At 37.1% G+C, this 131,488-nt stretch overlaps 8 protein-coding genes across 13 annotated transcripts; 4 read left to right on the top strand and 4 right to left on the bottom strand.

Annotated features, from left to right (window-relative positions):
- Positions 1-3,829: 3,829 nt before the first annotated feature.
- On the top strand, positions 3,830-5,602 carry LOC149502821 (uncharacterized). The gene has a single exon (XM_089728348.1). The coding sequence runs from the start codon at positions 4,013-4,015 to the stop codon at positions 5,600-5,602; it is 1,590 nt and encodes a 529-aa protein (XP_089584474.1). The 5' UTR covers positions 3,830-4,012.
- A 26,599-nt stretch (positions 5,603-32,201) lies between these two features.
- LOC114241368 (WD repeat-containing protein 36) lies at positions 32,202-37,541 on the bottom strand. The gene is made up of 8 exons (XM_028172182.2): positions 36,390-37,541; positions 36,027-36,196; positions 35,058-35,294; positions 34,689-34,871; positions 33,935-34,130; positions 33,742-33,820; positions 33,281-33,443; positions 32,202-32,914 (listed from the first exon to the last, which is right to left on the bottom strand). The coding sequence occupies exons 1-8, from the start codon at positions 37,331-37,333 to the stop codon at positions 32,211-32,213; spliced, it is 2,676 nt and encodes an 891-aa protein (XP_028027983.2). The 5' UTR covers positions 37,334-37,541; the 3' UTR covers positions 32,202-32,210.
- A 1,407-nt stretch (positions 37,542-38,948) lies between these two features.
- On the bottom strand, positions 38,949-48,159 carry noi (splicing factor 3a subunit 3 noi). Its single transcript, XM_028172222.2, has 11 exons — positions 47,654-48,159; positions 43,414-43,461; positions 43,185-43,343; positions 42,690-42,762; positions 42,481-42,572; positions 42,082-42,303; positions 41,770-41,930; positions 41,442-41,567; positions 40,786-40,978; positions 39,403-39,604; positions 38,949-39,140 (listed from the first exon to the last, which is right to left on the bottom strand). Exons 1-11 carry the CDS (start codon positions 47,747-47,749, stop codon positions 39,007-39,009), a joined length of 1,506 nt encoding a protein of 501 aa, XP_028028023.1. The 5' UTR covers positions 47,750-48,159; the 3' UTR covers positions 38,949-39,006.
- Positions 48,160-51,855: 3,696 nt separating this feature from the next.
- GCS2beta (glucosidase 2 subunit beta) lies at positions 51,856-53,943 on the top strand. Its single transcript, XM_028172175.2, has one exon. The coding sequence runs from the start codon at positions 51,956-51,958 to the stop codon at positions 53,525-53,527; it is 1,572 nt and encodes a 523-aa protein (XP_028027976.2). The 5' UTR covers positions 51,856-51,955; the 3' UTR covers positions 53,528-53,943.
- Positions 53,944-56,005: 2,062 nt separating this feature from the next.
- On the top strand, positions 56,006-72,495 carry LOC114241405 (ATP-dependent RNA helicase DDX18). Its single transcript, XM_028172232.2, has 9 exons — positions 56,006-56,425; positions 58,738-58,887; positions 59,338-59,502; positions 65,481-65,622; positions 67,342-67,504; positions 69,545-69,697; positions 70,146-70,313; positions 71,999-72,176; positions 72,391-72,495. Exons 1-9 carry the CDS (start codon positions 56,176-56,178, stop codon positions 72,402-72,404), a joined length of 1,383 nt encoding a protein of 460 aa, XP_028028033.2. The 5' UTR covers positions 56,006-56,175; the 3' UTR covers positions 72,405-72,495.
- Positions 72,496-73,412: 917 nt separating this feature from the next.
- pit (probable ATP-dependent RNA helicase pitchoune) lies at positions 73,413-79,835 on the bottom strand. The gene is made up of 11 exons (XM_028172194.2): positions 79,581-79,835; positions 79,369-79,449; positions 79,150-79,284; positions 78,218-78,478; positions 77,696-77,845; positions 77,110-77,274; positions 76,444-76,585; positions 76,084-76,243; positions 75,622-75,774; positions 74,145-74,315; positions 73,413-73,828 (listed from the first exon to the last, which is right to left on the bottom strand). The coding sequence occupies exons 1-11, from the start codon at positions 79,684-79,686 to the stop codon at positions 73,499-73,501; spliced, it is 1,854 nt and encodes a 617-aa protein (XP_028027995.1). The 5' UTR covers positions 79,687-79,835; the 3' UTR covers positions 73,413-73,498.
- Positions 79,836-81,717: 1,882 nt separating this feature from the next.
- LOC114241346 (putative ATP-dependent RNA helicase pitchoune) lies at positions 81,718-89,052 on the top strand. Of its 4 annotated transcripts, none has more exons than XM_089728355.1 (9): positions 81,718-82,149; positions 82,726-82,882; positions 83,043-83,204; positions 83,692-83,836; positions 84,175-84,337; positions 85,302-85,454; positions 87,509-87,676; positions 88,097-88,271; positions 88,924-89,052. In XM_089728355.1, the coding sequence occupies exons 3-9, from the start codon at positions 83,045-83,047 to the stop codon at positions 89,010-89,012; spliced, it is 1,053 nt and encodes a 350-aa protein (XP_089584481.1). In that variant the 5' UTR covers positions 81,718-82,149; positions 82,726-82,882; positions 83,043-83,044; the 3' UTR covers positions 89,013-89,052. The 4 variants fall into 4 exon arrangements, with proteins under 4 accessions (XP_089584481.1, XP_028027955.2, XP_028027956.2 ...); XM_028172154.2 differs by having other exon boundaries at positions 81,724-82,149; positions 82,726-82,878; XM_028172155.2 differs by having other exon boundaries at positions 81,764-82,149; positions 82,726-82,878; positions 83,061-83,204.
- A 69-nt stretch (positions 89,053-89,121) lies between these two features.
- On the bottom strand, positions 89,122-93,681 carry LOC114241347 (uncharacterized). 3 transcript variants are annotated; one of them, XM_028172157.2, is made up of 5 exons: positions 93,571-93,670; positions 93,261-93,488; positions 92,933-93,078; positions 91,528-92,104; positions 89,714-90,737 (listed from the first exon to the last, which is right to left on the bottom strand). In XM_028172157.2, exons 2-5 carry the CDS (start codon positions 93,463-93,465, stop codon positions 90,412-90,414), a joined length of 1,254 nt encoding a protein of 417 aa, XP_028027958.2. In that variant the 5' UTR covers positions 93,466-93,488; positions 93,571-93,670; the 3' UTR covers positions 89,714-90,411. The 3 variants fall into 3 exon arrangements, with proteins under 3 accessions (XP_028027959.2, XP_028027958.2, XP_089584483.1); XM_028172158.2 differs by lacking the exon at positions 89,714-90,737 and adding an exon at positions 89,122-89,578 and having other exon boundaries at positions 93,261-93,676; XM_089728357.1 differs by having other exon boundaries at positions 93,261-93,681.
- Between the last annotated feature and the right edge of the window lie 37,807 nt (positions 93,682-131,488).

Below are 131,488 nucleotides of genomic sequence, written 5' to 3' on the forward strand. Positions count from 1 at the left end.
ACACACTGAGCAAAGATCCCAAACAAAAACAATGAACGAAAATGAAAAATCTTCCCTTTGTTTAATACTACCGAGACACCCTTATAATGTAACCTCCCTTTATTGTTGTATTTAATCACCTCGTTGGCCAAGTGGTGAGTGATTATCGACTTAGGGGCATCCCGATTCGATTTCCAGTCGCATTCAGAATCTTGGAGAAAATTATTTCGTATTCCGGATTCACGTGTATTTCACATTGTTACGTTTAGATTTCTAGCATCCGTAACTTAAGAATACATCCTACCGCTGATTATGAATTGCTTATTACTTTTGCAAGGCCACAGACATGGCATATAGACCAAAACTTCTGTTGGACTGTTGCTGTAAACTTATTATATCAGGATTCCTTAAATTGCCAAGTCCCTATAAGCCGTTTCAAAATCAAATATGTAATCTAAAAAAACTGTTTTATTATAATTACTGTCGCCAAAATCTGATAATAATTCCGTAATGTAATTATATATAATGTATTTAACTCGTAGTAATGTAATTATAATTGTATATAATGTAATTATATACTACTGGTGGTAGGACCTCTTGTGAGTCCGCACGGGTAGGTACCACCACCCTACCTATTTAGGCCGTGAAGCAGTAATGCGTTTCGGTTTAATAAAAATAAGGGGGTCGCTATTTAAAACGCAGATAAAGCTTCGACTTCATATCTCGAGGTGGGTAGCGGTATTCACAATGCGATAGCTATGGGCTGCGGCAGTCAGCACCTGACGGGTCGTTTTTTTTCCTACCTAGGCTGATGATAGCCTTGAGAGGCTATTTCAGCGTAACCTTAGCTAGTAGGTGAGCTCACAGGGCTCAAACCGGAGTGATGCTAACACTGACCCTAGCAAGAGCAGTGCTTCGCAGAATCTACCATCGAATCGGAAACGCGACCCACTGAGAAGATCCGCCGAGAAACTCAGTGGGCTATGTCTGTGGGTTAATTCACTCGTCTAGCTCTTCGTCGCAAGCGACGGGTTCGACGAGGACGGTGACCAGTGCTTGTGGTACCTAAAAGCACCGTTAATGGATCGGGAGGATCCGTAATGACGTGTTTTGGGCGTGTTTACCATTTGGTCTACAGGATCGGGTATGAACGGGTCGTGAAGTCATTTGCAATGTATGTTAGCAGTATTTTTTTCACATTGCCCACCTATCGCTGCCACTGTCTACCGCTGAGTACTCTCCGTAAACCTCGCTTGAAGAAGGACTAATATCAAAAATTTTATTATTAAAATGTTATATAATTTTGAGAAAAAGTATTAAGCTCTGAACGTTTACGGCTTAAGGTATGTATTGCAATAATTAAATTTTTTATTTAAGCTAATTAAATAAAACTAGTATGGCTACTTGCACCTATGCGTTCTAAAAATTAAAATAAGTAAACACTAATCGTAAGATATAAATATAGTTTTTATATCGTTCATAACATTGTCCACTAAAAAAATATTAATACAGCATTTGAAGTTTTTCTTTCATTCTACAAAGCATTGTAGTAAAATATAGTAATATTAACAATAACAGTGACATCATAAATAAATGAGGTCACACTATTTTGTAACAGACTACAGTTTCCGCCCTCAAATTACACAAATCAAAACGATCTATCCAAGCTCATCAAACGATTTTTGTATACAATCTTAGAAACATATTTACGTTACAATCTGCATCAATAAATTCAATATAAAGTAAATATTAATAAGGTAGGCTTCCGTGGATTCTACACGACAAAAAAAAGAAGACTGAATTCAAAACAGTGAAAATTTAGAAAGACCTGATCCACATATTATTATGTTGCTTCTTAAGAAAGGCAATGGTTGCGCGTGTGATTGCATTTCTTTTAACCCGTATAACGATGAACATCAATTGTTCAATAGCTGATAATGTAACTACTTAGCAAAGTAGCCAAGTTCGCACCTAATTGGTATACAAGCAGTCAGCCAACCGTTCGGTCATCTCGATGATTTATTTCCATGCAAATTATACATCCGAACCGGCGGGGATATCGCCGACCTAAATCACAACTAGATATGTTAGTACTAGGTAATCTACATAGTTAGGTACTGTAATAAGTTGCATTTTACTGTATGTACGATATGAATATTTATCATAATTCATTTTAGTATTACTTAAAAAAATGTGAACTTAATGTAACTATACTTGAGACCTTACAACTTATATCTCAAGGTGGGTGGCGCATTTACGTTCTAGATGTCTATGGGCTTCAGTAACCGCTTATCACCAGGTGGGCTGTGAGCTCGTCCACCCATCTAAGCAACAAAAAAAATAAAAAATATATATACCTAGTCAGGTCATAAATTCTGTCACATGTTTAATGTAAAATAATTGAAACAAGTTTATTCATTATGTAACCATTCATATACCAAAATGAACTTAACAGAACATAGATTTTTATGACACTAAAGTTTGTTCAAAATGACCTCCGTGATTTGAATACAGGCCTTCAATCTGCGCGGCCAGTCGTCTATCGCAGCACGAACGAGGTCCATGTCAATATCGGCGGCTGCCTTAATCAAGGATGTCTTGAGTGATTCCAAATTGGGATGAGGCTTTGAGCACGCTTTTTCCTCCAAGTGTTGCCATATCTTGTAATCTAACGGATTCAAATCTGGACTGGAGGAGGGCCAGTCTTCGTGCCGGATGAAGTCGATTTCACGCGCCGCCAGCCAGTCTTGTGTGCTCTTCGCTCTATGAGTTGGCGCCGAATCTTGTTGGAATACCCAGTGCCTGTTATTGAACATGGTATGAGAAACAGGTTCCACAAGGTTCGTCAGGACTGTATTTTGATACACAACTGCATTCGTTTTTACACCTTTCTCACAAAAATGTACCTCTGTTAAGCCCCAATAAGAAACTCCCAACCATACCATGAGCGAGGATGGAAAATGACCTCGTTGGACACGCGGAATACGGTTGCTCGCTTCTTCACTACTGTGTGCGTACACCTTATCATTTTGTTTGTTGTAGCTCTCTTCTACGGTAAAAAATTTTTCATCCGAAAAAAGAATTTCCCGATATTTTTTTCCGCGTACCGCTTCAACAAAGCGCGGCATCTCTTCAGTCTCAGGTCCATTAGACGAGCATTCAAACGATGTCCTGTTTTTCTTCGATATGCCCGAAGCCCTAAGTCTTCATTTAACACCCTTTTCACCGTGGTTCTGCTTAACCCCATCTGAAGGGCCAACAATTTCTGCTTACGTTTGGGATTTCTTTGAATTCGCGCCCTCACAGCTTTTATCACTGCTGGAGTCCTAACAGACCGAGGGCGACCACTTCTTGACCTGTCATCTACACTAGAGTCTTCATTGTATCGTTTGATGGTACGATAAACGAATCTTTTGGCTATATTCAAATTTTTCAGTATGTTAAAAATTTGAATTGGCGCGTAACCCCAACGATGCAACGCAATAACTGCAACACGGTCTTCTTTAAGCGTCCACTCCATATTTAAAAATGAGTAAAGTTCTAAATGTTATACATTTTTATTTTCATGGACAATTCGAAATTCGAATTCAATAAACTTTTTTGTGGCCAGCATTCTAAAAGAAAAGTTTTTACTGTGTGACAATACTTATGACCTGACTAGGTATATATGTCGTGGATAACGACTTTTAGTTGTCGTGGATAACGACTTTTAGTAATATTAAGACGGTGGTTTTGATTATTATTTTAAATGATGAAATGTTGTTTTGATAAATATCACAAAATGAAGGGTAGACTCCGTAACGCCACAGTATAAAATGGCGGTACGTGGACAGAGTCGTGGCACAATTGCGTCGCATCGCCGTCTGTGAGCGGGCGGACCCCTAAATTCCTAGAATTCGTTCGGTAACTTAGTGGCTCGTTTGCAAGCAGACGACTGTGTGCTGTAATTAATTGCGATTATTATAATTTTGGGGCCTCGCCGTAAGGCGAGTGTGCTTAAAGTCCCGGGGTAGCCCCCCCTGGGCACGTGATAATGGAGTCCACGATCGACCTGTTTGCGGAATTCCTCCGCCTGAGGTACCCGTCGTTATCGTCGGAATTTTTAGAATTTAAGACCAATCACGCCGCGAAATCGCTCGCGGCCTCCGTCGCACCCGCCGCTCCCGTGTCCCCGATACTCGCGAGCAAAACTCCTGTGCCGACCGTTGCGGCCTCGGTTCCAGTCCTGTGTTCATCCGTAACAAACGTCGCGGCCGCGTCGTCCAATGCGTCCACCCGATCTTCCGGGGCCTACGTCGCGCCGGCCGCCCCCGCCTGCAAGTCGCCCGCGCCCTCCTCATCCGACTCAGAGTCGGACATGGAGGTCGACCCTTGCTCCGCCGCCCCGACTGATGGATTCACAGTAGTCCAAAAAGGTAAAAAGCGCGCTGCGGAAGCCCGAGCTAAAGTAAGCAAAGCCGCGAACGCGTCGCGTCCTCGCCCTCCAACCCCCGTTGCTCCCGCTATCCGTGCCACACCGTCGCCGCGTCCGGTGGCGCAATCTAAAACTCAGACCCCTCCCCCGGTTATCCTTCAAGAGAAGGCAGCTTGGGACCGAGTTTCCCTGGCCCTTAAGGCCAAAAATATTAATTTTGCCAGCGCCCGTAATCTCGCCAACGGGATTCAAATAAAAATAACGACACCCGACGACCATAGGGCCCTCTCAAGTTACCTCCGAAAGGAGCGTATAAGTTTCCACACTTATACGCTCCAGGAGGAGCGCGAACTCCGCGTTGTCATACGTGGAATCCCGAAGGAGCTAGATGCCGATCTCGTCAAGGCCGATCTGATAGAACAAGGCCTACCAGTAAATTCCGTGCACCGCATGCACACCGGCCGCGGTAGGGAGCCATACAATATGGTTCTAGTCGCCCTCCAGCCTACCCCCGAGGGTAAGCAAATTTTTAACATTCGGATCGTCTATAGGCTCTCCGGTATTGCCGTCGAAGTCCCCCATAAAAAAGGCACTCCTAGTCAGTGCCATAACTGCCAATTGTACGGGCACTCTTCCCGTAACTGTCACGCGCGCCCCCGATGTGTTAAGTGTTTGGGCGATCACGCCACGGCCCTTTGTACTCGCGACCAGAAAACCGCCACTGAACCGCCTAGCTGTATCCTGTGCCGAACACAAGGTCACCCCGCGAACTACCGTGGGTGCCCCCGAGCTCCAAAAATAAATCGCCGCGTCGCCCGTCAAAACCGCCTCCGAGCTTCCGGCCCAGATATCAAAGCCACGGTACCCTCTGTGCCGAAGGCTAAGCCTGCTTTCGTGCCGGCGTCGGTGCCCAGCGTCTCGGCTTGGGCTAAACCGTTGCCGTACACGAACACGGCTACAACTCTCTCCCCCGCGACTCGTACCACCCCCGCGATACGTCCCTCCCCCGCGACCTGCCCTCCGACCGCGTCCGAAAATCTCGCTCTAGCGATCGACTTTTTTCAGTCGATCAACTTTGAGCGTGTTAACGCTTTGGGTGACGCCATTCGCGCCGCCTCCACTGCACAACATTTCATCGCCGTTGTGCAAGAATACGCTGACGTATACGCGTCGTTAAATACGTACGTCCTCCCCTCACTCCGCCGGTAATCAATGGCGTACATTAGTAGAATAAAACCCTTATCCGTAACAATAGGATTTTTTAACGCTTACGGTCTCGCAAATCAACGTGATCAGGTTTGTGATTTTTTGCGTGACCATCAAATTGACATTTTCTTAGTGCAGGAGACCCTACTCAAGCCCGCGCGTCGCGACCCTAAAATCGCGAACTATAACATGGTTAGGAACGACAGGCTCTCTGCTCGTGGTGGTGGTACCGTCATTTACTATAGAAGAGCCCTGCATTGCGTCCCGCTCGATCCTCCCGCGCTCGCTAACATCGAAGCATCAGTGTGCCGAATCTCACTGACGGGACACGCGCCGATGGTTATCGCGTCCGTTTATCTTCCACCGGATAAGATCGTTCTAAGCAGTGATATCGAGGCGCTGCTCGGCATGGGGAGCTCTGTCATTCTGGCGGGCGACCTAAATTGTAAACACATCAGGTGGAACTCACACACCACAACTCCGAATGGCAGGCGGCTTGACGCGTTAGTCGACGATCTCGCCTTCGATATCGTCGCTCCGCTAACCCCGACTCACTACCCGCTAAATATCGCGCATCGCCCGGATATACTCGACATAGCGTTATTAAAAAACGTAACTCTGCGCTTACACTCGATCGAAGTAGTTTCAGAGTTAGATTCAGACCACCGTCCTGTCGTTATGAAGCTGGGTCGCGCTCCCGATTCCGTTCCCGTCATGAGGACTGTGGTAGATTGGCACACGCTGGGCATCAGCCTGGCTGAATCTGATCCACCATCGCTCCCGTTTAGCCCGGACTCTACCCCGTCTCCTCAGGATACCGCTGAAGCCATAGACATCGTAACGTCACACATCACCTCGACATTAGATAGGTCATCGAAGCAAGTTGTGGCGGAGGACTTCCTTCACCGCTTCGAATTGCCCGACGATATTAGGGAGCTCCTTAGAGCTAAGAACGCCTCGATCCGTGCCTACGATAGGTATCCTACCGCGGAAAATCGTATTCGAATGCGTGCCCTACAACGTGACGTAAAGTCTCGCATCACCGAAGTCCGAGATGCCAGATGGTCTGATTTCTTAGAAGGACTCGCGCCCTCCCAAAGGTCTTACTACCGCTTAGCTCGTGCTCTCAAATCGGATACAGTAGTAACTATGCCCCCCCTCGTAGGCCCCTCAGGCCGACTCGCGGCGTTCGATGATGACGAAAAAGCAGAGCTGCTGGCCGATTCATTGCAAACCCAGTGCATGCCCAGCACTCAATCTGTGGACCCTGTTCATGTAGAATTAGTAGACAGTGAGGTAGAACGCAGAGCCTCCTTGCCACCCTCGGATGCGTTACCACCCGTCACCCCGATGGAAGTTAAAGACTTGATCAAAGACCTACGTCCTCGCAAGGCTCCCGGTTCCGACGGTATATCTAACCGCGTTATTAAGCTTCTACCTGTCCAACTCATCGTGATGTTGGCATCTGTTTTCAATGCCGCTATGGCGAACTGTATCTTTCCCGCGGTGTGGAAAGAAGCGGACGTTATCGGCATACATAAACCAAGTAAACCAAAAAATCATCCGACGAGCTACCGCCCGATTAGCCTCCTCATGTCTCTAGGCAAACTGTATGAGCGTCTGCTCTACAAACGCCTTAGAGACTTCGTGTCATCCAAGGGCATTCTCATCGATGAACAATTCGGATTCCGTGCAAATCACTCATGCGTACAACAGGTGCACCGCCTCACGGAGCACATTCTCGTAGGAATTAACCGACCAAAACCGATCTACACGGGAGCTCTCTTCTTCGACGTCGCAAAAGCGTTCGAGAAAGTCTGGCACAACGGTTTGATTTTCAAACTTTTCAACATGGGCGTACCGGACAGTCTCGTGCTCATCATACGGGACTTCTTGTCTAACCGCTCTTTTCGATATCGAGTAGAGGGAACCCGCTCCTCCCCGCGACCACTCACGGCTGGAGTCCCGCAAGGCTCCGTTCTTTCTCCGCTCCTATTTAGTTTATTTGTCAATGATATTCCCCGGTCGCCGCCGACCCAGCTAGCCTTATTCGCTGACGACACAACCGTTTACTACTCAAGTAGAAACAAGTCCCTAATCGCGAGTAAACTCCAGAGTGCAGCGTTAACCCTCGGACAGTGGTTCCGAAAATGGCGCATAGACATCAACCCAGCGAAAAGCACAGCAGTGTTATTTCAAAGGGGAAACTCACCGCTTATTTCCTCCCGCATTAGGAGGAGAAATATCACACCCCCGATCACCCTCTTCGGCCAACCTATACCCTGGGCCAGGAAGGTCAAGTACCTGGGAGTTACCCTGGATGCATCCATGACATTCCGCCCGCATATAAAAACAGTCCGCGACCGTGCCGCATTTATTCTCGGCAGACTCTATCCCATGATCTGTAAGCGGAGTAAAATGTCCCTTCGGAACAAGGTGACACTTTACAAAACTTGCATAAGGCCCGTCATGACTTACGCGAGTGTGGTGTTCGCTCACGCGGCCCGCACACACATAGACACCCTCCAATCCCTACAATCCCGCTTTTGCAGGTTAGCCGTCGGGGCTCCGTGGTTCGTGAGGAACATCGACTTACACGATGACCTGGGCCTCGAATCGATCCGCAAACACATGAAGTCAATGTCGGAACGTTACTTCGATAAGGCTATGCGTCATGATAATCGCCTTATCGTTGCCACCGCTGATTACTCCCCGAATCCTGATCACGCAGGAACAAGTCACCGTCGTCGCCCTAGACACGTCCTTACGGATCCGTCAGATCCAATAACTCTTGCATTAGATACCTTCAGCTCTAACACTAGGAGCAGGCTGAGGAACCCTGGTAACCGTACTCGTCGAACTCGACAAAGAGGTCGACGTGCAACCTAACCCATGCATCAGCCCGCTGAGTTTCTCGCCGGATCTTCTCAGTGGGTCGCGATTCCGATCCGGTAGTAGATTCATTCGCGAAGCAATTGCTCTTGAGCTGTTAGGTCTCCTTCGGAGGCGCTCAGGCAGTTGTTAGCAAATCCCACCCCTCCGGGCTGAGCCTTTGCTCGCCCACCTGTCCTGGTGAAGCTGGAAAGGCCTCCGGGCCACCAGTAATCTTTCAATCATAAAAAAAAAAAAAAAAAAAAAGAGTCGTGGCATTCCGTGTCAGACAGTCATTCCGTCCGTCTCAGTCAGTGAGTCTCTGTCAGTCACTCAGTCAGTCAGTCAGTCGGTCTGTCGGTATGTGCAACGAAACTGTCGGTTTATCCTGTCATTGTGAAAGTTGTGTGTGTTGAGTTTCAATAATTATTATTCAAAAGGTTTTATTGACTTTTTATAAACTGAGTTCAACCAAATACGAATGATGACGGAAACTACCGCTTAGCCATCCCTGGCGCCGCCGCCGACATATAAATAATAAAAATAATAGAAAATCGTTCTTTATTTCTGCTTTATGGGCTGTTCGAACGACCCTAATCTAAAAGGTGTCAAAAAATTGACGAGCTTAGCGCCTTTAGGCACTACAACGTGGTGTCATTTGAGAATGTCAATCTCTAGTGACAACTTGAATCCAAGTGCTAATTCTAATCTCCTACTCTTGAAACTTAAATTGAAAAACGCCTCGCAGCTAAAACTAACATGACGTTATCAACTCTTGTGGCCTTAGTACTTTGTGGGCGCAACACGGCGCTGTTGCACTGAACGCGTTTGACTTTATCGAATCTTTATGTTTTAATTAACGGATACCACTTCGCCGGCGGGGTTTCAAGGAAGAGTGTCAGCGTAGTCTCAAGTGGGAATGAGATGGATTTTTGCTGGTGGTAAGACCTCTTGTGAGTCCAGGGGTAGGTACCAACACCCTGCCTATTTCTACCGTAAAACAGTACATAATGCGTTTCGGTTTGAAGGGTGGGGCAGCCGTTGTAACTATACTGAGACCTTAGAAACCATATCTCAAGCTGAGTGGTGGCATTTACGTCGTAGATGTCTATGGGCTCCGGTAACCACTTAACTCGTGAGCTCGTCCACCCATCTATGCAATAAAAAATGTGTTTTCGGGATAAAAGATTCATGTTACTCTTCCGACCTTTGTTTTTTTTTCTAAATAATCGCTGGTCATCTTAGGAGCTATTCCAGGTATTCTCCGACTCTGAATCTGAGAAATTTTGCTCATATTAGCAGAAGTGCAGTGTAGGATCTATGACCGGATTGGAATTCCACCCATGGAGAGAATCCGGCGGGAAACTCAGCGGGTTATGTTTTCGTGTTTTCGGTTTCAAGTCGAACTCTCGACGAGAACCATAACGGGTGCTGGAAGAGCCGAGAGTAGCAAAAATGCAACGAGAGTGGACGTGGAGGAGGAAGACGTATGTGGCGATGACGGCTTTGCGTCACCTGAGTCGAATATTTAGTTAGAGGCGGCCAAGATAAGTTGGCTGTCACTCCCGACATAATAGTATCACTTAAAAAAAAAACGTTTATCCTACAACACAACACAAACAAACACACTTTCACGTTTATGATACTCAGCTTGGAAGTTATAGATTTCCGTGGTTACAGGAGGAACTTAGTTTGTTTGCTTTAACTATTGTTGTCGGCGTTTACTCACAATCGAATAGTTGTTGCTCAAAACACGTATATGATATAAGTATAACACGTACACATAGACGTACACATGCACGCGGTAGGCAGCAACTTGGTTCTGCCCCTGGCATTGCTGAAGTCTATGGGCGACGGTAACCACTCATTACTCACCATCAGGTGGGCCGTTGCTTAACAGGAAAAAAAACATACTTAACGTTTTTTGTGAAGAGCAGCGCGAAAAAAATATATTTTCAGTTGTTATGGTTATTGTTAAGCAATTTTACCGTTTTGTTTATATCTTCATCAATGAGCCCTTATCATTTCAAAGTAATCCTTTTATTTCGAATGAAAAATAAAACAAAATACAGAAAACGGAGGATCGTTAAAAAGGTTGTATCAACAACTAATTAGCATAACAATGACGTTATCCTTTTTTCATTTCGTTTTACGATTGGTGATCCAAATATCTAAGCACCTTTTTATTTATTTTAATGGTATATAACGAACTCTAATTAATCAGGTCATAACGAAACAACTAACAAACTTTTTTTTTATTGCTTAGATGAGTGGACGAGCTCACAGCCCACCTGGTGTCAAGTGGTTACTGGAGCCCATAGACATCCACAACGTAAATGCGCCACCCACCTTGAGATATAAGTTCTAAGGTCTCAAGTATAGTTACAACGGCTGCCCCACCCTTCAAACCGAAACGCATTACTGCTTCACGGCAGAAATAGGCAGGGCGGTGGTACCCACCCGCGCGGACTCACAAGAGGTCCTACCACCAGTAAACTACAGCAAAAAAACTAACATAATTGTTAATAAATATAAAATAAAATAATAACAACGTAAATTGTAAAATGTAACAATTGTTGTTCCCAAAACCAAAAGTAGTATGCAAAGCTGGCTATTTATGATACTGTAACATTAAAGTAACAACATTAGAAAGACATTTTCTCAATAAAATTTACACTTTACAATTTAATGTGATAAAAAAAAATATCACATTAATAACGCACAGGCCATTCTCGTACGATCGAGCGTGTGTCCACCAACTGTCTGTGCCTTAGGGCGAATTTACATTACGAAATTAGTGGCATGAAATTAATTTCGTGACATTAGTTTTACCAACAGTTTCAAGTATACCTTAATATTTTCGTAATGCATGCATTAATTTCATGAATGCAAATAAGTTTCGTGCCCTGCGCGATTTTTTAGTGAAATTAGTGTCATGCAACTAATTTCATAGTGTAGACGCGACGTTAGAAAGCAATTTTTTTATCGCTCAAATGATTCAACAGGCTCATACTCCCCTTGGTATTGAGTGGTTACCGGAGCCCAAAGACATCACTACGTAAATGCCACCACCCACCTAGAGACATGAGGTCTAAATCTGTCTCACCCTTTAACGTATTACTACTTCGATGTAGAATTGTGCAGGATTACCTTTTTTTTCCTACCTATGCTGATAGTCTTGAGAGGCTATTTCAACGTTACCCTATTGTGTAGGTGAGCTCTCGGGGCTCTAACCGGAACTCAAACCGGAGGAAACACTGGCCCTAGCAAAAGCAGTGCTTCGCAGAATCTACGGTAACGCGACTCGCTGAGAATTTGCAATTGAAAAATTACAATCAGTTATTTGTTAATTGAATCGCGTTATGATTTGAACTTTTTGAAAACTTCAAAAGTTGGTAGATAAAGTGGTAGGTTTGATTTACGACACTAAAAGTTGGTAGATCTACCGAAAAGTTGGTAGAGTTGGCAACGCTGCAATGAACGGATGTTATACGCATTTCAAATCGGTATTAATATTAATAGTGCATTAAGGACACATTATTTCTACACTTTTTTTATTAAATAGGGCATAAATTAATCCAAAATTATACTTAAAAATTTTGATTTCATAAATCTCGGTCAGGATATTCAGCAAAAGATACATATAAATTAGTTGTATTGTCATCGATCCTTGATGCCTCATAATATGTTTTCAAGTTAATTGGACTTTTCGAAATTGGTGAAAATATTTTTGAAAATTTGCGGTACATTTGTACATAGACAATTACTCTAGGCAAAGATGATAAAACCCTACAATTAAAACTAATTTTATGTAGGTTTGAATCTCGCATTTTTATTGTCATTACATTATTTCTGAGGTTTCGTAAATTTGCTAATAAAATTAATCATACTAATAAAAGTCTAATAAAAACAAAAACACTATTTATCCACCACTAAAGCAAACTGAAGAATTATTATTGTTTAAACAGCTTACTGCGGCAGCGAAAGGTTACGTACGGTAAAATATATTACATTATGGTATATTTTACGGTAATAGACTGTTTTCCTATCTGTTAAGAAGGCGGTTCTATTATTACAAACATTCAACGTAGCATAAGAAACACAGCGGGTGAAGTTGGCCCCATAGCTACACGTGCCGAAGATCTGTACTCTATATATAAGATAGCAAATGTCATTCAGTTATAATGAATTGAATATTATCTATGGAACGTGGAGCCGAGACAGCCAGACAATGGTATCAGTAGTTATTCATTATATCTAGGTAGACTGAAACACGCAACCTATGAAGGCCATGTGCTACATGGAAATGAATGTAGAATATGAAATGGAAAATATAAAAGACAAATTATGGTTTACGTTCGCTGAGAATCGCAATGATTAGGGTTCGTATTTTCAAATAATTTCGTAGAATTTCGAGCGTTTAATTTAATATTTTATAAGGGTTAAAATCTCAAAAAGGTTTATTAGTGCTAATTCTTCTTTCATTTAGTAGGTGAGTGAACGAGCTGACGAACCGGTAGGTATTAAGTGTTTTTGACGTGACAACGTCTTATAATTCGATGGAACCGGCTGCACGCACGAAAAAACATGACTCATGCGGCGTTACTTCGCTCTGAGGCGTTCCCTTTAAGGCTTGAAGTGCAAGCAAGAGCGCGCAACGAGCGACAAAGAGGCACAATTGGCCTCCGCGTTCGGCAGCGTTCGACATCTGTCTCTCTCCTACTTGAGTGAGCGATGCATCCGCGTGGACAGCTGCTATACAATAATACATTTACATGTTTTCGTCAAGTATGAAGTTCAGTGAAAAGTGAATGTGGTGTCAATTGTTTATAGCAACGATAATTGCGGCGATAAAGGTAATGATTCTTTCGATATTAAATATATGTTTTATGACGTTGTCACGTATAGTTGAACGTCAGTAAAGCGACTTTACAGACAACCGATTTTTTTTGTACCTCGGTCTTCCTCTTCTCCCTATTCTTCTCTGGAGGCGCCGGAGTCTGACTTAACCCGGTCTGCTACTCCCCTTGATCGGGTAAACGGATTCCCCTGCATTAAAAAAAAGGTATTAAGTGTTTCGAAGCTATTACATGTTCATGTTCGTCGTCACCCACTTTGAAACACGTGGTCGCAGTTTCAATTTTACTTATTATAAATACCTATATCAAAGTTTCAGCTGCTTTGAAATAATAACCAACCTGTCTTTATGATTAATATAATAAACACTTCTACCGTGGAGCATTCGTGCATTCTGGTTTAAAAGAAAGAACAGTTATTACAATATTGACATTTTGACCATGTATACATACATACATAAATATATAAATATACACACACACACATAGGCATTTACATAGGCATTCTAAAAGATAAAGAAGTCCGGTGCATTCGTATGTAGCGATGCACCGGTGTTCGGATCTCAGGCGGTACCAATTTTTCTAATGAAATACATACGTACTCAACAAATGTTCACGATTGACTTCCACGGTGAAGGAATAGCATCGTGTAATAAAAATGAAACCCGCAAAATTATAATTTGCGTAATTTGGTGGTAGGACCTTTTGTGAGTCCGCGCGGGTAGGTACCACCACCCTGCCTATTTCTGCCGTGAAGCAGTAATGCGTTTCGGTTTGAAGGGCGGAGCAGCCGTTGTAACTATACTGAGACCTTAGAGCTGATATCTCAAGGTGGGTGGCGCATTTACGTCGTAGAGGTCTGTAGGCTCCAGTAACCACTTAACACCAGGTGGGCTGTGAGCTCGTCCACCTGTCTAAGCATTATTGCTTGTGTTTTATAAAAAGGCACTCACATAGCAGTTTTTGTGGAGTCTGGTTTCGTTTCCATTTGACCCCATTTAGTTCATTTATTATTTGACTAGCCGACCCTGCAGACTTCGTAGTGCCTCAATCGCCTAAACTTTTGTATAAAATAAACGTAAAACAAACAAAAGGAATCCGTCCGACGGAGGACACATCAAAGGAAAAACAAAATTGTTATTTTTATTTAATTCCGAGCATTTTTATATTTATCTACCTTTTAAACCTTCTCTGGACTAACACAAATAATTCAAGACCAAAATTAGCCAAATCGGTTCAGCCGTTCTCGAGTTTTGGCGTGACTGACGAACAGCAATTCATTTTTATATATATAGATGATTATGGTGATTTCGTGTCTCACTAGTCTCCCATCTGTTTCTGGTATACCGCAGTTATGTACTCTGTAAAGCCATGGTTCAATTCATTTCTTACTTTACACAATTAGAATGCAAATATGGTGTAGAACGACCTCGTTGTCTATGTTCTTCGGTTACCATTTAACAATAAATGAGCTGCGAAGTAGTCGTAGACAAGAATTTAAGATGTCCGGTGTACACTTATCAATGAATTCAACTGTACTGGTATTCGAATTCCACAGGCATGTATTAATTTATATATTAAAATACGCTACTTGATATATGTTCAAGAATAAGTTTCACTATGAAGGAATAATGTTGTGTAATATTTATTTAATTAGGCAGTAGGTAGGGCATAAGGCCGCTTAAATAAGTACCACTATCTTGCCTATTTTCTCCGCAATCTCAGCCAAATTTTTGTGTTCTTTACCGCCTACAAAGTCCGCCACAGGGTCTTATGTTCAGCAGAGAATGTTTTTTTCCAACATTAATTAGGTTGCTGTTTCCGTAACTTAATAAAATGTCTTGAAGACCACTCATAATTTTTATTCGTTATTTTAATTCGTTAATATCATATGACCAAATGCGGACTGGGATAAAACTTAATTGGAATTATGAAAGTCATTGACCAAACAATTTCGTAATAAAGATAATCGCAGCATTTTACAGCCTAGCACTTAATTTGTCATCCCGTTAATACGGATAATCTTCTCTTACTTAAATAACTGATAATAATTTTGATGATCAAACGTATCTTAATCTAACTAAAGGAAATAGATAGGATCAGATTTCGAGAAATCGAACAATAGTAACCAAATCGTAAAATTATTGATAACAGACCGTAGATAACTAAGACAAATAGATAGAGAGATAGATAAGAGAAGATAAATGTATAATATAAAAATGAAGCGCTGAATGTGTTGCGAAAGGTAGATGTCGAGATCAGCTGAACCGATTTCGCTAATTTTTTTTTAGATTAAACCTTGAAGTACGAGGATGGTTCTTAAGGAGAGAAAAATTTAAAAAAATGCCTGATAAAGTATACAAACAAACTTTTCTATACTCTCATACAACGGATTCGTAATAATACTTAAAAGTCAATTTCAACTTTAATACCATACCATAAAGTTTAAGTGTTAGTGGAGAGGTTCCGGGAAGGCAAAACAATTTAGTGACGTTAGTATCGTAATGTGAATATTTGTCAATAGCAAAATAAATAATAAAAAATTAAAGAATCGACTGTTAGGCGGGACGAAGTTCGCCGGGTCAGCTTGTAAGATAAAAGACGTGTGGCACTCGGGGACTGCCGCGGTAAAGCTATTGCAAAGCATTTTTTATCAACTTATGCAATTACAATTAGACAATAATAATTTAATATTAAAACAATAATAAAAATAAGACCACACTATATTTATAAACATTAACAAAAGCAAAACATTAACTGTCCCTTCACACTCATAAGCTAGACCGCGTGAGAGAGAGATGGGCAGACATTTCATGATGCTCATGCAGTGCGACGTCACGCCCCGCGCTTATTCACAAACACTACATCAGCGCAACGTGTGAATGTGTTGAACGCGAGCTACATAGTAGGCGTAGTGTGGGTGTCAGGTTATTTTCGTTACGGAATTTCTTGATTCAGTCGCCGCGCTCAAGGCCCGCGATAGAAGCTATGCAATAGCTTAATAAAAATTAATAAACGTCTCTCAAACGAAAAAGTTAAATACAAGGAATTTAAAAAACTTAACTCATAAATCAAGCTATCAATTATAAACAAGATTAAAAGCTATTTTTGTCAGTAAACGATTAGACCAACCTTAATTTTTTTTTAGATCCCCACTAATTGTCGTATATTAAAATGCAAACACAGTTGTGTTTTATAAAGGACGTTATTACAAACATAAATTACATCTGAAGACGTTAACCGACCCGCGAAGACCCGAGATATTGTTCAATTTGTCAGACAGTAGCCAGGGTCGGCATTCCAGCAAGCCACCTCGAAAAGAGGCACCGCCCTGGACACAAGCCAAATTTTGTGATTATCTATTCATTCTTTTCCTGAACGATTCGTAAATAGCTGGATAAATATAACCTTTGTTCTACTTTAATTTTAAAAGGCACATCTCTCTTAAATAACGTGTACTGAAGCTACCTATTGTATTGCAAAACCAGACTTTGTAAGGGAAGAGGGAAAACAGCCGATAATTGCGCAAAAAATTTTTGTTAAAATCTTTTCATTTAAACTTGCCTTCCCGTTCTTGGTATTACAGTTAAGTAATATTATAAGTATATAACATTATAGGTACATATATATTATAGATATATAAAATCATAGTTTCAAATTTAGTAGGAAAATTCTGCGTGTGATAAATCTAAATAGATTGTTCAATGTAATCTAGGCTTTCGCAATGATATTTTCTTAGAACTAAGTAATCTATATTAAACAATATCTGCCGTATTGATACCGGCTACATGACAAGAGAAACACGCCAGTGGCTCAATAAAAATCGACGTGTGTGAAATCGCCTTTAAGCATGATCGCATTTCCATATAATCACTATTGGACTATCACAGCCATCCATCCGAACCATTTGTTACGTTTTCTCATTTCCTATCGACTAACTTCAGATAGATTATGACTTATACGTTTTTTTTTCTTTGTATTTTGACTACTACTTTAACTCTAGCAATTTATTGTTTTAGATAATTGTAGGCCACGTACTTATGCTACGTAAGTACATTCGGTAATTTCATTAGGCTTGTTCAAAGTTATCCAATTACATTAAAGCAAAACAAAATATACGTATTGCACCAAAAGTAGTGATCACGTTATTTTATTTAAACAATGAATACTCACAAAAAATGTGAATGTGAGATCTCAGAGAATTATTATTATTATTTCTGGCGTGAAGCAGTAATGCGTTTCGGTTTGAAGGGTGGGGCAGCCGTTGTAACTATACTGAGACCTTAGAACTTATATCTCATGGTGAGTGGCGCATTTACGGTTGTAGATGTCTCTGGGTTCCAGTAACCACTTAACACCAGGTGGGCTGTGAGCGCGTCCACTCATCTAACCAATAAAAAATAAAAATAAAATAAAAAATATATATCAAAAGAGTGATATTCCAGACAGATGTACTGAAAATCCTGACGCCAGAATCCGCCATATACACGATGGACAGGGTAAACTCTCCGGGACTGTTTGCTTTTAATTAACCATTGATCAACAAACGGCTTTTGCCCCATACACTTTTCATGAAACAATTCCACTGCACTTAATATAGCCCTGTTTGCTCAATGTACCACGCTTAAATTACTGAACCGGCTCGTCTCATCTACATTTATTGGAGATGCTTTTTGTTTTTTAAGCACTCTTTTATTAGCCTGGTTTAAGTGTATCTTTTTATACTTACATACATATGTACGTGTATACAACAGAATCTTTGAACGTCATTTCACCGAATTTAAAACGTTTTAATTTTTATTGCTTAGATGGGTGGACGAGCTCACAGCCCACCTGGTATTAAGTGTTTACTCGAGCCCATAAACATCCACAACGTAAATGCGCCACCCACCTTGAGATATAAGTTCTAAGGTCTCAGTATAGCTACAACGGCTGCCCCACCCTTCAAACCGAAACGCATTACTGCTTCACGGCAGAAATAGGCAGGGCGGTGGTACCCACCCGCGCGGACTCACAAGAGGTCCTACCACCAGTAATTACGCAAATTATAATTTTGCGGGTTTCATTTTTATTACACGATGTTATTCATTCACCGTAGAAGTCAATCGTGAACATTTGTTGAGTACGTATTTCATTAGAAAAATTGGTACCCGCCTGAGATTCGAACATCGGTGCATCGCTCAACACGAATGCACTGGACGTCTTATCCGTTAGGTCACGACGACTTCCAGAACGTCGAATTAACTTAAAAATTTACATTAACTACTCGTATAATACAAAAAAAATCTTAAAACTTCGCTTCATTCAGACTTAAAGTTCAAAAGCTTAAATTAATTAATATCACATATTATATCATTATGATAAGATCATGATTTTTTCATACAGGTGACGTGTCTAAACAAAAATAGGAAATAATACCAGATGTAAAATATTTCAGTTAAATTAAACTATAATAAACGATGCGATGACCGATAAGAAGTAAAATCCAATAAGTTAATACAAATATAGATACGATGTGAACGTGCTAACTAACATGCTAAATAATGGTTTAAAAAAAACTAAAAAACATGCCCCTATACAAAAACCAACTAAAAACTAGAAAAAAAAAATTATGTAATGTACGCGGTGTCAAAAGTTTTAATATTTTATTGACAGATAATATGAGTAGAAGTCTTATCATTTTGATAAATTACAATAAATTTATTTTCTATTCTAGTTGGATTTTCTATAAAACAGTGTTTTTTTTTTTTTTAGTTTAAGTAGCATTACGTATCATAAATTACTCATTAATGTACATTGAGGCAAGTACAACAGTTTCCAATTTGCTAAGTGAAAAAATGAAGGCGCTCAAATGAATTTGTTGTTTTGACTGCCCAAAGTAAATAATGGATTTAACTGTTTAAAATATTGAATTGTCATCGGTCCTTGATAAGTATCCTAAATGTCGAGTTAATCCGACGATTTGAAGGGTGTAAAAATTGTAGTGGACTGTAGGATTAGGATGGGCAAGGAACTTAATAAATAAACTCACGAGGATTGCACGTATAAAATTGGTATATTTTGGAAATTTTATAAATCGCGTACAATAGCACGAAAAAAAGAGAATGACAAATTTAAGACATTCCAAAATTCAAAATTCAAATGTAATGTCAAAAACCACAACCACAACAATAAAAAAGATTTTATACCAATTTGTTGGGTTGCCAATAAAAATAATGTTCAAAAATTCCGTCACATACTCTAAAATACATACCTTTTTTTTTCAGAGATTACTGGTGGCCCGGAGGCCTTTCCCGTTTTACCAGAACGGTTAGGCGTGCAAGGGCTCAGCCGGAGGGGTGGGACTTGCTAACAGCTACCCGAGCGTCTCCAAAGACCTAAAAACTCAAGAGTAGCTTTTTTTTTTTTTTTTTTTTCCTACCTAAGCTTAGAGCCTTGAGAGGCTATATCAGCGTAACCCTAACTTTTGTAGGTGAGCTCACGGGGCTCAAACCTGATGACGTTGCTAACACGAACCCTAGCAAGAGCCGTGCTTCGCAGAATCTACCACCGGATCGGAAACGCGACCCACTGAGAAGATCCGGCGAGAAACTCAGTGGGCTGTGTCTGGGAGTTAATTTACTCGTCGAGCCCTTCGTCGCAAGCGATGGGTTCGACGAGAACGGTGACCGGTGCTTGAAGTACCTAGAAGCACCGTTAGTGGATCGGGAGGATCCGAGATGACGTGTTTTGGGCGACGTCGACTGCTTTCCATTCTGTCCGCAGGATCGGGAATGTAGTTACCGGCGGCCACGATGAGAGGGTTCTCGTGTCGTGCCGCTTTATCGAAGTGGCGCATCGACGCCGACTGCATATACTTACTGGTGGACTCTAAGTCCAGATCGTCATGGACGTCGACGTTCCTGACGAACCACGGGGCTCCGACGGCTATCCTGCAAAAACGGGATTGAATGATTTGGAAGGATTTTAAGTGTATGCGGGCCGCGTGAGCGAACACTACACTTGCATAGGTCATGACGGGGCGTATGCAAGTTTTGTAGAGTGTCACCTTATTTCTAAGGGACATTTTACTTCGCCTACATATCATCGGGTAGAGACGTCCTAGAATGAAGGCGGCACGGTCGCGTACCGTCTTGATGTGGGGGCGGAATGTCATCCTACTGTCGAGGGTGACGCCTAAATATTTGACCTTCGGGGCCCACGGTATGGGCTGGTCGAACATCGTGATTGGGCGAACGGCGGGGGCGGAGGTATTGACGCGCCTAGTCGGGATGGGGATGCTCAGCGTAGTATTCGGAGGGCGACCCCTTTTGAAAAGCACCGCTGTGCTTTTCGTGGGGTTGATGTCGATGCGCCACTTCCGGAACCACTGGCCCATGGTGGTAGCTGCGGTCTGAAGTCGTCGATGAAGCAACGCCTTCTTCCTACACGAGTAGTAGATGGCGGTGTCATCGGCGAAGAGCGCCAGATGGGTCTCCGGAGACCGGGGTATATCATTGATATACAAACTAAATAGTAACGGGGAGAGGGCGGAGCCTTGCGGGACTCCGGCTGTGACGTGACGGGGCCGGGAACGCGTTCCCTCGACCCGATATCGGAACGAACGGTTCGACAAGTAGTCTCGTATGATGAGCACGAGTCTGTCTGGCACTCCCATGTTATACAGTTTGTATATCAAACCGTTGTGCCAGACTTTGTCGAACGCCTTCGCTATATCGAAGAAGAGGGCTCCTGTCGGAATGGGTTAAGAGTAGCTGCTTCGCGAATGAATCTACTACCGGACAGAATCGCGACCCACTGAGAATATCCGGCGAGAAACGCAGCGGGCTTATGTTTAGGTTAGGTTGCACGTCTCGAGCTCTTTGCTGAGTTCGACAACACGTACTAACATACGTATAAAGCTAACAAAAACGTATTAATAAAAGAGATAGGAAATTCTAGGTTTCACAACACTACTTGAAATTATGCACAGATTTACACCGAACACGGTCGCAGGCACACTCGTCTAGGCCACGAGGGTCGCAACCGGGTGAAAAATAAATTTAAAAGGCAAAATATCAAACAGCAATCATCAAATAGATCATATCGAATGATCATTGTTCTGTACTCTTCGTATATACTGTGTTACTTATAATATTTTGTATTCAAGTTTAACAATATTTGCTATGTGTATGTGCATTACTATAATTCTCATGTTGTATGTATTATTTTAGCTGTTCTACACACTCTCGTCACTTTTAATTATTATTCTCATAATCCTCTCGCAGGTCTGCTGGAGGAGATTTCTTAAAGAAATATGCAGTGCCTTTGTACATAATTTTCCTATTACTCTGTACTATGTCTTCTTTTTTTTGTGTATACATAAATAAATAAATAAATAGCTGCCGTTGTTACTTACATAAATTGCACTCGGCGAAAATTTTGAATTACAAAAATTAATCAGAATGTGTCCAATTTCAGGAATTTTTGTAAAGTTGGTTGATGAAACTCGTTTCGATTATAACTATCCGAATGATGATACGGCAGAAGCAGCATTTTCATGGACATTAATAATTGCGTCTTCAATCAATTCGGGCTGTTACCGAATGATGAATCGGTTTTATTACACGAAAACGTCTATTCTGATTCGCTTTAATGTAATTAGGTAACTTTGAACGAGCTTCATAAAATTGTCGAAGGTACCTACCTATAATAGATACATATTTTTTTTTCATGGCTTAGATGGTTGGACGAGCTCACAGCCCACCTGGTGTTAAGTGGTTACTGGAGCCCATGGACATCTACAACGTAAATGCGCCCGCCACCCACCTTGAGATATAAGTTCTAAGATCTCAATATAGTTACAACGGCTGCCCCACCTTTCAAACCGAAACGCATTACTACTTCACGGCAGAAATAGGCAGGGCGGTGGTACCTACCCGCGCGGACTCACAAGAGGTCCTACCACCAGTACATGAATTACATGAATTAATATATGAATTACAATTATCTAAAACAATAAATTATAAATGAATCTAAAGAAAATAAATTAATTTCTATCTAGAAATGGTTTTCTTAACATTTTATGCCTACAGGCCATTCAATTTACAATGTTCTCAAAATACTATATAGAGAACTATTTTCACATGAACAGAGAAAATTAACATACAGTTTAGAGGAGAGTTAATATTGTACATAGTGCAGAATTTTAAATGATCTGGATGGAAAGCTCACAACCCTTCAGTGTGCTTAGTGCGAGTTTCTTAACTTTCTCGATAGCGTAAAAGTTAACCCAATTTTGTATGCAGTTGGAACAGCGCCCCTAGCGGCAAACGTACGCAAACGATGCCATTCCATACAAATAGGAGCTAACTTCTACGCTATTGAGAACGTTTAAAAACACGCACTAAGCATACTGGTCTCCACGATACCGTGATCCAGAGATGCAACGACGCTCAACTTGTGAAACCTATAGAAATGTATTGATTTAGACTAGTAGACACTTTAGACAACTAGTTGAATTTTTTTTATCATTCACTCACCATTAATATAATTCGAACCACATTTAAACAGAATTGCTGTAATGCTGCGTTAAACGAATACTTGGAACATTTAAAAAGGCTTTGTGATTTTAATTGCCTTTTACAGATACCGCACTTCAATATCGAGTAGAATACCCAACGGGGACTTGGCGGTCGCAAATCGGACGGCTGCAGCCAGACACATTAAGAAGAATCCCATTTTCAGTGAAAAAGTTAGGTAAATGGTCTGGAATGAAGCACTGCTAATATAAAATGGACGACAATCTTTATTTCCTTGTTCAATATTCAAATGAGATACGTACGGGTATGAAGACTATTATCATATCTATCCCGTTGGAAATGAGAATCAACGACACTTACATAGATAGTTACATCTATATTTCATGTTCATATCCACGTTAACGATAAGGAAACCTTCATTCGGATAACGATATACTGATCTCGTACCTCTGTGATTATTATCTTGACTTGAATCCCTTGATTTAATTGAAACTTTGTACCGGTTAGTTTAATAAATTGGTTTTAGTATACAGATTTTGTATGTATATGACGGAGAGACTTGTTCCATGGTGTATTTAAAATGATGACGCCATTTTCTTCATCATTATCATTGCCTTCCAGAGTAACAGTAATTCAGACTCACTTTTCCAATGATTTCTGTTTATTACATTTGAAGTGTACAACGATAACAACAGAGGGCTCCGCCTCGGTCGGCTGCTCCGGTCGGAATGTTTTGTGCGACAATAGTCATTCGTATTTAGTCGTAGCCTAGTAATGAATTCTCTTAAATACAGTCTAAAGCAGTGGTCGACATGCATAACATTAAAGAAACAGCTAACTTTAACTATTTTTCGTTAACTAAATGGTGACGTTGCGCCAACATATATATTATATGCATATAAAGGAATACATTTGAGTATACCTATGTAGTTTTATTAATTCTTCGTATGGAAAACAAGAAGTTGTGAACAGGTCGAATGAATGGCATGTACGATATATATTGACTTCCGGTCAGCCGGAGGAAGGTGATCTATGTTAATATTCCATAGTGAACAAAGTACTTGCTGTAACCTACTCAACTACACACTATTTTACAAATTCATATATTATATAGGTTTCTCATAGACCCATACTTCAGTATACAAATTGCTGTTCTAAGTGAAGTGACTTGAAGTGTTTTATTTTGTCAATTTCGTATTTTTTTCCGGTTTAAGCGTGATGGATTATAAAGTGTAAAGTTAAACGTGAAATTTAACCCATAGACACAAAAAACTGAGTTTCTCTTCGAATCTTCTCAGTGGGTCGCGATTCCGATCCGGTGATTGATTCAGCGAAGCACTGCTCTGGCTAAAGCAAATGTTAGGATGTTACTGATGTTAGTAAGCTCGTTAACCCCGGTAACCGTACTCGTCGAACTCGACAAAGAGTTCGACGTGCAACCTAACCCATGAATCAGTTCGCTGAGTTTCTCGCCGGATCTTCTCAGCGGGTTGCGATTCCGATCCGGAAGTAGATTCATTCTCGAAGCAGCTGCTCTTGAGTAGTAAGGTCTCCTTCGGAGGCGCTCGGGCTGCTATTACCAAATCCCACCCCTCCTGGCTGAGCCTTTGCTTGCCCACCTGTCCTGGTAAACTGGAGAGGCCTCCGGGCCACCAGTAAGCCTTCAATCCTAAAAAAAAAAGTAAGCTCGCCTACCAACAATGTGAAGCCAGAATAACCCCTCGAGGCTATCGGTAGTTGGGTAGGAATATAAAAATATGTATTATATGTCATTGTGGGCAAGTGGTGAAAAAGTCAAACGGAATCGTATATCGTGGCTTCTCGGATTCTTCCAAAAAGTCTAGCTCTTATAAAATTTGTTTCGTTTTTCGGTTATTTTGTTTCGTCACATCCAACATTTACGAGATATTTTCTCATCTCATTTAATTGTTTCATTTCATTCCAGACAAATGTATTTGATCCCGTCCCGTATAATTTTTCGGGTTCAATAAATATTTAAATGAAAAATAGCCTTGAGGAATAAAATCCAAGCCATTATAGCAATTTGGCTGTGTTTAGCACCCTATTCCGGTTTAATATTATAAGAATATTTCACAACGATTGACGTACAAATGAGAAAACACAATATTTTTCACTGGTGGTAGGACCTCTTGGGAGTCCGCACGGGTAGGTACCACCACCCCGCCTATTTCCGCCGTGAAGCAGTAATGCGTTTCGGTTCGAAGGGTGGGGTAGCCGTTGTAACTATACTGAGATCTTAGAATTTATATCTCGAGGTGGGTGGCGTATTTACGTTGTAGATGTCTATGGGCTCCAGTAACCACTTAACACCAGGTGGGCTGTGAGCTCGTCCAACCATCCAAGCAATAAAAAAAATAAAAAAAATACATTAAATTGTCAGGTTCCAGCTTTAATATTTTCTATAATATTTAATTATATTTAATATTTTCTTAATGTAACGGTAATTGTGGCCGTTTTGTATATTATGTGAGTCAGTGAGTGAGTAAGTCACTATGGACAACATTTGTACAGTGGTACGTACTGTACCACCCTGCCTATTTCCCTATTTCTGCCATGAAGCAGTAATGCGTTTCGGTTTGTAGGGTGGGGCAGCCGTTGTACTGTTACAGCTGAGACCTTAAAACTCTTGTCTGAAGCTGAATGGCAGCATTTAGGTTGTAGTTGTCTAAGTAACCACTTAACATCAGGTGGACCGTGAGCTCGTCCGTCCGTTCACGCAATAAAAAAAAAACAAAAAAAGAAACTTAGCTTGTTTCGTTTTATACAACATCTACTGTGTGTAACGTGCGGAGAACATCCATATAACAAAAATTCTCGTTATCGGCGAGCTGTAGCACTCAGCACGCCCTCCGGAAATTAACATTTTCTGAAGCACTTGCATATGAAAGCGGTTAGTATAGAAATGTCATTCGACAGCTTTATTATTTCTTACAAAATCGTCACCCGACTCCCCGAAGAAATGATGATACACATTAAATAAAACATTTCACTTTCGTACTATTTGTCGAACACTCAATCCACCTCTAATAAACGAATGATAAAGGAAGCCGAAAAAGCATTTAATAGATATTCATAATGCAAAGGAAAGGAAGCACAATCAGATTTTCATTGGAGATCTCAGACGCCGATTGTCGATGCTAAGAACGGAGGAGGGAGAGATGAATACTTATTGCTAAAATGAAGCGGCCGATTAATGAACGCCGACTCTCTTGAACCTGTCGGCAGAGATTTAATTCCCTTCGAAAAATATTCAATAAACGCCACAAAGACTTCTCGCGGATCATCTGCAAATAAATCGAGGCCATCGGAGAGGAAAAATTGCAACGACTGAAGAAAAATTTCGAATTTATTAAAGCTAATTTTTATTATTTTTATATTTTTTACTTAGTTCCATTTTGAGCGCAGAAAATCCTGATGCCAGTATTTCATTTGTATTTTATTCATAATCCATTTCGTCGGAGGAAAAGTTGTCTGTTTTTGAAAAATAAATATCGAATGGAACATAAGATTACAGGCAAACTTTTATGAAGAAAAAAAACACTTCTTCAATGTTCACAATGCGAAGGAACCATTTATTATACCCTATTGTTGTGAATAGCTGCTGCCGGCTCTAGCGTTATCATGTTAACTTTTTCCATGTCCTAGTAAAAAAAAAAGCCCGCTCCTACACATTAGTCATTTTATTTTATACTTTTTATTAGAGTACATTAGCTGACAGATATTATGTTGTACGAATCTTCCTTGTGTTAAATGGTAAACAAAACCTATACCGAAACATAATGTAAGTGTGCGCTACCAATAATCAATATCGAGGCATGTTTCTTTCATAAGGCATGTTCTATGCACTCTCAATTCTAATGGAGCGACTACCCTACAAATCAAAGAGAACAAATTCTATATATGAATTTATAGATATAATCATCCACTTACTTAGTAAATTATAATTAGAGTACTTCTTACTTTAGTGATATTCCAATTTTTACAGACTATCCATCGTATTTCGTCGGTCATGTTTATTAAAGAGTCTAAGTAAACGTAAGATTGGATCACTTCACAGTTTACTATATGCGTTAATTCAGTAAGTTGCGGTTGACGAGGTCAAAAAACATAATCTTGGTTTTGTTACATAAGTATCTACAAATTTCTTGGCTGACGCGTTCCATTTTGAACATGGGTAAATCAAACTTTAGCCGTATGTATAGTAGGTATCATTAATGATGATCAATCAAATCAATCAAAAGATTTGAGTGTCATCGCCTTCAAAAGACGTAAAACGGAGGTTACCTATTCTAATATTTTTCTTTAAAATAAAACCAGACACTTTACGTGGAATTTTTATTATTTATACCAGCACATATTAAAAATCAACAACATCAACAACATATTGAAAATCTCATTTAACAAAGTATTATTCATGATGAGTTATTAGAGTAGTGTGAGCCTTGAACATCGAAACTGAATAAGATCACATACAGCTAAGATTTTGGTCACATAGCATGCAGAAACGTTGATAGCCTAGAAAGATCTATCGCTACCCGTGTGCTTAGTGCAAGTTTTTTAACGCTCTCGATAGCGTAAAAGTTAGCTCATATTTGTATGGAATGGGATCGTTTACGTACGTTTTCCGCTAGGGGCGCTGTTCCAAGTGCATACTAAATTGGCTTAACTTTTACGCTATCGAGAACGTTAAGAAACTCGCACTAAGCAGTACTAAGCACACTGTAAATTAGAAAACCAAAAACCTACAGGCCCGTAGCCCAAAGGGGTGGCCTGCCCCCGCGACTCAACAGCTCGGAATGCTGGTCAACCAAGCTCTCCGCGGCACAAAATATAGGAATAATAGATGGAGAGAAAGTGAGAAAACGACAGAAGAATCACAATCTTCAACAATGAGGGAACGATTGAGATGGAAAAGAAAGCTGCAATAACTCAACATGACCGTATATTTTTAAATATAAATTATACTCATGCATGATTTTTCTATTAGCAATTACGAACATTGAATCGTGCGCACATAACTTATGTTGCAAGCCAGATTTTGTTTCTTTTTATTTGTGTTTTTTATGTATCTTTAGCTTGTGATGTGTATTGTGAGCCTAATAAAATAAATAAATAAATTGGAATACATAGATCACAGTTTCTGATAAAGCAACGTGTAAGCTGTAATACAACAGTCGTGAAATTGTCTGAATATACTTATAATATGTATCGGTAGTAGAGGATAATGCGATTATGGCATCTTCAGGGTTAGGGAATTTCTTCACATCGAACAACAAACAAAATTACCGTCACTCTATCGGACCGCCACAGATAACGGAAACCCACACTCAACAAATATCAAGTACACCTCATCGATGATCACTTGGCCCGTACCATCGATCTTCCGGTTACTTACGTAATCGAGATCAGAGGGTTTAATCTATGTATAACTAGGTAAAACTAAAATATTTATGTACTATTTTATTCTCTATTTGCCGTTTTATTTTTCTTTTTTAATATTTTGTAACTATTATAAGATTTAATACTAATATTATCTTATTGTTTGAAGTAATAGTTTTTTATTTCCAAAAAAGAAAAAGCCTTTAGATATCTACTGACGTTTTTGCATCTGTTTATCAACCGATTCCTTTTCTAAATGATTACAGAGACATATATTTATGTATTATACTTATTCTCAAAGTACATGGAATCCTAATATGTATTCCGTCTTCTATCCTATAGGAATATCTCGCCTAATAGCTATTAAATAAATAAATAAATCTGTTTATATCATAATATATTAGTTATTGGTAAAATACTAATGTTAACATTCGTAGCCTTGTGTACTCTCATAGTTGTACGACTATAGGTTCGGTCCTGGGAAACATACCATTTTAATAAAGTAAATACCTACATAGGATATATATAATATGTTTAAATAGGTAATTAAGTTGATTTCAGTAATCAAGAACTTACACGATGAAGATACAGCACCGTATAATCAAAAGTTAATTCGCAAAATTTGCGTTACTAGTGGTAAATACGTAATAAATTTTAAATTTATTAGGTACCTACATATTCTATGCCATTCTATGCGGAGCTTCAAAAAAACCTACGATGCTCTCCAAATTTCGTAAATAAAATAAAATTTGTTTTTTTTATTTCAGTTTGCATGTGTTATATATTCTAATGTTAGTTTCATAATCATATATTCGTATTATACTATAGAGCAATGTGAACTAGGGATTTAGCTATTACAAACGGATTTCAATTTCAACAGCCTATTTTTAATCAAGAAGGATGTTTAGTATATTTCAGTTTGTGCATTACATTAGTTTAATACCTACTTGCGTACATTCAGAACGTTGAGAGTTCATTATGATACAATACGAAAGATTATAAGTTAAAATACACATTTGAAAAAAATAGGACAATATTTTGCAGTGTGTCGAATACCATAGAATCCCATAAAAATACCATTAAAATTAAGGTTTTTTTTGCCTACGTCAAAATATTCGATGACCTGCCGTAGACGTCAGCAACTCACCACATTGTGAATGAATGCAGGAAGTATAGCTAGACTACAACAATTGTTAATACAATTGGAAGGAAATGAGGGAACAATTACATTTATTAAGTAAAATCATATAATTACACGAGTAAAGACAATGTTAATATTCATGGTCTCATCTAACTAGGGACTTTGTTATAAATAGGTAACTTTTAAAATGTAATAAAACATGGCCATGTATGATACAATCAGCATTAGAACAAATTATGGTTATTAACGGCGACTAGTTTGAGATACCAATTGCGGTAGGTAGTTGTTTTTTTTTATATTTATGTATTGAGTTTACCGATTACATATATGAAGATTGCATACAAATGCGTTTTTGTATATACACACGTAGTCTAAATAAAATATTGATTTCAATTTATTCCAGTAACCTCGAAATTTCATGCTGGCCATGTTCATTTCATGTAAGCCGCGAGATCAAGCGGACTATTGAAAACGTATCAAAGGCCACATTTCGAAGACACGCGGAGACTACTGGTGAATGTCTCATACCAGACCCCTGATACGTACAGGTTACGGGCGATTCCTAAAACCAGAACACTAAACAATCAGTATAGTAATTCTAATTTTAATTGTCAATGCTATATGCCGCAATGTAATTAAAACAGATTCAAATGACGCGCGGGGTCAGTGATCTTGAAACGCGCTTGTCGCCCTTCAACTACACTCATGAAATATTAACTAAAAGGCTTATTACACTTGGCTAAATTTAGTCGACTGTATTCAGAAGCTTTTGATTACACTGTTCTAAATTCAGTTACTGAATAAATTGTCAGTTTAAACGCGACGTTTAAAAACAACAAATTTTTTGTTTTTGTTTTTGTTTTTTGTTTCAATTTCTCAAAATAAAAATAAATAAAAACAAGAATATCGGTGAAGAAATATTTATTGCTGTGCGGAATGTTAGCAAATATGAACTTCGTATCCAGATTTAAAATTTAGTTCTTCAATATCCCAACCCCTGATGACAAAAACTATCCCTGAAACATGTCGGGCTATTTATAAATGTCTGTCACATTAAATAAAGGCGACCGAAATTAATAATTTTTATTCGAAAGCAAAAAATAAACTAAAACGTCCTTACGCACGGAGAGCTATGGGACGACTGAAACCAATAAGTAACTAAATGCGATTACACCTTCCTAAATGCGTTTCTAATTAGGCTTCTATATGATTTAGTCAGTCAGAAACGACCCTTGCTACTGAATTCAGTAGACTAACTTACTTAATGCTATTACACTTCACTGAATTCAGTAGCGACTGAATTCAGTCGACTAAATTCAGCCAAGTGTATTAAGCCTTTAACGAAACAACATGTACTTTTGTTTAGTTTAATAATGACTAACGTGTTCAATGTACAGTGTGCTTTAACAATTAATAGAAATTTCACAATCGAGATTTTGTGAATGTAGTGTCTAGGAAAGACTGCCGCTACAACTCCTTTTGGAAAAAACACAGTGTGTAATAGCCGGCAAACTTCTTGAGCATTTGTTGACGTAGTGGGGGTAAGTTCGCGCATGGTACACTCACGTGCAAAAACATTACTTACTCTGCGTCATAATTATTAAATTAGTAAAATCAACATATGTATTTATTTATATATTTATTAAAACATCAACAAAACATATAGGTTAATAATTGTAATAATTTAATCTTGGGGTAAAATAGATATTCCTTCTATTAAGTCAAAACTAGAGCTGTTGCCAGGTCTTGGTTCAGTTGAAGCGAAGCTGGTATTTGTAATTTTTTTTTCGTTATCATAATCTTGACCATCATCATCATCACTGTTTTCATCACCCGAGTCGCTATCATCGTGATTAGTCGACATAGGGCTCATCGGTGTAGTTTACAACTCGGTCGATTCGGTCTTCTTTTTTGTCTATAATTAATTATTTTTTGAAGATATTCGATTCGTAGTAATCGAATGTAACTTTTTTCAATTACCAGCTTCCCATTGTTTTCTGTTTTTTTTTTTTCCATCTGAAGCCTAGCTCTTTCATAATACGTCGTAAGCTTCATTTCGAGCCATTAAAATTTATATCTTCTTTAAATTTTTCGAAGCCTTTCTACGGTACGGAGTTTCGCTGCTTGTTATGTAGTTATTATGATTACATCTTTTTATTACAGATTGAACGAAACTATCCATTTCGGTAACTTTCTTCTTCCCTGATCTTTTCTTACCCGGAGTCCGAAACACGGCGAGCGAGCCAGAGCCTTTAGCTTCCTTAATAATGCACCTAACAGCACTCACTGATGGTTTTGTTACTTCCGAAGTCTGTTTTAATTTTTCCATATCATTCTTCCCCTGTTTTATAATGCAGCAATATACGTCGTACACAATTTTTCTACCCTTTCTTTTGAATACTACACCAGTTTGTCGCGGCATAGTGTATGTTTTATAAAAAATCAACAAACACTCAACAAATAGCAATGGCAACAAAGTCCACAAGTAATTATAACAAATAACTTAACGATTAATAACGATAGACTTTCCACTGTACGCAAGCGTACTTTTGGGAGCAAGCGGAACGAGGGCGCGGTGCGGGACGCAAGGTTCGACTGATCTACCAATAACGCGCTCGATACGATTTCCCCTGCCGTCGCGCCTCACCCTCACCACCAAAGTGATCTAAAATTCGGTTCTGCGCAGTCAAGGTCATTTGCTCAAGAAGTTTGCCGGTTACTATAACACTAAACACACTTCATTAGACACTACCACTGCTACTACAAATAATAGCAATAATAAATAAATAAATATTAAAATAAAAGAACAAAAGTAAAATTTATTACATGTCCTTTAATGCCTTAACTATACAGATATTATACATCAACTGATTTTGTAATTTCGACCATGATTCTGTGGCCGCTTCTTCTACTGAAATCAACGAATCACGCAGTTCTTTTTCCTCGGATATAACCTTTGTGTGGGATTTTAAAAATAAACTTAAATAAGATTGAGCTAATTCGAAATCTCTGTTACTTTTCAATGTAATCTCTAACATTTGCAAGAATTTAACCATTACGTCTATAGAACCGCCCATGTCAGGCGCCATACTGTTGATTTCGACTTCAATAGCCGACGAGGATAAGGTCTTCAAAATCTCAACGCATTTACTGAAGTCTTCATTATTATCAGAAGATACTAGTTTCTTGGCGAATGCTGACAACGTCGACAGAGATTCGGGTATCAATAACCTAGAATTACTATTGTGTTCTTTATCTTTTTCTACGTCAAATTCCAGGTCTAAGCTTGGTATGGTAGGCAGGAAGAAAGGTGCCGATTTTGGTATTGTCAGAGGTGTTTTTGGCTTATTACGTTTTTTCACAATATCGAGGTTTAATAAATTCAACCATCGCGACGTTGGCTGATTCGACAAAGTTATTAATTCTTCACTGATTTGGATGGGAGATTTGTATTCTGGTTCTTCACAGACTTCAATGATTTCTGTTTCATTTTGACATGGATCTTTTGGTGTCAATGTAGGCAGAGCTGTAAAAATTCAATAAAAATATATACTGGCGGTAGGACCTCTTGTGAGTCCGTACGAATAGGTACCACCATCCTGCCTATTTCTGCCGTGAAGCAGTAATGCGTTTCGGTTTGAATGGTGGGGTAGCTGTTTTAACTATACTGAGGCCTTAGAACTTGCATCTCAAGGTGGGTGGCGCATTTACGTTGTAGATGTCTGTAGGCTCCAGTAACCAAATTGCACCAGGTGGGCTGTGAGCTCGTCCACCCATTTAAGCAACAAAAAAGAAAAAAAATCTACCTGCCATACAAGATTCTGTGTTTTAAATATATCCTCAAATTAGTTTATCCAGATATGATACTAGATATTATGTATGTTGTACTTACCAAGTTTAGGTATATCCACAGAATATCGGTCAATTGGTTTCAGGAATATCTTTTCATACAAAAGTTTGTTAGCCCACAGAAACACTCCTATATCACCGACATGCGTTGTGGCTAAGTAATCTCCCGTAGGTGACATGCTTAAGGATGTGCATGGTCGCTCGGTCTACAAATAACAGTTAAATAATCAGTTATCAGGTTTTTAGTACTAATACATTATAATTTGAAAGCAATTCTCTATTTTTCGATCGTTTGTTTTTTTGGTTAGTTTGTTTTTTCTTAAAACATTACCCTGGGAACCCTACATACTTATTGTAAACATAGTTTACATAAACAAAGTTTCTGTATCATGAAAAAGCAATCACATATTATTATAATTTTCAGGAAAATAGCATCACGACTGACACAACATGATGACATAAAAGGATGTATGTTGTGAAAATGTTCTATGTTAGTCTACTTACTACAAATATATCTACAAGTTCACCACTAGGTATGTCCCATGTACATATTGTAGAATCCATTGAAGAACTAATCAGCCATCTGAAAATTTTAAATATTCATGTTTCAAACTCCTATTTTTTTTTTATTCTGAGGATTACAAACAAGACAAAACCACTTTTTTGTGTTTCATACTAAAATACATTTAATACACACCTGCTTTGGTGGTCAAAATCAATGTCATTTATTTTTCCTGCATGTCCCTCAAATTTTCTCACTATATTCACTGTGTCTATATCAACTATAGTAATACTGAAATCCTCATTAGCCAATGCTAACAAGGCACTCTCTCTGTGGCATTTAGTCATTGAAACTGACTCTTCTAATCGCATAACTGAGTATGGTGCAGTTACTGAAATAGACATAATTCTAATTAAATGAATATTTATACTTATTCTAGGTGATTATTTTATAATATAGATTTAGCACTATATTTTACACTAAATTCAGGTCACAATATCAAATAAATAAACAGTTATCTGTGAATCCTAATATGGAACAAGTTAAGCCATTTAAATGGTACAAAAGTTAGGCACATCGAGTTTCTCAGATAATATTACTGAAAACCACCACCAAATTTATTCTATTTACAATTTTACTATACTGCACATAACAAAGATGAAAATAATAACTGGTGGATTCCTCGCATGAATAAAAAATCATTTAATTCTGCATAATATTTACTAAAATCAGATGTTTTGTGGGGACATTGTCTGGGATTGCAAGTAAACAAAATATGAATTTGTAAAAATCTTAGTGCTTGTATAGCTTGACAAATTAACACGCTTTTGAGTTAACTGTTATATATAAAGTTAATTAATTGGTAGGCATGATTTGCAAATTGTTCAATTAAATTCTGTACATAAATCAAAAATTGTTGTGATATTATAGCCAAAGGAAGTTCACTTACAATTCTTAAAGTACCAGAATTTCAGTTTATTATCTGCACCTGCAGTGATAGCCTTTTGGTTACATAAATCAGTCTCAACTCCTCTGACGGCACTTTTGTGTGCTATTTTCTTCTCATTCCCAAAAGTCCCTCGGTGTATTCCTGATTGCATGTTGAATCTGTGTACTTGTCCATTACTATAACCTAAAGGTAATTGAAACGAATAATTTCAAAAAAAAAGTTTTTTTTGCATTTGGCGAATTCCAAACTATCTCTTAATGTGTGTTTTTATTCTTTCTGTCTAAGTTTTTTCATACTACCACTATAAAAGAAGGGACTTAACAAAATACAACATTTTTGAGAACATAATTAATTTTGAATACTGCTTACCGATTATAACAAAGTTTCCACAGTTAGTGACGGTGAGGCATGTTGCAACATCTCCTTTTATAAGGCCTGGAGCCTTCAGTATGTGCTGACCCATTTTCATTTTATGATAAGACCAAGTTGTCACCCAATGTAAGTTCCTATGAATCGCTGCTACACTATCCCACTGTTTATCTCTTTGCATGCATAGGCTAAGCCTTGTGACTGGCGGCATGATCAATGGATCATATTGACTTCTCTCTGTTAATAATATAAAATTTATTTCAATGCACAATATTCACTGGTGGTAGGACCTCTTGGGAGTCCGCACGGGTAGGTACCACCACCCCGCCTATTTACGCCGTGAAGCAGTAATGCGTTTCGGTTCGAAGGGTGGGGTAGCCGTTGTAACTATACTGAGACCTTAGAACTTATATCTCGAGGTGGGTGGCGCATTTACATTGTAGATGTCTATGGGCTCCAGTAACCACTTAACATCAGGTGGGCTGTGAGCTCGTCCAACCAACCAAGCAATAAAAAAAAATAAAAAAAATACCACAAAAGAATAACTTGTTTCTTTACCCTATCTTGTACCTAGTTCTCAAAAGTAAGGCTTAAAGACTTGGCTAAGAACTGTATAATTTTGCTGTTGTGTGTTTGACATACTTATGTGAAGGGATTTCTATGTGATATCTTAAATTTATAGTGTAGGTCTACAAAGTTTAACCATTAATAATAGGTATAAATTTAGGCTATGAACAAATAGTTTAAAGTTCACATTGAGTACATTAATACCACTTCCATTTCAGGAATGGTAGTTACCTATCATCCTGTTTACTTTGTATTGATTTCTGCAGATATTTATGATAAACCTACTTTAAAGTTAATTAATTTAAGGCACATTATGCCAGTACCCCTAACCTTTGTAGAAACACTATGATTTAGAATATAGTAAGTATGTATATAAGACCTATCAGTTATAATAGAACTTACTTTTTTTCTTGGAAGCCTTTCTGTTACGAGAAGCTCTCCCCAAATTCTTATTGAATGTTTCTGATATAGTATTCATAATATAGAGGCTACTATCTCTTCCAGCTACTAAAAGATTATCTCCAGTTAAGCCACAATATGTTACATAGTTTGGAGGAAGTGCGGGTCCGTCTCTGCAAAAATTATAATTTTATTATGATGACAGTGTTCTAGTAACCTTCACAACTAATTTGGCTGGGTTTTTTTTTCATATATTAAGTCCTGTTTTATTTGAAAATTATATTTGTTAACTAATCTGCTGAAATTTTAAAAACAATACTAATCTTTAAAATAATGGCTTAGTTTCAAAAGACAACTTGACAATACCTTTTTCTCAATAGTCGAGCTCCACCATCAGGCATATCAAATATCCATAGCTTCAGAGAGTTGTCCTCAGAATTTGTTACCATCAATGGTTCCGATAACATACAGTGCAAGCCTGCTACACTAGCATTATGAGCAGACTCCATCTGTGTATGAACTCTCTTTTCTTCTAAGTTCCATGTAACTATATGACCGGCAGAGCTTCCGGTAACCATAATAGGTGTGCTGTTTATTTGAAATGACAGAGAAGTGACCTTCCCCCAGTCATGGGTGAACTCCATAACAAGTTGATCATAACGCAAATTGTGAAGCACAATCTTGTTATTCGCTAAAGCTATCGCAACAACATCGATTGCAGGAGCTGGCTCCGTAATTTTAACGCAAGAGTTCCAGCCATTAAAAGTATAAACTAATTTTGATGTATTTAAATTCCACAACTGTAATCTGCCCTGTTTGCTGCCCAAGAGAACTTTGTTTAAATATGTAGGAGGATGACATATAGTGGTTATGTCAAATACTTTCTTTTCATATGGTATTTCTAGTACTACTGTCTCTTCTTTGATATCAAACACTTTCAAAATGTTGTCTTCATCTATTGATATAAGATGAGGGCCAAAAGGATACATCAACTTAATGGAAGCATTGTGTCCTCTATACACATGCGTTAATTCGCAACCACGTCTCCAGGCATAAATGTTATTTTCACTTGCAGTGTAGACATGATATTTATCTCCAACCATACATGTTATGGGTCCTGGATGCTCACCACTAACGCTAAGCAAGCGGAATTTGTTACAGCCATAAGTGTGAAACCACTTTCCTACGCTCGTACAAAGTATTGTTTCACCACGTCTTTGGATATATCTAGCAACACACGGCACATGTGTACTAACATAACCTAAAACCCTGCTGCCTGAGAAAATGCGACTACTAGTTTTTTCTGACATATTGAAAAACTATTAAACATTTAGTTATTTTCGAGAAATTAATTCACAAAAATGTTCATCATAATATTTCTAAAATAAGACAATACGATAGTTATTCCGAATATAACTTCAAATGATCTCACTTTTAATTATTTTGTTGTTGTTATCTAAATAGATGAACTGTTTTTTGATAATGAAAACAGATGTTTAAAACAATTTGACAATGTCTGACAAGTGACTGATTACCCTTTGATTCGTCCATTAGACAAGCAAAAGGAACGCTGCCCATACAGTAAGAATTTTTTGTCCCAAAGGTCAGTCACGTCTGTGTGTCAGTCACGTCATCGCGTCACCACGTGTGAATGGTTAAATAAAATAGAAAGCAAGCAGTTTCAAAATTTGAAACTGAAAGGTAACTAAATGAGGTGATGTAATACATCACTGTAGATGTTAGATGAGAAGAAATTAAATAACTCCAGTATACTTGTGAAACGCTTAGCTCTTAATTAGCGACCTTTACTCTAGATTTTAACCGGAAAAACGCCAAATATGCTTTCTCGCCAAAAATATTTTTTATAATTATCAAATTTTTCATTAAAGTCGTCGTGGCCTAAAAAAAGGACGAAATGTTCGATACGTTCGTATTAAGCGATGCAACGATGTTCGAATCCGGCAGGCGAGTACCAATTTTTCTAATAAAATACTTTTTTTTTTATTGCTTAGATGTTTGAACGAGCTCACAGCCCACCTGATGTTAAGTGGTTACTGGAGCCCATGGACATCTACAACGTAAATGCGCCACCCACCTTGAGATATAAGTTCTAAGATTTCAGTATAGTTACAACGGCTGCCCAACCCTTCAAACCGAAACGCATTACTGCTTCACGGCAGAAATAGGCAGGGCGAATACTTAACAAATGTTCACGATTGACTTCCACGGTGAAGGAATAACATCGTGTAATAAAAGCATTCCCGCAAAATTACAATTTTCGTAATTACTGGTGATAGGATCTCGTGTGAGTCCGCACGGGTAGGTACCACCACCCTGCCTATTTCAGCCGTGAAGAGGTAATGCGTTTCAATTTAAAGGGTGGAGCCGTTGTAGCCGTTGTAAGCCATTGTAACTATACTGAGTCCTTATAACTCATATCTCAAGGTAAGGGGCGGCATTTACGTTATAGACGTCTATGGGCTCCGGTAACTACTTAACACCAGGTGGACTGTGAGCTCGTCCACTCATCCGTCCGTTCAAGTATAGCACCTTTTGGGGTCGTGGTCTAAACACAAAAGACAATAATGTTCGAAACTTTGGGTGGCTTGTCCACCCAGCCCTCAAGACAATACAAGATAAAATATACGTAAAAACAAAATCTATCCACTGAGGCCATAAGTTTTAAATAATTGGTGCCAAATTCCAATTCAATCAAGGAATTCAAGTCTAGATAAAGATTCCTTAATGAATAAAAGTACATAATATTTTCTTTACAGATATGGGGTATCGAGTTAAGCACGGAACGGAACTAAAGGACTACTATGATGACGGAGTAGAACAACACAAATCAGTAAAGGCTCTAAAGCTTTGGCGCAAAGTTCATACAGATTGCAAATTTTATTTTAAAATAAAGCTAACAACATCTATACACGCAATATTTATTTCATACGAATCATAAAAATAAGAACCATGAAAAAACTCCTTATAGAAGTCCTTGGCGTTTTAAATCTTCGAAAGTCTTACGATTTACAACATTGCCTTGAGAATCTTCAAATTCTTCATCATTCTCTGCCACGAAACGTTCAGTTTCTTTCTGTTGTTTAATTTTCTCCCACACTGAAAGTAAGTAAGTATGTGTTGTTAAAACAACCTTTAATAATTATTTTTTCATTTGGTATGTACTTTATTAATAATATAATGACTATAGGAATAAATTTTAACACTGTTGTTTTTCGGAGGTGCTTAAATGACGAAGTTTATCAAAAGCAAATGCCGAATTGTAGAAATAAACCTTAGTACAGTTGAGAAGGCATGAAATACAGCTAAATTTAATGTGTACAAAAAAAAGTTGTGAAACAAAACAAGAACGTTAACTTACAAGCAAGGGCATCTTCAATTTGTGTGACATTGGCAAAATGAGCCGTATTCGGTATTCCAAGACATCGCATTCCGTGAGCGTGTCTCCACTCCGCAAAATGTCTCTGAAACGCTTTCGGTCCCTTGTATGTATAGTTCCCGCAAATTTCGCAATTGTAGCTTATGTTGAGACCGTGTAACTTGTATAACCAATATGGAATAGGCTGAAATACCATTCTTACATTTATTATTATGGAATATGTAAAAAATATTTATATCTTGTTTTGGGATCTTTTACAGTATAATCTCACTGATCCGGCACTTCACTAGACTGACATGTCCAATAATCTAGCACTCTTCGTCCACGCCTCCCTCGCCCCTCTACGCTTATGCGTATGAAGTGCATCAGAAACAGAAGAAACAGGAGAATGGGATCCTGAAGTGATAATCTATCTATTGCCGATTGATTACAAAATCTATCAGAAAGAGGATTGGAGACAAGTGAAGAAAATTTAAATTCATGGCTTGTAGGGATCGAAGAAACAGAGCAAATTATGACAGATGTAGAAATATACAAAGTAGTACAAGAAGAGGAAAGCTTTAAATACAACTATAAGTGTTAAACCAGATGAAGCATTTAATTTTTTCAATACCTGCATGACATGGGCAGAAGAAAACGGCATATCTGCCAAAGTATTATAATTCTTCTAAACATGCGGAAAAGGTTGTTAAGCAAGGCAGTGCGTTCCCAGAGATCTTTTTTGCCACGTATCATCCGGCTATGGAATGAGCTCCCCTCCACGGTGTTTCCCGAGCGCCATGACATGTCCTTCTTCAAACGAGGCTTGTGGAGAGTATTAAGCGGTAGGCAGCAGCTTGGCTCTGCCCCTGGCATTACTGAAGTCTATGGGCGACGGCAACCACTCACCATCAGGTGGGCCGTATGCTCATCTGCCTACAAGGGCAATAAAAAAAAAAAAGACTGATTTTTTCTCTATAATCCAGCTTTAACCGAATATTCCATTAATCCAGCACCCTCTGGTTTTTAACAGTACTAAATTAATGAGATTATACTGTAATTACATTTGGCCAAAATATTTCACCATCTACCATTTATGCAATCTTATTAATGTCTATTTGTATACATATTTATAAAATTTCGCCTGCATATTTACTTCCTAATTCTGTTGCAGAATTATGCAGTTAATATGAGGTTTCAAAGAAGTTGATGCATGTGTATTCAATGCATATTTATTTATAAAACATGAAACAAGTCAGAACATTTGAACCTCAACGCAGTCATAGTTGCATAATTTGATATGAATACGCATGATGTCTTGCCCTGTCACCCTATTATTTGCTAATACATGGGTAATGTAATATGTAATAATAATCTAAAATTTACCTTTCCATCCCATCCCAGTGGCAAATTCTTGGGATTATATGGCACTTCATCATCATCTGAATCAAGGTCTGGTGCTGCAGAAGCATCACTTTCGTCACCGCTTTCGTCGCGACGTTCACCAGCAGCTCTTGCAGCACGACGCGTTACATTTTCAATAGTTGATGCTCGTGTACTGCTTATTATAGTCGCGAACCTATGGAATACAATCAAAATAACACCTTCTTATGTCGGTTTCTTTTTAGGGTAAAGAAAGCCTACACTTAATGTATTATCCTGTCTTGTATACACATTAAGCTTTGCCTCCTGGCTAACCAAATCAATATCAATTGCATTTGTATCCTACTCTACTATTAGTCCTAGTATCCTATTTACATGCCTAGAGTTAGAGATAAACCTTCTAGTACTGTTCTGGTACAACTTTTCATTATATTAGCTCTACCGTTGCTCCACTCCAGCCTCGCTTGCATAAAGAAGTTGCTTTCTAAATCTATCAGTTTTCACTCTGCAGTCTAAAAACTATATTCCTTGCATGTTGCTTAGATGTTTTAGTTAGTAAATCATAAAATTAGTAACCAACACTATTTTGAATATTGATTTGGATATTGATTCTTTATTGTTTGGTAATTGAATAATATATTCTACAATAATCTACTTACCTATAAACCTGTGCTTCAATTGCAGCAATGTCTTTTTGTCTTTGTTGTGTGGTAGCCTTTGCCTTATTTCCCTTTTTCGCAACAAGAGACTTGTCAAGGGCTGTTTGACCTTTAGTGCTAAACAACCTAGAATAAAAAAAAAATTAAATGTTTTTTTATAGTATTGATAAGAGGACGAGCTCAAAGCCGACCTGCTGTGAAGTAGTTACCGGAGCCCATAGACATCTATAACGTAAATACGGCCACCCACCTTGAGATATGAGTTTTAAGGTCTCAGTATAGTTACAATGTTGTAAACTTACGAAAAAAAAGCTAATATAATACTCACCTCTGTGCTCTTTCTTCCAAAGTTCCACCACATTTTAAGCCGAGAGCCATAAGAGCTGATTTTAATCTGTCCAGGCCAAGAGACGCCAACTCTTCCCATGATGAAAAAGCCGACAGATCTAAATGCGCCCCCACATTTGTTAAAGCTCCACCAGTTTCTTTCTACAAGAATTTAAATGTCAATGTTACCAGTACTAATCATTTTCTAAATTTATTTTCAAAATTTAATTTCAATTCAATATATAATAATACTAAACAAAATTATTTTCATAAAATGAAGTACACAATTATATTTTTATAATTTCATACTTACAGGCCATCCTGGAAATGTACCAGACTCCCATTGTTTTAAAAACTCCTGATGCCCTAGAGCCATTTCTTGAGCCTGATCCAAAAGAGGTTTAACTCTGGACACAAAATCTTTCATATAAGTGAGCAATGCACGAATGTAATTCCTGTATTCACTATTCTTCCTTTCACGAGGTATGTCAAAGAGATGATCAAATATGCTCAAGTATGTAATATAATCTACTTTCTGTAACAAAAATACTAGTCTTTTTGGTTTGGTCTTAAAATCCTACAATCAACATGCTGGCTTTTAAATGACTATATATGACTATATATAAATATGTTCCAAATAAACTATATGAACATTCACATTGTACTGTATAATTTATATAACTTTTATTATATAAAACAATGAAATACTTGCCTCAATACCTTTCAAGTTAATGTACTTTTCATAACACGAATGTAGGTCCAAATACTTTCCATAGCCTTCTTCATCAGTGAACTCGACAGGAACTGAAAATTTATAATTATTTTTTTCTAATACAATTAATAATAAAATAACATAACTTCTGTTGAAAACAACAATGATGACAATATGTACAAAAAATATTTAATATTTCCAACAAATACCTGTGTAATCCTCAGCAGGATTTTCCCTTTGATTTGCCAACTCTTCAAATTCTACAGACATGGGTACAGATATCTACAACAGAATACATCATGCATATGAAATAAATTTTAAATATATTGGGTACTGATGAAGGTGTTTATGAAAAATGTTAGGGTGCTAATCTGACCCATAAAATTTAAATAGATCCTTAACCTGTCTTACTCATCGCTTTTACATTCATGTATTTATTTTCTGGATCCCAATCAAGTGTCACTCCTCGAGACAGCTAGCAAAATTAAACAACTGGCTGCATTCTGGCAAGGGAGTCAGGATGCTTGTATCCCACACATCCCACATAAACATGAATTAAATCAAAATATAAAAAAATGGTTTATTAATCAAATTATTATGCAAAATTTATACAAGTAATAACTTTTCAGGTGTAAAAATTTCTACATCTACATAATAGATGCACTAAATCACAAGTATTTTCTATTATAATTATTGTAACTCACTTCATTTGGATGTTTTCTATGAAACTCTTTAATTTGCTTAAGTCTCGAATAGAACTCCTGGAACTCATGTGGACCTGACAATGCTGATATTTCTTCTTTTCGTAATCCATCTTTATCTTCATACAATTCTTTAAGTCTTATAGAGGCTTCAATATATCTCTAGAAACAATTAATATATGCTAAAAGACTAGTGGTTACACAAACTGTAAATTTAATTGTATATACATACATCATGTAAATTCTTCAAACGATGATCAGCATTTATAGTCTCCCGATGCTGAAGAAACATAACCATTATAATATATTTCAGCATAGTATGTAGTATATGCAAAAAAAAATTCAAATTCTATAACATACAGTGTACAATTATAAAACAACAAGTATTAATTAGGTTTACATCAAAAATAAATATATTCCATAGCAAATACTTTCATCATGAAGCAATTCTGATTTCCTATACATTAGAGAAAAAAATTACATTTCCTCAAGTCTAACATTAATTCCTACGATCATGAGCTCTGTTAGATATATAATATTTATTTTTGGCTTAGAGAAATAATGCATAATTATTAATTATGCATAATCAGTTACAAGTACCTAAGGAGAAAAAACCGTCTCTCGCCAAAAATTAGATGGCGTATGCTAGAGACAGATGAGTATGCTGGTCGATTTAGGGAAATAATGGTAGAAAACATCTTGGAAATGAAGGATATGAAAGAGAAATCTGCGAATGATTGTTGGGATGAAATGGCAAATAGTGTCAGGAAGACAGCTAAGGCTGTGCTCGGCGAATCAAAAGGGAAAGGTATAATTGACAAGGATACATGGTGGTGGAATGAGAATGTACAGAGAGAATTGAAAGAAAAGAAGAATGCATTCAAAAAGTGGCAACTAGAAAGAGGTAATGAAAGTGAGAGGCAAGCTAGGAAGAATGAGTATAGAGAATGTAAAAAAAAGGCCACTAAAGCGGTTGCTATAGCCAGGTCTGACGCTCAGAAACGGTTGTATGCCGCTTTAGATGGACCTCGTGGACAAAAGGAACTTTACCGTATTACAAGAGCTAGAGAAGAAAGAGCGAAAGATATTAAGCATGTCAGATGTATGAAAAATGAGACAGGTAAAGATTTAATGAGAGATGACGAAATAAAAGAGCGCTGGAAGATATATTTTGAAAAATTAATGAATGAGGAGAACGACTGGAATAGAGTGATTAATATGAAGCCAGAGAACGTCGGATTTGTGAATGAGATTAGTATGTATGAAGTTAGAGAAGCAGTGAGAAGTATGAAAAGCGGAAAATCGGAAGGACCAGACGGTATACCAGTGGAAGTATGGAAGATACTGGGAGAAGACGGATATAAGTGGCTGACTTTATTCTTCAATAAGCTGCTGCAAGAAGAAGTGATCCCTACGGAATGGAGCATCAGTACGCTGGTGCCCATATACAAAAATAAAGGGGATGTGCAAGACTGTGGCAGCTATCGGGGAATAAAGCTTATGTCTCATAGTATGAAAGTTTGGGAGAAAGTGATAGAAAAGCGATTGCGAGATGAAAGTGAGATCACCCAAAACCAGTTCGGGTTCATGCCTGGTCGCGGGACAACGGACGCCATATTTGCACTACGCCAAGTGTGCGAAAAACATCGCGACGTGCACAGGAATCTGCATATGGTGTTCGTTGATCTAGAAAAAGCGTACGACCGAGTACCTAGAGCAGTTTTGTGGTGGGCATTGAATGAGAAAGGTATACCTGGTAAGTATGTGAGGTTAATCTGTGCCATGTACAGTCGAGCCAGGACGTATGTACGAACCGCCGCGGGGAATTCCGACGAGTTCAATGTGGCAGTGGGCTTACACCAAGGGTCTGCACTAAGTCCCTATCTCTTCCTGCTTGTGATGGATGCCTTGACATCGGAGATACAGGAAGAGCCCCCTTGGTGTATGCTGTTTGTCGATGACATAGTACTCGTCGGAGAAAACGGGCTCGAGGTCCAAAACATACTGGAGAAATGGCGATGCAAGTTGGAGAGTGTTGGCCTAAAAATCAGCAGATCGAAAACCGAACATCTGTTCTGTGATTTTGGCGGTCTCTCCAATTTTACACCCATTTCCCTCGACGGAACACCTTTGCCAGTATGTCAAGACTTCCGATACCTAGGGTCTGTTATCCAAAGCGACGGTGAACTGGATCGTACTGTGAGGCACAGAATTGACGCAGGATGGATGAAATGGCGGCAGGTCACGGGCACCATATGTGACTCGCACATCCCTCTTCCCCTAAAAGGGAAGATATATAAGACCTTAATAAGGCCTGCCGTCTTGTATGGATCAGCTTGTTGGACAACGAAAGTGGCGGATGAAAGGCGATTGCATGCAGCAGAGATGCGAATGTTGCGATGGATGTGTGGAGTAACGAGAATGGATAGAATACGGAATGAATATGTTAGAGGAAGTCTGAAAGTGGCACCTGTGACAGAGAAGCTGAGGAGTGCACGTTTGGGATGGTATGGACATGTGATGAGACGGAATGAAAATGAGGTTGTTAAGAGAGTGTTAACTATGAATGTGGAAGGATTTAGAGGAAGAGGTAGACCTAAGAAGAAATGGATGGATTGTGTGAAAGACGATATGGGTAGGAGGGGAGTGAGCGAAGAAATGGTATATGATAGAAGAGTATGGAAGGAGAAAACATGTTGCGCCGACCCCAGGTGACTGGGAGAAGGGCAGGATAATGATGATATGTAATTACATAATAATGCAATTTGTTGATTTAGAAAAAGCGTATGATAGGGTTCCCCGTGAGGTTTTGTGGTGGAGCATGAAAGTGAAAGGAGTGCCAGGGAAATACCAACGGCTTGTTCGAGCTATGTACGGTAGAGCTAGTACGTACGTACGCTCCGCAGCTGGCAATAGCGACGAGTTCAGTGTGGCGGTAGGCTTACACCAGGGATCAGCTTTAAGCCCTTACCTGTTCATCCTAATAATGGATGCCCTAACATCGGACATACAGGAAGAGGCGCCTTGGTGTATGCTGTTCGCCGACGACATTGTTCTCGTTGGAGAGGAAGGGCCTGAGATACAGAGGAGATTGGCAAAATGGAAAGAAAGGTTGGAAAACGTGGGTTTGAAGATCTGTCGAACAAAAACCAAGCACATGTTTTGTGATTTTGGTGGTTCTTCAGACTTCACGCCAATCGACTTCAAGTACCTCGGCTCTATACTCCAGAACGACGGCAACATAGACCGGGACGTCGCAAATCGAATAAACGCTGGTTGGATGAAATGGCGACAGGTCTCTGCAACAGCATGCGATCGTAGAATGCCCCTTCAGCTCAAGGGCAAAATTTACAAAACGATCATTAGACCTGTCGTGCTGTATGGATCTGAGTGTTGGGCGACGAAAGTTAAGCAAAGCATGAAAGAGGAGTGCATGCGGCAGAGATGCGAATGTTGAGATGGATGTGTGGAGTGACAAGAATGGATAAGATAAAGAATGAGTATATCAGAGGAAGTGTGAAAGTGGCCCCGGTAAACAACAAATTAAGGAGCGGACGGTTAGCGTGGTATGGACATGTGATGCGTAGAGAGAAGATGCATGTGACTAGGAGATGTATGGAAATGGTAGTGCAAGGTAGAGGGGGAAGAGGTCGACCAAAGAAGACATGGATGGAGTGTGTGAATGACGATATGAGAGAGAGAGGAGTGAGTGTTGAGATGACGGCTGATAGAAGAGAATGGAAGAGAAAAATTAGCTGTGCCGACCCCACATAGTGGGATAAGGTGGAGAAAAAGAAGAAGAAATAATGCATAAGCCCACAGCCTAAATAGTATTAAATGGTTACTTGTACATTAAGACATTAATGCCACAAAATAAGAGTCTACTAGAGGCTTCAGTTCTGACTGGTGTGTAGAATAGCTTCAAGACAGAAACTAACAAAGTTGTAGTGCCTAATAGTACCATACAAGGTGTCCCTAATGGGACAAACCAAATCAACAATAAATCAAGCTGAAACATTGTTATAGATGGAACAATGCAGATCACATTAAAAATGTAAAAAATCTAAGTTGTAATTAGTAGTTTCATAACAAAACTAACTTATTAATTGTTTCATCTGTTCGATAACAGCCCTGAATTTATACAACAAAGGTACCATTCATTCAGCAGTTCATTCAAATGTTAAATGCATCAGAATTAGACATTTAATTTTAAACAAATACATTTAGTTCATTTCTAAAAAATAAATACAACAAAAAATGTAACCATATTACTATGTGCAATAGGTGTACTAGGTGATTGTTACTAAGTTTCACCTTAATGTACAAACAAAAAAATCTTTGAAGGGGTATTCATGTGTGTATGTATTTCAATAAGCTAACATCAAGCAACTGTTTTTAATTTATTAACCTCAATAAGGCACCCGCACCCCTTAGGTAAATCCAATCTACAGTGATCATGTAACATGGCTTACCCCAGTTTTTTTGTGAAGAATTTCTTTGACCATTGCGTCCATGGTTCTTTCCCTTTCCTCATGGTAGCTTCGTTGTTGCTCTAAAATTGTTTCCATTTTTAAAGGTTATAGAAATTGTTTTATGTCAATCACCTTGTAAAATACAATAATATTAAAATAATGATTAATGATTTTGAAGTTTAAATTATGTGAGAAAATATATGGTAGCATACAAAATATGCTTCAACTCAGTTGAATCAACTGTATTAAATTTACGTTACTGAGTATTGAAATCAATATTTTAGATAATAACAATAATGAAGAATCAAATCATCAACGTTTTTTAGATATATTTTATTCATTGAAGTAGTATGTATGAAATGTATACGTAAACCATAGATACAGTGTGACCATCTCTTAACTATAGATCCTGCCTTATGCCGGCCACTGACATGCGCGCAAATATTCGTACATTGTACGAATGTTTGCGCGCATGTGAAAGGCCGTCAAACATTCATTCGCAAACCTAGCGGCCGTGCAAATGGGTTCGCATACTCAATTTGCGAACCCGTTTGCGCTTCCTCCTACACTTGTTTACGAATGTCTCACGAATTTCTCCTCCTTTTTAATTCGTCAATAGAACATTGAAGAGAAAAAGAGTTTTGAATTCTTTCCCAGACATCATTAACAGCCATGCGGTTTTTATGGGATTTCTTTTGATGAAGATACGCTACACAGTAGACGTCACGAACTATGAAAATGGCGATTCGTCCGTTACATTCGCAATCGTCGGCGCAACTGGTCAAACGAATGTGTGAGAGACTACGCGAAGGTTCGCGGTTCGCGCGCTTTGATGTCTGTTAAAAACCGACACAGCTTGGAAAACCACGAATGTGGCGAAAACTTTGCATAATCATTTGCAAATGTCGTCCTACACTTGCGGGTTTGCGTATTCGTGCGCATGTGAGTGACCGGTGTAAGAGTCCAATCCTGCCAAAATGGCAAGATCCTGCCACATATGGTCACACTGCATAGATATTTTTTGGTACAATTTTTCCTTACTAGGAAAAGCAAAGAGATCTAAACCCATACAATCTTGTCTGTTCTAAAAATCATAGATATTAATAGAGATACAACTAGGATTTTTTTAAGGGCCTGGATTTAAGTCTTTTAAACCAGATAGCTGTTTGAATTAATAGTAACAAAGATAATTTATCTTAATTATATAACTTAGTTTTTATTTATTGTTTTACTGAACCATAAGATTACTGCGACAAGTCTCGAGATCTTTGATAAAACTCGGTAGGCATCGGCTTTTTTTTCGAAGTCCCTGCATTTCCGAAGTCCATGAGCAACTACAGCCACTCAACACCAGGTGGGTTGTTTGATGAGCTGCCTACAACAGCAAATGGAAGAATATTACAACGTATAATTTGATAAAAAATACCTTTTATCGCAATGCAATATCTAAATCATCATGCCATGGCGAAGCTATCATTCATAACATACAATGAAAACATTTATGTAGTGCTAGAGATATAATCATTATTATATTTTTTTAAATTTCCGAATGGAAATATGAACAACATTAAAGACATGCATATTGGTTCTAGAAGGAAGAGGTAAGGAGAATCATCTCATAAGGGAGAAAAAATTAAAGTGTCCAGCTGTATGCTATAAATCAGTTCAAAAACCTCTCACAATCGCGCTGGTGTAGACAACGGATATGGTATAAATGTAGCAATCATTGAACTGAAGTATGCGGAGTTAAAAAAATAATATAATTTCGACGAAATTTCGTTTATTATTGATAATTTCAACAACTTACGGTGTACAAAATACTACAGTAAATATAACCATAAAAAATTAAGTATTACAAGAAAACGTGTACCTTACCTTTTGATTTTATTTCGTAATCTGTGAATGGTATAATTATTGATTTAGAAAAAGTATCTGTCAAACCTACTCTCTAATAATATTTGGCGGTTCCTTGAAATTATACCTTGATGCTAATGTAGCGTTACCCTAATTTAATACATTTCGACGGACAGTTTTCATATAGATACCTACACAGTTCTACTCTACCCTCCATTGGTATTATTTGTTAGTGATGTGCAGAGTTCGCCTTTTTTTGCATTAGAATTTCGAATCATTGATTCGAGATTAATGATCCAGAAATTCGGTACACTGCAACGCGCTTATGAAAATTACCGCGTACGTTTTCAAAAGAGTAAATCCTTTTAAAAAAATTATGGTTTCAATGAATTCAAATAAATCATCAGAATTTCAAGCTTGGTTATATTATAAAATTCTTTTGATATTATAAAGTTATGACACTTAAATTTCTTTCATTTTACAGTGAATAAGTAGGTAATTACTTAGTACAGTACAACAGTGGTAGCTATAAGTCACTAGATAGTAAAGATGGGTTAATACCGATATTTGTCAATATTAGCTAATACGAATATATTCATGATGTAATATTATAATACCTTAACTAATACGTAAATATATCCTGATATCTTAATAAACTTCGATAAAACGGGTAAACGAGTTAAACCTAGTACGGTATTCATGAAATACGTTAATAATCATAGTTATTACACATAAATTAGTTATTAAATGATTATAAATAGTATATTGTATCTAGGAATTTGACTTCATACTAAATATTTTACAAGTACTACTGGTGGTAGGACCTATTGTGAGTCCGCGCGGGTAGGCATCGGCCTGCCTATTTCTGCCGTGAAGCAGTAATGCGTTTCGGTTTGAAGGGTGGGGCAGCCGTTGTAACTATACTTGAGACCTTAGAACTTATATCTCAAAGTGGGTGGCGCATTTACGTCGTAGATGTCTAGGGGCTCCAGTTACCACTTAACACCAGGTGGGCTGTGAGCTCATCCACCCTTCTAGCAATAAAAAAAAAAAAGGAATATTATGTACATTAAAATGAACATTATTATTAAATCAGAATTTGGTCAACATTGTTCATAAATATAAACAACAAGTTAGTAATATTATTTATTTCTTATTGGTGCATAAAAACATCAGCTTTTTTATTTTTTCTACCGAAAGACTGGTACGTCGCTCAGAGTGAGTATTCCAGATTCCGAAAAAAACCTCTGACACGGTACTGAGGTGGATAGTAGGTACACAACAGTTATAATATTATAATCCACGAACCGTTTGTTTCGAAAGTCATTTCGATTCAAAAATCAAACTTTTATTTATATTTCGAGAAGTTCTTAGAAGATAATTAAATACCACCGCAAAAATATATTGCCATCATAATTTATTACGTAAAAACACTTAATTTAGTTCTGGCCCTATTACGTTTTGTGTAAAAATATTTTAATTTATGAAATTGGTAAATAATGTCAACTACCTACTTTCGTTTTTCAAATCATCGTTTTAAAACCAACTAATTCGAAGGAAACAGAAAATAAAATTAAAATAATGAAAATAAAGCTTCTTTGACATGTAAAAAGTGCAATACAAAATAGTCCTTAAAATCATACCGAAATGTACTTATTTTCATTGCTCAGTATATAAACATGTAGATTATCTCACTTACTCTTAGCGCATGCAGTATGAATGTGATAAACAGATATCCGCGGGACATGTACGGCGTATGCCAGTATATTTTCGTGTGATAGATACTTCGCTAGAAGTAGCAGTGTTCTGTGGTAGATACAACCCGACCGATGTGGTTGGCTATTATTATGAATAAGTGAATACGGAATATTAGCATATCAGAATTCGACGGATTACCGATACACGAATACAACCTGTATTACGAATATCTTAGTGAATTCTTATATATCGGTACCACCCTTACTAGATAGCATTTTTAATGTTGTAGACAGGTTTACGTAACTGTGATACTTACCAATATTCAACTTATATGATTTAATCACATGAAACTAACAAAATATAATTGATGTGACATGTCCTGTATTAAAGTTAATTTACTTTCCAGGTGAATTAAAGTTGAAACTTATACTCTTATCGCAAACCCAAACAAATAATTGAGGGGTAATTTTCAGACACTGTTAGGTTTATAATGAAAGAACAAATTGCCTTCTCATCAACTACCTACTATGTAAAAGCAATATCTTTAACTCTAATTACATATACTTATGTACATTAGTACATACAGCGTATTCGAGTCGGCATTCAAGCCTTATCGAGTAACTTGGCTCTGCACAACACTGCTTCACGTCAGCGCTGTCATTTTTCGAAATATCTACACGTTTGATAATTCTAAAAGTCGCGAATTTCTAAGTGACCGGTATTTCGTTTATGGTTAATTAAACTATAACCATGGTCTGTAAAACATGGATCGACCGATTTTCCTCCTATTTCGTAATATTTTGTTCCGTCATCATATTTGCCCAGTCCGATGTGCCTAGACCCCGCGGTGTATCTTTGTCTAAAGCATCTCTCTATTTACCGACAAAAGATTTTACTTGTTTTGATGGAACTGCTACAATACCTTTCAGCTACGTTAATGACGACTACTGTGATTGTTTCGACGGTAGCGATGAACCCGGTACATCGGCTTGTATAAACGGTGTTTTCCATTGTACAAATGCTGGACACCGGCCTCAGAATTTGCCGAGTTCCAGGGTTAATGACGGAGTCTGTGATTGCTGTGATGGAACAGATGAATACGCTAATCCTACGGCCTGTACTAACATTTGTGAAGAGCTCGGAAAAGAAGCCCGAGCAGAAGCTCAAAGAGTAGCAGAGTTGCATAAAGCAGGCAGCCAATTGAGAATAGACCTCATAGAAAAAGGAAATAAGAAGCGAAATGAAATGGCAGAACAACTAACACAACTTGAAAAAGACAAATCTGAAGCAGAAAAAATAAAGGCTGAAAAAGAGCTTCTAAAGAATGATCTAGAAATGAAAGAAAATGAGGTTTTGAAAGTATATAGAGAAGCAGAAGAATTGGAAAAACAAAAGAAATTAGACCAAGAGAAAGAAACTAATTTAAAAGAATCAACGGAACACTTTAATAGATTTGATTCAAATAATGATGGAGAGTTAAGTGTAGATGAAATCAAAGTTGTTAATGTATTTGATAGGAACAAGGATGGCCAAGTTGATGATGATGAAGTAAAGATGTTCTTGGGTGGTGATGAAAAAGTAGATAAAGATGCATTCTTGTCCACAACTTGGCCTATCTTAAAACCACTTTTGATGATGGAGCAAGGTATGTTTAAACCAGAGGATGCTAAAACAGATACCACGGAGACAGAAGCTGAAGAAAACCATGAAGAATTGGATGCTGATTTTGAAGGAAATGAAGAAGATAATAGCGATTTAGATTTACAAGAAGAACATGAAGAAGATGAGACTGTGTCAGAGCAGTCAAAATCATATAATGATGAGACTCAAAAAATTGTTGATCAGGCTTCAGAAGCTCGCAGGCAATACACAGATGCTGAGCGAACTGTTAGAGAAATAGAGTCTAACATTAGAAACATAAAACAGAACTTAGAAAAGGATTATGGTCTAGAACAGGAATTTGCTTCCTTGGATGGTGATTGCTTTGAATATGAAGACAAAGAATATGTATACAAACTGTGTATGTTCCAGAAGGTAACACAAAAATCCAAGAATGGTGGTATGGAGGTAGGTCTTGGTAATTGGGGAGAATGGGCAGGTCCTGAAAACAATAAATACTCTGTGATGAAATACACAAATGGAATTGCTTGCTGGAATGGTCCAAGTCGAACAACAACTGTTAATGTCAACTGTGACTTGGAAACAAAGATCACATCAGTAACTGAACCTTTCCGTTGTGAATACAAAATGGAATTAAGCACTCCTGCTGCATGTGATGATTCTAGCACATCACAAGAGCATACATCACATGATGAACTTTAATTTATTATTAAATAGTTTATATGTTTTCAGTGCATTTCTCACTTTTTTTTGTGTTTAACACGGAATATTTGTGAAAAGTTGTAATTTTCATTAGGTGAAATGTTAACTGGCATTACAATTAATTATGAATGTTTTCTTTTCATTTTGATCAAAAGAAACTAGAGTAACTCAAGTAGTTTAAGTAGAAAAAAATTATTAAAAAGAAAATCATATTTTAATGTTCTAAATGTTGTAATCATTTTCACAATCTACATAGTTATACCTAAGTTAAAGATTTTGGGAGTCAAGACTCCGGTGTATAAATCATTATTTTTACATTCCTCAAATGCAAGGCTGTTTTAGTTTCAAATAATATAATGGCATAATGAACATAATGTGATCACTATTTCAATAAATTTATTGTTTTGGTGTGTTTATATATTGTTTTTAAATTAATGGCAGGCTACTATTCAAAAGATAAAAGTATAACATTTTGCTTTACTCTCAATTAAGGCCGATAAAAATAGATAACACCACAGTGTCAATGTCATTACCTAGAATTGAACAAATATAAAGTTGCTTGCTTCAATTTGGCTACTATCTTAACCATCAAAATTGAACAACCACTTGCTTATTTAATGGAATTGAACCTTAAACAGTAAATGTATTCTCTGTAGTGGATGTGTTAAAAAGCTCAGTCCGCCTAATAGTGGTTAATTAAAAAAAAAAATTTTAATGTGGCAACTAACTAGCATGAACTGAATGTTGGAATAGTATTGTAATAAAGCTGCCCTAGCCATCAGACATCGTAGTAGTAGCTAGAGATTGGTAGTTCTTGTTGCATCATGAGTGGCCATACACTTTTACAGTAAGATCTTTTAATCTAAATAGCAGGTATTTTCGCAACAGAGGGCGCTGGTGATATCTGATCTATTATTGGTACTTTTAGTATTTATGCCCTATTAAAATTGATTACGGTTAACGGCATGCGCTGCCTTTCAGTTACTAAAATCTTATTGGCTAGTACACAGTATATTTTCTCACATTCTTCACGAAAAGCGTAGTAAATCAGTATATAGGATATATACATAAAGGTTAGTATTATTAATATAGGTATTAATATGCAATTTAAAGCGAAAGCCACTGGTAGTCGCTCTTTCATTCCCAAAAAACCGTTGTTTCCCATAACCAGTCGTTAATTGTTAAATTGCGACCAATGCAAAAACATTAAAAAAATTAAATTTTAATATTTTTAGTGTCACATTGACTGACTCTTTGATGCATTTGCTAGTGCTCCTCAACCTGAGGGGGTCGTGACTGCGCCGCACATTAGCACCAATGGCAACGCCAGTGAGAATGTCGTTGTTGGTCGTTGACGACCCGTCGGTCGGGCGTCCTCGGGGTGGCGCCGCGAGTCTAGTTATAGTGTTGACTGCGGGAAGCGGAGATAGGACGTCGGGTCAGAGAGTGCAAGAGGATTCGTTTCTTAGGTATGGTCCTAAAAACATCTTTGGGCCCGCGATTTGCTCCCAACATCAGCAGATAGTCAAGTTCCATGTATCCCGCGTGCCCCCTAGACGCGGATACATAATATGAGGTGCCCTGCTCGAATTTCTTTTTAATTATAGTAGTTAGCCCAGCTGACTGCAACCTGACACCACCACACTTCCCATATCCCACAACAGGTTGATCTCGTGAGCTCACCTAGCGATCTCCGCGAAGTTGGAATAGTCCCTTAGGCTATCAACGATGAGGTAAAGAAACAAAAAAAAGGATAATATATGTGTGTTTAGTGCGAGTTTTTGAACATTCTCGGTAGCTTATATGTTAATGTAAAATTGTATGGAGTTGGAATGTTTGCTTATGCTTGTAGCTAGTTAGCTAGGGGCGCTGTTCCAACTGCATACAAATTTGAGTTATATTGCTATTGAGAACGTTCAAAAGTCGCATTAAGCACACTGGTTCCAATAGTACAGGGAATCCTAGATTGGAGTACTAATCGTGAGTGATTTTTCGGTCAGAAATCAGCAGTACTGCTATTAAAGCTTTAGACTTTACGTTAGTATTATACCACCTGGCAGTCACAGTTTCCGGGAGCCGTTGCAGCACACTCTGTAGAAGCACACTTACACTGACAAATAAACTTTAAGTAGGTACTTGTACATATAAAGCTACCTGCTCCATAGGCCGCCTTTTTTATTTATTTATTGATTAGATGGCTGGACGAGCTGGTGTTAAGCGGTTACTGGAGCCCATAGACATCTACAACGTAAATGCGCCACCCACCTTGAGATATAAGTTCTAAGGTCTCAGTGTTACAACGGCTGCCCTACCCTTCAAACCGAAACGCATTACTGCTTCACGGCAGAAATAGGCAGGGCGGTGGTACCTACCCGCGCGGACTCACAAGAGGTCCTACCACCAGTAATAAATGATTTAAAGACTTAGTTTCGTACAATAGCATTCAAAATGGTATGATAGGTCCTATGGATCTATTCTAGTTTACCATCTATGATATAGTGTAAACCATAGATTATCACTAATATATTTTAAGAAATATAGGTTACTTTACATTATTTTACAAATTCGATGTCTAAAATCGACATAAATATTGTTTTGTTACTTAATACATAAATTAAAATTCAGCAACAATTGTTAATTGAAAAAAAATGAGCGCTAACGATATTTATCCTAAGTGTACATTTTCCATGCTCAAAGGTAAAATCGACTGTAGAATTCTTTCTACGTTAAGACAAATGGGGTTTCAAAGACCTACACGTATCCAAGCTCAGGCAATGCCCTATTTATTACAACAGAAGGACCTTATAGGTGCAGCTAAAACAGGAAGTGGAAAAACTTTAGCTTTCTTAATACCTGCTGTAGATCAACTTATTAAACTTGGATTTACACTAAAACATGGTAAGTGGAATTATATTTAATCAATAGTTATTTGGGAAGGTATTTCGGAAGGTAGATAAAGCTTATGATAAAAGTACTATTTTACCTTTCCTGGGCCTGGGGATGAAAAGGATTTTGTTACTTCCCTCTCATTCATATGTAGTAGTAGTATCCTTCATCCTTTCATTTACTGTTTCATTTGCATTTGCATTTTATTATTAATGTCTTTATGTAGTACTAGATATGCCCAGTAGTATATAGCAAACCAGTAAATAATATGTTCATATTTATTACAGCAGAAATACCCACTGTTGCTTTGGTCATATTATTTACCATGATAAATAGTATCCATGTTATTATAACACAGGTTATAAACTATCCTTACAAGGTGGACTGCGCATTTACGTTGTGAATGTCTATGGGCTCCAGTAACCACTTAACACCAGATGGGCTGGGAGCTCGTCCACTCATCTATGCAATAAAAAAAAAACTAGCTAAATTTTATCCAATTTTTTTTAGTCTTTTTAAGTGATTAGGTAACAGACATCGAAATATATAAACTTTTACATTTTATAATGTTAGTACTATAATATTTACATATTTTTTTTGTTATGCATCAATTCTTTTTTACTACTTGCTATGTATAATTTGATTATCCTTGGTATCTTCTTAGCTATATACAATCTTTAAACATAACTATGGATAGCTAATGGTTTTCTTGAAAACAAAAATAATAAGTAAAATAAAATCCAAACCTCATTTTCATGACTACAATTTTACATTTTGAATACAATTTTTTTTTTTTTTTTTTTTATTGCCCTTGTAGGCAAACGAGCATACGGCCCACCTGATGGTGAGTGGTTACCGTCGCCCATGGACTTCAGCAATGCCAGGGGCAGAGCCAAGCCGCTGCCTACCGCTTAATACTCTCCACAAGCCTCGTTTGAAGAAGGACATGTCATAGCGCTCGGGAAACACCGTGGAGGGGAGCTCATTCCATAGCCGGATGGTACGTGGCAAAAAAGACCTCTGGAAACGCACTGTGGATGACCGCAGTGGCTCCAGGTAGTATGGATGAACTCTACTCCGGTGGCGGGCGGTGCGATGGTAAAAACGAGATGCCGGTATCATCTCGAACAATTCCTCAGAGCACTCCCCATGGAACATACGGTACAAAATACAGAGGGAACCGAAGTCCCTCCGCAGACCCAGAGGTTCCAAACGATCCGTGAGACCGGGATTATCGACAATCCGAACGGCCCTCCTCTGTATGGAGTCAAATGGAAGAAGCTGGTATTTGGGAGCCCCGGCCCAGAGATGGGAGCAGTACTCCACGCGAGGCCGGACTTGTGCTTTATAAAGCAAAAGCCTTTGTCCAGGCGTGAAGTACCGCTTCGCTCTGTTGAGGACTCCCAGCATTTTGGACGCCAACTTGGCTTTGCCTTCCAAATGACTCCGAAACTGGACATCGCTTGAAATGTCGACCCCAAGTATCCCAATACTCTCGGAAGGTTGCAGGGATACTCCTTGGAATTGCGGCGCCATGACAAAGGGGTCCTTCTTCGCAGTGAACGCGCAAACTTGTGTCTTTAACGGGTTGAATTGAACCAAGTTCAATTCACCCCATTTGGAGACTCGCCCCAGAGAGTTCTCCACTTCAGACACAAGTTTTGATCGTCTCTCTTGCACCACGCTCCGAGAGAGACTCTGATGGCCGATATATCGCGCATCCCCCGTGCTGTCATCCGCATAGCAATGCATGCCATCAATAGACAGCATGTCATTGATATACAGGATGAAAAGCGTGGGGGAGAGCACCGAACCTTGTGGAACGCCAGCGTTAATGGTCATGGTATCAGAACAGTCACCGTCTACAACGACCGTGATGCTCCGCCCATCCAAAAAGCTAGCGATCCACTTGCAGAGACCCTCGGGGATTCCGTAAGATGGTAGCTTCGACAGAAGTGCCCTATGCCAGACCCTGTCGAAGGCCTTCGCGATATCAAGGCTCACAGCAAGAGCCTCGCCCTTGCTCTCCAAGGCTTCAGCCCACCTGTGAGTAAGGTATACAAGAAGATCGCCAGCTGAGCGACCGTGACGGAAACCGTACTGTCGGTCACTGATCAGCTGGCGATCCTCCAGATACTTCAGGAGTTGTATATTAATTATTCGCTAACAACTGTGAGCCTATACGGCTATTATTTAATGAGAAAATAAACAATAGTTCAGAAAGGAGATGCTTGGTGCTAATGCTGTTGTCACTATTTACTTAAATTAAAAAGTGTAAAACAATCCCATAGCATATTAAACTTCATCGGCTAAGTGAATTTTAGGTACAGGTTGCATCATTCTATCTCCAACAAGAGAATTAGCTCTGCAGACATTTGAAGTACTAAAGAGACTCTTAACAGATATTGATATTTCACATTGCTTGATTGTTGGAGGTGAGAAAAAAAATAAGGATGTGTCCAAGCTACAAAAAGGTGTGTAAAGATTTCTTATTTCTAGAATAATAGAAATACATGAAAAAGTCGTTCAGATGTAAAATAAGTATATTGGTTGACATTTTTAATATTTTTGAATATGAGCTGAGCTATTAGTCCACCCTATGTTATGAATCTATTAAAGTCGTACACAAAAATGTCAACTGATTATTACTCAGAACATTAATGCAAAAGCATTAACCCTTAAATGTTTTGAAATAAAATATGTAGATAAATAACCATGAACAATATAACCATTTCATATTTCATAAAGTAGTAAACAAATTGTGTTTTAAAGGATAAGATACCAAACCTATATTGAATGATTCAAATATGCAAATGAGGAAATGCCTGTTTTGAAATTCTGCAGGGAGGTACATACCAATTTTTCTAATAAAAACGCACATACACGTGTCCAAAATGCTTCTCTCAATTTTTTTTTAATTTTAGGCATGAATATTGTAGTGAGTACTCCGGGAAGACTTCTTGATCATTTACAAACCACAAACACATTTAATTGCAAAAATCTGAAATGTCTTATAATTGATGAAGCTGATAAACTGTTAGAATCTGGCTTTGAAAAGCATGTAAATGGAATACTGGAAAAACTTCCAAGTAAGTACATGTTTTTTGTATATTTCATCAGCCTCTTTCTACCTCATAGAAACTATGTTAGTCATAGAAAGGTGGTTGGTATAGTAATATATATGCTCAAATGCACCTAAAGAGCTTGAGCTCTCCATCCCAGAAAAACGAACCTATTCACTGGTATAGTCATAAGGGTCAATTTCCAACTACGCCCGGAGGGGAAAAACGAACATAATCGTGTTCTAAAAGTGTTTCCGTGAGTCCTTGATAAGTTCAGTTCAAATAAGAGGGAGACCTCACAGGATAGCACACTGCCGTATGTGCCTTTACATTAATAAAAAGTTAATATTTATGAAAGTTTAGGCAGATTGCTCATCACATGCTATTAATGATAAAATTGTTATTCAGATGATAATGAAATCAGTGAACGACCATAAACACTCATCCTAAAGTACATTAAAAATATGATATCTCGAACCTACGACCTTTGAGAGCGTGATAAATATGCAAGTAAAAACACACATTTGTTTACTCTTCGATAATGTGTGTTTAGACTTAAACGATTCTTGCAAAAAAACCCGAATAGGTTAGAGGTGTCAAATTACACACATTAATAACCTCGCTGATAGTTTATAACTAGTCTGGCCATAAATACTGTTATCTACATAAAAACTTTTCTTTTTTTCAACTTTTTAATTACATATTTTGAATTTGGAACACGTATAATATTTTAAAAACTTCTTTCGATTTTGCGCCATTTTTCATATTTTTTCGTTTGCATTATCAAATTACAATATGGAATGGGGTGTTATAGAAAATAGGATTTCAGTGATCGCCTTGCACAAAGTGGTTTTTTTTATTGCCTTTGTAGGCAGACGAGCATACGGCCCACCTGATGGAAAGTGGTTACCGTCGCTCATGGACGTCAGCAACGCCAAGGGCAGAGCCAAGTCGCTGTCTACCTGCCTGAAACAACAGCACCGTTCCGGACTATATAACAGCTGAAGACTGGCCCTCATCTAGCCCAGATCTCAACCCTTTAGACTTCAAATTATGGTCAGTTTTAGAGGACATGGCCTGCTCTAAACGACACGGCGACATTCACTCTCTTAAAAAATCTTTGGAGCAAGCAGTGGCGAAATTTCCCTTGGAAACAGTGCGTAAATCCATAGATTCTTGACCAAATAGATTAAAGGCCTGTTAAACCATATGTGGCCATTTCGAATAGAATTTTTTATTTTTGCTGAGACTTTAATAAATATGTAGGTATATATTTTAATAATATTACATTACTTCATTAAAAAAATGCATTTTCATTTGTAAGAGAACTTATGGTTGAACTAGGTACAATAATTACATTCGTATATTGGTTTACGTGTAGACTAAATGCGATTGTAAAAAATAATTGCAAATATAAGTGTTCATGACATTTCGTAGCTACTTAAGTCTAAAGTAAATCTATACTAATATATAAATTTACAGTGGTTTTTACGGATGTTCCGTTATAACTACTGAACCATGCATCCGATTGACTTGAAACTTGGTATCCATTTAGAAAATTACTTGTATTTAATGGATAGGCTAATATTGATATGAGTGTTGGATTCCCTAATAATAATGTTAATTTTAAATGCGCAGCGAAGCGGGCGAGTTCGACTAGTCGTATAATAAAAATAACACCCGCAAAATTCATCATTTACGTACAACCTACTCAGGGTAAAGCGTATTTTGATCGGATCGGGTACCATAATCCTGCCAATATCTGCTGCGAATCAATAATGAGTTCCGGATTAATAGATTTAATAGGTCGGACATCCGTTCTGGAATAAAATTGAGACGTCAATCTCCTGTACCAATGCGGGTGGTAGCGGATTATAAGTTCGTTGAAATTATGAATTTTGTTAAAATATCAATACCATGACATGGGGTAAATTGGGATCCTGGGGTAAATTGGGACAAACCTGCGGAAGATTCTCAAAGTACTTGTAGCACGGAATCTACCTAATTTTCTTTAAGGTAATATTTATCAATGTATAGAAGAAAAACCAAGTTAACTATGGAAGTACTAAACATAAGTTAAGTTGGTCCCAAAAATTCGTCAAATTAAATTTAAAATAGTGGTTGAAAAGTGCGTTTTAAAACAGCTTAAAGAACTTTTAAAAAAAGTGATATATTCGTTGTTTTTTCAATAAGATCACAGTTTATATAAGTTTTTAATACACCTGGAAATACCACAACAAACGGTAAGTTGCAATATTCTTATGTTAAATACAATATTTCGACAAAATAAAAAATGTATATTTTTTCCTTTCTTTTTGGGGAAAATTGGGACGTATGTAGGGTAATTTGCAACGAGACTGGAAAAATTAGGGACGAGAAAACACAAAATTGGAACGCCAAAAGACAAAATAGGGATGGCTTGTTAGGGTTGTCACTGATATCTTATAATAGATTTTTTAGCCTATACTATCACTTAATTGCGTGATGTAAAGAAGGTTAATGTGTTTATCAGTTAGTTTATGTAAGTATTATAGGTAAAAGAAAAGTATATATATAATTACTTTTTTTCGCGACATTTACCTTGTAATATCTGCCCGGTCGTATGTTCTTTATAGCAATAAAAAAAATTAAAAGTTAAAAGAACTCAAGCGAATCAAAACTTTTGTTATTTCAGAATCGATTCACGCGTCGAATCATGATTTTGTTAACATTCACAACGAACACACACAAATAAAAACAGGCCTCAGATTTTAAATGTAACATTAATTAAAAATCCGAGATATCCAATTATGAGCGAGTGAATTAATTGAGTTTAGTTATTTCGCTTAGAAAGAATTTCTTTTATTTTTGTTATTATTGGCAGTAATCAGATAAAGCTGTTTTTTTATCTTATTCACCTGATATCTTACTCTTGCTCAAAGATCATTTTGAAAATGTTGATTAAATAAAATTGTATTAATGCATTTCCAGTCCTTTTGTTTTCTATTTTTTATTCTATTTTATGATTTTGTTTCAGAGTTGTGATTTTTAAGGAAATTAAATAATAAATTTCTAAAATATAACATGCACATACTTTTTTTGATCATTGTATTGTTGATTATCATTCACGTCACATCGCTTCGGAATAGAAACCAGCTTAATTTACACTATGTTGTGTATTGTGCTTAAATTATGGATTGTATTCATAATTTCGGTCCATATAAATAATTATATGGCACCTACCTATATATCGCAGTACTGCGAGTTGACAACCCTTACAAATATCCCAATTTAACCCTTAACCGTGTCAATTTACCCCGGACGCTGGGTAAATTGGGACGGCCATTATTTTACCCATTATTTCTTTAAAATGAATAATTAAAATAATGTAACGGTTTTTATCACCTAGGTACGTTCAAGACTCAACCTATTTCTTTGGTTGAGCAGTGACTATTTAATTGGAACTATTTTAAAATTCTATCTGAAGGTCGATTTTGTCCCTATTTACCCCATTGTACGGTAGTAATTTTTTATTATTAAAATGTTGGTGAGATTGCTTCTAAACTTCTAAAAAATTGTTTTGTGTAGTGTGACAAAATAATCTTTGTTATCTTGTATTTTATCAACGTTCATTCTAACGGCGGAATCCCGCCCCTTAAGTTTTAGAACTTATCCGAGTTAAGAATATTTTTATTAAAACATCAAATATCCAGATTTTTTTCGTTCGTAAATGTATTTTCGTATTAATGAGATTTCGATGTGTAAATTATTAACTACTAAAACTAATAAAACGCTTTAATAGAATTTAATATAAAAACGTTTTGCTGATCCTGGTCAGGATATTAGGTCATTATAGGATATTAGGATATTAAAATATTAGAATATTAGAATAATAGGATATTAGGTATTAATGCAATACCAACGTATTGCACATTACGTTATTGCATACATACTTACTTACATTGACGACGGTCCTTGATGCGGGAACAAATTTTCAACTTTATCGGAATTCTTGAAGCTCATTAACTTATTTGCTTACAAAGAGTAACCTTTGAGATAGTCAGAGTCAATTAATAAAATGTGTGTTAAAAACATAACTTTTTACTCGTATATAATTCTTTCCTTCGTCCCTATTGAAATGTACCCCATGTGTCTTATGTCTAAACACATGCAAAATATCCACGTCATAATCTAACAGCATCTTTCAAGTAACCAAAGCATGATTTGGACCATATCTATGTCAGAGATTATTCTCTTAGATAGTATTTTCAGATAGTATATGTAGTTAATCTTAAATTTTTTACCAGTAGATATAAAATCATTGTACGAGTGTTTGTAATAAAATACAAATAACTATATGAATCTTAACTAACGTCTGTAGTCTGTTTATGTGGTGCAAAATACTGTCTATTCCATGGATCCATTCTGACGGGACTCATAACTATTTTTTAAGTAATAAATTAGGATCATGAACATACCGTTTCTTCTCGACAGCCATTTTTCCACGGCCAATGAGATTGATCTAATTTATCTTTAGGAGACAACAAATAAATTATAATTACATTTATGATGTTGTCAGAGGAATTAAAATCGTTGATGTCTGATTAAACAGGGACTTTACTCATTCACATATCAAATTATACAAAAAAACTTCGATAAAGCGGCACGACACGAGAACCCGCTCATCGTGGCCGCCGGTAACTACATTCCCGATCCTGCGGACAGAATGGAAAGCAGTCGACGTCGCCCAAAACACGTCATCTCGGATCCTCCCGATCCACTAACGGTGCTTCTAGGTACTTCAAGCACGGGTCACCGTTCTCGTCGAACCCGTCACTTGCGACGAAGGGCTCGACGAGTAAATTAACTCTCAGACACAGCTCACTGAGTTTCTCGCCGGATCTTCTCAGTGGGTCGCGTTTCCGATCCGGTGGTAGATTCTGCGAAGCACGACTCTTGCTAGGGTTCGTGTTAGCATCGTCGTCAGGTTTGAGCCCCGTTATCTCACCTACTAGTTACGGTTACGCTGGAATAGCCTCTCTAGGCTACCAGCTTAGGTAGAAAAAAAAAAAAACGGATACGTGAATATTTAGGTAACAATACAAATATCTAAGGCTAGTTCTTAGAACGAAGTGCGGGGCTATCGCGTTCCTTAACCTCCTAACTAATGCTTTTTTTGAGGACAAACGAGTGGACTGCGGGGCTATTGCACTCGTTGACGTCTAGCTATCGAATCCCATCACTGTTTTCTTAAAATCCTACCTATCCTAGTAACCTCGAAGGGCTATACTAGATTCTGCAGGCGAGTAGGTGAGCTCACGGGGCTCTAACCTGAAGACGTTACTAGCCCTAGCCCTAGCAAGAGCCGTGCCCATAACTGGCGGGATGCGTCCGCTTATATAGTGATCGTTGACGTCATAGTGTGCTGGAGAGGCGTAAATTACTCATGGTTATCGTTAAGTATGTCAGCGCATTACAATGCAGCGTTGTATGTAAAATGTAGCATTGATATACTTTTTTTTTCCTAACTGTTCTAGTGACCTCGAGGGGTCATGCTAGATTCACCAAACGGGAATAACAAGGACAACAAATGGCAGTAGTCAGTAATATCGTCATATTATTTTCTTATATAAATTTCGCCTAGATTTCATTCTATTGTAGCGTGCTGTTTGGTACCACAGCTGCACCTATTTCTGCATTCAAAATACCCTCTTCTCAGTCGGACACTCTTGTCAGAGTGGTCGTGGTTGCGCTGACGCTGTATGTGCAGTAGGACCTGTTAGGTCGCCCATGCTCCCGACGACCGCCCTCCAGGCAATGCGCTTCCGGGTCTGGCCAAAATACCCAGGGCAGTTGAAACTTCGACTTTCCATAAGCGACATTTCATTTATCGTCATCAGTAGCGAAACTTTACACGTGTGTGATATTTGAAACAGTCTACACCTAAACAAAGCAGACTAGAAATTAAGCGTGCAGTCCGAAACTGTTGCGAGGCTTTGTAAAATTGAATGTTCATATTTTTTTAGATGATAAACAAACCGTTCTTTTTAGTGCAACGATTGATGATAGAGTTAAGAATCTAGCTAGACTGGCGTTGAGGAGCGATCCGATCTGGATAACTGTTGATGATGACGCAAAGCGGTCCACTGTCTCTGGATTGCAACAGGGGTAACCTCTTTTTTATTTTTCATGTAAAAAGCTTTTTGTTTACGACGTTGATAGTTTACTTATCATCATCTAATGTTCAGTCAGCGGTAATCAGAGCCGGTTAAATTTACTTGGGATAAGTTTTATCCCATAAACCGTAATTGCATTGATGCGTGATCGAGCTCCCAAGCGATTAGGTTTCAATTGGGTACCGGAGTTCATAGGCGTCACAACGTAAATGCCGCCATCCAACTTGTGGCTCACGTCGTATCATGATCCTCGTGGTCAAAGTTTTCATTAAATATAACGATTGTCCGACCTTTCAAACCAGAATGCACGACAGTTTGGCGGCAGAGATATGCTGTCAGGGCCGCGCCGCCCCTGTGTGCGAAGTGTGCGGTGCACAAGGCGCCAAGACAATAATAACCTGCCACTGAAATTATTTGTTACACTTACACAACCACAAATTCTTTGTAGTGGAGTAAGTAAGTAGGTAAAATAGGCACAACATATAACTTGTAAATAACAAAACATATCATGCATTTATAGTACAAGCATGTAGGTATGCGGTAGGCAGCGGCTTGGCTCTGCCCCTGGCATTGCTGAAGTCCATGGGCGACGGTAACCACTCCCCATCAGGGGGGCCGTATACTCGTCTGCCTACAAGGACAATAAAAAAATAAAAAATAAAAAACCTGCATCCCAAGATTTACGTCAATAATTATGTCAAAATTAACAAATAATAAAAAAAAAAACATTGAAAAATTAAGATTCGTAAAAATAGGAGGCGCTTCATGGGTTTCGCACACAGGTACTGCCGGGGGTAGGCGCGGCCCTGTATGCTGTCTGCACATGCTGACTTACCAATACCCTCTACCTCGAGTGATTAAACAAATCACTGACCTGTTTTTAATATCAGGATAACTATACAAATTGTCTTTCGGTTACGAAGATTGATTCGTTGATGAGTAATATTTTCTAAAGTAATAAGTCCTAGAGACAATTAAATCTAATTTACGGCTTAATCTCGATTGTATTAATTGATGTTATTTCTAAAGTTTACATACTTCAATTGTCAGTAATCACGGATACTGTGTAGTATCAGTGATTACTCTTTCTACCGTGTATTATTCTTCACTGGTGGTAGGACCTCTTGTGAGTCCGCACGGGTAGGTACCACCATCCTGCCTATTTCTGCCGTGAAGTATGCCGTGAAGTATGTAATGAAGTAGTAATGCGTTTTTGGTTTGAAGGGTGGGGCCGCCGTTGTAACTATACTGAGATCTTAGAACTTATATCTCAAGGTGGGTGGCGCATTTAAAGGCGTAGTCTCCGTGGACCAATTGGTTGAGGGCGCGGACCTCGGTTCGCGACTTCTTCCTCTTTGTTCCACCGGAGGCGCGGAGTCCGACATAACCCGGTCCGACCCCCGTCGGCAGGGTATCCGTAAAGACTAGGATTCCCCATCGATACCAAAAAAAAAAAAAAGGTGGGTGGTGCATTTACGTTGTAGATGTCTATGGGCTCCAGTAACCACTTAACACCAGGTGGACTGTGAGCTCGTCCACCCATCTAAGCAATAAAAAAAATTTACAAATAATGAAATTTACAAATAATAAACGCAAGATTAAACCGTAAAAACAGTTTTAATAATAATAATACTTTTTATTTATTTAAAGAATCCGAAAAATGATTCAAATATGTCAGGGCAGTACCAGAACACTAGTGTCTATGTTTTAGGTACTACATTTGCCCAGTAGAAAAAAGAATGGCTTGGTTGTACAAGATGCTGAAGAAGTGCAAGAAACTGAAAGTCATGGTGTTTTTCTCATCGTGTAAATCGGTCGATTTTCATTATGAATTCTTTAGAGTGAATTGTAAGGCAATCGTCTCTAGTATACACGTAAGTAGCACGGGACAGTCCTACTGTTGTTTATCTTGTTAATCTATTTTTTTTATCTACAGTGTTCATTGTAATAGGATTACATGTTGTATTAATGATATTTTCGTAGTTATTCAAACGTAAAAAAGTTTTGGGTATTGTTCTTTTAAAGGTTTCGTATCTATCACTGTTTTATACTATTTACTTTGTACTTACTGTGTTATATCTTTTACCTATATTTGTAGATAAATAGATAATTACGTTTGACGATTTGAAATCGATAAAAAAAAATGTTGAATTATTATTGGAATTGATAATTACAATAAAACGTCCGTGGCCTTAATTGGTGCGCGCGGATACGACCTCGAAGGGGTTACCGTTTCGAAGTAATAATGTATTTAACACGTGTTTACCAATTCCTTGATGCAAATAAAACCTTTATAGCTTAATTTACGTTGGAATTTTCAGCTCAATACCATTTTTTTGCAGCCATTTCTATAACGAAATAGTAATGCATTTCATTCTGAAGTGTAGGGTAGTCGCTAATCGTTTATAGTTCAGAATTCGACCTCATATCTCAAAATTCATATTATCGTGTCAACCTTTCAAAACGTAATGAGTTGTGAAGCGTGTAGTCTCATGGAGTTGTAATACAAAATAAATTAGTTTTAAAAAACTAACAAAATACGCTTTTATATAAAATTCAACAAAAAAATAGAAAATAAATTTTAATGAATTTCAATTAAAAATAGTACAAGAAAAAATGATTTTTTTTGTAAAAAAAGCGTGGGGTGCATGGTATCAGTAGTTACGGACCGCGACGAGGAAGACACAGCGGAACACACGCTGGCGCGTTGCTCTGGATTCGACGAGCAACGCGCCGCCCTCGTCGCGGTCATTGGAGAGGACCTCTCGCTGCCGCGCGTCGTGGCTACGATGCTCGGCAGCGACGCGTCCTGGAAGGCGATGCTCGACTTCTGCGAGTCCACCATCTCGCAGAAGGAGGCGGCGGAGCGAGAGAGGGAGAGCTCTTCCCTTTCCGCACCGATCCGTCGCCGTCGAGCCGGGGGCCGGAGGCGGGAATACGCCCGTACGTCCCGGCCCCTGTAGGTGGCGGTCTCCCCCCGGTGAAGGTCAAGGGGCGACCTGAGGGGGTGAGGCCGCGCGGCGCGCTACCAGCACTCTAGCGCGCTGCCGTGGAGTGAATAGAGCGACCGGTCGACGGTGTATCGCGTCCCGACCCGGCAGGCTGGTTCTGGTCCAGCGGGGTATTCCGGGACACCAGCGGCACCGTCTGGGCGGCCCGACGGGCTGCCGTACCGAGACGGCCGACGTTTCAGAGCCTTCGATTCGCCTCGAAGGCTCCGTCGGCTGGGCGTCCTTGGGGTGAGCCGCGCCGTCTGGTTGTAGTGTTGACCGCGGTAGCCCCCCTACCTCATCCGGGTTCTGACCTCGGAGGGGATCGGACGTCGGGTGTAAGAGTGCAGAGGAGTCGTTTAGTGGGTGGGCTCTAAAATCCTTGGGCCCGCGGTCTGCTCACAACACCATGCAGATCGTTGAGTCTCACATACCCCGCGCGCCCCTTTTGCGCGGGGACCTCGTTGGAGGTTCGGCCCTCTACCCGAAAAAAAAAAAAAAAAAATGGTATCAGTAGTTATAAATATTTTATGAACAGATATGAGTAGAAGGGTTATTTCTTATACTATTTTTAATTCAAATTTATTAAAATTTATTTTCTATTTTTTAGTTGGATTTTCTATAAAAGCATATTTTGTTAGTTTTTTTAAATTATTATTTATTTTTCACTTTTTAGTTGAAGTTATTTTTTTTTCAATTATTTTTTTAATATTGAATTGTCATCGGTCCTTAATAAGTATACCAAATTTCGAGTTAATCCGACGTTTTGAAGGGGGTCAAAATCATGTTCAAAGAGTCCGTTACAAACATACATACGTCTGAAACTAATAAAAGCATATGAATTAATGAATAAGTACTTTTTTTATTGAGTTGTAATACAAAATGTATACTTTTTGTTCTATTTACAAACTCGTGTCGCTGCAGGGCAGACAAAGCCAGGCCAAAAGAAAAGAAGCCTATCACGGTTTCGTGGAAGCACAAAACGGTGCGTTGTTCTGTACCGATGTCGCCGCGAGAGGACTGGACATACCGAGCGTCGATTGGATTGTCCAATACGACCCTCCCACTGACCCTAAGGTGAGATATCATGAAAACATTTTTGAATGTTCACGATTCACTTCCACGGTGAAGGAATAACATCGTGCAATAAAAATCAAACCCGCAAAATTATAATTTGCGTAATTACTGGTGGTAGGACCTCTTGTGAGTCCCCGCGGGTGGGTACCACCACCCTGCCCATTTCTGTCGTGAAGCAGTAATACGTTTCGGTTTGAAGGATGGGGGCAGCCGTTGTAACTATACTTGAGACCTTAGAACTTATATCTCAAGGTGGGTGGCGCATTTACGTTGTAAATGTCTATGGCCTCCAGTAACCACTTAACACCAGGTGGCCTGTGAGCTCGTCCAGCCATCTAAGCAATAGAAAAAATTCGAAGTACACGAATAATCGTGGAGGCAATGGGATACCAATAAGAATTGTTTGCTACCATTTGGGGTATCAAGTATAGACTTGACTTTTTTTTAGGAGTACATACATAGAGTTGGACGTACCGCCCGAGGTATGAACAGCAAAGGCAATGCAGTGATATTACTTAGACCAGAGGAAGAGGAATTCGTGAAGTTCTTAGAGAACGAAAAAGTTTATTTAGATAAATACACTTTTGGCGATCCCCCGGCAGACATACAAGAATTTGTAAGTTAATGGATTAATGAATTGTCGGTGTATATGTTACGGTAAATGTACACTCTTGGGAAATGTACACTTTTACCGGTAAATGTGCAAATTTGCCAAAAAGTTAGGTATATGTGAACTGAATATAATGTATATGTACATTTCCCGGCAAATGTGTACTCTTGCCTTCATGTTTTAAGAAAAGTTAGAATATAAATTTATTTATATAAACATAAAACAAAAGACTTTAATAACGAAAATTATTTTAATTAAAAAATGAAAACGACAAACAAAACATACTTTTCTTTGCATATTATATAATATGTCGTAGGTTAGGTTGTAATAACTAACTATGTAACGTATTTTGTATACCATGCTCACATTTACCAAAACGACATGGTCATTGTGAATTCAATGTACATTTAATTACCTTTCTCGAAATTGTAAATGAGTCGTCTATTATCAAAGGTGGCAATCTGTGCATTTGGACAAAAAAAAATTATTGATATGTCAATACAGATTGATTTGAATATAATCGTCTCCTTCAAAGAATACGGTTCAAAACTTGCGTTAAATAAAGGTTAATAGTTAACCTGTTTTCTATCTAAGATGTCGTTCCGAAGAGTTTTGTGACTGCCAATGGAATACAAAGTCAATAATTCGTTTTTCTGATTTACCAATCATTGTCCAAAAGTCAGATTGCCGGCTTTGATAATAGTCGACTCAAATGTTAGTTGAATGCACATTACCCAAACGAGGAGACAAATGTGTACGTTTGCCGCAATATCTACTTTTACCGTAACATATACATATTACTATGTATCTATATGGCAGTAAACATTCGTACGGCCTTACAATACGCGCTATCACCAAAAATTTATATGTAATGAAGTATGCAGGGTGGTGTTAACCTCAAGCACCGGTCACCGTCGCTTGCGACGAAGGGCTCGGCGAGGAAATTAACCCACTGAGTTTCTCGCCGGATCTTCTCAGTGGGTCGCGTTTCCGATCCGGTGGTAGATTCTGCGAAGCACTGCTCTTGCTAGGGCTAGTGTTAGCAACACACCCAGTTTGAGCCCCGTGAGCTCACCTACAGACGTCAAGGAGAAGCTGAAATAGCCTCTCAAGGCTATCAGCATAGGTAGAAAAAAAAGGGTGCTACTAAGCCGGGCAGTAATCAAATAATTATCGCTTAGTACAGGATAAAACGTTTCAGATTAGTATTAATTTGTTTGCCACGTGGAACTTTTTAATATTTCATATTTCTTATCAGTTCATTAATATAGTTTAATAATTTCGATATAGATGTTGTTAACCCTTTAATTAAAAATACTATCTCATGAAAACTATTTGAATTAAACAATTTAGCAGAAACATATTAAATTTCAAATGTATATTAAAAATTGGCTGGAATAAACGAAATGATAGACAGAATAATGGGTTTGTTGAGAAGCCCTGAGAATCTCTTTTTAAATTGACATAAAGGCAGTAAACGTTTTTTTACATACTAAGTTGTTTTTGCAACACATTCATGATGGGCAAAGTATCACAGGTGAGCTCAGGTATACTAACGTCTAATCAAAGTCATAATTCTTAACAATCTCGAACCTGCACCTAACTGATGCAAGCTCGATACCACTGGACGAAGAGCGTATAACGATAACGCGTTTGAAACAAAACAACTTAAATATTTTGTTATTTTTCAGCTTCAAAAACTAATAAAAGAGAACGGAGTTATGAAAGTTTTGGCGAGAAAAGCTTTTCTTTCGTTTTTACGTTGTTATAAAAATCATCCACTGAAGAGTATTTTTAATATCAAAAATCTGAATCTACAGTTGGCATCAAAAGCCTTTGGATTTGATGAAACGCCTCATGTCGATTTCTGTATCCTTTTTTGGGCATTTACCTATCTTGGGTTGATAGAAGTTATAAAATAAAATTGTTTTACCAAATTGAGTGTTAGAAGATTGACATAAAATACATAGTTATCGGAAAATTACACTAAACTTAAAATGCTAATTGCCTTTTAAAGTATTTTGATAGTATTATATTTTTAAATTTTTCTAGTTAAACAGTAATTCCTTACAGATGATTTCAGTACGTTCTAAATGATGATATCGGAGCTGTACTACAGGTCTATGACTTTAAGAATCTGTGATATGTGATGTATTTTATTGGGAAATAAAATGTCTTTAAGAATAAAGTATAGCTGTTTCAATTCAATACTTGTAATGCTCATTCATAATTTAATTTAGTTAAACACAGAACGACGGTATTGAAGTAGAAAACTCGTTTGGAGTAATCGTAATGCAATTTATATTACATCATCATCATTCTCCTGCCCTTCTCCCAGTCACCCGGGGTCGGCGCAACATGTTTTCTCCTTCCATACTCTTCTATCATATAACATTTCTTCGCTCACTCCCCTCTTACACATATCGTCTTTCACGCAATCCATCCATTTCTTCTTAGGTCTAACTTCCTCCATATCCTTCCACATTTATAGGTAACACTCTCTTACCAACCTCATTTTAATTTAGTCTCATCACATGTCCATACCATCCCAAACGCGCACTTCTCGGATTCTCTGTCACAGGTGCCACTTTCAGACTTCCTTGAACATATTCATTCCGTATTCTATCCATTCTCGTTACACCACACATCCATCTCAACATTCGCAATTCATATTACAATACAAACATAATAGTCTGCATTTAGAGCCTTCTAGAATACTATAAGAAAAGTTAAAACGTTCCACATTTATCTAGGGGTTTTGTTTTGTCGTAGGCACCGAATTGTTGAAGACGAGAACTAATATACCTACCCAGATTCCGAATGCAAATTAAATTTTACAAATATATTGACAGACCAATGACTCCCCGAAAGTGGTCAGTAACCAATGCAAGAACAGAATAATCACAGAACATTAGTAAACTGTTTAGACCTTAAATTTGATAATGCAGTAGTCTGGCAGACACATCGTTGGTTAAATTGTAATCATTACATAGTAGGCAGCAGCTTGACTGTCAATAATTTGCATGTACCAATATCGGGAAATAAAAACATGCTTTGACATATTATACAAACTGAACGAGATATTCAGGTTCTATGCCATACATTTTAGTGTTTTGGGTAAAAGGAAAGATGAAGAATATTTTTTCAATACATTATATTAATTAGAGAACAATGGATGAAAGATTTAAACATCAACTGATCGTTTTCTTATTGTTCCCCTTTTGTCTGTATATTTTCGTTTTTTCTGTCTTCCTTTTGAAATCGGATGGAGCGTTTAAGGACTTGAAGTATCCATAACCACCACCTCCCTTTCTTTTCTGTGGAGGTCCTTTGTTTGCGACTTTTAGTTCTACAGCGGGCGGTACATTGAAACCAAATGATTTCGATGCCTTAGCTAAATCGATTGTATCAATGTCAAAAATCGTTTTCAAGTGATGAGAATCATAGGCTCTCAGGTAACTTTTGAAGGCTTCTTTTGCAGATTGATTCAGGAAATAGTTTCGAGAGATAAGTTTTTCTAGCTGTAATATCAAATTCAATTATTTGATAAATCAAGATTAATTAATTATTTGACAAATAACACAAATATCAGCGACTTATGTCAAGACTTTTATCTTTATATTAATTCAGCAATAAGTAATTAAAATGATAACATTTTAAATTAAAATTTGCAGTTATCATGGCATAAAGAATACACCCTGTGCACACTTATCGAACGATGCTACTATGGCCATTTTCAAGCTGATACAAATTTATTTTTGTTCTCAAGAGCACAGAATGAGCTGTGAGCATGTTTTAATACATTAAAATAAGAACACACATAAAAATAAGACAGACCTGTAGTTGTATATCTGCAACTTTATTCCATGAGAATTCAAATTCGTTTAGGGTAACTCTCGACTGCTTTAAGTATCGTAAGAATCCAAGCTCTTCTGGACGTAAGAATAGCAAAGCATGTCCACTAGTTCCTAGACCCCTCGCAGTTCTGCCAACCCGATGGATGTATTCCTACACACAGATAACAAGTACAATAAATAAATGGCATTATATTTTTAAAACTGTGAAAACATTTTGTAAAAGGCTTTAATAAAAGAAAAGTTACTAGTCCGCAAACAATAGATCAATATGGTATTTTTGGTTTGATGGAATGACTCAAACAAAAATAAAATGGTACGTAGTGATAAATGTACCATCATATCAAGGGATGAATGGTATATGGTTTAAACGACATTTTTGCAATTTTACAGGAGAACCATTTAAAGTTTAAAATTTGGAAAAAATACCATTATAAATTATTATTTTTCAGCTATTTGAATGGAGTAAACTTAATTGATGTTCAATTAAAAACATCGAACTGGTGGTAGGACCTCTTGTGAGTTCGCGCGTGTAGATACCACCACCCTGCCTATTTCTGCCGTGAAGTAGTAATGCGTTTCGGTTTGAAGGGTGGGGCAGCTGTTGTAACTATACTGAGACCTCAGAACTCATATCTCAAAGTGGGTGGCGGCATTAACGTTGTAGATGTCTATGGGCTCCGGTAACCACTTAACTCCGGGTGGGCCGTGGGTTTGTCCACTCATCAATGCAATACAAAATAAAAACAAAAATAAATAAAGCGGACCTTTAATTACAAAGATAAATGTTGCATATTAAGTGAAATGTCGCTTAAACCAAATATTCGGTCACCCCTCTATATTATGAATCGTACAAGTGGGTATCATCTTACTGCCTATTTCTACAGTAGAACAATCATGTCTTATGGGTAGGACACTCGTTTTGAAATACAATAAAGATTTTGGATCCCGTGTCTTAAAGTAGGGATGGTGGCATTCACATTATGTCGTTGGTCCTGAAGCTCTGTTGACTTTTAAATACAAGCACAAACTAAACACAAGAATGTTGAATGATATATTTGTTCTTTCGACTCTTTAAGTAAATTTAAATGGTACTAATATTTAGATTATAAATAAATATAAAGGCTAATTTATATAATATTTAGGTTTTTAAGACGATGTAGCTTTAATTAATAAACACAAATTTGAAGACAAATCTTAAATGCATTTTTTTTATTGCTTAGATTGGTAGACGAGCACACAGCCCACCTGGTGTTAAGTGGTTACTGGAGCTTATAGACATCTACGACGTAAATGCGCCGCGCACCTTGAGATATAAGTTCTAAGGTCTCAAGTATAGTTAAACGGCTGCCCCACCCTTCAAACCGAAACACATAACTGCTTCACGGTAGAAATAGGCAGGGTGGTGGTGTCTACCCGCGCGAACTCGAGGTTCTACCACCTCACCTTTGGATCCTTACCTTTGGATCATCTGGAGGATCATACTGTACAATCCAATCAACGGCCGGAATGTCCAGACCACGCGCCGCGACATCAGTACAAAGTAGTATACCAGATTCAGCATTGCAAAACTGGAAGAATGTTGTTGTACGCTTCGTTTGTTGTTGTTTTCCCTACATGAAGAAAAAATTAAACATAATTATATATTAAACATAATTATATAATAATATATATAAACGCGTATTCAACACTTTTGTCATTGTTTGTGGAAACATATACAAAGATACACTGAGAGATGAACACATTTTTAATTAAAGTATAAAATTATTATTGCACTTAATTTATCAGGTGATGAATCTGCCTTAGCCAGTTTTGGTTAAACCAACTAAAACTAACAATTTCTATTTTATAGATTGGTATCTTTAGTGAGATTATTGATAGTTTGGCAACACAATAAAATGTAGCTTAGGTGAAGTACTCACATGTATGGACATCACAGGAAGGTCAATATAATTGAAAAGTTCATGGTGGTATTTGACAGACATACAGGTTGAAAAGAATACCATAACCTTCTTTTTTCTATTCTTCTTAAGGAATGTGAATAAAACCATCATACGTTTCTCTGATGGGCATACAATATATCTGAAATCATATTAAAAGTTTAGTTTTAAAAAACACTATTTAAATGATTACTGCATGCAAAATGGATGGTTTTGTAAACAATAATGATTTTATTACACAAAGACCAGAAATATTACTAAAAATCGGAATACCAGGGTTCCATAAACTTCATTTGTTGATTGCATCTAAAATATTTTATTTTTATCATGATGATTATTTACCCCTGTTCTAAACTATCAACAGTTGCCTGTTCTCTGTGGTCATCAACCCCAACATACACCGGTTCATGCTTCAATGCCAAAGAAGTTAGTGCTTCAGTCTTCTTTGTTTGTGTAGCACTGAATAACATAGTTTGCCGGCGTTCTGTAAATATTTGCAAACGCATAGTAAGCTTTCGTTTTTTTATTTTATAAACAAACTAATCACAAGTACATATCTTCAGAGTCAAAAAGGATCTTTAGCATAATGAGAGTATGTTTCTTTAAGTGTCAGAGTAATTTGAAAAATGTTGAGTCCTTTACACCAATCAAATCTATTGCTAAGCAGCCTCTTATTTTATAATCAAATAGTTTCATCTAATTAACATCAACCGTAAATTTCATACTTCAATTTAGCAATTTTGAAATGAATAATTTTTTTTTCTCTAGCTGTCAGCTGGTAGTCTAAGGGGCTATTTCAGCTACACCCAGATGGGGAGGTGAGCTCAAGGGCTCAACCTAAGACACTTTGCTAACACTATCCCTAGCAAGAGCAGTGCTTCCCAAAATCTATCACTGGATTGAAATCGAGACCCACTGAAAAGATCTGTCAAGAAACGCAATGGGCTGTATCTACACTGTGCAATAATTATCATACCATAGAGAAGAAGATTAAATAGTAAATCTTACTTGGCAGCAATTTTATGATCTGTTTAACTTCTTCTTCAAATCCAATTTCCAATATCCTGTCAGCCTCATCAATAACTAAGCACTGAAGGTTCTTATACAAGAAGTCTGGTGTATTTTGCAAGTGATCCAGTAAACGTCCAGGAGTAGCAACTAAAATGTTGATACCTGTAGGCACAATGTTTAATAACGATTTTTATTTATAGCTTTATTCAATAAATACTGGAACAATATCATCTTAGAGATCCTATTTGATAGTTTATCAAGACTGCAGTATTAACTGTAACTATAATTGAGACCTTCGAACTTATATCTCAAGGTGGATGGCGCATTTACATTGTAGATGTAACCATTTAACACCATGTGGGCTGTGAGCTCGTCCATCCATCTAAGCAATAAAAAAAACATACCTTAGAATTCCAATGAATTTTTAAGGGAAAACTTAAAATGTATACATATCTATTCTTAATTGCTTTGTTGAGTCATGTGCTCTTTTATATATTTTTTCTATTACAATTTTTTGTTGTTTCTGTTATGTAAATAAATATGTATAAAAATTACAGAAGTTTGCAAATAATCTATCTTTTACCTTTAGAGAGTTTCTGAGCTTCAGTACTTCTGTTTGCACCACCCATTACCAGACCATATGTATGGTGGTGGTATTTCATCAATTCCATGAGAACGCCAAATGTTTGCATTGATAACTCTCTTGTGGGTGACAAAATGATGACTCCAGTACCTAAAAATATCTAGTTTTTTATGCAACCCCACAAATGCTTACTTTGGTTTTCTTTGTAAGATATTTTCAGATATCCATTCTCTGTTCATGTACTGACTCAACACATACTCACAGTGTTAGTATTTAATTAAAAATAAATGTGCCTCGACAGTTTGCACCAGAGACTCAATTTATCTTTAAATGCATACAAACACCTTTGAAGTCTGTGGTTGTCAAACATTCATATTCGCCTTTTTATCATCATTATATAGCATGTTGAAGACTACATGTAATTTTTTAATGGAATTGATTATTTAAATTTTAAAATTATGAATAACTCAATAAATCACACCAGAGATATAAACATTTTTGAACTTAAATACAAATACCTACCATTTCTTGGTTTAAATTTTAGTTTGTATATAAGGTCTATAGCCGGTATTAAGAATGCTAGTGTTTTTCCAGAGCCAGTTTTGGCAGCACCCACAAGATCCCTGCCTTCCAACAAAGGAGGTATAGCTTTGGCTTGAATCTCTGTCATCGTTATAAAGCCCATATCTTTAATTCCTAAAAGTGTTGGTTCGCACACTGTGCCTTCCAGTGCAGTGAATTTTTGATCTGATAGTATACCTAAGCAGAGGCTTGATCCAGGTACTGAAAAATAGTTTATTGTTAACATTTGTTATTGCTTCTATGAAACTATGCATCCATATAAAAACTACAATTCCGTTTAAAGTTTATTATCCAGAAAACCATAAGTCAATTAATTATATCGACGCTTGAAAGGCAAACGTGACTAAGCGACAATAACTGCTTTATATATAAATGATAGGCAATAACCATATTTGATGCGAAAAAAATATATATTTCTAGGTCTATTAAAATCATTTTAATCCTACAGCTAGATTTGTAAAAATATAAACTTTTTCAGGTATTTCAACTTTAAATTAGTCTACTGTAAAGTTCACGCATTGTCTCTTAGTCACGTTTGCCTTTCAAGCATCTATATGCTGGATGGTTTATTTATATGACACATGATGTTTTGAAATGTTTTTAATTTAACATATTACAATTGCAATTAGCTCTTATTATAACAATTGACTGTCAAGTAATTGTCTTTTTATAGGAGTAGCATTTAAGTAATTAAATATTCTACATAAATGTTGTTTCTAGGTAGGCATTTAGTAGGGCTATAGCATATTTAGAGCTTACTCGGGGAGATGCCCAGCTGTGAGCACAACCACGTTATCCATTACCACTGCGAAGCTGACACTAGTTCCGATTACGACAGTTATTTGAAAAGAAAATGATTATGCAGTACTTACAATCGTTGTTCGATTTTTTTTCCGAATCATCTTCTTTAGTGTCTTGCTCATCTTGAGAGTCATCACTAGATTCTTCCTCAGATTTTACTTCAACTGGTTCTTCTTTTAACTCTTCTTTAACCTTTTTCAATTTTTCTGAACACAAGTAAATTGTTATTAAATTATAAAATTGGCGTTATTCAATTTTAAAACTCAATTTAATCTGTCTGTCTAACTTACTTTTGGGAACTTTTCCATTTGTGTCACCGTCTTGTACAACTCTCTTCTTAGCTTCTTTTTCATTATTTAATGCTTCAATATCTATGAATGAGAAATTGAAGAATAACTAAATATATTTCGAATAGGTCAAATTAGGTACTTTAGCTTTAAAAAACTACGATTAAGATAAGATGTTGACAAACGCTTTTAGTCGTATAGGTTATATTCGTTACCTTTTTCTGGTTCAGGATTTGAATCAGTTTTTTGAGATGTAAGTTTCAGTTTTCGTTTTTCTCGTTTTCTTATTTTTCTGAGAAGTATTTTATCTGGTGTCGGCATGGTAGCTTTACTTTTTTACATAAATAAAACAGCACTTCGAACACATGTACAGAAACCATAGACCTTTTTTTGGTAAAATTTTTCCTTATTAGGAAAGGCAAGGGGATCTAAGCCCATACAACCAAAAAACCATAGACCTTTATTACTTTAGTGATAGAAATTGACAGTAGTAGTAGATGTATTTTTCTAATTGGAAAGGCAAAGATGTCATACCATACAGTCTAATTTTTCCAGATGTCTACTATGCCGAACTCCGAACAATGATAGCAAAACTTGCAGTGAAACAGCTCATGAATCGACTTTGACTATTATTGCTCCATGATAACACGAGACCTCATACAGCACAAGAAACCGTTTAAACTTTACAGGAACTGCAACAAGAAACCATTCGTCACCCTCCGTATTCGCCAGACCTTGCTCCAACGGACTACCATGTCTTTCGTGATTTGGACAATTTTCTATGTGATAAAAAGTTTTCTTCCCAGGAGGCAATATAAACGCTTTCACACAGTTTGTAGAATCTAGGTCACCAGAGTTCTATCGCAAAGACATAAACGACCTTTTTCTTCTCTCGTCTTCTCTCGTCTCATCCAACACCTAAGATCCTTTATCTAATTTAATCCGATGGCAATACATTCATCTTACTTCACATTATTCCAAAGTTAATTTTATTCCCTTCCATTTTACTTTTCGTACAACAGACTTGGCTTCGGCATTTGTTTTAAAAGATTTCGGTGGATATAAATCATAGACCGTTTATAAAACGATTTTATGACAGTGATGATCTATGACAGTGTTTAATGACTCCAAATGTATTATCTATGCTCTGGTGGGACTTTTTGGCGGAAATGCGAGGAGAAAAGTTGTGTGAATTGTTTTATTTTATCTCCACTGTAATAAGAGAAAACCTTTAACGAATATAAGGTTTTAATAAGCTAAAATCTGTTAAAATTTGTTTTGGTTACATTAAAGGTCTATGCAGTAAATGCATTGACAAAAACACTAATAAAACAGATTGACAATGGCATCAACTTATGACTGATAGTTTCAAGTAAGAAGTTTACATCAGCGACAATCCGAATGGCCCTCTTCTGTAGAGTGTTAAATGGAAGTAGCTGGTATTTGAGAGCTCCGGCCCATAGGTGGGAGCAGTACTCCATGCGAGGCCGGACTTGTGCTTTATAAAGCAAAAGTCTTTGTCTAGGCGTGAAGTATCGCTTCGCTCTGTTGAGGACTCCCAGCATTTTGGACGCCAACTTGGCTTTGCCATCCAAATGACACCGAAACTGGACATCTCTTGAAATGTCGACCCTAAGTAATATCCCGATACTCGTAGGTTGTAGGGATACTCTTTGTAATTGCGGCACCATGACAAAGGGGTCCTTCTTCATAGTGAACGCGAAAACTTGTGTCTTTAACGGGTTGAATTGAACTAAGTTTGATTCACCCCACTCGGAGACACGCCTCAGAGAGTTCTCCACTTCAGACACAAGCTTAGATCGTCTCTCTTGCACCACGCTTCGAAAATGACTCTGATGGCCAATATGTCGCGCATCTCCCGTGCTATCATCTGGATAGCAATGCATATCATAATTAGATAGCATGTTATTGATATAGGTACAGGATGAAAAGCGTGGGGAAGAGCACCAAACCTTGTGGAATGCCAGCGTTAATGGTCATTATATCTGAGTAGTCACCGTCTAGAACTACCGTGATGCACCGTCCATCAAAAGTCTAGCGATCCACTTGCAGAGTCCCTCGATGATTCCGTAAGATGTTAGCTTCGACAAAAGTGCCCTATGCCAGACCCTGTTGAAGGTCTTCGCGATATCAAGGCTCACAGCGAGAGCCCTTGCTCTCCAAGGCTTCAGCCCACCTGTGAGTAAGGCATACAAGAAGATCGCTGGCTGAGCGACTGTGAGTGAAACCGTACTGTCGGTCACTGATCAGCTGACAATCCTCAAGATATCGGCTATATGAGCAATGTTTTCTTTGCCTGTACAATGAACGAATTAAAAATGATGTTTTTTTAGGTTATGAATTGCTGAATTCTGATGAAGTGATATGAATTTAGAAATAAATAAAGTTTTAAATTCCAGGGATGAACATAAATTTCTGTTTTTATTTAGCTTAATTTATAGATAATACACTTAATTATAACTGTAGCATACCTTCTTCTTCATGATATATGAAATAATTTTACCGGAAAGAAAAAAAAAATAATGGAATCTAAAAAACTTCCCAAATTTAAAGAACTTAAAGAGCAACTCTCTGCAGCTACTTTAAATGCAATCAGAGAGATGGGATTCAAAAGGATGACTGAAATACAGGCAGAGGTCCTACCATCAGCGCTGGATGGTAACGATATAGTGGCGACAGCAAAAACAGGCTCAGGAAAAACATTAGCATTTCTAATACCTGTAATCGAAGTGGTTGCTAAAAACATAGAAAAAGCTATGCACGGTAATGTTTCTTTCTTAATACTTTATTAAATGTTTACAATTTTAAGCTTGCTTCCCAGTTTGTTATGCACAACCATCTGCTCTGTAAAATACTCACACCTGATTAATTTCATTTTGATTAATTTCATGGTTTTTCATTGCTGTTCTATATACTCCCTGTTTCTGAGTGTACCCTATTTAATTGTTTTATTGAGTACTGTACATAATGTAATAATAATCAATTTGTAGTTAACACAAGGCTCCAGCTCTTGGTTTTCTTCCTTAATCATTACTAATAGCTGTGGATAATGCTAGGGATACAGCCTGATCTCTGCCTAATTACCTCAATTTTATATATGATTGATTGGATATTATAGGTGGGGCATTCACCCATCTATATTGCTCTATACCTATGCACCTATACTGTACTAGGTCTTAAGTGTTGAAACTCATAGATATTACAATATGAACTAGCCACCCTATTGATTAATTCATACTAAGAACACCCTATACATGCCTGTGCTGTGGAAAGTGTGTTCGGATTGCCTAATTTGATATCATGTGTAAACCAAAATAAAAGTTAAAAAATCTACTCTAGGTACGTTTTCCATCATAATTGCACCAACAAGGGAACTGGCGATACAAACATATTCAGTCTTACAGGATTTGATCAATCATCATAATAAAATCACATCAACTTTAGTGATTGGTGGAGAGAGCAGAAAAAAACAGAGCTCTGATCTTGTTCAAGGCAGGTAACAAATAAAAAATGTAATTTGATATAAGAAAGAAATTATTGACAGTTTTAACTTTGAAACATTTTTTTAATAAAGACAGACTAGAAAACAAGTAAACATCTTTTGAAATGTTACTTAGAATGTGTTGACATGTATTTAAATAATAGAAAAATTTTAGGTATGCATATTGTTGTAGCCACACCAGGTAGATTATTTGATCACATGAGAACTAAAGAGTTTGATTACAAATGTGTCAAATGTCTTGTACTGGATGAAGCTGATAAAATATTTCAATATGGTTTTGAGGAAGATCTAAAACAGATAATTAATCGGTTACCAAGTAAGTTAAATTTTTATTGATTTCCTGTAAATATTAAATACTGTAACTGTGTATCTTTACCTTATTTTACTTTATTATTGTTTACACATGCAGCATATTATCTATACTCTACCTACCTAACATCTGTTGCACCTAAATATAACTCTTTATTACAGGTGGGCTGGTATTCTTCTCCATTAGGCTTGAAGTGCAGTACAGATAATGTTTTTATTTCTCTAATTCTACAGAAATCACAGCCCACCTGATGTTAAGCAATCGTGGGTGCTAATAGACAACACAATTGAATGCCACCCAATATGTCTTGCAAATGTGAGGTCAGTTTCATTTGTACCTATAATTATTGTTCCAATCCAGAACGAACATCTGCCTAAGATCAAAAATTTCCTAATACGACTGAGGTTGATGTTTGCAGTAACTACTAGTTTATGTAATTCCATCTGTGTTAAAAAATAAAATGGGTACTGAAATCGCATCATTCATATTTCAGAGGATAGGCAAACAATGCTTTTCAGCGCAACACTTTCTGAGAGAACTGATGCTCTAGTGGAGTCTGCCATGAAAAAAGACAAGATACAACATATCAATACTGATCAGGATGACCTGTGTGCTACAGTGGAAGGTTTAAAACAGGGGTTAGTAAACAGTAATTTTGAATGCAGTTACTAGAATTCTAATAATACTTGTCTGTTGTATACTGCATATACCTCCCATTTGAGTGTTTTAAAACAAGTTTATGTGTGTACTATTGTGCCGTCCATATCTATGACAAATGAAAAACTATATCTAATATGAATTGTGTTTAGTAGTGAATATGTTTGGCAACATATATATTAATATATTTTATTAAATTTGTAATGTCGTTAATTAGTTATTTTGAGGGTCCACAAAAAAGCCTTTTTTTTAATATATCAATAATATTCATTTTTATGCCTGTCGTAAGCTTTAAAATAATTTGTTTTCTCCTTTGTAGATATGCTGTATGTGAAACCCAGTATAGACTGTGGTGGTTACATAAGGTGCTGAAGAAAACAAAACAATTCAAAGTTATGGTATTTTTTTCGAGTTGTAAATCTGTTGCGTTCCATTACGAATTCTTTCACAAATACTGTCAAATGAACATTTTGTGTATTCATGTGAGTGATATTGAAAATATTTTTGTTACCATTAAACAACTAACTCCCATTTTTTCCGGGCCCCAGCCTTACCTCCTACGAGGTCCCCGCGCTTAGGGAGCCCACGGGGTATGTGGGATTGGTCCGCGACTGCGAAACCGCGGGTCTAAGGATGTTTTCCGGACCCTACCCACTAAACATGTGGTGCATGCGGTGCATTCGTATCTAGCGATGCACCGGTGTTCGAATCCCGCTGGCGGGTACCAATTTTTCTAATGAAATACGTACTTAACAAATTTTCACGATTTACTTCCACGGTGAAGGAATAACATCGTGTAATAAAAATTAAACCCGCAAAATTATAATTTGCGTAATTACTGGTGGTTCATTGTTAACCCATAGTTATTGCATGATTGTCGCCACCGCGAGACTTGAGGTTTATGTCTCAATTGTATGGTAATTACTAGATTATAATTTTTACAGGGCTAAGTTTTTATTACATGGAGTTGTTATGGAAGTAATTTGTGTCAGCGGGATATTAACACTGGCATAGTCGTATCGCTCCATACAAGTACAATAGGCATCTTATTCCTTAGACAATGATGCCTTTTCTGATCAAGATAACTAAACACCCGTGAAATGAGAATATTCCACCTACCATTCGTTTTTGCCCCTTAAAGGTGCTAGCTCTCATCGTCTCTCCAATGATAGGTATCTTGGACGACAGAACATATAAAAAACAGTATAATTTGTTAAAATTCATTAATTGAACTTCTTACACACTTACTCTTCTTTTTATTTAAAATTATAAATTAAAATGTAGGTCACTTATAACTAATTTTGACGCAGTTTTTTTTACCATAATCATATCTTTTTGTTTGTCGTTTATTTCATTAACCGGTTATTAAAATATTCCTATTAATGTCGAAACGATTTCTGATATTCTTGATACGTTTAGCCATTGCAGTGTAATATTTGCTTTCAGGGTAAAATGAACCAAACCGATAGAACAGCAACCATCAATAAATTCTATGAAACAAAAAATATAGCGTTATTCTGTACAGATGTTGCGGCAAGAGGATTGGATATACCGACTGTAGATTGGATAATCCAGTTCGATCCACCTGGTGATGCAAATGTTAGAGGTTTTACTTCAGTTTAAATGCAGTATATCATACATAGTCATAGTCTACTAGAAGCTAACTAATATACACAAATTTATATTAGATAGTTACCACCATTATGTAAAAATTGAAACGCTTTATAAAAATAGATGTGTAAGAATAGATAAGGGTGGAGCAGCTGTTGTAACTATACTTGAGATCTTAGAACTTATATCTCTAAGTGGGTGGCTCATTTACCTTAGGGATGTTTATGGGCTCCAGTAACCACTTAACATCAGGTGGGCTGTGAGCTCGTCCACCTATCTAAGCAATACAAAAAAAGAAGAAAATAAAATTAATATCTATAAAATAGGATAGAAGTAGTATAGTAATCGGCAAACTTCTTGAGCAAATGACCTTGACTGCGCAGAACCGAATTTTAGATCACTTTGGTGGTGAGGGTGAGGCGCGACGGCAGGGGAAATCGTATCGAGCGCGTTATTGGTAGATCAGTCGAACCTTGCGTCCCTCACTGCGCCCTCATTCCGCTTGCTCCCAAAAGTACGCTTGCGTACAGTGGAAAGTCTATCGTTATTAATCGTTAAGTTATTTGTTATAATTGCTTGTGGACTTTGTTGCCATTGCTATTTGTTGAGTGTTTGTTGATTTTTTATAAAACATACACTATGCCGTGACAAACTGGTGTAGTACTTAAAAGAAAGGGTAGAAAATTTGTGTACGACGTATATTGCTTCATTATAAAACAGGGGAAGAATGATATGGAAAAATTAAAACAGACTTCGGAAGCAACAAAAACATCAGTGAGTACTGTTAGGTGCATTATTAACGAAGCTAAAGGCTCTGGCTTGCTCGCCGTGTTTCGGACTCCGGGTAAGAAAAGATCAGGGAAGAAGAAAGTTACCGTTATGGATAGTTTCGTTCAATCTGTAATAAAAAGATGTAATCATAATAACTACATAACAAGCAGCGAAACTCCGTACCGTAGAAAGGCTTCGAAAATTTTAAAGAAGATATACATTTTAATGGCTCGGAATGAAGCTTACGACGAATTATGAAAGAGCTAGGCTTCAGATGGAAAAAAAAAACAGAAAATAATCGGAAGCTGGTAAATGAAAAAAGTAACATTCGATTACTACGAATCGAATATCTTCAAAAAATAATTAATTATAGACAAAAAAGAAGACCGAATCGACCGAGTTGTAAACTACACCGATGAGCCCTATGTCGACTCATCACGATGATAGCGACTCGGGTGATGAAAACAGTGATGATGACGATGGTCAAGATTATGATAACGAAAAAAAATTACAAATACCAGCTTCGCTTTAACTGAACCAAGACCTGGCAACAGCTCTAGTTTTGACTTAATAGAAGGAATATCTATTTTACCCCAAGATTAAATTATTACAATTATTAACCTATATGTTTTGTTGATGTTCTAATAAATATATAAATAAATACATATGTTGATTTTAATAATTTAATAGCATTATGACGCAGAGTAAGTAATGTTTTTGCACGTGAGTGTACCATGCGCAAACTTACCCCCACTACGTCAACAAATGCTCAAGAAGTTTGCCGGTTATTATAATACATTTTGAACACACCAAACAAGGCTGCTCCAAGCCAAAATAGCGCGCTGAACAACACACTAGAATCCATGTTTAGGCCAGTGGGCCGCGGCGGACATCCCGTGACCACCAAATAGGTCGAGCTGCCATTTGACGTCTCTCGGAAAGTAATGAGTTAGTAGTCACTGTTGCCGCAAGTCGCCCATTATTTTTGAGTTATGGCAACATTTGCGAAAAGCACCTCAACTAGGGTGGAGGCGAAAGTATGCCATGGACACGTGGTGTCCCTCATGGCGTTGAGCGTGTTAAAGATTTTCAGTGTGCTTAGTGCAAGTTTTTAACGTTCTCGATAGCGTAAAAGCTAACTCCAATTTGTATGGAGTTGGAACAGCGCGTCTAGCGGCAGACGTTAGGCAAAACTCACACTAAGCACACTGGTTTAATTTAACTGGTCAATAATTGTTAGCAGTATTTAAAGTTATGAAATATTTTTTTAGGAATACATTCACAGAGTGGGCAGAACGGCGAGAGGTTTGGGTGCTGATGGTAATGCAGTTTTACTTCTAAGACCTGAGGAAGTGGGTTTTGTGGATTACCTGAAGGAATCTAAAATATATGTAGATAAATACGAAAGCTGGGATTCTTATTATAATTTACATAAAAAGGTATTAAAAAAATACTAAGTACCTACGCGTGTTAAAATCTTGTATGACGTGTGAATAATTTATGACAGTAAACAAACTATTTAAAGTCTTAATAAAACGTAATAATATGTAATTATATAAAAAAACTTTAGGTTGCCTTCGAATTTATAGCTAATTTGTTTTCAAAAGTTTTCAATCTAATAATTATTAACATTATTTTTTTTCTAAGATCGAATCGATTTGTGTTAAACTTGCTTATTGGATCATCATCAACATTCTCCTGCCCTACTCCCAGTCACCTGGGGTCGGCGCAACATGTTTTCTCCTTCCGTACTCCTCTATCATATAACATTTCTTTGCTCACTCCCCTCTTACACATATAGTTTTTCACACAACCTTACTTATTGGATGTGAATGTTTATTTTATTTATATTATTCTAGTTGGATACGGCAATGTCTGATTCTAACTTCGTAAACTTAGCGATTGAAGCATTTGAGGGATATGTTAGAGCGCTGGAAGTCAGAAAGCTAAAACAGATATTTAATTTGTTGACAATGGATCTAGACGTTTTAGCAAGATCTTTTGGTTTAAAAGAAAAGCCTGATGTTGATATACGTAAGTGTCTAAAATTAGCATGTTAAGCTAATCAGGTGATACTATAGCCCTGGTTATCCACTGCTAACTATATTTCTTTTAATGCTTACCTCCTTCCTTAATCACTATTGTTTGATTTAATTAAAAACTGGATTTACGGTAGGCAGTGGCTTGGCTCTGCCCCTGGCATTGCTGAAGTCCATGGGCGACGGTAACCACTCACCATCCGGTGGGCCGTATGCTCGTTTGCCTACAAGGGCAACAACAAAAAAACTGGGTACTCATTTAACTTAGCTGGCGGCAGAAAATCTTTTGAAATAATATCCAAATGCCCCTAAAGTTAAACTTTCTTTGTTTACACTTTACTTAGTTCGAGATGCTATTTTGAATAATATATTTGTCATAGACTTTTAACGATTAGTATCAAGACGATTTTTTCTTTGAATCTGCTCTTCTATTCACGATTTCATCAAGGTTAAAAACTATTTGGGTATGTTATTTTTAAAGTGAGCTAATGTTAATGCTCACTGTAATCTTTTTATTTATTTAATTAGCTCATATATTTCATTAAAATCTCCCAGTAGGATATTTATTTGTACGATTTATTGAATTTTTTTTACTACATTTTTACTATTTCACTGGTTATTAATCGTCTTTTTTTTAATATTTTCAGGCATAGGGTTTAGTAAAAAACATCGACCGAGGAAAAGAATGGCAGCGATTTTAGCTTCCCAAAGTGACACAAAGAAAGCTAAATCATGATGGGATGGCACAAGAAGCAAATAAAACAATTTTTCAATTATTGGTGTTTTTTTATATTAATCATATTATATTTACTTATTTTTAAAATATTATATAATGAATATTATTTTTAATTTAGGTGTTTTCTGACTAGATGAACCTAAAGGTTACGTACAAAAACTATTGTAATTAGCTGAATTAATTAATACATTCGACAAATTATATTTCATAGGAACTTTACATTTATCTTAACTTAGTACTATGTACAGAGATTCATTCTTGTTTTGGCGAAACATTCATTTCATAAACATTGTTTCTAGATAGTTTCTCGATGCAGTCCTCATGATTATGTTGATGGTTCACCGCATATATCATAGATTCTATGGTTTCCACCGTAGCGGGACACCTATTTAATGAGAAGTACTGAACGCATCGCCACGAAGTTTTTCCATGTGTCGTAGAATGTTTCGTATATACAAAGTTCATATGCACCAATTGTTTGTGACCTTTCCTACTGTAAATGTATTTATACCGCACAGGTAACAGTTGGTTTTCACTAGATCCGTTCACGACCAATGACAGGGCACCTGCAATCAAATTTTTTTAAGAATAAATAGACCGTTAATTTTACCGATGTTCCGATTATTTATGTATGAGTTACAGTTTTTGTACTTTAATAAGTTAATTTGTTATATTGTCTCTGTTCAAATAAAAGCAGGCTATTCATTCGTTAAACACGTTTATTTTAATTCAAATATGGATATAAAAAATACATTCAGTTGCAGTAAAACACGCTTAAGTAACATCACACATTTCAATTTAATATCAATTTAATGTCTTTTAGAGTACTAAATTACAAAAAAGATCACTCAAATTTTATAGGAATGTAAATCTCATTTTTAAATCACCCAAATTATCAATCCTTAAACTCTTATAGAGATCAATTACAAATAAGTCAAATCGTGATAATAGTATAAAGCACACTGGAACATACACAGTAAAAGCTTACAATAAATAGACTAGAATATGAGCAATAAAGTGTTCATAAACGATATGGCAGTAAAACTCATGGCACTAGTCAAATGAGGAAAATTTTCAACATTTTGATTTATGAACTTTTTAAAAATATTTTTTTTCATGTAATTGGCACTTGAGAGCAGTCCTTATCACAGTGGATTACTTTTTATTGTGCAACATGATACCTTTATTACTCCTTCATTTATATGTGATATTTTGTATACTAATCCTAAAGTAAACCTAATGTAGCAAAATATGTAACTCATAAATTTTGATCTTGCCCTTTTGGTCCCAATACTGGTATTGAATCTATGATTCAAAATTTAATTCGAATTTGCCCGCAAATATCTTATAAACCTGTCTGGCCTCTTTAGAGGAATTATAGTTGCTAACAAACCCTAAACTAAGTAGCATAATAGTCTCCTTGCAACTGAGATACTTTGAGTACATCATTAAAATGTATTTCAAAACATGGTGACTTGCAAAATGGTAATTCGCAAGCTCCACACATAAAACGCGTATCCCTTCGTTTTCCAATTTTCCAACAAAGACGGCAAGATCTTTGTGGATATTTCTTTTTGCCATCCTCTTTCTGTGGTATTGTGACAAGACGATGTTCCACAGTCAAATTTCTTGGATATTCTTCACTTACACCACTTCTCAACATATTAGTCACCTTTCCATTCACTAAATTTTTAAGATCCATGAACAACGAACTTAAACCCGTATCTGAAATCACGATGGGCATTTTCAATTCAATGATAATAGATTGTTAAAAGAAACATTAAATATAAGATTCAATAATGTTGAAAATGCCATCGTGTTTTCATAGAAACCAATGCAAAAGAAAAAAGTGCCTTATGAAAACTAATAAAATGATTGCATTTTCAACACAATCTCTGTCTTATTTTATTTCATGAAACACAACCGCTGTACACAGGATTAAGTAAATTAAGTAGACACAGTCTAAATTACAAGTCCAGTTCAGTGTCAGTCAGTTAACTCTCAAAGTAGAATTACGTTAAATCCATCTTTTAATTTCTTTTAATTGTTCATTTTAGATTTTTATGAAGTTTATACTAACTAAAAACAAAATCTTTGAAAAATGAAAATTACTCAAGATATAAGCTTTAGGCTAATTAATTAACTTAACCAAAAGTTTTAGAGCCTGGATAGTAATAATCGGGACACAAGATTTGTTCCAAATATACCTACTACTAGTAAGCTAGTATGCTACTCACTGATCACTTTATACAGATTTATAGTATATCTATTTTTAGGGTAGTAATTATATAAGAAAACTAATACAATTGTATTATATGAAGAAATGCCTATGGAATACCAGTCTAACCTATAGCCAACTGCTTATTTTTTCATATGTTTTTACTTTCCTTATAGCCAACATATAGGCTTTAAATCATGGTCTGTTCTAGCTTGTAACTTTGAAAAACTAGCCTCATGTATCCTAGGAATAGGTAAGAACGGGTCAACCATTTAGGTTTATTTGAAAACTACTTACTGTCTTGTGGTGATGGATAGTCTATTGGCACCGTATCTTTAGACATATCTCTGGCAACATCATAATTTTTTGGAGTTGTACAAGCTGCTGGATCAGTCACAACTATGTCTCCATCGTCACATTCAGTTTTCAATTCTAACCTATGTTCAGGTGAAAGTTGTTCCTTAATTTTTTCATTTATCTCATTATTATTCTTCTGAACATGAGTATTATAAGAAGTTGTGATATCAACTGGATTTTCATCATAAATATTTTTTATTTTATCAAAATTGTTACTATGTAACGCTGTATGGTTATGTTTATTGTAAGTTTTCTCTTTTATTTTTGGCCTCTTTTCAGAGTTAGCAACGTCAAAATAATTATTTTGTAGGTAATCTTCAGATTTCCTTTTCAAGTTACTTAGTCTTTGCAATTTTTCTATAAACTGTCTTTGTTTGAGCAGAATAAGTTCACTGTTAGTTGTTTCATCAGAATGATCATAGTTTTCTGTATTGTGTGAGTCAGTTTCTAGAATGTTTTGAGCCTCCAATGTTTGTTTGGATAAATTTTGTTCTTTTTCAATCTCTTCTTCTTCAGTCTAAAATAAAGATTTCGAAAAATTATAGGGAAAACCAATTACTTCTTACAGGTTGTACACATGGAATATTTATTGAAATGATTTAAGGTCTGTTTGTGGAAAATCATTTATGGTGTTATAATCAAATTTCTTTTAGATAATTAATCCTCAAGGGAATATTTGTCAAAAAAATGTTTCTCCAATGTAACTCAATAGATTGATTGTTTGTTTTATCATTCCAGTTCAAGGTATCCTTGATTTTATGTTTAGAATTCCTATATTTAAACGCAGTAGGAATAAATAAATAAATAAATAATTAAATTGTTATTGCTTATATGGGTGGATGAGCTCACGGCCCACTTGGTATCTGCCACCATGAGTGGCCTAGTGACCTAGACATATAAGTTCTATAAGTTCTATTCTATATAAGTTCTAAGGTCTCAGAATAGTTACAACGGCTGCCCCACATTTCAAACCGAAACGCATTACTGCTTCACGGCAAAAATGTGCAGGGTGGTGGTACCTACCTGAGTGGACTCACAAGATGCCCTACCACCAGTAACTAGATGGTTATTAATTGCCATTGCTATATTAATACACATTGGTGTTTACCATTACCCTAAACACTGATCGTAGAACTTTTTTCAACAGTATTGAGCAACAGAATGCCATTGACCACAATATCCATTATTTTTGAAACCATTCTAATGCACCTTACTTAATTGCCTAAGTAGCTGAACAAGCTGTGAGCCACACAGTGGTCACTAGTGTTCAGATTTTTAGTATCTAAGAAAAATAGATGAGATGGAATCAATGTTTTTTTTTTTTTAAATTCTGATTTTACTATACCTCTTTGTTTGTTAATCCTTTGATCTGCAAAACCTCTGCTGTACCTATAAAACTAGTGAGATCTTCTCTTTTTACGCTAACTTCACCATGGTACATAAATTGTAGTAAATCTCTCATTGCTTTGTGAGTGACATCTCTTAAAACAACTAAAAAGAAAATATCATATACAAAAATTATACGAACATTAGAATGTTTTAAAATTACAAGTTGTGTTTTTTGGGCTAAAATGTTTAGGTTTTTAATGTCTCCAGAAATACTGAAAGCTATTTTATTGGCTGTATGAATCATTTTTGTATTTTCTGGTTTTTTTGTTTAGAAAAATACTCACTTATTGGATGTTGACACGGATTCATTAGGAACATTTTCTTGAAATACGGCGAACATATTGATAATATCACTTTATGGGCTTGTAGTAAATGCCCTTCAACTGCTATTGTAACATCGACGAACTCGCTGTTGCCCAATAAGCCGGCGAATCCCTTCGTTAAGTTTCCGTGAAAATTGTTCCAAGACAATGAGAACTGTTGGTCCATGTCTGACGCTTGTTACATTGCGCCTTGAAAACAAAGATGAATGACGATATAATCATGCGTTTATTGTTATAGTTACAATTGAACTAAATCAAATAATTATCTTACGGTACAAAACCCGCAAGTTGACAAAATTGTAATTTAATAAATAAATATGACAGCTGGTGCGGACTGCGCGTCGCTTAGCAGTGCTGCCGGTACTCAAACAAGAAAAAGTACTAAGCTTAAAAAATGTATAGTTCAAAATAGCTGTGGTGCTGTAATGTCCCATTAATAAGCAATTGTTTCTCAAATACGACTAATGGGCCTGATTAGTAAATATAAAAATCGCTTTTCAATCTGCTTACAAGTGCAGAAGAGTATTAATATCTAGTTACATTTCGAGCTCAAAGACCATTTTTTGAATATTAACTAAAAACTAACCTGGTCTGGTAGTATTCGGATGCTATTGTACAATAGTTATTTAAAGTACCTGCATTTAGAAATGAGATGTGAAAGGCCTAAAATGAAATGGATACGGAGAAAATGAGGATTATCGCAAAATTACTCGAAAGTCATCGTAAATAGTAAGATATTCTAAACTATTAAATTTCTCGAAATCAGATAAATTCTAGCTCTGGTAACTTTTATCCGTTTCTCCCATTGATAATTCGACCTTGTAGCTCATCATTGTGATATTAAGTGTATAATCTATGATTGTGATTTTAGTAAATAACAAATAACAGAAATCGTTGTGGCCTAACGGATAAGAAGTCCGGTGCATTCGTATCTAGCGATGCGTCGGTGTTCGAATCCCGCAGGCGGGTACCAATTTTTCTAATGAAATACGTACTTAACAAATGTTCACAATTTACTTCCACGGTGAAGGAATAACATCGTGTAATAAAAATCAAACTCGCAAAATTATAATTTGCGTAATTACGGGTGGTAGGACCTCTTGTGAGTCCGTACGGGTAGGTACCACCACTCCACCTATTTCTGCCGTGAAGCAGTAAGGCGTTTCGGTTTGAAGGGTGGGGCAGCCGTTGTAACTATAGGTACTGTGACCTTAGAACTTATTACTCAGGGTGTGCGGTAGATGTCTATGGATTCAAGTAACCACTTAACACCAGGTGGGCTGTGAGCTTGTCCAAACATCTAGGCAATAAAATAAAAAAGTAAAAAAAAAGTGGTTAGCAATTCCAAGCTGTTGATAGATTCAGCGAAGCACTACTCTTGCTAGGGCCAGTGTTAGCAATTCTCTCAGGTTGAGCCCGTGAGCTCACCTACCAGTCCGTATCTGGAATAGCCCTTTAGGCTACCAACGGTTAGGTAGGGGAGAAAAACTAGCCTCATATGAGTTACAATTCAATGTTCAATAACAACTTGATTGAAGAAAGACGAAACTACTGCGGCAAAAAAGTACATTTTTTATTCATTCTAGGTCAGTGAACTAATATATGTAGTCATTCGTTGGCCAAATCTTATTATTTTTGATAAACTCTCCGTTCCTCTTAAAGTGTGATTAGCATCTAGGCGGTTTTTCATAAAATATTCAAATCAAAATCATTCGTTTGGAAAATGAAACGAACCAGCTTATAATATGCGTATTATACCTTTCCGTACCCATTCTAACCGGCGCCATCTAGGCGGGCTCCCGATAGCCTGCCGACCGAGAGGGCTGGTGGTTGTGGCGCCGACGGCCGGTCCGGCGTCCCGAGGGGGAGGGTGATGGGAGAGATGTGCCCTGCCCTCCATCCCCAGGGGAGGGCGGAAGTCCGGCGATTTCCTCCTGACCAAATAAAAAATATGTTTTCGAATTAGATCAAAGATATGTAGATACTTGTACTTCTTTAACAAAGTTATGTTTAGATTATGATGTTATGCTCTCAGTTCAAAACTCATTAGGTAATGGTATTCTCCGGGCTTTTTCAATTATGCATGTTGCAGGCTTCTTCTCCAGTAGTGTAATAGCGATCAGAGACAGGAGCCCTATAAATCCCACAATGTGAAGTCACTGACTTTGAGTCAAACTGACCGCTATCCTAACCTTGAAATCACAACTTACAATTACTGTGCTGCAGAAACAAGAAATTGGTTGGTAATCATGCGGGCTTGTAACATGATCTATCCTAATTCCTACCATCTGTGTGAATAACGCTTAAATTATTTCATGATCTAGTGTGAAGTCTATTTGCTTTTAGTGCAATATAACGATATACTAGTAACAGCAAAGTCGTTGAATTTATCAATTCTTTTAACATAAATATCTAAAAATATTTTTTTCCTGTTTGTCTTTCGTTCCATTACACGCATCAGATAGGATTGTATCACTATATAACGGAATTTATTTTGTGGTACAAAACAAAAGTCGATTTCTTTACTAAGAATTAGATTATTTAATTTAACTTTGAACACTTTATCATTTATATACATTAAATAAATTGTATATTTCAACATTGTTCAACTCTACAAAATACCCTAAAAAGTGTGTTCAAAGAACCTTTATTAAATTAAATATTACCATTTTTATATAGGTATAGATGTGTGAGCAAACTCACGACTCATTCTGTTACATACGTACATAGTGAGTACAATTTAGTAGGCCGTTAGCTTGTTCCTCCATCTACGCTGTGAATAATTAAAAACCACTTTGAGACCTGAGGTCGAAATTGCAATTGTATTACACAACGGCGGTTCAGAACCGGAATGCACGACTGCTTCGCGGCAGAAATACCTGCTCGTGCGGGTTTACTATACGCCCAATAAATACCTGATACCAACCAGTAAATACGTCAATTTACAAATTAAGCGGGTTTTATTTTATTGCTTGACATTATTCCTTCATCGTGGAAGTCGTCCGCGAAAACGTCTAATTTGCATAATATTAAAATAGAACAATTATTGTCTCTTGCACTCTTTACAGGCTTACTCGATGTATGTCTTACGCTTTGGTCTCTGTAGAATAAATTTCGCGTTCAAGCTCTTGTTGTGCTTGTTTATGCTAGTTCATGGCTTTGGCATCACGAGGAGAGGATCACGAGAGGTAGTTTTCTGGTTTTGTTTATTAATAGAGACAGACAACGAGTACTGCTATTCAATAAATAAATTTTATATACATACTTTAACGAGTGTCTTATCATCTTCATCACGGTTTTCGATTCAGAGTTTAGACGCCTGTGACACCGCTTCGTTGAGATTCAATGAATTCTCTTTGAAGGCGTAGGAATTCCAAAGATGGTTCACTAATAACATAATTTTAAATTTGGAACTCATAGAACCAATTCAAATTCCCGCTTCTGTACGCGCAATACGCAACGTTACCTATCTAAAAATAATTAAAATCAAACTCAAATAAATCTAAGATTCGTTTATTTTTTTCGCTATCACATACCATATTCGGACTTTCAATTAACACTGTGAAGTTATTGACGTCGTTATTTCGTCGACAAAAAACCACTGGAAAATAATTTTGGCCACTTGGAGCATCAATCAGGTGAGGCATGATTTTTATTATTGTATTCTTTGATTTAAGCCAAAAAGTATCAAAAAGTACCACCACATTGCTTTTAACTATTTTCTAACTTTTTTTTGAACTATATACCACCGCCGAGTGGGCGAAAATTTTTGATTGATATTTTTTCTTGTAAGGGTGAGCGAAAACAACTGTGCCAAATTTTTTGTATGAATAGCTACTAAATAATTATAAAAAAGGTGGAAAAACAAAGGAAAACCAGGAGACGATGTTGTCGAAGTGTATTGTCTGTCAATGTTTTTTTATAATAATATAGTTCTGTATTATTAATTTATAGGTATATATATTTTCAGCATTGAACTATGAGCCACTTGATATTGATAGAACTGGTTATCGAGTTCATCGACATAGCAACGTAATAGTGTTCAACATAAGATATTAGGCCGAAGCCTCGAATATATCGTGGGAAATCCTCGTGGCCTAAATGATAAGACGTCCGGTGCATTCATCTCTTGCGATGCAACGGTGTTAGAATCCCGCAGGCAAGAACTAATTTTTCTAATGAAATACGTACTTTTTTTTTATTGCCCTTGTAGACAGACGAGCATACGGCCCACCTGATGGTGAGTGGTTACCGTCGCCCATGGACTTCAGCAATGCCAGGGGCAGAGCCAAGCCGCTGCCTACCGCTAACCTGCCTAACAAATGTTCAAAGATTGACTTCCAAGGTGAAGGAATAACATAGTGTAATAATAATCAAACCCGCAAAAATATAATTTACGTAATTACTGGTGGTAGAATGTTTTGTGAGTCCGCACGGGTAAGTACCACCACCCTGTCTATTTCTGTCGTGAAGCAGTAATGCGTTTCGGTTTGAAGGGTAAGGTAGCCGTTGTACTGTAGAAACTGAGACCTTAGAACTCATATCTTAAGGTAAGTCGCAGCATTTACGTTGTACATGTCTATGGGCTCTCGTAACCACTTAGCATCAATCAGGTGGGCCGTGAGGTCGTCCACCCATGTAAGCAATTATGTTAGTAGTGAATATTTAGGAAAATTCAGGAATGTTTCAAACTTATTCCAATGTAAGTACACAGTATATAGCACTTGATTATTAGCGTGACATTTATCAACATTATTGGAACGAGCGTGAAAGCCACGCTTCTCGTAAATGTATCGATTTAATGTCACTCACAGTGGTGAGGGGGCGCAGCACCCGCTTTTACATCTCAGGACCTGTCTACAGAAGTCATTCGAGCAACGCACTTTACTTTGTTTATTTCGTAAATTTTATATGTATCTACAATAGGCTTATACTACGATGTCAGTCGATTTGCTTTTTCAGTAATTTACATATCTATTTTTGTCGAGTTGGAAAAGAGCGTTAAGCTAAGTGCTTTCTCATTAGTATTGAAACATAATTTTTTTTTGTCTAATTATTTAACTATGATGCATTCACTTGGATGAGAATTATTAGAAATTTAAGATTTTTACAAAAGCTGGTAGTTATCTAACAGAAGGTAATTATGAGGTTAAAAACAAGAACAACAATTTTATTAGTGAAATGTTCTGTGATAAAATCAAATTAAGATTCCTGTATGTCATTCCTAAAAATAAAAAAAATGGATTATTTTCAAAATAATAAACAGTTTTGCACAATCAGTTTACGAGTATAACTAATCTATCATTTTGCTAGTTCAGACGCTTGAAGGTTTAAGAGCCAATTAATTAAGTTAGCAGAAGCATAGTCACCCTATTTTCTGAGATAGCCCAACCATGACTTCGCACTTTTAATTTTCTTGTGTCACGGGTTGTAGCGATAAAGCTATCCTTGCTTCTTACCCATTTTCCCACTAAAGGAAAGTACGCGATGAATGGGTCTCTCTTATTAAAAGTAGAAAAGTTTCGTTAAGACAAAGTTCCCCTATTGTACTGTTAACACGGTAATAATAAAATTCTTCGAGAATTTTTAGCGTCACATTCGCAACGTTCGAAGTGAGTATTCATAATTCGGAATTGCTCGGTTATAAAATTTATCAAGCATTAAATAATTGCCTTAACAATAAGTATGTTATTAAAACTACTAAAGTACAATCTTTTTTTTTTTTGGTCAGGAGGAAATCGCCGGACTCCCACCCTCCACTGGGGATGGCGGGCGGGGTATGTCCGAGTCGAACCGACTAAAACCTCCTGTCGCTCAACAACCCACGTCCGAGCCTCTCATGAGACAGAACTCATGAAAAGGCAAAGAGGGGCGAGTGAAGCGTTTAGTGCGGAGCACATCTCTCCCATCACCCTCCCCCTCGGGACGCCGGACCGGCGGTCGTCGGCGCCACGACCACCAGCCCTCTCGGTCGGCAGGCCCCTCTGTCCGAAGCCCGCCTAGATGGTGCCGGTTAGAGTTAGTTATCCTACGGAATACCCCGCTGGGCTAGAACCAGCGTGGGTCGAGGATAGCCGGCCTTCCGTCACCCGGGTGCTCTTGCGTAAAACGCGTGCAGAACAGCTTGCAAAAGTAAAATCTAGCACTTTTTTATTGTCAGTATATTATTTCCGACGATTTTAATACTTTATGGTATCCGTGGTTACATACGACTAGAACTGGAAAAAACGAGAATTGTAGCACTAGAACCAGAAATGCAAGATTATGTCGTAAAAAATTAATTCATTACGATCGTGAAAACCGAAGGAAATACTAAGCAGTATGTATATACTTGAATTTCAGCTGGGGTTTTTTCAGATAAATGTAGTGGTTAAAGAAAGGCCTGGAAGACGTTTCCGAATAATATCGGTGTAATACTGTAGTAAATGTAATAGGTATAGAAGCAGGACGGTCTCGGACCGACGGCGCGGTCACTCGGTTCTGGGCTGCCATTGACAGGTAATCGATGCGGTTTGCTAGTTTATTTGGCTATCGGTTCCGTTCCCAGCATGTGTATCTACTCGTTATAATCGGTATACGTCCACGTCATCTCGGATCCTCCTGATCCACTAACGGTGCTTTTAGGTACTTCAAGCACCGGTCACCGTTCTCGTCGAACCCGTCGCTTGCGACGAAGGGCTCGACGAGTAAATTAACTCTCAGACACAGCCCACTGAGTTTCTCGCCGGATCTTCTCAGTGGGTCGCGTTTCCGATCCGGTGGTAGATTCTGCGAAGCACGACTCTTGCTAGGGTTCGTGTTAGCAACATCGTCAGGTTTGAGCCCCGTGAGCTCACCTACTAAAGTTAGGGTTACGCTGACATAGCCTCTCAAGGCTCTCAGCTTAGGTAGGAAAAAAAAAAAAAAAAAAAAAAAAAGGTATACGCCCGGCTTAATACGGTTATGAATCAGAGCGTACTTCGATTACCTACATAGAATTTTTCAAAAAGAAAAAGTAAACTATGTTTTTGTTCGTTGTTTCATAGATGCGACCTTAAATGTTTTAATTAAAGAAGTATTTCGTTTCTTTGTTCACAAAAATCTAATTTGCTTTTCGCTGAGATGAGAATTAGTTTTTATTCAGAACAATAATTAACACGCGTTATTAAGATTGTAAATTTTATTTGATTATTTTTTAGATTATATATTACTTGATCAAGATATTTTACATTCAGAGTCTGAGTGTGCATTATAATGAAGGAATTTTTTTTATAGCGTTTTATTATGAGCTCGCACGATTAGTTTCCACCATAGTTTCTTTTTCTGCCGTACAACAATTATGCATTCTGTTTTGAAGGGTACTACAATAGTGCTTACGTTATTACAATTCCAATTGAGACTTCTACTGCTGTGGTAATCTCTCAACACCAAGCTTCTCGTGAGCTGCTGTGTTGAATTAAAGCTATAGGATATTTTTATTTCAAAATACATAAAAACGAAAAATCACGAATTCGCATTAAATCTAAATCAAACTGGAAGTATTTGGAAACTCGGAAGTGAGAGAGAACGTGCCTCTCAGAAGGTCTTGGAAGTTGCTGCCGCGTGATTGGACTCATTGTGAACCTTCTATAGACTATCTCAGGACCGTTCCGAATGCTCCATGCTTCATTCCGCATCTCCGGATGTGGGTCTGATCAATTCAAGAACGTTTTGAAACAGTGCAGTTGAATACAACCGTATTATTGTATATCAAATAGTAATCAATTTAAGGTGAATTAATTTAATTATTTTCTATTAAGCATTTATAAAACTACTTTGTTATAAATTTTGTTCTAATTTACATTTATGAATACTTATTAATTCGATACCTACCTTTACGGCCAACAGTGTATCTTGTCATCGGCGCGGTAAATTATTATTTTATCAGTCGAATTTTTGTTACTAATATTCAGACGTTAATTGCTGAAATCTTCTATTTAGGAATATTTTTTTTATCAATTAACTAGCGACAAGGCTGTCAAAAACTGTAATTACATCCACAATAACAGAAAGAAGTTCGATCAAGCCGCCGGCTGCTGACCGTTTACCAATATCTCAGTTGAATGGACCTCAATTAAGCCTTCCCGACTGACCTAGAATAAATCTCTCTCCCTAAAAATTTAATCCCTTACAATAACACTGATGACAGTAATTCAGATGTAGATTATTCTGCCTTGAATCGATCTTTATTTTATTTAACGCAATTCGGCGAACAGTTCGTATGCATACGGATCGGATTTAGAAAGCTCAAAAATTAAAACTTTTGTACAAATAGTGTAAATAAGAACAGTACGATATTAAATAAGCGTAATAAGTCAGAGCATACTTAATAAATAATTAAATGTCAAAAAACAAACCGGAAATTTTCGAAAAAGAGACCAAATAAAAAAAAATTGTCCCGTTTTGTACTGTAATACAAAGGCTGTATGTCTTTAGTGTTTTCAATGGTCGTCATCAACGTCTAGTGGTTTTTTGTCTTTATATTGGTCGTTTTGTTAGTTATTTGGGAAAGATCCAAAGAGACAATGGCCGGCTTTTACGGAAATGACTGGGAAACGGTTTTTACTAGTAACGTATTGTTGACCAACCGGACAATAACTTGAATAGGCAAATAGCACTTCCGATTTCAAAATAATTTGTTTTGGCCGGTCGTTTTATTTTAAATAATTTATAAGTGTTGACATTAACCAATGCCATTTTGTCTCGAGAGAGCTCACGGGAAATTAAAAAATTTTCTTGTATTTTTTGCAGATTTGCTAAAAGCTTTTCTAGGAAGACTATTATCGTTTGATAAGGTATTTATTAGAAAAGGCTATGTGGTGTCAGCCTAGAATAGCACGACCCCAACTCTTTCCGTAGTTATCGTGAAAGGCTTCGAAAACACACACAAAAAACTAACTATACCAACATACAACCTACCAATTTACCTTTTACCATAATTTTCTGTTGGGGCGTACTGTTAGCCCGCACGGGTAGATCCTAGCTATTTTATGCGCCTACTCAAGCGTTCCAACTTTTAGATTATCTGCAATACAATTCGATCCTATATCTTAAAATGGGATGCCGTTAACATTTTGTAGTGTCTATGAGAACCTGCATCCACCAGGTTAATTGTGACGTCGTCTGCCAATCTACGACAGAGATGAAAGAACTCATGTTCAGTACGATGCTAACGTTGAATAGTCAAATAAATATTGTCTATTTATTTGGTGTTTAAACATCTTCTGTGAAACCGTTGATATGCCTACCGCTTGACGACAATATAATATACAACAAATCTCGATCGAAAATGTGATCCAGTAGCGATTTTTGCAATACATGTGACACTATTATAAATCTTCTGGAGCGCGGAGTCCGTGATCTCGTGCGACACGGAAGGACTTCAGTAGTTACCTTTCCTTAAGTTGCGATTTCAAAAAATTTTAACTTTATAGAATGACTAGTAAGCACGACATCCACTAAAATATACTAGGGTGAATAGAAAAATGAGTGAGCTACACTGCTTTATTATTATATACTAATTTTATTTAATATTAAACCGAGAATCTTTATTAATTGATTTGACTTGATCTGCAATGAAAGAGAACAAAAGGCGAAATCGAAAATATCTCCATCGCAAATTTGATGTTACTTGAGTCACGAGTCACGAAATCTCTTGAAAACGTGAACACTTGCAACACAATGCAGGTGCTTATTCGTAGTCGGGCGCTGGTCTCCCTGGTAGGATAATGCCTCTTCAGTGAGAGGATTATGCTGCGAAACGACGCTGCTTATCGTCGTCTGCCGTCTCTGAAACAGCGGTACCGTATCCGATTTCTTTTAAAACAGATTAGTTTGTTTTCATTTTATTTTTATTATTTTGACTAAATATTTCAAAAATCATAGTGAATTGCATTTCAGTGCTTATATGTGATCACTTTGTTTTTTCATTAAACAATTGTGTGTGACAAAAAAAGCTTTTGAAATTCAAACTGGTTTCTTTTAAAATAGATTTGAAAGAATGCATTCAAATGAGCTTATTTAAAGAGATAAAGTGTCGCTGTAAGAGCGCGATGCAACACGATGGCAGCGACGGGCGGCGCTAATGCTTCTCCTAGTGCGGATTACTCCATGGAATGGTCGCGCTTAGCGGCACTCCGCCGTGAAAGCCGCCCGCCGATCTGTTTGCTGCCTCACTCTCGGCGATAAAATTGACTCCCGGACTAGTTTCAGAACGTTTTTTATGTAAATTTGTTTCCTTCTCTGTGACTTATATTCATTGAAATTCTGTAAATTATAAATTAAAAACAATTTTAATAGGTAGGATTATTTTGTTACGGCATCACTAGTATTATTTCCAGTGTATTATACATATAAAATAGTACACTCAATACATTGTGTCGAAGTTACATAATACACTCAGTAATATACACTGAATCCAGTGTTTGCATATAGGGCTTTTATCCCAATGTTGAGCAGGGGTCCCTGCCTTCTTGATACGGGCTGTGAGAAAGCTAATTTAAAGGATAAGTTGTGACTAATCGGAACACAATCAGTGTAATTACAAATCATAATAGTCAAAACAGGTGTTTGGTATGCTGGTGTTTAGTTGTTAGCGAAGCTTACAGACATTACCACGTGAATAGTGCTACATACCTTGAGACTTGAAGTATACATATTATTATACATATTTCAATTGTATGGTAATTGAGCAAATTATAATTTTTACGAGATTGATTTTTTAAGGACAGTAAATAAAGGGGTCTGTCTACCTTTTGGTTATGCACTAGTATTCTCGATGTCCCCGAACGATGGTGGCTACTCATCATCAGGTAGTCTGTATGCTCATCTGCATACAACGGTGAGAGAAAAAAAGTTGCGACATTCAACTTCATCATCCCATTGTGTGCTATTTACCTTTCAAACTATTACCACAGTACACAGTACGTACTACAACCAGCAGTTCGCTAAAAATATTTCGTGTATTCATGTACAATATGGCTTATCTAAACGTAACAAAGTTGAAAATTGTCAATGCTGCCTTTTTGTGAAACTCTTCTATTTTCTTCGTTCTTTACTCTCGACTGTTGAACTTTAGTTGACACTCGGAGCGAAGTTGGGAGAAAAAGTTTTATTTTATTTTTCATTCATCTATTGGCCTCTTTTACTGGTACTCCGCTTCCCAGAATCAACACTGATTTAAAAAGTAACTTTGGTTGGACGTTATTGTGGGCAGTCTGACCATTTCTGGTTGTCTGAATGGTGGTATTTTATGCTTATCTATACTATTATCTTGTTTACTAGTATTACATGTACATGTATATTATAGTATAGTATGTAGTCATGTATGTAATAAAGTTAACTAAAAGTGTTTAATTGATCAAATACCACGGCAAAAAAGACAAAGCAATGAGGATTTTTTTTTTTTAAATTACTGGTCTCTAAATGGTAGGACATCTTGTGGGTTCGCGCGGGTAGGTACCACCACCCTGCCTATTTCTGCCGTGAAGCAGTAATGCGTTTCGGTTTGAAGGGTGGGGCAGCCGTTGTAACTAAACTTGAGACCTTAGAACTTATATCTCAAGGTGGGTGGCGCATTTACGTTGTGGATGTCTATGGGCTCCAGTAACCACTTAACATCACTTAACATATTTTATTTCAGTGAATCGTTGGCACAGATTGCTGCTCAAATTTAACCTCCAATTTAAATGAATCTTCACCTGGTTCCAAATTTAAATATAAACACGAGAACTGAAACATTGAACTTAAAGGGAGAAAAAGTTGCGAAATATTTTGAACGTTGTTTCACATTCCACAAAAAATTGGGGCGTAATAATGTTTCATATTAAATAGCCCCTGTAGAAATACACATATAAGATAATCTACGATCAAGAATAATTATCATTTAAAAAAAAGCTCCGACCGTTCATCAGACCAATAAGGTGATAGATAGGTTGTGCTCACAAAAGTTCCGAAAATAAGTGTCATATAACTTTCATAACGTTTTCAATTGCGTTTTCAGCGTTATTGTGAATAGTTTTTTATTTATGAACTGGTTTGAATTCGGTTGTTTTTTTATGAAAACATTAAAAAGTAGCATAATAAAAATACTATTTTTATTTCTAATTTAAATGATAAAAGACATCGTTTGCTTAAGTTCGCATTATTGTCTGTTTATTAACCTCCAGTAGTGTAGAGCACCAGAAGAAAACAAATAGGAGCTTTGTCCTATTTATTTACTTTAGTTAGCATGATGCGTCGTTCTCTTCCGGCCCACCGGTGCTAGCTTCATATGCTAACGGATGGGTAGAGACCTAGATAGCGAAGGTCCACATCCAATAGCTAAATAGCTAATCCAAAAAAATAGGATTACTAAATTGGAAGGAAGTCTGAGTGCGAGGTATAGGGTGAACAAATACCATACTGGGACATAAGTCATGATTGGATGGAAGGAGCAGCAAATTATGAGAATGAGAGCGGTGCGATCGTGAACTGACTTTAATTGAGGTGGATACTGGCGACTTTATGTCAGATGGTGTCTAACGCCTTTGGTAATCGCTTAATATTAGGTGGGCCGTTTTGGTCTGCCCATGTTAGATTTCAATGAAAAATGTTTTGAGTTGAGTTATTGCTATTCAATGTAGACGCACAATACCTATTTGATGATCGAGCAACGGGTTCATTGAAGTTTATATAGAATAAAATTTAAAGACCTCTGCATTTCCTGATAGTAGGAACGTGTATTCAGAATGTCGATAGTCCCTTCACATTCTTCATCTTATGAATAGGTTATTAATTGGACCATCTAGAGCTCCGGTATCATTCTTATTGTATATGGGATCGGCCTCTCGCGTTGTTTTACTATAATGTTCACAGAGGTCATTCTAGAGATTTGTTTATTTCGGATATTACGTTAATCAGGCGCATGCTTGGCATTATCTGTTTCAGAGTAGAGTATGAAGCGAATATAATCTGTTCAGAGAATTCGACTTCGTCCTTCTTGTCTTTCATCTTGCTGATGACGATTGGCTATATAGTTTTTCTTCCAGCTTATACAACAAAATATGCGTTACAGTAACTGCTTAAGATCAAAGTTGAATCGCCTGACCTATCCAATTAAAAAAAATGAACCAGTCTCAGATTAAATAAATAAATAAACGTCTCTATGGATAAGTATTGTTTATGGAGACGAAAATTTTCCATCCATGGATTTACCGTGCGCGTTGCCCGACAATGGAGTGCCAACACTGTGGCTGCGACGAGGACATGGCCGAGCACACACTCACACACTGTCCTGCATGTCTGGGGCAGCGCCGTCTTCTCTTCTCGTAAACAGGACCGAACTTGTTGTTGTTAACGGTCAAGGCTACGATGCTCGGCAGCGATGAGTGCTGGAAGGCGATGATCGATTTCTGCGAATCCACCATCTTGCAGAAGGAGGCGGCGGAACGAGAGAGGGAGAGCTCATCCCTCTCCGCACCGATTTGTCGTTGCCGATCCGGGGGCCCTCTCGGTGAAGGTTACGGGGCGACCTAAGGGGAAGAGGCCGCGCGGCACGCTACCTTTACTCTAGCGCGTTGCATGGAAGCAGTTCTACGGAACTGCTGTATAAGAGCAAGCGGTTGGTTTCGACTTGGTAGGCTGGTTCTGATCCAGCGGCGTATTAAATTAAATTAAACTAAAAATCGTAGTAAGAATTGGATTTATAAGTAATTTATTTTAGTTACGAATTCAAATTTTACATATATTTCTTAATACATATAATGCTGACCGTACGAATGATGTACAAGAATTTATCAATAGCATAGCTTTCTGATATGAGGACGAGTATATTTTTAATATCGTCACGGAAAAAATATCATTCGTATTGTAGCAAATGGAAAACGTTATCAGACCGACGGTAACGTTTTGTGTGATCTCCCGTAAGCCGAGATTAGGTCGGATTGCGTCAAACCGTGCCACCGAACCGGTTTAAATTGGAGACGTATGCAAAGTGTCGTTACGGTTTATACCTATTAACTCGTAAGTCCTATTAATTAACTTTAGGTAGCTTTGGTTTTCAAATAGACTGACATTGGTTAATGGTTTTAGAGGTAGTGGATGCTGCGAAAAATCAAAATTTGAGCACATATACGATTACATTTCGTTGATTGCTTTGTTTTCTATTTGATTGGTTAGTGATTCTGACTATACGACATGAACCAAATTTATTTCTGAGTCAGTAAATTGGTTTTAGTTTGTATAAGATAAGACGGACAGAGAAGCCTACCGTCTCTCCCTCTCCCTGCTGAGCCCTTAAGTTCGCCCATCCGTTCTAGCCTAGCGGCAACTTATTGGCTATTGATTGTTATAGATATTAATTCCGTTATTGAACCTTACGCAATAATAATTTAATAATAATAATTCTTGGAGCATATATTTTTTGAAAAAGTAATGTTAAAATACTAGCGTTGCACGTATAACCCCACGGCGCTAGCTTGGCTGAATATAATAATAGTCGTCGGGCCACCGCGGAATATCATCTCGGTACATTGTGAGGAACAGGATGCTCATTAGATGAACGCCCCGGGGTTCGTGCCGCCTGCCTTCAGCCACACTCTTACGCCTACCACTGCAAACGTACACAAATTAGTATTATTACACTCAAAATTTCTATGTCCCGTTATGCTTGATGGAGCTAAAGGTTTACCAAGCTAGAAAATGTTCCACGTAATTGAAACTTTTTCGTGTTAAAGGTTTATTTTTTTATTTGAATTACAGTTTCAGATGTATTGTAGCACAGTTCATACATTATCGTATTATTTACTCACCCTTGTTTGTGTTAATTTTTTATATTAAAAATTATATGATTATTGGTTACGGTTCTATGGAAACAACAAATTTACTTTTTTCCCTTATTTCGCATAACGTATCTATCTACAAAGACGACGATTGGATTAATAGATCATAGCCCATCGGGTATTAAATGATTTCCAGGGCTCACAGACGTCACAAAGTGAATGTCACCGAACTTGAAACATGAGATCGAAGTCTGAATGATTTTTAAAAGCGGCTGTTCTAGGTACCTTTGTTTTTTTTATTGCCTTAGTAGGCAGACGAGTTATACGGCTCATGGTGAGTGGTTACCGTCGCTCATGGCCGTCAGCATTGCCAGGGGCAGAGCCAAGCCACTGCCACCTTCAGGCATGGCTGCTTCGCGTCACAAACAGGCCAGAAAATTGAACTGCGCCAGAATCACTTGACAACGAGTAGACCAGATGCGTTACTTACAGAAAATACACTGGATGCTTATTTTATCGTCACATTTACGATTTAATTTTTGACGTTTACTCCGAATTTACATTTATTCGGCACACTTTTATTTTCGCTTGTAAATTTACTGGGTGTTCTACGTTAAATAATATTTTGTTAGATTTTCGTGGTCGCGAGTAGTAGCGACTCGGAGATATAATTGCAAATTGTTTTCCTACTTATACTAAATTTTTAATAGTTTAACTATTTTGAGAAATGAAGGCTCTCAAAAGCTTAGAATTAAGAAAATTATTCTGTTCGAGTGTATGCAATCAAAAGTTAGAGAAAAGTTCAAAACGACTTACAGTGCAAAGCTTAATGGTAAATTTACGTCTTCCTAATAACTTATCATGTTATTACGGTTGAAGTGTCGACATTACATTTGTAACTATTGTTCCTTAAGCGGTATATCTGTGAGTTTCTGAGGCCGATGTAATATTTTAATCTTATCATTTGAGTCAAGTTTCCTGTCTCGCGTAGAAAGTTTGATCCGCGGTTCAAGTTTCAAGACGAGAGATCCTACAACTGCGAGCTTTGTACCTCCTCAAACTCTTAATAGGCCAAATACCATTAAACGCTACGTACTATTCACCCTCATGCAAACCATTAGGCAATAACAATACAGAATCGGGATACAAAACTTTTTAATTTACTCGCGTTTATAAAATACAGTTTATTTTTTATGAAACGCTTCATTGATGTTATTTTAATTGCAGCGACTCTTAAATCTGAAGATACTGAACCTGATAGTGATGTATGTGAACTTGCAGCGTATATTTAAAGTATCATATAAACTCTTTGTTAGTAGGAGTTTGAAACCTTTATCAGTAAAACTTCAGACCAAGGAATGTGTACGCTCTTTGAAAGTTCTTCAGTCTTTAATAACTTTACATCGAATCACGCGTTTGTTTGTAAGACGCCGTCATGTTTTCACAAATAATCTCTTTGTTCTAAGGACGAGCTGACTAAGCGTTACGAAAGTTAGGTGGGCTTGTTTCAACGCTTTCGATATTTCGTTGGCCCATGTCAGTTTAGTAAGCCCCATATTATATTGAAGATCATTAATCTGTGAAGACACTGCGAAAGTAAACGTTTAGTGTCAGAATTATTAAAAATAATACTTAAGCCATTTCCTTTGCTAGTTCTATTACAGTTTAATTATTGTTTAACTATAGTATCCTTAGATTTTAAGTGAGCATTTAATGGGAGGTTATGTGTCGATTGCGTCTGTGAGACAATAGCGACGTGCCACCAGGACGCAAAGCGAGGCCACTCCTAAAAAAATACATTGTTCCTATAAATTATTATTTTAATTCGTCTGGAACCTATTATTTGCATAAAACACTTGCATTAGAATTACAGACGAGCTCTTGCTGACTTGTTGAGAGGTAGTTACTGGATTTCATGGCCATTATAACCTGGATACCGTTAACCGGTATAATCCAAACTTGCCTGCTGGATTTGAGTTCCAACATAATTGCATTACACGACACGACTACATTAGGTCTGATTCATCAAAACACGATGACTGCGTGGAATGAGAAAATACTTAAAAAAAATAGGAAGTATTGTCTATCTTTATTTTTAAAAAGTCATGGCAGATTGAATTATTTTAAGAAGAAAAAGAACAGAAGAAGAAGAACGGAATAAGAAGAACAGAAGCTATTTTAAAGTTAATTCCAATACTAAACCTAATGTGTAGTCAATGATTAAAAAGCGGATTATTCGAGATAATGGCTAAGCTGTAAAGTCGTTTGTTTTCTGAAATAACGTGAAGACTGAAGGCTCGTCTCGGTTCGTTCAAGATGATGTAATAAATGGGGGTCGGAAAGAAAATTAATTACCTTCAAGGAATGCGGAGAGTTGCAGTGCTGCACAGATAGCGTCCCAACAAGATGAATAGTAGACGACTGATATTTTTTCTTGATTCTTTTAAAATATTTACGAGGAAGGCGAAGGATGCTTTCAAGTTTAGTGCAGTTATTAATTAGGTTAAGAAAAATACGTGTTCAGTTTTTTATCTATGTTTGAGAAGGGGATCCCTGTATTTTGGTGGTTTTGTAGGTAGTAGACATAGTTACGATATATCCTCGCCGTTATTTGATTTCAAAATTGTTAGATACTTGATATGTTTTTGATAGCATTCATAGCGTGGAATTTTGTGAATGAAAAAAAAAAAACTTGGATTGTCAATGCGTTAAAGCAGCGACATATAAGTTTTTTTTGTGATTTAAATATCGAATGTAGGCTATAAACTCGAATTATCACAATTCTAGGTTTTAAACTTGCTTCGCATCAGAAATAGACAGGTCGGTACTATTTAATTATTTCATTGCTGTTACAATTTTTTAAAGATATTCCAATTGTTTCCTCAATAGTCAGATTTGTTCAAGTCGTCGTGGCCTAAAAGATAAGAAGTCCGGTGCATTCGTATCTAGCGATGCACCGGTGTTCGAATCCCGCAGGCGGGTACCAATTTTTGTAATGAAATACGTACTCAACAAATGTTCACGATTTACTTCCACGGTGAAGGAATAACATCGTGTAATAAAAATCAAACCCGCAAAATTATAATTTGTGTAATTACTGGTGGTAGGACCTCTTGTGAGTCCGCACGGGTAGGTACCACCACTCCGCCTATCTCTGCCGTGAAGCAGTAATGCGTTTCGGTTTGAAGGGTGGGGCAGCCGTTGTAACTATACTGAGACCTTAGAACTTATATCTCAGGGTGGGGGACCCATTTGCGTTGTAAATGTCTATGGGCTCCAGTAACCACTTAACACCAGGTGGGCTGTGAGCTCGTCCACCCATCTAAGCAATAAAAAAAATACTCGTAGGTTTCATTACACTGAAGTAAATGACATCTAAAATGATGTTATATCTTTAAGTGCTATCGGAACAATGTAATGTGCATTCAGATGTTAAAGAGACAGTTCTGTAGCGGTAGTTCCGAGGCGCCTTAACCGACGTAATCTTAAGCGCCGCTTTAGGAGTCATTCGAGGTAACGAGACCATAACTTCGTCTTGTCTGGATAGAGAATAATCCCGATGCTCACGAAACTCCGCAGATCAAGATACAGAATAGAAATACTATTGGGGAGTTTGTTTAGTTTGATTGGAGTCGACTAATCCAGCGTTATTCGGAGATGGCACGATTTCTTCGCGTCCGCGGTTGATAACTACGTTTCAGTGTAACGGCGAGATCAGCGATAGTTAATCTGTAGCCCACGGAGTTCACACGATACGGATCTAAGTCAGATGTTGTCTATCTTGCTTAGGACCGGCGGGGGTGAGTTAATGACTCGGAAATCATTCGGGTTAAGTTCCTTCGGGTACGGATTGAAAGATAAAGTCTAACTGATTTGTTGGTGTCATGTTTCGGTCTTCTGAGTAAGGACACTCGACTTTACGTCGGATTTAAATTCATAAAATCTGGAATAAAATATTATATAAATGCATCAATTGTTTTATAAGTCATGAAATTAAAACCATTGAATTAGTATGTAAGTTAATCATTCGATATTTCAGATAAAGTGCAGATCAAAACGATGTTATTAGTGATATGAATTGAATATGATTGACTTCCACGGTGAAGGAATAACATCGTGTAATAAAAATGAAACCCGCAAAATTATAATTTGCGTAATTACTGGTGGTAGGACCTCTTGTGAGTCCGCGCGGGTGGGTACCACCACCCTGCCTATTTCTGCCGTGAAGCAGTAATGCGTTTCGGTTTGAAGGGTGGGGCAGCCGTCGTTACTATACTTGAGACCTTAGAACTTGTATCACTGCCGGGTCACCTAGTTTAAAATAGAAAACTGTTTAACAAATCATATTTACTTCTATTTTATTCATAATATAATATAAATTAAATGGATTACTCATATGCACAAAGCGCTCATAACTCTCGTAGAAGCTAACGTCCTATTCCATTTATCTGGTGTCTCATCATCATAGTTCCGGTGCAGCCGGATGTGGAGTGGCTAACAATTGATTATCCAGTAATCAACAGACGAAAACTATTTAAGTGGATGCACAAGAGCAGTATTTCAACGTGTTCAGGTTTTTATGCTAGCATTATTAAAATACTTACATTTTTATATTTTTACTAGTCGTACTCGCGCGATTCGCTGGGCATTTAAAATTAACATTATTGTCATAATTATTAGGGGGCCCAGCACTCATATAAATATTAGCCTATCCATTAAGTACATGTATTTTCGATATGGATACCAAGCTTCAAGTCAATCGGATACATGGTCCAGTAGTTATAACGGAACATCCGTAAAAACCACTGTAGATTTATATATTAGTATAGATAAGATGTCAAGGGATGATCGTACATCATAGAAATCTCAATGGAATAACGAACGGAAGCATAAACATGAATTTTGAGGAACAATTATAAGCGAACCGATTAATTTTAATTCGCATTTCATTACATTTAGAATAAATTCATTCAATTTATTCTAAATGCCTCGAGGAAAATATAAATTAATAAGTAATGTGTAACGAAACTTTACACGAGTTTCAAACAGAAGTTTAAAATTATTAACGCATTGAAACAAAGTGAGCCGTCTCCAAAATCCAAGTACTAAGCGTAATCCTTCGTCATAACATTTAGTCACTTTTAGAGTAAACGAAAGCTCAAACTTACTCAAAAGTCGGGCTCGTTCGTAAAACAAGTTGTAAATTTCGGGAATTTAACAAGCACTTCATAATAAGGTGTTATCGTCTTGACAGTAGGGTCTCGACCGCGAGCTTCTCTCTTGATAATTGACGGTCGGGAAATTACATGTCGAGCCGCAGACAGTTGTTGATGACGTCACGGCACTTGATTATAAACGATTTATTTCATAAATGACACGGTAAGTACCCCGTCCAGAGGAGTCTCTAGTTACGATGTGGGAACGTGAGTGATGTCCTTGAGTTGAATTGGTTTAAACAATGCCTAAACATGGTCCTTTGTACTAATTGAATATAGTTTGTGAAATTACGCAAAATAATTTTATCTAGTCGGCGGAAATTGCGGAATACTTACTGCAGACACACTCAGTAGTAACTACTTTTTAATTGGATCTTTTTTTTATAAATTTATAAAAAAATAATCAAATTTTACAATTTAAATATATCAATTAAAAAAAAATCTATGCATGGACGAACCGCTGCCGCTTCGCCTATTGAAAAATTTCCAACCAGTTCCTAAGCCTTGCCACTAATGTGTCGAACGTAATCCACGAAGTTGAGCTCAGCCGATCGAGTTTATAAATGACACGTAGAACAATTTTAATTTTATTTAGTACAAAAATAATAAAAAATACTTTTATTACTGATCGCTACTGGAAATTGCTCGAGAGTTTTAATTACTTTTAAATAATACAGACGTGTTTCGAAATTCGAATAAAGATGTCTTTCTTTTCCAGATTGTTAACTTTGTTGTTCGGTTAGTTCGTAACTTTATGAATGAGAACGTTATATATTTTAAATTATGAGATTGGATGTTAATTTCAAACAGATACAACTCACAAGCCGAAAGATACTTGAAGATATTGTAAATGGATAAAAAAAAGTTAGTAGTAATATCAACTATTATCAACGCGTTAGAAAGAAAGGGTCACCCGGCACTACCCGGTCAAGCGACCGGATAATTAATGTTCCACTGAACAAGTGAGATAGGTATGTGCACAGATGCTTTCTACCGTTTACATTCCAACATTTATACTACTCCTGTAATTAAAATTTCTAAATTTTTTCATAAATATGAGAATCCGTATAGGCATAGTATCCGTATAGGCATATACAGGAGCATTTTTTAGTCTGAATTGTGTTATAAAACTACTGCCCTAACATTTTAAGCGCACAGCATGAATTCATAGAGACAAAAATGACAGACTGGTACCTTTGCAAGCTTACAATATACTGTACCACCAGCAATAGTTAAACTTTATACTCTCTGTTGGAATAACAGACGCAGTTTAAATTTATTTATTATTAATTCAAATCATTCGAGCAATATTTTATGCAAAAATTGACATCTAATAGACGTTTACAATCAGTGAACAATTTAAGTAATGATTAACTTCATTCGTTTTTAAGTTTTTTATTCCATTGGTCTTCAAAGATTAGGTAAAAAGTTTTTCCAATTTCTTTTACATCAATAAATAAAGATCTCTGTGATTCTAAATTTAGACGCGTTGTGTAATTGAATATTGTGCATTGGATACGCCATTTAGACAAGGCACGGAACAGCCAAATTCAATGATACGAGTGTGTAATAAAACGTGGTCTGTTGACAGCGGTCCGCTGCACCATAGTTGGGACTTCATTTCGGTTGGCAAATTTGTCGAGCGTCCAACTGAAATTGCGGGCTTATTGCGTCCATCGCTTGTTTGTTCGGTAGGTCAAAGCTTTGTAACAGGCAAGGTGCACAACCAAATGTATGTAGTTAATAATGACGATTGCACTTACATCGCAGTATAAGCGGTTCGGTATAAGCGTGCATATACTAAACTGGTGCATTCAATTAAAATTGTTATTTGAACCGGGCCTTTGGGAGTGTGATTTGGTTTGATTTGAGTCGTGTATTGATATAAATCGTGTTTCGTATTGGAAGATAAATCCTGTTACCTGTAATGGGAGCGGTATTAAAAACATTATAGCAATGATGGATCTTTCAAGATTTTATTCATATCTTAATTAGGAATATGCCGAGGAGACTGGAAGCAGTTCTGACATTTAAAGAGAGCAACACTAAGTTCTTAGTTATAGCCTTTTCTAAGTAATAGTAGAAAAAGTAGATAAAATGCTGAGTAAAAAAAGTCTTTTTATTTTATTGTTTATGCTTTCTTAGTTTCGATGTCTGTTAATTCTTGTTTTCCGGTGTCCAATTTCTGAACGTCAAAATGTCAGCGAGGCACGTCCGCCATGACACTTTTTCTCTTTCAAATCCAGTCGACAAGAGCAACGCATCAATTTTATATTTTCCTTAAATTAAGTCTTTAATTTGTCATATAAGGTTAAAATAAATGTTTATTAACAATAAATACAGTCCACGCTCATTACCACAACGCAACATCCGGCTTCTTCAATTTATATGAACAAAATTAAATAATGTTAAGCAACATTCAAATTAAAAAACTAAATAGTCACACAATCTTTAGTTTTTAAAACGCTTTACGTTCCTTTAAGTTTGTCCATGATTGTATTTTAATTACGTTTATGGTTTATATCTTAGAACGTTTGTAGTGGATCTATTTACGGCTTCAATAATTTTTTTGAAATCTCAAATGCTAATTTTGTAAATAATTGTAAAGCAATTTTGAAATGTAAATCGTTTTATATTGCTCTAGATGAGCGATCCAATCTACCAGGGAATTCTGTGATCCACTGTGTGTTTATCCTAATTATATTTTTAACGGTTGTTCATATCATTTATGTGTACATTAATAATATCGCGTCATGTCTAGAATCCCATTTCGATCTCAATATACATTGTATTGAAATAATGTTGTTGACAACACGACCTCATATTTGTTCGGGTGTGTAACTTTGATAACTTCCGTAGTTAACTTCAAGTTTCAACTTTGTGTGTACGTACGTGATGTATGGTTGCCGAAATTCGTTTGTATGTAAAATAGTAGAATTATATAATATTTGTGATGCAGAAAATATCTGCTACTAGTAATATGTAGTAAGGTTATTTTACTTTTAAGTGCGTGCAACTCAAATACACATTGCACTGTACATAAATAATGTAAATAGTTTTGTAGATGCATCTAACATTGAGTAATCTTAACCACACTTCAGCTCACAACAATAAAATTATATATGCCTTTCCTGTTAGAACTTTCTCTATGGCAAATTCAAAATGAATTTAATTATTTTATATATTTAAAAATGCACGTGAATTCTCATGGCCTGTTTAATTTTAATTAATGACACTTCTAGGAAACAAAAGAGACATTAAATTTAATTTGCTTAAATACCCTAAACTTCCATATATTCTTTGACCAATAGGCTTATTTTTGCTGACCTATGGATTGTCTGAAAATTATTTTTATGATTTTTTATTGTCTGTGTAGACAGACAAGCATACGGGCCAACTGATAATGAGTAGTTACCGTTGTCCAGGGACTTCAACAATCCCAGGGGCAGAGCCAAGCCACTGCTCATTATTAAGTACTCTCCGCAAGCCTCGTTTTGATGAAGGATATGTGTTAGCGCTTGCGAAACACCGTGGAGGGGAGCTCATTCCAAAGCCGGATGGTACGTGGCAAAAAAGATCTCTGGAAACGCACGGTGGATGAACGCAGTGGTTACAGGTAGTATGGATAAACTCTACTCCAGTGGCGGGCGGTGCGATGGTAAAAGCGAAATGATAGAATCGTCTCAAACGATTACTCAGAGCACTCCCAACAACAATGTTTACTCTTCATTAATCTATGTTGATACGAATAATATCATTTCCATGTACAATACAGCATTAACTTTTTGTCTCTGTCTGCACATAGGTGAAATCTATTATCTTCTTAATACGTCCTAAATCGCACAATCAGTTTTTCTCTACATTTGCAGGACGTTTGTAAGTCGCGCATCCAAGTCACTTCGCAAGTTAAATGTAGTGTAAACAGAGGTAGTTATCTCGCAACACAACGCCCTAGTAAATCTCTACTACACTTGGGGTCGCGAACCCGTTTGTCATGTCGTTTAGGTTCGCTCATACTGCAGCTTTCGCGAATAAGGACAATGAACTTGACAGTCATCGTGATAGTGGAAAGAAAGGAAAATAATTGTAGTAACGCGATGTCACAACAAAAAATCTATATCTTTGAAGTTGTCGTGGCCTAAGGGATAAGACGTCCAGTGCATTCGTGTTGAGCGATGCACCCGGTGTTCGAATCTCAGGCGGGTACAATTTTTTCTAATGAAATACGTACTCAACAAATGATCACGATTGATTTCCACGGTGAAGGAATAACATCGTGTAATAAAAATCAAAACCCGCAAAAATTATAATTTGCATAATTACTGGTGGTAGGACCTCTTGTGAGTCCGCGCGGGTAGGTACCACCACCTTGCCTATTTCTGCCGTGAAGCAGTAATGCGTTTCGGTTTGAAGGGTGGAGCAGCCGTTGTAACTTACTTGAGACCTTAGAAGTTATATCTCAAGGTGGGTGGCGCATTTACGTTGTGGATGTCTATGGGCTTCAGTACCCACTCAACACCAGGTGGGCTGTGAGCTCGTCCACCCATCTAAGCAATAAAAAAAAAATGTATATAAAGAAGCGAAAAAAAACATGTCAATTACCATTTCTCTTTCTCTCTTTTCCTCTGTTAAACTTTTTTATGTGATAAAAATTAATGGTGTTTTAATATGTCAAACTAGAGAAAATTCATCTAAATTTTGATTTAGGTTGAATTTCGATCATTGTAGGAGCCCTATTACTTATATGTAAATTACTTAGACCACGGTAAGCCTTATACTAAGTGGTAAGTGTAGTCGCGGCCCGTCATCGAGTTCTAGTAGTTAGCTAGTTCCAGTAGTAACTCAAAAACTGAGCGTGGTTTGGGAATATCGAAATAACATTATATGTATGAACTTAAGATGTTTCAACTGTACTACTTGAGTTTTAGATATGTTCTCAAGAGAATTGTTCAATATTTTTGGCCACAGGATAACTTGGTTTAAATACAATGTGCAACAAACTGAAGCGATACGTATTTAGTACGACACATACTCGTATGTACGTTTGTGAACGTCGGTTACTACATCTACAAATATCAATTGTATCCTTTTGTCGATATAGTAAGTTAATAACAGCCCTAAAATATGTAGTAAGAGCTGTGTTACTACATATTTTAGGGCGGTTATCTCATCTCTTGAAGAGTAAATATTCTTCGAGTATTTTACCAGTACACTGCGACTCAAACTCGCATTTTGGTAGGGCTTATTGTAGACACGCACGAGTAGCGCGTCATACACAGATGGGACAGTCGTTATGCAAAACATTTGAACGGAATTCACTTTGTTATGTCTATGGACTCCGGCGATCACTTAATATACGGTACGCCGTGAGATCTACGGCATATTTACACAAAAAAAAAACACGTGTGACACTGGGAGACTGCCGCGGTAAAGCTATTGCATATCATTTTTTATCAACTTGTGCAATTATAAATCGACAATAATAATTTAATATTAAAACAACAATAAAATAAGACCATGCTACATTTATAAACATTAATAAAAGCAAAACATTAACTGTCCCCTTCACACTCATAACGTAGACTTTTCATGATGTGCATGTGGCAGTGCGACGTCACGCCGCGCGCTTATTCACAAACACTACACAAGCGCAACGTGTGAATGTGTTGAACGCGAGCTACATAGTAGGCGTAGTGGGGGTGTCAGGTTATTTTAGTTACGGAATTTCTTGATTCAGTCGTCGCGCTCAAGGCCCGCGATAGAAGCCATGCAATAGCTTAAAAATACAATTTAACAAAAGTCAACCACCGCCCTATGTCGGTTCAAATTGAATGCATCTGACTGGCTTTACATCACAATAGCTGCTAAAACCTGAATGGGGTAATATTCTCGTTGCCGACTTGTGCAAATCGGTATCCCGGTCGGAATGGCTGGAGATTGGTACATAATATTGCAATCTCCTTCAGCAAACATTGCTCGTATATGTTGGAAGCAATACTGATACGCGTCGGGCGCCGCCGGTTAAACTTCGCAGCGTACAACACTCCGCTCTTTCGTATTTAACCGCATGCGGTTAGATCCGTCTTGTTTTGTGTATCGCACATATTCGTATAATATAATATGTATGTATATAAGATTTCGTTTTGTAATGTATGTAGCTATGTATATTGTGGAAATTGAAAGTTTCTTGTTCATGATTGCTCATGTTTCATAATTTTCATGTAATATGACTTCGTGACAGTTTATTATTAATCTACAACTATCAATAACATTTATCGTTGTTTTTTAAGTGTTGTAAAATTGATGAAACAATAGGAAACGCTCTTCTGCTTCGTAAACTTATCCCACAATAGGTGGGTCGTTGCATCATGTTCTCATGTATCATGCTGGATAGGGATTTGGAAAGAGTTTTAAAATCAGCTGCCTGTCTGACGTCAACCCATGTTTTATGTCTCTCGTACTATATCCATTTGAATGTGTCAAAGGGAGGAATATATCGGTTTCTTTTTTTGTATTTATTTTACTTTATCCGTCATTGGTTCTATGACTTTATTATTAGAAACATTTACAATAAAATTTAGATATTCAATTATGAAAAAGTAAAATCACATTTTATGAACGTTTTTGTATTTGATTTTTTCTGTTTTTTTAAATTATTTAATTATTATTTTACAATTAGATATTTATGATTATAATAAATATTATTGTAATTTTATACATACACAAATATCTCATTTTCTCAGTAATTATCAAGCCTACATGCGATCGTGAAAGTAGAAACAAAGATATTCAAACTAACCGTTTCCTGTTAAAAACGGCACGATTACAAAATGGAAAATACTGAAATTAAGGCAAAGTTTCGGCGGGTGCTCTTTTATGGCGTGTTCTTATCTCTTGGGACGACGCGTGTAGCACGAGCGAGAAGCTACCGCACAATAATGCAGATGCAAATAGAGTGAGTCAATTTTTCATACATTATCACGTTTGCATAGGGATGAAAATGCGATGCACGGCCGTGGACAGTCGTAAATATGAGACAGCGGTTGTTGTACAAGTGGTACCTATTGTGGCAGCGTCGCTTTGTTTGCGAATGTCGCCGATATATCTCGAAAGTTCTACGGTGCAGCGACGCATCTCTCTGCGCTCGCCTATTTATTATAACTTCATTTGTGATTTGAAACGTCAATCTTTTTAATCCCCTTAAGCTATTCTTTTAAAATTGATTTTTGAAGTAGGTCGATAGGCTGTCCTTATATTGTACCACCGATATTTTCGATGCCTCTGAGCGACTGTGAAGTGTGACTAGCTACTATACACAAAATTATTGGATGTAGCATATTGTAAGCCTAGATAGGTATCACAATCTTGTGCGCTAATTACGCGTTCAGTTTGGTGTGGTAACCAGAATACACGTGTCTAATTTTCTCAATAACTACTCGACAGTAGATGTATGGAAGTTCGTTTTCTCACTAGCACTGACTGAAAGTTAAAAAAGAGCCAAGATTTTTCGTTGGTAGTAAAAAGCTCGTAAGTCCTAAATTCCAAGACGCTGAGATGTAGGTACGTAGCACACACGGAACAAATTTTAATGTGTACATGAGGAATGTTCGATAGCGGGGATTGCAATGTTTGTTTCAATTTCCTGCGCTCACAGAACATCCGCGACTTCTATTTTTGGGATACAGTATTTTGTCGACGAAAAGTAATACGAAGATCTCGATAATATGTAGCGAATATGTTCTATATCTAGAATCACGAGTATGTTTGTTTTCAGTTGGGATATAGACTTGTTTTTAATAGGAATTTTTTTGATTGCTTAGATGGGTGGACGAGCTCACAGCCCACCTGGTGTTAAGTGGTTACTGGAGCCCATAGACATCTACAACGTAAATGCGCCACCCACCTTAAGATATAAGTTCTAAGGTCTCAGTATAGTAACAACGGCTGCCCCACTCTACAAACCGAAACGCATTACTGCTTCACGGCAGAAATAGGCAGGGTGGTGGTACCAACCCGTGCGGACTCACAAGAGGTCCTACCACCAGAAATTACGCAAATTATAATTTTGCGGGATTGATTTTTATTACTCGTTATTCCTTCACCGTGGAAGTCAATCGTGAACATTACTGGTGGCCCGGAGGCCTTTCCAGTTTCACCAGAACAGGTGGGCGAGCAAAGGCTCAGCCAGAAGGGGTGGGATTTGCTAACAGCTGACCTAACAACTCAAGAGCAACTGCTTCGCCAATGAATCTGCTACCGTATCGTAAGCGCGACCCGCTGAGAAGATCCGGCGAGAAGCTCAGTGGGCTGATGCATGAGTTATGTTGCACGTTGACCTCTTTGTCGAGTTCGACGAGTACGATTACCGGAGTGTCTAAGCCTGCTCCTAGTGTTAGAGCTGAAGACGTATAATGCAAAGGTTATTGGCTCTGATGGATCCGTAAGGACGTGAGTGAGTCTTAGTATGAGCTTGGAATCTTCTCATCCCAAATACTGAAATGTCTCAAGGCAAAAGCCTTGTGAGACCAGCGTCTGCTGCCCGTGATGACATACGGCAGCGAGACGTGGTCACTGACAATGAACTTTATCAGAAGGCTCATAGTCACTCAAAGAGCAAACGCTCGTAGCATAGATGGCTGGCGAGACTGAAAAGTTCACATATGACGACCACGCACAGGAAAGCGCAGCGTGGGTAGGTCTCCCACGAGGTGGACTGTCGACCTGCGAAAAGTCGCGGGAAGCCGCTCGATGCAGGCTACGCGGCACGATGATTGAGGCGAATCTTGGCAGAGGCTTTTATACACCAGAGGAAGTTTGTGGGTTGAAAGAAAACCAAGTGTTAACATAACTTTATAATATTATTTTATATTTCTATATTTTAGAATTTAATAATACTTCTATCTCGAAGTAATCATGACTTCCGCTTTGACGAGTGGGATAGTTTAAAATAAACAGTAAATAATGTTGATCATGGCCAGGTCATCCAAACAATAATTATTGTTTTTTTTTAACATTCTCAATATCACCACATATTTATTTCACAGTTAAATAGTTGATAATAACAAAAATAAAATTACATACGTAACATATATTTTTGTGCATCTGAAGTTTTTCCTTCGATTCAATCTAAATAAAATCAGGGTTGGATATGTTATTTTTCGGAACGAGGTTTCATGTTGCCCGAGTATATGGATCAAGTAGCAAAGAGAAGGCATGAATTTCTCGTATGATTAAAGCTGTGTAAGTAAATTGGATCGGTTCGGAAGTTCGCGATACACGCTTTTATTCGGGGCCAAGTGATGTTTTTCTTATATTCGTCGATATAACCGTTGAACCGCAAAGATAAATAGATTGGTATGAACCGAACGGAATTTGAGTTCTGTTTCAAAACTTTTTATTTTTATTTCAGTACTTGGGTGAACAAGCTTATGACCCACCTAGCGATAAGTGGTTACCGAATCTTATAAAATCACAACATGGATACCGCCACTCACTTTGAGACGTGAGGTCAGCTCTCACTTGTATTATATTGCGACTATTTCACCTTGTAGGGTTCTAGTTTGGAGCAAATGAACAGGTGTATAAATAAAACCACATTCCGTCATTATTTAACGTCCTATGACGGCAAATACAGTTTGAAACTTCAGCTTTGATAATTACGTTGTAAATTAATTAATAATCCTCTTTTATGATCAATAATAAAGCAATATTGTGTAGGTAGTTTTGATTGGGAATAACCGAGATTTCAATCAGCTTATTTCAATAACGTTACTAACGAATTTCGGCTGAATGATACAAATTCAAAATGATTTCAACTGAATATGAAATTTCCAAGACCTCGCTACAGCTCGTAGCATCAACTATTTTCATTAGCTTTAATGTATTTGCTTTGTAGTTGCACATATTATTTTCGGGTATGCGATATACATTTTGGTAGCTTCGTTGATAAGGTCGGTTCCCGGTATATATGTGTAGTTTATGAAACTTATATGTGAATAGCGACGTAATATTATACGAAGTTCTTTGTGGTTTAAGTTCATTTCTTCGTTAATAATATACGACAATCAAGCCGAACGTTAAGAGTGGAAGCCATTTTGTTCGACGTTGAGGCCTCAACAGTTATTCAGTGTATATTGTCTTCTATTGTGTGAAATTGTCTTCTCTAATGCGCAGGCATGCGTGATGAAACTGGGCCCTAGGCAAAAAGATCTTGTAGATTTGCAAAATGAAGTCTGAAAATTACCAGCTTTATCATTTAATTTTGTTTAATTTATAAAATAAAAGCGGTATCAGGTTGCGTTTAGACAGGAGTGGCTGCTGACCGAGAAAAATGGTCACAGCTGTGGATGCCTTAAATAATGCGTCAAAAGATGTCAAAGGAAAAATTAGCTTAAGCCATGCACATAATTAATTTGCACGAATAAAGTGAACACTGCAAAGAACTATGAGAGCGAAAACTGCATATAGTCGTAGTGACCAAAGAAGCTGATTCTGCTTCGCGGATTTTTATTCTTCCTTGTTCTCCGACAGTGTTTATCACGCTCTCTATTAATCTCTTCATAATCTCTGTTCTAATTTTAGAAAATCCGTAATTGATAGCAATCACTTAATTAACCGCAATTAATAGTTACGATAATAGTAGTGTTTTTTTTTAAAATGCTAATAATAGTTCCAACGGCTGCCCCACCCTTCAAACCAAAACGCATTACTGCTTCACGTCAGAAATAGGCAAGGTGGTATCTACCCGCACGGACTCTAGGTCCTACCACCAGTAATTACGCAAATTATAATTTTGCGGGTTTAATTTTTGTTACACGATGTTATTCCTTCACCGTGGAAGTCAATCGTGAACATTTGTTGAGTACGTATTTCATTAGAAAAAATTGGTACCTGCCTGGGATTCTAATGGTGCATCGTTCAACACGAATGCACCGGACGTCTTATCTTTTAGGCTACAACGACTTACTAATACTGTATGTATTACGACTGTATTAAAGATAATGGTGTCCGTTCAAATACACTCCATCGCCAGCTAGCTATATTACTGAATTAGGTTCAAAACTATGGCAGTACATCGTGTCGCGTCGCATAACGTAGCCGACGCGGAAGGCGCGTTAATGGGTACTTCGGTTGGGGCCTGTCAGATGACTGTCGTCGTTCGCCAGTTACTGCCATAGATTTTTATTCGCACCGGCACGTAAATGCGTAAAATTTAGTTTTAAATAATAATAAAAACGGCTTAAGTTATAGGCAATATATTTGTTTGAAAATTGTGACGACGCTGGTCCGTGAAATATTGCAATTATCTATGTTATTGTAGATTAATAATTAAATATCTCAGATTGCATCGAACAGCTTTTTTTTTCTACAAATGGTAAGAGAGAGAGAGAGTGTATTCTTTATTACACACAACATAAGTAAACAAACAAATGATAGTTATTTTTATGATTGTAATCATGAAAAAATCTCGAAAACATTTTTATTGAAAAACTAATTCCCTTTTAAAAAAATTAACTGTTCTCTCTTCCAATAGAGTCTAACAAAATCCATACCGAACCGTAGCTCAACAGAATTCAGCGACCAATTTCGGCGCCCCGATTATACATTCACTAAATGAAAACTACTTTTTCAACTTCTAAATTAAACGTCGCATAGTTTAATTCCGAGTATCCGTGTTGCAAACGTCTGGTTACTGAGAGTTTGTTGAATTGTCTCGTTTCGACTCAAAGGAACTTCTAAGTTGTCGACATGTAACTAGTAGTCGTATTCATCAAACATCCATTCTAGTCCCAATATACGTGCCGAAACTTAGTATCGCCTCGGGGTTCATCTAAGTTGCCGCAATGGGCTACAACTTGTGAATTGCGAACGCTAAACTTTCCCACCGCTTATTTACACTTTATGACAAGGTCAACTTGTATGTTACCAAAAATACGAGCCTCCGTTACATTCATTACGACCAATAAGAGAAATGTCACGGGATCGAAATCGCGGGGGTATTTTTTGACAAGGGTACGAGGACAGTATAGATCCTAATCAAATAATTTGGTATCACCTAAAGAAAACCTTAAGGTTTGGTATACATAAATATAAAGTGGAGCGACTTTATAAATACTTTGCGAGTATTTATTACATTGAACGTCCATTATACATTGATTTGATGTATTAGTATAGTCTTCTATTTACAAAAATAAAATTTGTAATGTTATCAAGTGGTAGTATTGACATAAATGAACACATATTCCTCCTAGTGTTGAGTAGCTACCGGCAATCATAAGCAAATCGACATCCTCCTTCAGATATTTTTGTAAAATATAATCAGCATCAGTTACACCCGTATAACGCCTTTTACAACTACTGTATTAAACAATTTATGTTTAGCGTTAATGAAATGTAGCAAATTGTTTTCAGATAAAGCGGTTTTCAATGTTTCAAATTTTAATCCAACATACTCAGGTTGGAAATTTATTAAGTTTAAATTTGTATGTAAGTTCTGTGAGCAGTTTTAGATTTTTAGGTATATGTATAGAAAACGTTCTGGTATATAATGTCATTTTCACTGAATGTAAAATTCGACCTAAAGAGAATGGAATGAGATGAACACAGTTCTCTTGTGAAACAGCTAATGAATACTTTTTAAATACGAAATAAAATACTTCATCGATTCTACTATAGCTATTTTATTGTATTTATGTAACTATACTTGAGACCTTAGAACTTCTATCTCAAGGTGGGTGGCGCATTTACATTGTAGATGTCTATGGGCTCCAGTAACCACTTAACACCAGGTGGGCTGTGAGCTCGGCCACCCATCTAAGCAATAAAAAAAATTATATATTTCATAGATGAACGCCAAAATAGTGCCAGGTTGTTTTGTACCTTTGTCAATAATGTTTGTCTGTTTTCTACGCTTTTGTGCATGGTTTATTGCATTCGTATGAAACTGTTGTCAACATTTGCATGAAAGTGACAGAGACAGTACGTTCAAAGAAAAATAGACTTGTATTTATTCAGTATGAGAAAATTCATATTTAATTTAGTTTTTTTGTTTGACTGTATAAACGATGATTTTTTCGGCCGTTCTTTTAAAGTAATTTAAGTTGTGTTTTAGCAAATTTTCTTATTTTTAAGACAGTCGTCGACGTTAAGTCGCCGTGGCCTAAAGGATACGGCTTATCCTTAAGGAATAACATCGTGTAATAAAAATCAAACCCGCCAAATTATAATTTGCGTAATTACTGGTGGTAGGACCTTTTGTGAGTCCGCGCGGGTAGATACTACCACCCTGCCTATTTCTGCCGTGAAGCAGTAATGAGTTTCGGTTTGAAGGGTGGGGCAGCCGTTGTAACTATACTTGAGACCTTAGAACTTATATCTCAAGGCACATTTTACGTTGTAGATGTCTATGGGCTCCAGTAACCACTTAACACCAGGTGGGCTGTGAGCTCGTCAACCTATCTAAGCAATAAAAAATAAAATAAAATAAAGTCTAATCCAGTAACTTGTGATATCGTTGAAGTTTGGGACGACTCCCGCTCGGTCACGTCCCGAAGTGCGGAGCGATGTACCTCGCAACCGCCACTCCGCAGTAAAAGAACCAGCCGTTCTCAATTTGAATAATATATAGCAACTCTTTAATTCTCTCGGCTTAGCAAGATAATCTTTATTGTTGAGGTCCTCGTTTTTTTTTACCTCTAAATACTTGGTTGTAGAATTAGTGTCATATTTTTTTAATTAGAATCAAACTGAAATTGTGTCTAATTTAAGATAGTTTATAATTTTTGGAGATTTGAAATTAGATCAAAACAGATGTAGGCTTCAGACTATTTTAATAATTGAGGGCAAACCTCAAACTCTACAAGCCCGTTTGTATTGGAAATTCAATGACATAAAGTCTGTTATATCAGATAATAAAACGAAACCAAAAAGTGAAAGGGCGTCATAAATAAAGGCTTGAGTATAAAAGTGTTCTTTATGAAGTGTCACAGCACCGTAGTAGAGTCGACCCCAGATGATACCTATTCCAAAGTACTGTAATATCGGGCTGCTCCACTGTCATTTACACCGCGATTATCGATATTTTATGATGGGTCCTTGTTTACGGTAAAGGAGTTCAGTAAACTATCTACCTGATCTGTGGAGATTTTGAACAAAACTTATCGTACGCTATTTTGAATGACTATTTTAATTCAAATTAAAAGTTTTACAAACGAAGATGTTAGCTTTTAGATCTTTCAAAATATTGAATGGTTTATTTAGTATCGATATGTTTTAAGTGGAAATTATAATAACGTCACTAGGGCGGACTCGACGACGGAGGGTCTTAGGCGAGGGAGACTAATAAAATATGTAGATTTGATGACTTGTCACATTTTTTGTTACAAATCTGAGATTCAAAGTTTTTTAGTCATTTCGCTCGTGTTTTCATTAGGCTGCAGAATTTCGATTGGCTTCTACGTTAAACCTTATTCTCTGTGTGGGAGTAATTTTATGTATAATTTTGATCTTCAGTTCGTTTGATACTTTTAAAGTCAAACTTGCGTGTGAACCATTTTGGCGTTCCTTTAAAAATATGTTTATTTCTTATTTCATTCTTCTTATTCCTAGAGTTTTCCCGGTCTAGTGGCAATGTCCGCTTTCCAGCTTAAGCCCCTCCACTTTACCCGGTCTTCGGTTATTACTTATTTAATTACAGTTGATAATTTTATTTATCTTGTGAAACATATTTGTGGTACTAAATTTTTTTTATTTAACCTCTGCAGTAGGCAAATAAGATACATCAAGAGACTATATAAGTGGATAGAGACTATTCGTTAACTTATATCAATTACATACAATTTGTGTAGTCGTCTGCAAGCATTAACGCTAGTAGAATGTGAATTGTTTATAGCCCGGAACAGCGCTTAGTAGTCTAGTGTAGAATATGTACAGGAGAAAAATATAGGACGTATTTTTGGCAAGCTACACAAACGGATTGATTAGCCGATGACTCCTGAATCAATTACGATAATGTTTATATTTGTAAATTGATGTATTTATTAAACATAATATTTATGGAGTGGCGGTAAAAAATAAGGTAAAGGAATATTAATTGTCTTGAAGTTGTAGCTATCCTATGGTCTATACAAGCGTTTGAACGAAGGTACATATTACAATGATTGCTTTTATTACACACACTAGAAGCCCTATGTAAAAGGTGAGTATAACTGTAACTTTATAATACACACTCTACTCTCAAATTCGTGAATTGTTAATCTTATACACACTTCTGTTGAGTTATCGTACATCTTAAGTTATTTTATAAAAAAAAAAACTATTTAAAGAAATAGTAAACTAAGTACTTAAATTTAAAAAGAAAAAAACCGCTGTTAGCGCTACTTTGGCATTGTAATTTATAAAGTGAATAAATATAATATTATATTCGATCAAAATAATTTAAGACATAAAGAATACTGCTAAAAACAAAAACATATTGTATTTCATTGTTAATAGTATTTCTTGGAGAGTTTTCAAAGAGTTGGAAAGATAATATCAAATAAATTTAATTTCCTTTGTTACATTTGTTCACTATTCATTCCTTTGTAATGATTGACTCTAATCAGTTGTCTTCTTGGCACGTAGACGTCTTCTGCTCCAGTGGTTTTCAAGAATTAGCTTTGTTGTTGATTCCAGGAGATCTACATTTTACATTGCATGTTACCATTTCTGTTAGACGTGCGAAGTACAACACACTTAAACGCTAAATCTCGCGACATATAAATGTTACATTTAGCTATGATATATCGGGCCTGGTAGTGAATCAATGGCCAAATCGTTGGCAAGCGCGTACCACTCTATCAGCGATTAGTTTTGGTCTAGTGGACACTCGCCGTGCCCATGCCGTTAGAAGCCGGAGCCTGTTCAATTACTACTTAAATGTCGATAATACGGCAGCTATGAAATGAAGTTAAATGCGATGGTATCCACATTTCTCGACGATTTCAGAAGTGTTAGATCGTATATCTAGATGTTTCGAAAACCTTTTTTGTATGGATCTTTTTTTGGGAGTTTAACCGACTCTATATTTTATAGGTTGAGAATTGAATTAAAGCTTATTTTAAATAGTGACGGGAATATATTTTATAATTTAAACTTAAAATATTTAGTTTTAAAGTCTACAACTTTCATGATGCATCTGGTGATATGGTCATACTGGTGATATGTCGTAAAGTACACTCACATGGGGAAACATCACGACTCTGTTCGGTTTCCCGTGGTAGGTAGGAGAGTATGAGGGTATGAGCCAATGAAATTGAGACTACGACCTTATGATTAAAGGTGGGTGACGCCATTACCATTGTGATAATTGTCTAAGACCTTTGACAATTTAACACGAGTTGGGTTGAACTTGAACGCCCATCAATGCAATAAAGAAAAGATTGTAATTTTAAAGATCCAATTTTCGTTAAAAAAAGTAATTTAGTAATACATTATGTTTTCAAAATTCAATTTCAGAGGTAATTTACCTCGGAAAACATGGGTTTGTTTAGGTAACGCAATATGAATGACAAAGGTACAAAAGAGAAATGAGGTGGAGCCGGGCTAAAGAGAAGGATCTATCCGTAGTAAAAGTGTCAGCGTGAATCCATCCTTGGCTCACCGACAAAGAATCGGCCGAGGTCCATTATGATAATGAAAGTGACTCCCGTTTGTCTTAAAGTCGTAGCTCAATTTGCAAGGCGAGAGATAAACGCTGTTAAACTGTCGAAGTTCGTGACAAAGCCTGAATAATGCAGATTACACCGAGAAAAATACGACCGCAGTCAAATCTGCATATTTTATTGGTCCCCTTTTCAATGTGCCCTTTCACATTCCAGCGGAAAATGATGGCTGCAAGCTTTTCCGCCCTTAATGGTTTTATGCATATTGAACTTCAGTTTAATTGTCTATTCGTACTAGAGAAACTGTTCTCAGAATCATTTCCGATTATGAAATCTGTTGCGTACCATCGAGCTCCTGAGCAATTTGTTCAAAGGAATCGATCGTTTGATAAGACATTGAATTCCAGAGGTAACAAAGTACGAATAACAATCATAAAGACATAACGGTTCATCGGAAGCGAGTAGATAGAATATCTGCGAGGCTTTGTGCCCGAGCGGAGTTCCTAGAGCTCAATGTTGATCTAAATATGTGGCGGTCTATACTGCTATACGTTAAAGCACTTGCCCGTATTACCTACGAATTTACGTTTTTGTGGGAGCCAGGCCCGAACGTCCCAAATATATACGGAGGCTTTCGCTGCATATTCCTATTCTTATGGAAAGTATCTTCTACAAAAGAATGAATAGAAACGGTACTTCGGAAATGCTATTCATCTACTAGATTCAAATTCGCATGGTTACCTTTTAGTTTGTAAAGCTACAAAGGATTAAGTGAATGTGTTTCGACCCAGCAGCTATTTATGCATGTGTGTCTATATTTGATTTTACACACCTGTGCTTATAGCTGACCCTTCTAATGTGTTTAGTTCGCTTCGTTTACTTTAACACCCTGAGTCCAAAGTAAATTGGGCGTTTTTTGCTTTTATAGTAATTATGACTTCGCTTATTCTAATAAATTTGGCTTTTTCGTTTGAGATGTAAGAAATTAATTTCAATCAAAAGCTCTGATAATCAACTGAAAATGTCATATATCTACTGACAAGGTCTTCATTTCTGATTAAGTATTTCTCTGAGAACCAGAAGTATTAGTATCACAAATTATAATAGTGTAAGTTGTGATACATGACACAATGTACCAATGCGATTCTAAGACGAAAATCATTTTCAACAATTAACTCTAAAATGAAATACAAATTTACGTTTGGACCTTATAAGATTTATTATATTTACAAGTCTCAGAATGAGACTTGATAATTAAATGTGAGTATTCTTTCTGAGATGCAATTACGCAGGTGCTTTTGATGTCTTATCTTTTCGAAGATTTAATTTGTTAAGAATTCTTTTGAATTGTTTATTTTGTGGCGTCATTTTTGTGGACACGTTTGTCTTTATCTCTGGAAAATCTTTTTTCAAAAGAATCCTGGAATGTTCAGAGGCTTACATTCATCTGATTATTTTTCTTTATAAAAAGATAGCGGCAGGCTTAGAATTGAAAACTACGAATTTTTTAAATGATTCTTTAGAGCCCATCGTAGTATAGTAGAGATTGTATCGTT

Source organism: Bombyx mandarina, chromosome 06 (assembly GCF_030267445.1).
Source record: "Bombyx mandarina strain Sakado chromosome 06, ASM3026744v2".
In the NCBI taxonomy this organism is placed as follows: Eukaryota; Metazoa; Arthropoda; class Insecta; order Lepidoptera; family Bombycidae; genus Bombyx; species Bombyx mandarina.

Coding starts and splice junctions, on each gene's coding strand:
- LOC149502821 (XM_089728348.1), top strand. CDS start 4,013: ATGGAGTCCACGATCGACCTGTTTGCGGAATTCCTCCGCCTGAGGTAC.
- LOC114241368 (XM_028172182.2), bottom strand. CDS start 37,333: ATGTCAGAAAAAACTAGTAGTCGCATTTTCTCAGGCAGCAGGGTTTTA. Junction 33,821..33,934: donor GATTTTGACCACCAAAGCAG/GTGTGTATTAAA, acceptor TAAAATTTTCAG/ATGGCTGATTAGTTCTTCAA. Junction 32,915..33,280: donor TGTGGATATACCTAAACTTG/GTAAGTACAACA, acceptor GAATTTTTACAG/CTCTGCCTACATTGACACCA.
- noi (XM_028172222.2), bottom strand. CDS start 47,749: ATGGAAACAATTTTAGAGCAACAACGAAGCTACCATGAGGAAAGGGAA. Junction 42,763..43,184: donor ATAGAAAACATCCAAATGAA/GTGAGTTACAAT, acceptor ATTCTGTTGTAG/ATATCTGTACCCATGTCTGT. Junction 39,141..39,402: donor AATTGAAGATGCCCTTGCTT/GTAAGTTAACGT, acceptor ACTTACTTTCAG/TGTGGGAGAAAATTAAACAA.
- GCS2beta (XM_028172175.2), top strand. CDS start 51,956: ATGGTCTGTAAAACATGGATCGACCGATTTTCCTCCTATTTCGTAATA.
- LOC114241405 (XM_028172232.2), top strand. CDS start 56,176: ATGAGCGCTAACGATATTTATCCTAAGTGTACATTTTCCATGCTCAAA. Junction 67,505..69,544: donor CAATCGTCTCTAGTATACAC/GTAAGTAGCACG, acceptor GTGTCGCTGCAG/GGCAGACAAAGCCAGGCCAA. Junction 70,314..71,998: donor CGGCAGACATACAAGAATTT/GTAAGTTAATGG, acceptor GTTATTTTTCAG/CTTCAAAAACTAATAAAAGA.
- pit (XM_028172194.2), bottom strand. CDS start 79,686: ATGCCGACACCAGATAAAATACTTCTCAGAAAAATAAGAAAACGAGAA. Junction 76,244..76,443: donor GTTGATAGTTTAGAACAGGG/GTAAATAATCAT, acceptor ATATGATTTCAG/ATATATTGTATGCCCATCAG. Junction 75,775..76,083: donor TTCCTGTGATGTCCATACAT/GTGAGTACTTCA, acceptor TTCTTCATGTAG/GGAAAACAACAACAAACGAA.
- LOC114241346 (XM_028172154.2), top strand. CDS start 81,909: ATGGAATCTAAAAAACTTCCCAAATTTAAAGAACTTAAAGAGCAACTC. Junction 82,150..82,725: donor CATAGAAAAAGCTATGCACG/GTAATGTTTCTT, acceptor AATCTACTCTAG/GTACGTTTTCCATCATAATT. Junction 88,272..88,923: donor AAAGCCTGATGTTGATATAC/GTAAGTGTCTAA, acceptor TAATATTTTCAG/GCATAGGGTTTAGTAAAAAA.
- LOC114241347 (XM_089728357.1), bottom strand. CDS start 93,465: ATGGACCAACAGTTCTCATTGTCTTGGAACAATTTTCACGGAAACTTA. Junction 92,105..92,932: donor AAGGATTAACAAACAAAGAG/GTATAGTAAAAT, acceptor TCTTTATTTTAG/ACTGAAGAAGAAGAGATTGA. Junction 90,738..91,527: donor CTATCCATCACCACAAGACA/GTAAGTAGTTTT, acceptor TCGTGATTTCAG/ATACGGGTTTAAGTTCGTTG.